We start from the raw sequence: 121,896 nt of genomic DNA on the forward strand, positions 1-121,896 counted from the left end.
TTATGGTGATCTGGGCTAGATCATGGATGTGTTTAGCAATTGCTGGACTTGATGCTGACCAGGGGATTGACTTAGCTTGGTCTTGGATCTGCCTCGTCATCACCAACTTGCCTGATGCCCTGGAGTCTCGGCTGAACTTGGCCCAGGTCTCTCTTCCTGCCCTCCTGCTCTTGTTCAGGTACTGTGGGATGGTCCTTGCACACCATGGTGTTCCCTTTTGGCTCTCTTTAAAGAGATTAAAGAGGCAAACCCCTGTGGCACTGCCCAGGCTCCTGCAGAGTAGAACCCATCACCCTCTGCACCCAACAGCACAGCCAGTGCTCACTGCTCTGGCAGTCCCTCTCCATCCAGACCATGTCCCTGCATAGATAAAATAAGAGATATTCTTCTCACTGAGCGAAATAGGGTAGTAAGTTGGACGTTTTATTCCAGTACTATTCTCTGGTCATTAGCTCTTTCTCTTTTACCAAGTATGATATTAGATTTTTATGGAGAGGAGCTCTGTTATGTATCTGATGTGGGAAGTTTGTTTCTATAGTCAGGGGTTGGTGCATTTTCTAGATCCCTTCTCTGTAGAGATTGAAGCAGAATCATGCAACAATGCTCTCATTGTAAAATGTATTTCCAGAACCTCAAGCCTGTTTCTTGTATTGCTGGAATTCACAAATCTCCCTCCCTGTACGTTAGACTGAGGATCCTCTTGGCGGTTCCCTGAGTTGGATCCACCACATACAAGACGATGGCCATCCAGACCTCTCTTAGGAACATGACACCAACTCTGGGTAAACCTTTGGGTATTTCAGTTGTTTCTGCTTTGGAAACTTTATTAAACCCAAGAGGAAATAAGGACATCAGAGTGGCGTAACCCATCAAGCAGAGATGAGCCCTACACATGACACTTGTCATCTAGGCTCTGTTTCCCACAAAAGCTTGGACCAGATGATATTTTGAGGCTCAACTTGGGCTTTCTGTCGCACCATGATTCTATACGTATAGTCTAAGCAATGATATCCAACAAACTAGAAGGAAGAAAAGAAGGTGTGGTGAAGGTTTTCAAGGATGCTCTCCGAAATCAAAGGTCTCTGTCCTGCCAAGCATTTTAACATTTAATGGCGTCTATCCTGGCTCCTCCATTGGCCACAGGTAGAAACCACTTATCCCCCAGACCTAAGTCAACATCTTCTCTCTCGCTGCTCTTTGCAGAACACACAAAAGAGACTGTTCACCATCCATATAGTTTCCCTATGTAAGTAAATTCCCACTCACAACAGCTACAGGAAAGATATTTCCCCACACCAGTGTGTTTTGGCTTCTTTCAGACCCAGACAGCTCTCAGTTAACATCGCTTCTGTGTTCAGGATTGTCTTTCACCTATGGAAACGAGCCACAGGCTTCATTTGTAAGTGCAAGACACATTTGGTTTTCCTGGTGCTCTTAAGCATGGGCTGGGCATGGACATGGGATGTGGGTGCTTATCTCCAGGTGCAGTTCCATTTATCTCATCATTGAAGTAAACTGCACTCCAGATGAATGTAAAACACCACTTAAAATGAATGGGAGGAGCCCTGGATGTGCCCACATTGTCCTTAACACTGGGTGGTCTCAGCCCACTTCATCATCCTGTATTATGAATTATACTGTCTACAATTCCTTCCTTTAAGTGAAATCTGTTTGCAGCTGCAGCCTGGGGAGGGATTCTACTTGATGTTCCAAGGTGCAGCTTGAGATCTTGATTCCCACCAGCTTCTTCTCTTTGAAAGGCACAAACAAATGCAAGGAATCTGTCACTTTTTTTCAGCAAGCAAATTAAAACTACATTTCCTCTTCCCTCCCACCCCAGCAGCTTTAATAAAGAACTCGCAGGTAACAGAGAGGAATTTTATTGGAGCTGAGGGGCAAGGTCAAGAATCTTGCAAGAAAAATACATCTCCATCAGTGACAAAAGTGATTGATAAGTGAATAAAGCTGATTGGTGTTTCCTGTGAGGAAAAGAGGCCTGGGATAATTCAGGATCATTTCATCCTACAGGCTGGTGACTGCAAAGTGAAATGAAGTTTGAGGTTCCTTCCTCTCTTGGTTTCCTTGCAAGGCAGATGTGATGGTGGGGTCTATTCCTCATTAAATACTGTCATTGGCTCTTGTGCAGGAACTGTGGAAGAACCTACATCAAATCATGAGGATTAGGGGAAAATCCCATTGTTTTAGCACCCCATAGGCTTTCTCTCTTGACATCAACCATGCATGTCCTAGCTGCTAGAACTCTCTTATGTTGCCAGTGGTTGAACAACCTCCTCCAGTAATTGACCAGAGCCCCTTTCACTTCCTTGTTCCTCAGGCTGTAGATGAATGGGTTGAGCATGGGGGTGACCACGGCGTAGATGATGGATGCCACCTTATCCAGGCTGCTGTGGCTAGATGGAGGTTGTAGGTACATGAAGAATCCTGATCCAAAGAATAAGGCAACAGCCATCAAATGGGAAGCGCAGGTCTGAAAGGCTCTGGCCCTGCTCTGTGCTGAGCACATCCTCAGCACTGTGCAGAGGATAGAGATGTAGGAGAGAAAAATGACCACACTCATACCAACTACGTTGATGGTGAGGAAGGCAAAGATGACGATCTCGCTGCTGTGGGTGTCAGAGCACACGAGCTTTAGCACAGGGAAGATGTCGCAGAAGAAGTGGTCGATGCGGTTGGGACCGCAGAAAGAACCTCCAAATGTGCACCATGTGCAGATGGTAGCAGTGATGAAGGCAAATAGGTAGGATGATGCTACCAGCTGCCAGCAGACATGGCTGGAGATGACCGTGATGTAAAGCAGGGGGTGGCAGATAGCAATGTGCCGGTCATAGGCCATTATGGCCAGAAGGTGACACTCGGTAGTGCCAAAGAAAAGAAAAGTCAAGAACTGCATCATGCAGGCAGAGAAAGAAATGGTTTTCTCCTCTGATAACAGGTCTGCCAGCATCCTGGGGGAGATGACTGTGGAATAGCAGACATCAATGAAGGCAAAATGGGTGAGGAAGAAGTACATGGGGGTGTGGAGGCTGGGAGACACCCGCACCAAGAAGATAATGCCAACATTCCCCACCAAAGTGACAGTGTAAATCAGCATTAACAAGGCAAAAAGAGGGGCCTGCGCACATGGGCTGTCTGTAATTCCCACCAGGATGAATTTAGTCTGGGTGTGATTTCCTCCCATGATCAGGTTTAGCTGCTGAGGCAAAAGGAAGGAAAACATCAAACTCATTAAAAACAGAGATTCACTTTTGGACCATTTTTTACTGCAGTCATTGACCACTAGAACTGCCACATTTCAGTATGTTCTACTATATTTTCTAACCAAAATTATATATGTTTTATGATTTTTGGTTCTGGTTCTTAGGAAAGAACAGGGAGCACTTTGAAACAACACAAACGTCTTCTTTGGTTTTCTATGCTGGGACACTTAAAACTATGGAATTATTAAAGCACATGTGTTTTCAGATTAAAGAATCAGATCTTTATCCACTTTCAGTTTGAAGACAAGGTGTGTCAGAAGGCACCTCAGAGGATCCTCACAGGAACGTGTGTAAGCCTGGAGCAAGAGAAAGCCCCAGTCCCAGTGAAATCCCAGCTCACACATTAATATCCTCTAGACATTTTCCTTTGGATTTTAATTATCATTTCAGTCTTCAAAACACATTTATCAAAATATTTGAAATTATTCACAACAGATAAAATTCACTTTGGTAAATTCACGCTTTATACATTTTTGAGTACGCTAAAACATTCTAAACCCATGGACATTAAGCTGCTTACTTGAAAAGAAAGTTGATGTTAAAACGTGCTGATTCCAAAGGCTGATTTGTGAGTGACAACGTTCTGCTGACAATCTCAAATGTTGCATTTCTTTATAAGAAAACAAGATTCATCCTCATTTAACTCTTGAAGAAGTCGGTGCATCTTGCTTTAGCTGCCTACGTAAAAGAGAAACAACCTGCATAGGCCACTGCTCGCTCTTATTATAAAGAAAACCCACTTTGGTAAGGCTGTTTTCTGACACAGCTTTCCCAAAGAGGACACGAGGACATAAAGAAGATGAAAGCCCACTGCCTAAAAGCAAGTGAGGCTCTGCTTTGTCTTGGTGTTACCTCCTGTGCCTTCCCTCTGCCACCGAGTGATGGGAGCCAAGGGCTTATCCCCAACGCAACAGAGAACATCTACATGCGGGCATCACCTCTGTTAAGCATCTGATGTGAAGGGGGGTGAGCTCCTTCCAGGCTCCAAGAGCTGAGCTTGTGGTGCTGGGGCTGTAAATACAGTTCCATGTGCTCTCCTGGGAGGAAGCCTCCAGGGCTGCTCATGCTTTACCAGAGGAAAACAAAGAGAAGGAAAAGCCAAGGGTGTGAATTCAACTCTGAAAGGCATTGTGGTGCTTGGGCATCTGAATGACAGGGTGTGGATGAGCCACCCCTGAGCACAGCTACACAGCAGCAGTGATGACCATTTCATAAGATGTTTCTGACATACTTGTGGACCACACAAGGGTTTTGGCCTGACCTTGGCAACAGAATGAGAATGGGTTTAGAGACATTTGAGGTGTTGCAGAGAGGGTCCCCAAGTGGTACATGAAGCACAAGTGACTCCACCTGTGGAGCTGCTGATGTCCCTCTATGGACACTTGAGAGCCCAGTTTTCCAGCCCCAGTGGGGTTATGCACATGTAGTGCCTGGATGTGCAGCAGCTGAGCTGGTGACTCTGGGCTTCCACTGTCTTCAAGAGTGAGAAATGGGTATTTTCAAGCAGTGATTGTTTGTCCAGGGTAAACTTAGAGGCCTTTATCCCCCTGAGCAGGCTCAGCTGGGGCTTCATCCCCACCCTCTGCCTATTTGCCCCCATCTCTACTTAAGCTCAGACCAGGGAGCTTGAGCTTTGTTATAGAAGTTCTGGTTTTCAGTTTAGCATGAGGTTTGCACATATCTGGAATCCTGTGATGATGACCTAGGCTTGCTCATGGACCCTCTTAGCAATTGCTGGACCTGACCCTGATCCAGGGATTGACTTGATCTGACTCCGTCTGGTCTTGGACCTGTCTTATCATCACCAACGTTCCTGATGTTTTGGAGTCTTGGCTGAACTTGGCCCAGGTCTCTCTTCCTGACCTACTTCTCTTGCTCAGGTACTGTGGGATGGTCCCTGCACACTATTGTGTTCCCATTAGGTTCTGTTTAAAGAGATGAAAGAGACAAACCCCTGTGGCACTGCCCAGGCTCCTGCAGAGTAGAACCCATCACCCTCTGCACCCAACAGTCCAGCCAGTGCTCACTGCTCTGGCAGTCCCTCGCCATCTAGACCATGTCCCTGCACTGATAAAGTAGGAGATATTGTTCTCAGTGAGGGAAATAGAGTAATAAGTTGAACATTACATTAATGTATTATTCTCTGGTCGTTAATAACTTCTCTTTTACCAAGTATGATGTTAGTCTTTTATGAGGGGGACCTCTGTTATGTATCTGATGTGGGAAGTTTGTTTCTATAGTCAGGGATTGGTGCATTTTATAGATCCCTTCTCTGCAAAGATTGAAGCAGAATCATGCAACGGTGCTCTCATTATAAAACGTGTTTCCGGACCCCAAGCCTGTTTCTTGTATTGCTGGACTTCACAATTCTGCCTCCCCTGCACGTTAGACTGAAGTTCCTCTTGGACATTCACGAAGTTGAATCTACCACATACAAGACAATGGCAATCCAGACCTCTCTTGGGAACGTAGCACCAACTCTGGGTAAACCTTTGAGTATTTCAGTTCTCTCTGTTTTGGAAACTTTATTAAACCCAAGAGGAAATAAGGACATGAAGGGTGGGGTAATTCATCAAGCAGCGATGAGCCCTACACATGACACTGCTCATCTAGGCTCCCTTTCCCACTGAAGCTCACATCAGATGATCTTTTTAGGTCCTACTTGGGCTTTCTGTGGCTCTAAGATTCTATATGTATAGTCTAAGCAAAGATATCCAACAAACTAGAAGGAAGAAAAGCAGGTGTGGTGAAGGTTTTCAAGGAAGCTCTCTGATATCAAAGGTCTCTGTCCTGTCAAGCTCTTCAGCATTTAGTTACATCGACTTTGGCTCCTTCATTGACCACAGGTAGAAGTAACTTTCCCACACACCTGAGACATCATTCCTGCCTCATAGCTGTTTTCCAGAGCACACAAAAGAGACCGTTTGCCATCCACATACTTTATAAATGCAAGTTAATTCCCAATCACAACAGCTACAGGAAAGCTATTACCCCACACCAGTGTGTTTTGACTTCTTTGAAACCCAGACAGCTCTCAGTTAACATCGATTCTGTGTTCAGGATTGTCTTTCACCTATGGAAACGAGCCACAGGCTTCATTTCTAAGTGCAAGACACCATTTGGTTTTCCTGGTGTGCTTTGGCATGAGCTGGGCATGGAACTGGGGTGTGATGCTTATCTCCAGGTGCAATTCCATTTATCACACCATTGAAGTAAACTGCACTCCTGTCCTGGGTTCAGCTATAGCAGTCATTTTTCTCCTGCTTAGTAGCTGGTGCAGTGCTGTGTTTTTTAACTTTCAGCCTGGGAACAACGCTGATAACACCGATGTTTTTAGTTGTTGCTAAGTAATGTTTATTCCAACCAAGGACTTTCTCAGTCTCATGCTTTGCCAGGGAGGAGGGGAAGCCGGGAGGAAGCAGAGACAGGACACCTGACCCAAACTAGCCAAAGGGGTATTCCATACCACAGCACGTCATGCCCAGTATATAAACCGGGGGGAGTTACCCGGAAGGCCAAGATCACTGCTCGGGTCGGGCTGGGTATCGGTCGGCGGGTGGTGAGCAATTGTATCCTCTCCCCTTGTTATTTCACTAATCGTTATTATCATTGGTGGTAGCAGTAGTGGTTTTGTGTTATACCTTAGTTGCATGACTGCTCTTATCTCAACCCGTGGGAGTTACACTCTTCCCATTCTCCTCCCCATCCCTCCGGGAGCGGGGGGAGGAAGAAGGGGGTGGGGGGGAGTGAGCGAGCGGCTGTGTGGTTCTGAGTTACCGGCTGGGCTCAAACCACGACAACTCCAGATGAATGTAAAACACCACTTAAAAGGAGTAGGAGGAAGCCTGGATGGGCCCAAATTGTGCTTAACACTGGGTGGTCTCAGCCCATTTCATCATCCTGTATTATGAATTATACTGTCTACAATTCCTTCCTTTAAGTGAAATCTGTTTGCAGCTGTAGCCTGGGGAGGGATTCCCCTTGATATTCCAAGGTGCAGCTTGAGATCTTGATTCCCACCAGCTTCTTCTCTTTGAAAGGCACAAAGAAATGCAAGGAATGTTTTGAAACCTTTTTCTTGCTCTTTTTCAGGAAGCAAATGTAAAACTACACTTAGTCTTCCCTCCCACCCCAGCAGCTTTACTAAAGAACTCACAGGTAACGGGGAAGAATTTTATTGGAGCTGAGGGACAAGTTCAAGAATCTTGCAAGAAAAATACATATTTGTCAGTGAGAAAAGTGATAAATGAATAAAACTGATTGGTGTTTCCTGTGAGGAAAAGAGGCCTGGGATAATTCAGGGTCATTTCTTCCTACAGACTGGTGACTGCAAAGTGAAATGAAGTTTGAGGTTCCTGCTCCTTGTGGTTTCCTTGCAAGGCAGATGTGATGGTGGGGTCTATTCCTCATTAAATACTGTCATTGACTTTTGTGCAGGAACCGTGGAAGAGCCTACATCAAATCATGAGGATTAGGGGAAAATCCCATTGGTTTAGTGCCCCATAGGCTTTCTCACTTGACATTAAACTGTTCAGATCCTAGATGATACAATTCTTTTATGTTGACAGCAGTTGAACAACCTCCTTCTGCACTTGACCAGAGCTCCCTTCACCTCCTTGTTCCTCAGGCTGTAGATGAATGGGTTGAGCATGGGGGTGACCACAATGTAGATGATGGATGCCAGCTTATCCAGGCTCCTGTGGCTAGATTTAGGTTGTAGGTACATGAAGAATGCTGACCCATATAACAAGGCAACAGCTGTCAAATGGGAGGCACAAGTTTGGAAGGCTCTGGCCCTGCTCTGTGCTGAGCACATCCTCAGCACTGTGTGGAGGATAGAGATGTAGGAGAGCAAAATGATCACGCTCGTACCCACCACATTGATGGTGACGAAGGCAAAAATGACCATCTCACTGGTGTGGGTGTCAGAGCACACGAGCTTTAGCACAGGAACTTCATCACAGAAGAAGTGGTCGATGCGGTTGGGACCACAGAAGGAACCTCCAAACGTGCACCATGTGCAGATGATGGCACTGAGGAAGGCGAATAGGTAGGATGATGCTACCAGCTGCCAGCAGACGCGGCTGGAGATGATGGTCACATAAAGCAGGGGATGGCAGATAGCAACGTGCCGGTCGTAGGCCATCATGGCCAGCAGGTGACTCTCAATAACACCAAAGAAAGCAAAGGAGAGGAACTGCATCATGCAGGCAGAGAAAGAAATGGTTTTCTCCTCTGACAACAGGTCTGCCAGCATCCTGGGGGAGATGACTGTGGAATAGCAGATGTCAGTGAAGGCAAAATGGGTGAGGAAGAAGTACATGGGGGTGTGGAGGCTGGGAGACACCCGCACCAAGAAGATAATGCCAACATTCCCCACCAAAGTGACAATGTAAATCAATAGAAACAAGACAAAAGAGTGGTTTTCCTGGTGTGCTTTAGCATGAGCTGGGCATGGACATGGGATGTGGGTGCTTATCTCCAGGTGCAATTCCATTTATCACACCATTGAAGTAAACTGCACTTCAGATGAATGTAAAACACCACTTAAAAGGAGTAGGAGGAAGCCTGGATGGGCCCAAATTGTCCTTAACACTAGGTGGTCTCTAGCCCACTTCATCATTCTGTATTATGAATTATATTGTCTACAATTCCTTCCTCTAAGTGAAATCTGTTTGCAGCTGCAGCCTGGGGAGGGATTCCCCTTGATATTCCAAGGTGCAGCTTGAGATCTTGATTCCCACCAGCTGCTTCTCTTTGAAAGGCACAAAGAAATGCAAGGAATGTTTTGAAACCTTTTTCTTGCTCTTTTTCAGGAAGCAAATGTAAAACTACACTTAATCTTCCCTCCCACCCCAGCAGCTTTTCTAAAGAACTCGCAGGTAACAGGGAGGAATTTTGTTAGAGCTGAGGGACAAGGTCAAGAACCTTGCAAGAAAAATACATCTCCATCAGTGACAAAAGTGATTGATAAGTGAATAAAGCTGATTGGTGTTTCCTGTGAGGAAAAGAGGCCTGGGATAATTCAGGGTCATTTCTTCCTACAGGCTGGTGACTGCAAAGTGAAATGAAGTTTGAGGTTCCTTCCTCTCTTGGTTTCCTTGCAAGGCAGATGTGATGGTGGGGTCTAGTTCTCATTAAATACTGTCATTGACTTTTGTGCAGGAACTGTGGAAGAACCTACATCAAATCATGAGGATTAGGGAAGTCCCATTTTTTTAGTGCCCCATAGGCTTTCTCTCTTGACATCAGCTGTGCATGTCCTAGATGCTAGAACTCTTTTATGTAGCAAGTGGTTGAACAACCTCCTTCTACAGTTAACCAGAGCTCCCTTCACCTCCTTGTTCCTCAGGCTGTAGATGAATGGGTTGAGCATAGGGGTGACTATGGTGTAGAAGATGGAGGCCACCTTATCCAGGCTCCTGTGGCTAGATGAAGGTTGTAGGTACATGAAGAACGTTGCACCATAGAATAAGGCAACAGCTGTCAAATGGGAGCTGCAGGTCTGGAAGGCTCTGGCCCTGCTCTGTGCTGAGCACATCCTCAGCACTGTGCGGAGGATAGAGATGTAGGAGAGCAAAATGACCACGCTTGTACTCACCTTGTTGACAGTGACGAAGGCAAAAATGACCATCTCGCTGGTGTGGGTGTCAGAGCACACGAGCTTCAGCACAGGGAAGATGTCGCAGAAGAAGTGGTCGATGCGGTTGGGACCACAGAAGGAACCTCCAAATGTGCACCATGTGTAGGTGATGGCACTGAGAATGGTGAATAGGTAGGATGATGCTACCAGCTGCCAGCAGACGCGGCTGGAGATGATGGTCACGTAAAGCAGGGGGTGGCAGATAGCAAAGTGCCGGTCATAGGCCATCATGGCCAGCAGGTGACACTCAATAGTAACAAAGGTGGCAAAGGAGATGAACTGCATCATGCAGCCAAAGAAAGAAATGGTTTTCTCCTCTGATAACAGGTCTGCCAGCATCCTGGGGGAGATGACTGTGGAATAGCAGATGTCAGTGAAGGCAAAATGGGTGAGGAAGAAGTACATGGGGGTGTGGAGGCTGGGAGATACTCGCACCAAGACGATAATGCCAACATTCCCCACCAAAGTGACAGTGTAAATCAGTATTAACAAGACAAAAAGAGGGGTCTGCACACATGGGCTGTCTGTAATTCCCACCAGGATGAATTTAGTCTGGGTGTGATTTCCTCCCATGATCAGGTTTAGCTGCTGAGGCAAAAGGAAAGAAAACATCAAACTCATTAGAAACAGAGATTCACTTTTGGATCATTTTTTACTGCAAACATTGACCACTAGAACTGCCACATTTTAGTATTTTCTACTATATTTTCTAACCAAAATTATATATGTTTTATGATTTTTCCTTCTGGTTCCTAGAAATGAACAGGGAGCGCTTTGAAAAAACACAAATGTCTTATTTGGTTTTCTATGCTGGGACACTTAAAACTATGGAATTATTAAAGCACGTGTGCTTTCAGATTAAAGAAAAGAACCATATATTTATCCACTTTCGGTTTGAAGACACGGTGTGTTAGAAGGCACCTCAGAGGATCCTCACAGGTACGTATGTAAACCTGGAGCAAGAGAAAGTCCCAGTCCCAGTGAAATCCCAACTCACACATTAATATCCTCTAGACATTTTCCTTTGGATTTTAATTATCATTTCAGTCTTCAAATCACATTTATCAAAATATTTGAAATTATTCACAAGAGATAAAATTCACTTTGGTAAATTCATGATTTATGCATTTTTGAGTACGCTAAAACATTCTAAACCCATGGACATTAAGTTGCTTACTTGAAAACTCAGATGATCTTAAAACGTGGTGATTCCAAAGGCTGATTTGTTAGTGACTACGTTCTGCTGACAATCTCAAATGTTGCATTTCTTTATAAGAAAACAAGATTCATCCTCATTTAGCTCTTGAATAAACCAGGGCAACTTGCTTTAGCTGCCTATGTGAAAGAAAAACAACCTGCATAAGCAACTACTCTCTCTTATTGTAAAGATAACCACTTTGGTAAGGCTATTTTCTGACACAGCTTTCCCAAAGAGGACACAAGGACATAAAGAAGAAGAAAGCCCACTGCCTAAATGCAGGTGAGGCTCTGCTTTGTCTTGGTGTTACCTCCTGTGCTTTCCCTCTGCCACTGAGTGATGGGAGCCAAGGGTTTGTCCCCAACGCAGCAGAGAACATCTACACGCCAGCATCACCTCTGTTAAGCATCTGATGTGAAGAGGGGTGAGCTTCTACCAGGCTCCAAGAGCTGAGCTTGTGGTGCTGGGGCTGTAAATATAGTTCCATGTGCTCTCCTGGGAGGAAGCCTCCAGGGCTGCTCATGCTTTACCAGAGGAAAACAAAGAGAAGGAAAAGCCAAGAGTGTGAAATCAACTCTGAAAGGAATTGTGGTGCTTGGGCATCTGAATGACAGGGTATGGATGAGCCATCCCTGAGCACAGCTACACAGCAGCAGTGATGACCAGCTCATAGGATGCTTCTGACATGCTTGTGGACCATACAAGGGTTTCGGCCTGACCTTGGCAACAGAATGAGAATGGGTTTAGAGACATTTCAGATCTTGCAGAGGGTCCCCAAGTGGTACATGAAGCACAAGTGACTCCACCTGTGGAGCTGCTGATGTCCCTCTGTGGACACTTGAGAGCCCAGTTTTCCAGCCCCAGTGGGGTTATGCACATGTAGTGCCTGGATGTGCAACAGGTGAGCTGGTGACTCTGGGCTTCCACTGTCTTCAAGGGTGAGAAATGGGCATTTTCAAGCAGTGATTGTTTGTCCAGGGTAAACCAAGAGGCCTTTATCTCCCTGAGCAGGCTCAGCTGGGGCTTCATCCCCACCCTCTGCCTATTTGACCCCCATCTCTATTTAAGCTCAGACCAGGGAGCTTGAGCTTTGTTATAGAAGTTCTGGTTTTCAGTTTAGCATGAGGTTTGCACGTATCTGGAATCCTTTGATGATGACGTAGGCTTGCTCATGGACCTTCCTAGGAATTGCTGGACCTGACCCTGATCCAGGGATTGACTTGATCTGACTCAGTCCGGTCTTAGATATGTCTTGTCATCACCAACGTTCCTGATGTTTTGGAGTCTTGGCTGAACTTGGCCCAGGTCTCTCTTCCTGACCTACTTCTCTTGCTCAGGTACTGTGGGATGGTCCCTGCACACTATTGTGTTCCCATTAGGTTCTGTTTAAAGAGATGAAAGAGACAAACCCCTGTGGCACTGCCCAGGCTCCTGCAGAGTAGAAACCATCACCCTCTGCACCCAACAGCCCAGCCAGTGCTCACTGCTCTGGCAGTCCCTCGCCATCCAGACCATGTCCCTGCATGGGTAAAGTAGGAGATATTGTTCTCAGTGAGGGAAATAGAGTAATAAGTTGAACATTACATTAATGTATTATTCTCTGGTCATTAATGACTTCTCCTTTACCAGGTATGATGTTAGTCTTTTATGATGGGGACCTCATGTAAGTATTTGGTATTTGATGCCAGAAGTTTGTGTTTACAGTCAGGGGTTGGTGCATTTTGTAGATCCCTTCTCTGCAAAGATTGAAGCAGAATCATGCAACGGTGCTCTCATTATAAAACGTATTTCTGGAACGTCAAGCCTGTTACTTCTATTGCTGGAATTCACAAATCTGCCTCCCCTGCACATTAGACTGAGGTTCCTCTTGGACGTTCATGAAGTTGAATCCACCACATACAAGACAACGGGAATCCAGACATCTCTTGGGAACGTAGCACCAACTCTAGGTAAACCTTTGAGTATTTCAGTTCTCTCTGTTTTGGAAACTTTATTAAACCCAAGAGGAAATAAGGACATGAAGAGTGGGGTAATTCATCAAGCAGTGATGAGCCCTTCACATGACACTGCTCATCTAGGCTCCCTTTCCCACTGAAGCTCACATCAGATGATCTTTTTAGGTCCTACTTGGGCTTTCTGTGGCTCTAAGATTCTATATGTATAGTCTAAGCAAAGATATCCAACAAACTAGAAGGAAGAAAAGAAGGTGTGGTGAAGGTTTTCAAGGAAGCTCTCTGATATCAAAGGTCTCTGTCCTGTCAAGCTCTTCAGCATTTAGTTACATAGACTCTGGCTCCTTCATTGACCACAGGTAGAAGTAACTTTCCCACACACCTGAGACATCATTCCTGCCTCATAGCTGTTTTCCAGAGCACACAAAAGAGACTGTTCGCCATCCATATACTTTATAAATGCAAGTTAATTCCCAATCACAACAGCTACAGGAAAGATATTACCCCACACCAGTGTGTTTTGCCTTCTTTCAGACCCAGACAGCTCTCAGTTAACATCGATTCTGTGTTCAGGATTGTCTTTCACCTATGGAAACGAGCCACAGGCTTCATTTGTAAGTGCAAGACACCATTTGGTTTTCCTGGTGTGCTTTAGCCTGAGCTGGGCATGGACATGGGATGTGGGTGCTTATCTCCAGGTGCAATTCCATTTATCACACCATTGAAGTAAACTGCACTTCAGATGAATGTAAAACACCACTTAAAATGAATGGGAGGAGCCCTGGATGTGCCCACATTGTCCTTAACACTGGGTGGTCTCAGCCCACTTCATCATCCTGTATAATGAATTATACTGTCTACAATTCCTTCCTTTAAGTGAAATCTGTTTGCAGCTGCAGCCTGGGGAGGGATTCCCCTTGATATTCCAAGGTGCAGCTTGAGATCTTGATTCCCACCAGCTGCTTCTCTTTGAAAGGCACAAAGAAATGCAAGGAATGTTTTGAAACCTTTTCCTTGCTCTTTTTCAGGAAGCAAATGTAAAACTACACTTCCTCTTCCCACCCACCCCAGCAGCTTTACTAAAGAACTCGCAGGTAACAGGGAGGAATTTTATTGGAGCTGATGGACAAGGTCAAGAACCTTGCAAGAAAAATACATCTCCATCAGTGACAAAAGTGATTGATAAGTGAATAAAGCTGATTGGTGTTTCCTGTGAGGAACAGATGCCTGGGATAATTCAGGGTCATTTCTTCCTACAGACTGGTGACTGCAAAGTGAAATGAAGTTTGAGGTTCCTTCCTCTCTTGGTTTCCTTGCAAGGCAGATGTGATGGTGAGGTGTATTTCTCATTAAATACTGTCATTGACTTTTGTGCAGGAACCGTGGAAGAGCCTACATCAAATCATGAGGATTAGGGGAAAATCCCATTGGTTTAGTGCCCCCATAGGCTTTCTCACTTGACATTGAACTGTTCAGATCCTAGATGAAACAATTCTTTTATGTTGACAGTAGTTGAACAGCCTCCTTCCGCACTTGACCAGAGCTCCCTTCACCTCCTTGTTCCTCAGGCTGTAGATGAATGGATTGAGCATGGGGGTGACCACAATGTAGATGATGGAGACCACCTTATCCAGGCTCCTGTGGCTAGATGGGGGTTGTAGGTACATGAAGAATGCTGACCCATATAACAAGGCAACAGCTGTCAAATGGGAGGCACAAGTCTGGAAGGCTCTGGCCCTGCTCTGTGCTGAGCACATCCTCAGCACTGTGTGGAGGATAGAGATGTAGGAGAGCAAAATGACCACACTTGTACCCACCACATTGATGGTGACAAAGGCAAAAATGACCATCTCGCTGGTGTGGGTGTCAGAGCACATGAGCTTTAGAACAGGGACTGTGTCACAGAAGAAGTGGTCGATGCGGTTGGGACCACAGAAGGAACCTCCAAATGTGCACCATGTGTAGATGATGGCACTGAGGAAGGCAAATAGGTAGGATGATGCTACCAGCTGCCAGCAGACACGGCTGGAGATGACGGTCATGTAAAGCAGGGGATGGCAGATAGCAACGTGCCGGTCGTAGGCCATCATGGCCAGCAGGTGACACTCAGCAGTAGCAAAGAAAGCAAAGGAGAGGAACTGCATCATGCAGGCAGAGAAAGAAATGGTTTTCTCCTCTGATAACAGGTCTGCCAGCATCCTGGGGGAGACGACTGTGGAATAGCAGACATCAATGAAGGCAAAATGTGTGAGGAAGAAGTACATGGGGGTGTGGAGGCTGGGAGACACCTGCACCAAGACGATAATGCCAATGTTCCCCACCAAAGTGACAATGTAAATTGATACAAACAAGACAAAAAGAGGGGTCTGTGCACATGGGCTGTCTGTAATTCCCACCAGGATGAATTTAGTCTGGGTGTGATTTCCTGCCATGACCAGGCGTTACCTGCTGAGGCAAACAGAAAAGAAACATCACAGTGGTTTAAAAACAGAGATTCACTTTTGGACCATTTTTTACTGCAGTCATTGACCACTTGTACTGCCACATATTAGTATATTCTTCTATATTTTCTAATCAAATTATATATGTTTAATGGTTTTTTGGTTCTGGTTCTTAGAAAAATACGAGTGCACTGAAGCAACACAAATGTCTTATTTGGTTTTCTATGCTAGGACACTTAAAACTAATGATTTATTCATACACGTGTGTTTTCAGATTTGAGAAAAGAACCAGATCTTTATCCACTTTCAGTTTGAAGGCAATTTCTGTCAGAAGACACCTCAGAAGAACCTCACAGGAGCACACGTAAACCTGGAACAAGAGAAAGTCCCAGTTGCAGTGAAATCCCAGCTCACACATTAATATCCTCTAGACATTTTCCTTTGGATTTTAATTATCATTTCAGTCTTCAAATCACATTTATCAAACTCTTTGAGATCATTCATAAAAGATAACATTCACATTGGTAAATTCATGATTTATAGCTTTCTGAGCTCCAGCACACTGAAGCATCCTAAACCCATGGGCATTAAGATGCTTACTTGGAAACTCAGATGATGTTAAAACGTGGTGATTCCAAAGGCTGATTTGTTAGTGACTATATACTGCTGATAATCTGAGATGTTGCATTTCTTTATAACAAAATAAGCTTCATCCTCTTTTAACTCTTGAAGAAATCAGTGCTTCTTGCTTTAGCTGCCCATGTAAAAGAAAAACAACCTGCATAAGCCATTGCTCCCTTTTATTATAAAGAAAACCCACTTTGGTAAGGCTGTTTTCTGACACAGCTTTCCCAAAGAGGACACGAGGACATAAAGAAGAAGAAAGCCCACTGCCTAAATGCAGGTGAGGCTCTGCTTTGTCTTGGTGTTACCTCCTGTGCCTTCCCTCTGCCACCGAGTGATGGGAGCCAAAGGTTCATCCCCAATGCAACAGAGAACATCTACGTGCCGGCATCATCTCTGTTAAGCACCTGATGTGAAGGGGGGTGAGCTCCTTCCAAGCTCCAAGAGCTGAGCTTGTGGTGCTGGGGCTGTAAATACAGTTCCATGTGCTCTCCTGGGAGGAAGCCTCCAGGGCTGCTCATGCTTTACCAGAGGAAAACAAAGAGAAGGAAAAGCCAAGGGTGTGAAATCAACTCTGAAAGGCATTGTGGTGCTTGGGCATCTGAAAGACACGGCATGGATGAGCCATCCCTGAACACAGCTATACAGCAGCAGTGATGACCAGCTCATGGGATGCTTCTGACATACTTGTGGACCATGCAAAGGTTTTGGTGTGACCTTGGCAACAGAATGAGAATGTGTTTAGAGACATTTGAGATCTTGCAGAGGGTCCCCTAGTGGTACATGAAGCAGCAGTGACTCCATCTGTGGAGCTCCTAATGTCCCTCTGTGGACACTTGAGAGCCCAGTTTTCCAGCCCCAGTGGGATTATGCACATGTAGTGCCTGGATGTGCATCAGCTGAGCTGGTGACTCTGGGCTTCCACTGTCTTCAAGGGTGAGAAATGGGCATTTTCAAGCAGTGATTGTTTGTCCAGGGTAAACTAAGAGGCCTTTAACCCCCTCAGCAGCCTCAGCTGGGGCTTCATCCCCACCCTCCGCCTATTTCTCCCCCATCTCTACTTAAGCTCAGCCCGGGGAGGTTGAGGTTTATTGGGGGACTCCTGGTTTCTAGTTTAGCATGAGGTGTGCACAACTTTGGATTCCTTTGATCTTGACTTAGGTTTGCTCATGGACCTCACTTGCAATTGCTGGAACTTACCCTGAGCAGCGCAGTGACTTCACCTGACTTGTCTTGGTCTTGGACCTGCCTCATCATCGCCATCTTGCCTGATACTCTGGAGTCGTGGCTGAACTTGGCCCAGGTCTCTCTTCCTTGCTCAGGTACTGTGGGAAGATTCCCTGTATAAAATATTGTCCTCATTGGCTCTATTTAGATAGATTAAAGAGATAAACCCCTCTGGCACTCTCCAGGCTCTTGTAGAGTAGAACTCTTCACCCTCTGCCCCCAACAGCCCAGCCAGTGCTCACTGCTCTGGCAGTCTCTCTCCAGACATGGTCTCCAGACCATGTCCCTGCATGGGTAAAGTAGGAGATAGTCTTCTCAGTGAGAGAAAGAGAGTAACAAATACAAGAATATATATGAGTTTTATTTTCTGGTCCTTAGTGCTTTTTCCATTTCTATATATGATATTAGGTTTATGGTGTTCAGATGATAGTTAATACTTTGTTTTTGAAATGGGTATTCAGGTATTAGTGTTCAGGTCTTAGTAAAGTCTAGTAAATCTTTCCAGCTTCGATATTTCTGGAGTTACAAGATGCTGAGATGCCATCTCTAAGAGATGCTCTTTCTCAATAACCTCTCAGCAGTTTCTGATCTTGGTGTATTCTGCCTCCCAGAAGAAAACCCATCTCAAGGGTTGAGGAAGTGATAGTTCCAGATGCGTAACTTGTGAAATCACTAAAGGAATTCTCCAATTACATCTGAAGGGGAGAGAAACCAAGATTGACATGGGGTGATGTGCCCAATGAGGCTTCTGGCAGCATATCCTAACCATCTAAGATAGAAAGTAATACATGGGAAAGACAGGAGCAACTGGGAGATACAGCCATAAATGGATACACAACACCATGTAGAATCGAACAGAGAAGAAAAGGAGACTTGGAGGATTTACTTCTCTGAAACTCTGATTTATAAAACAAGCCAGGAATTGGGAAAATATTTTTTTTTCTCAAGATAGAGATGATTCTGTGCAGTACAGTCATGCAGATCCACAGACTCTGTCCAAGTCTGTGTGTCACTCTACTTATAAGACCAGTTTTATATATTTTATTTGTATTCCTCTGTCACACATATATGTAATTACAGACATACACATTACAGATATTGGAGCTGAGGGACAAGGTCAAGAATCTTGGAAGAAAAATACATCTTTATCAGTGAAAAAAGTGATAAATAAAATAAAGCCGATTGGTGTTTCCTGTGAGGAAAAGAGGCCTAGGATAATTCAGGGTCGTTTCTTCCTACAGGCTGGTGACGGCAAAGAGAAATGAAGTTTGAGGTTCCTGCTCCTTTTGGTTTCGTGCAAGGCAGATGTGATGGCGGGGTCTATCTCTCATTAAACAGTGTCATTGACTTTTGTGCAGGAACCGTGGAAGAACCTACATCAAATCATGAGGATTAGGGGAAAATCCCATTGGTTTAGTGCCCCCATAGGCTTTCTCACTTGATGTAAACTGTTCATGTCCTGGATGACACAACTCTTTTATGTTGACAGCTGATGAACAACTTCCTTCCGCCCTTGACCAGAGCTCCCTTCACCTCCTTGTTCCTCAGGCTGTAGATGAATGGGTTGAGCATAGGGATGACCACCGCGTAGAAGATGGATGCCACCTTATCCAGGCTCCTGTGGCTAGATGGAGGTTGTAGGTACATGAAGAATGCTGACCCAAAGAATAAGGCAACAGCTATCAAATGGGAGGCACAAGTCTGGAAGGCTCTGGCCCTGCTCTGTGCTGAGCACATCCTCAGCACTGTGTGGAGGATAGAGATGTAGGAGAGCAAAATGACCATGATCGTGCCCACCTGGTTGATGGTGACAAAGGCAAAAATGACCATCTCACTGCTGTGGGTGTCAGAGCACACGAGCTTTAGAACAGGAACTTCATCACAGAAGAAGTGGTCGATGCGGTTGGGACCACAGAAGGAACCTCCAAACGTGCACCATGTATAGATGATGGCACTGAGGAAGGCGAATAGGTAGGATGATGCTACCAGCTGCCAGCAGACACGGCTGGAGATGATGGTGATGTAAAGCAGGGGGTGGCAGATAGCAACATGCCGGTCGTAGGCCATCATGGCCAGGAGGTGACACTCATTAGTAGCAAAGAAAGCAAAGGAGAGGAACTGCATCATGCAGGCAGAGAAAGAAATGGTTTTCTCCTCTGATAACAGGTCTGCCAGCATCCTGGGGGAGACGACTGTGGAATAGCAGATGTCAGTGAAGGCAAAATGTGTGAGGAAGAAGTACATGGGGGTGTGGAGGCTGGGAGACACCCACACCAAGACGATAATGCCAACATTCCCCACCAAAGTGACAATGTAAATCAATAGAAACAAGACAAAAAGAGGGGTCTGTGCAAATGGGCTGTCTGTAATTCCCAACAGGATGAATTTAGTCTGGGTGTGATTTCCTGCCATGACCAGGTGTTACCTGCTGAGGCAAAAGGAAGGAAAACATCAAACTGATTAAAAAACAGAGATTCACTTTTGGATCATATCTAAGTCCAATCAATAAGAAATTTAACTGCCAAATTTGGCTAGAATTAATATATTCTACTACATTTTGTAACCACAAATTGTTTTTTGGTTTTTTTTTTATTTGCAGTTGAGATATTTAGAAAAGAACAAGGAGCGAGCTGAAGCAACAATAGCATTTTTGTTTTTCTGTCCTGTGATACTTAAGACTATCAATTTCTTCAAGCACATGTGTTTTCAGCTTTGAGAAAAGAAGCAGATCTTTATTCACTTTTGGTTTGGAGGCAATTTTTTCAGAATACACCTCACAGTAACCTCATAGGAGTGCACGTAAACCTGCCCATAAACAACTTACAGGAGCAAGAGAAAGTCCCAGTCCCAGTGATATGCCAGCTTAAACATTAATGACCTCCAGACATTTTCACTTGGCTTTGAATTATCATTTCAGTCTTCCAATAACATTTATCAAACTCTTTGAGATCATTCACAACAGATCAAATTCGCATTGGTAAATTCATGATTTATACCTTTCTGAGCTCCAGCATGCTGAAGCATCCTAAACCCATGGGCATTAAGTTGCTTACTTGAAAACTCAGATGATGTTAAAACGTGGTGATTCCAAAGGCTGATTTGTTAGTGACTATATTCTGCTGACAATCTGAAATGTTGCATTTCTTTATAACAAAATAAGCTTCATCCTCTTTTAACTCTTGAAGAAATCAGTGCTTCTTGCTTTAGCTGCCCATGTAAAAGAGAAACAACCTGCATAAGCCATTGCTCTCTCTTATTATAAAGAAAACTCACTTTGGTAAGGCTGTTTTCTGACACAGCTTTCCCAAAGAGGACACGAGGACGTAAAGAAGAAGAAAGCCCACTGCGTAAATGCAGGTGAGGCTCTGCTTTGTCTTGGTGTTACCTCCTGTGCCTTCCCTCTGCCACCGAGTGATGGGAGCCAAGGGTTTATCCTCAATGCAACAGAGAACATCTATGCACCGGCATCACCTCTGTTAAGCACCTGATGTGAAGAGGGGTGAGCTCCTTTCAGGCTCCAAGAGCTGAGCTTGTGGTGCTGGGGCTGTAAATACAGTTCCATGTGCTCTCCTGGGAGGAAGCCTCCAGGGCTGCTCATGCTTTACCAGAGGAAAACAAAGAGAAGGAAAAGCCAAGGGTGTGAAATCAACTCTGAAAGGCATTGTGGTGCTTGGGCATCTGAATGACACAGCGTGGATGAGCCACCCCTGAGCACACCTACACAGCAGCAGTGATGACCGGCTCATAGGATGCTTCTGACATACTTGTGGACCATGCAACAGTTTTGGTGTGACCTTGGCAACAGAATGAGAATGTGTTTAGAGACATTTCAGATCTTGCAGAGGGTCCCGAAGTGGTACATGAAGCACAAGTGACTCCTTCTGTGGAGCTGCTGATGTCCCTCTGTGGACTCTGGAGAGCCCAGTTTTCCAGCCCCAGTGGGGTTGTGCACATGTAGTGCTTGGATGTGCAACACCTGAGCTTCCATTGTCTTTACTGTGGACCCACTGACTCTGGGCTTCCACTGTTTTCAAGTGTGAGAAATGGGCATTTTCAAGCAGTGATGAATTGTACCAAAGTGAACTAATAGGCCTTTATCCCCCTGTGCAGCCTCAGCTGGGGCTTCATCCCCACCCTCTGCCTGTTTGCCCCGCATCTCTATTTAAGCTAAGCCCACAGAGGTTGAGCTTTATTAGAAGAGTGCTGGTTTCCAGTTTAGCAGGATTTGTGCACACCTTTGGAATCCTTTGATGGTAAGCTGGGCTTGATCATCGACCTGCCCGGCAATAGCTGGACCTGATCCTAACCGGGGGATTGACCTGAATTGGCTAGACTTGACCTGACTTTTCTTGATCTTGGACCTGCCTCATCATCACCAACTTGCGTGATGCTCTGGAGTCTTGGCTGAACTTGGCCCAGGTCTCTGTGTTTGCCCTACTTCCTTTGCTCAGGTATCACAGAATCATAGAATCGTAAGGGTTGGAAAGGACCTTAAGATCATCTAGTTCCAACCCCCCTGCCATGGGCAGGGACACCTTGCCCTAAACCACGTCGTTCAAGGCTCTGTCCAACCGGGCCTTGAACACCGCCAGGGATGGAGCATCCACAACCTCCCTGGGCAACCCATTCCAGTGCTTCACCACCCTCACTGTAAAGAACTTCTTCCTTATATCTAATCTAAACTTCCCCTGTTTCAGTTTGAACCCATTACCCCTTGTCCTACCACTACAGTCCCTAAGGAAAGTCCCTCCCCAGCATCCTTGTAGACCCCCTTCAGGTACTGGAAGGCTGCTATGAGGTCACCATGCAGCCTTCTCTTCTCCAGGCTGAACAGCCCCAACTTTCTCAGCCTGTCTTCATACGGGAGGTGCTCCAGCCCTCTTATCATCCTCGTGGCCCTCTTCTGGACTTGCTCCAACAGCTCCATGTCCTTTTTATGTTGAGGACACCAGAACTGTACACAGTACTCCAAGTGAGGTCTCACGAGAGCAGAGTAGAGGGGCAGGATCACCTCCTTTGACCTGCTGGTCACGCTTCTTTTGATGCAGCCCAGGATACAGTTGGCTTTCTGGGCTGCAAGTGCACACTGCCGGCTCATGTTAAGCTTTTCGTCAACCAACACCCCCAAGTCCTTTTCTGCAGGGCTGCAGGTACTACGAGATGGTCCCTGCACACCATGGTGTTCCCCTTTGGCTCTGTTGAAAGAGATGAAAGAGACAAAGTCCTGTGGCACTGCCCAGGTTCCTGCAAAGTAGAACCCATCGCCCTCTGCAACTAAAAGTCCAGCCAGCGCTCACTGCTCTGGCAGTCCCTCTGTATCCCAACCATGCTCTTGCATGGGCTAAATAGGAGATAGTCTTTTCAGTGAGGGAAATAAAATAATAAATTTAACATTATATTCAAGTGTTATTCTCTGGTCCTTAGTATCTCCTTCATTTCCAAATATAATATTAGAATTATGGTTTTGAGTAGATGGGTAACACTTTAGTTTGGAAATGGGTTTCAAGTCTTAGTAAAGACTCATAAAGCTGCCCAGGTTGAGTGTTTCTGTAGTTACAAGATGCTGAGATGTCATTTTGAAGAGATGCTCTTTCTCAATAACCTCCCAGCCATTTCTGATCTTGGTGTGTTCTGGCTCCCAGAAGACATCCTCTCTCAAGGGCTGAGGAAGTAATAGTTCCAGGTGTCTAACTTGTGAAATCACTATGGGATCTCTCCAATTATATCTGAAGAGGAGAGAAAACAATATTGGCATGGGGCGATGTGCCCAATGAGGTTGTTGGCAGCTTATCTCTACCGTCTAAGCTGGAAAGCAATAAGTAGTGAAGATCGGAGCCTCTGGGAGACACAGCCATACATGGACACCCAACACCATGTAGAACTGAAGAGAGAAGGAAAGGAGATTTGGAGGATTTCATGGAATGGTGAACCGCAGCATCCTGGAATCATGACATTTCTTCTCTGAAACTCTGATTTATAAAGCAAGCTAGAAGGTTGAAAAATAAGGTTTTTCTCTGAAGATAGAGATGCTTCTGTGTAATAGTCACGCAAATGGGCAAGGAAGATCTGCTTAGAGACAATGCCAAAGGAATGTAGCAGTGATTGTCACAGGAGCTTAAATTGCCATTTCTTTTTGCAAACATCTCCTTGCCTACTGGTAACAAATATACTGGGACAAATATAAACATGTACAGAAGAAATCTTTAATGTGTCTTACATATTTACCCTCTCCCCTGGCACAGTCCTTTCTGGGGATGTGTTTTATTCTGTTTATGAGATGAGAATACACAATTTCAAGTGAATGTAATAGGATACAGTATATTTGTCTGTATTGTTGCCTTTCTAGTTTCCTGCAGCAATAAAAAGATGCAGGTTCTGTCTGTCTTTGAATGATCTCCTTGGAGAAAGGAATAAGATGCAGACGCAAAAGTAGTTCAGCCTGAAAGAGGCTGGTTCTTCAACAGGAAACCAAAAGTGGCATCTCAGGTACTATTTGGGAGATGGTGGTGGAACTAGGTTTAAACTCCTCTCAAATGTCTGTGTTTGAGACATGTGGTTATGTTATAAATCCTTTCTAAAAGGAAGTTTTCCTTCCTAACCTTTATCTGGCATGAAATCGGTTGTTTGAAGGTACTTGCTGTGTGCTTAAAATGTAAGTTAAATGGTAGAAATTAAAGGGAAAAGCACAGTTTTGACAAGTCACCAGCTAAGCTGGAAGGTATTGGAGAAGGAAAGATAAATACATATGCACTTCTGTTCATTCTATGTATTTATTCTTAAAGGATGAGAGCAGTTATTGAAATGCAGTTTAGCCCCCAAAGTAGCCACTAACCTTGTTATCAATCGGTTGTTTTTAATGAAAACCCAACATGTTGCTTTTGTTTCTGAGCACTTAGACTAAGAAGCAATAAATTCAGACCCTGAGCTACCTGGGATAATGGAGAGTCTCTGGGACATCATCAACCTGAAAGCAGCGTGAAAGCTAATGTTCCTCTAGCTTGTGTGTTATCAGAGCAGCCAATACGAGCTGCTCTTCCCTTAGTGTGGAGAAAACTGCAGGCAGATGGAAACATAGTGAAGACCATGGAGATGTCCAAGGGAAAACTTGCTTTGTTGGCTTCAGACTTCCTTTGAAATCAGTAAGTGAGGGTAGAAGATATGTTCAAAGCTTGGTTTAAGAGCTTGAGTGGTAGATGTAGTCACTGAGTCCTTGCATGGGCAGGTGGTTGTGGACCATCTAAGCATCCTGCCAAGGTGCCTGGCAGTGTTTCATTAGAGAATGTCTTCATTATCTACAGAGCACAGGATTCAACCCCACTAATAATTAAGTGAAGGATTAAGCCATCCTAACTGATCTCACAGAAATCACTCCCCTGACTGGGAACTGGGAGTCTCTTGCACACCGATGGCTTGGGAAAACTGGACTACAGTGACAGAGTTTGTTTTCAAGGGGTTCACGGATAGCCTCGACCTCCAGTTTACTCTCTTTGTGTTTTTCCTGCTCATCTATGTCACCACCGTGGTGGGAAACCTAGGCGTCATTGCTGCAGTCTGGCTCAATTCCCAGCTTCAAACCCCCATGTACTTCTTCCTCGGCCACTTGTCCTTCTTGGATCTGTGCTGCTCCTCTGTGGTGACACCCAAAATGCTGCTGAACTTCTTGTCTGAAAGGAAGACTATTTCTTTTGCTGGCTGCTTCCTACAGCTCTATTTCTATGCTGCTTTTGTAATCACAGAGTGTTACCTCCTGGCTGTGATGGCGTACGACCGCTACGTTGCGATATGCAACCCCTTGCGCTACCCCATCCTCATGTCCAAGAAGGTCTGTGTTTCTCTCTTAGCAGGGTCCTATGCAATTGGGCTTTTTAATTCAGTGGTCTTCATAGGCTTTGCATTGAGGGTGTCCTTCTGCGGTCCCAATGTCATTGACCACTTCTTCTGTGATGGGCCACCACTCTCAAAACTGGCTTGCTCTGATACTTCCCTCAACCAAATGTTGTTACTTGCTTTTGGGGGTTTCAACGAGATAACCACCATATCAGTCATCCTCATCTCCTATGGCCACATCCTCTTCACCATACTGAGGACGGGCTCTACGCCAAGCAAGCGTAAAGCTTTTGGTACATGTGCATCCCACCTAGTGGTTGTTACGATCTTCTATGGGACCCTTATCTTCATGTACCTGCGGCCCAACTCCAGCTACAACCTGGGCAGGGACAAAATAGTTTCTATCTTTTACACTGTGGTGACCCCAATGTTGAACCCTTTCATCTACAGCCTGAGGAACAAGGAGGTGAAGAGTGCTCTGAAGAGAGCAGTGGGGAGAATGATTATTTCCCTGCTAAAGTGGTAAATGGTTTGACATTTAGGCAATGATGGGAACAGTGTCGGTGTTTTGGGGTCTTTTTGAGGTTGTAGAGAGGCTGTGATAATACTTCTATATATTACAGTCCATTTTGTAGACCACCTCTATTGATGTGGGATTAATTTGTTATACATTTGCCTCTTGATAGTGTATTTCATGACAGGAGAAATAAACACTCATTGAAGAACAACCAAAGGTTGATTTGTGATGAAACATGCTAAAATGTCCCACTTGTTTCTGAATATTTGGAGGCAAGAATGTGTTGGGTTTTCTCATGGACCTGCCATCCCTTAGGCAACCCCAACTTGCCTCTTTCTTGATAGGAAATATGATGACAAAGCTCAGTCCTGTTAAAATAACCCATTTGTTAGATTTCTGCTGAGGGTTTGGACCATTTTCTTCTCAGCTGTCCTTGGCCAGAGCCTACTCATGGTCTGCTACAGCACGGACATCATTCATCAATGTGATGGACTATATTCCTACCAAGTGTTGTATCTCTTCCAGCCATGAGATAGGATCTATGGATTTAAGGAGAATTTTAGTGCTTCCAGGTAATCCCCATGACAGATGGGAGCATGCAGAACACACGGAGCAGACCAAGGAGGCTTGGGTGAGAGAGGAGGAAAAGTTCCCTAAAGCTGCAGGAAATGGGAAAATTTGAGAGGAGTTTCTTGGAATCTTCTTCCACAATCACAGACCAATCAATTACCTATCAAAGAATGTTCAAAGGTTGTTTAAGGAATGTTTCAAACGAATGTTTAAGATTTTCCTTCTGTGCTTTATTCCTTCAAAGTGCTTTTTATAGGGAATAAATACTTCAAACGATTTTGTTAATATACAACATCAAGTATTGGACACATAACCTGATAACTATTTGTGTACCTGCTTTCTACAAGTTGTTTTTCCCTCTTGTCATGCTGTTACAAGAAGCAAAAGAAGTTTATATTGGCAAGAACTGGAATGTATGTTTTTATTCACCTTTTCAAGGAAGGGGAGAGTGTTTTGAGCTGTACCTGGGGGATTGGTAATAAAGTGGGAGCAAATGCAAATCAGGCGTGAAAGTGTTGGCACAGAAACTGCACAAATCCAAACCCTGTTGTTAAAATATTGCCATTTGTAGAAGCTAAACCCAACCAAAACACTTGTCTGGGGTCATCACAGCTGTCTGTGTTGTTCTCCTCCATCCATATTTGGGTTTGCTGGTGCAGATACTGCTCTGTTGCTGGTTGTGCTGATGCCGTTGAAGGTTTCCTGCTGGGCTCCAGCTGTTCCTGCAGAAGCTCATGGGTTCCTGTGAGTCCTGCAGTGTTTCTGAGCCATTCCTTTGGCCAACTGCATGGCACCATTGGAGTTCACAGACTGGAAGAGAAGCTGGGACACCTATAGCTCATGTGGAGGTCCGTATGTCACGCTGACCTGGAGCAAGGTGAGCCCAAACCCATCCCATGTGTCCATCTCTCAGCCAGTCCTCTAGACTCTCAGTGATACAAATCAGTAACTCAGTGACAGTCTCCCAAGGAAGTGGTGGATTCCTCAATGTTGAACACTTAAGATTTGGCTGGAAAGGGTGCTGGAACATCTAGTCTAGGTCATGCTTTTCCTAGAAAGGTTGGACCAGATGATCCTTGAGGTTCTTTCCAACCTGGTCTTCTCTGGTTCTGATGGAGAACTTGTCTGTTCATGTGACTATGTGTGGGTCTTTGGACATGGCAAATCTTCCTTTGGGCTACACAGAGTCTATTGATCCATCCAGTTCCACCTGAGTTACAGGATGTATGGACACAAGTCTGGCAGGTACGGCACAAGATTTGGGAGGCTTGTGCCCTTTAGGGAAGCAGGAGGGAATGATGGTGGCTCTCAGTCCTGGACAGCTGAACTACCACCTTCATTTCTACTGACTGCAAAGAGAGTCTTAGCAGTTGGCTCATATACTAAGCTTAATGCTGTTGACAAATGATGGATGAATAAATCCCACCTATGGATCAAATCTGATCCAAATGTGAATTGCTATTTACATGGTGACTCTCTCCATGCTGTCAGTTTAATCTCGAAGCACTATCAGTTCAAAGCTTCTATTATTTAATGGAAAAAATCATCTAACTGAAAGCATGTGAAGTGTAAACTGCCCAAATATTCCAGACACTTGAAGAACCTGGTGTCTATTGAGTGGGTTGAGCAGAGACAAATGACACTGAAGTTACCATGAATATACTATCAATTTCCTGCTACACTCCCCCAAAATGTTTGTAGAAAGAACTGGATTAGCACCATCCCTTTTCAAAACAGGCTGTGATGAGATGGGTTTGGTCTTGCAATAGAGGTGGAGCAGTGGAATGACCTGGCTCTCTGCAAAAAGAAGTCAAAAATGGGCAGCTGACATACTCCTGGAAGTACCTGGAGCATAGCAAAAAGGTTTAATGGACCATCAGTCATGTTCTGACAGGTTGGTCCTGGGTAGACCTCCCTGTTCTTAACCATCAGGTTCATTTACTGCTTGGAGACTTGAGTCAGCCTTCATCTCCTATAATCCCAGCCATCTGCTCCAGGCATCCATCCAGAGGTAATTACCTAAGCTGCTTGCAGTAGGTGTTTAAGATACTTGGAATAAACTGCCCTTTGGCTGCACCTTCTTACCTCCCCCTTGATTCTTCACAAGAGCTTGTGAAGAATAACTTGTGCTTGTTTGGATCTCTACTTGTTTTGATCTCTACTTTTCCTGTCCCTGGAGGCTGCTGAGTGTTGTAACAGGTTATAGACCTTTGTGACAATAATTAGCCGAGATTTTGCATCATCCTGTGTGCATAGCTAAGCCTTTATTAGTAGTTTAGGCTGTTGTGACTCATGGGTTTTCATTCAGGAGCCAGCAATATACAATCCAGATTCACTCATCTGAGAGACCTGAACTGTAGCCAAAGCCATGAAAAATACTTGTTCCCTGAGTGTTGTGTCAGCTGCCTGCAAAGACCTGCAGAGAGAGATATAAAAGCAACACGTTGCTGCAAGTGAAGTACTTCATCTGATGAAAATAGGCTGGAAGCTCCAAAAGGTTCAGGAGAGCCATTCTTGTTTGGAAGCTAGGAGAATGGCTTCAAGGGTTAATCTCTTCGATTAACTGCAGATATCCAGTGCCATCCAACGTGGAAAAGACCTTGCAGCTGTAAGAGGTGATCCCATCCACAGGTATGTGAGGACATTCCCTGAAAGGTCCAGGTGAGCTCTGCTCTGGTAGAAATCACTGCAGCAAGTGAGGAGGCTGCTCTGATTTATGCCAGGTAAAGGTTTGCTCCTCTATGTTGGTTAAAGAAGATTAAATATTCCTGCTGGGATGCACTCATAGAATCCCTGACTGATTTGGGTTGGAAGGGGCCTTTAAGGCTCATCCAGTTCCAACTTCCTTCCAGGGACACCTTCCACTAGAGCAGGTTGCTCCAAGCCCCTGTGTCCAACCTGGCCTTGAACACTGCCAGGGATGGGGCAGCCACAGCTTCTCTGGGCACCCTGTGCCAGCGCCTCAGCACCCTCACAGGGAAGAGCTTCTGCCTCAGAGCTCATCTCAATCTCCCCTCTGGCAGGTTAAAGCCATTCCCCTTGGCCTGTCCCTACAGCCCCTTGTCCAAAGCCCCTCTCCAGGTTTCCTGGAGCCCCTTTAGGCACTGGTCAGAAATCACAGTGCTTATGATATGTTTAAGGAGCCTGGGACAAGAAGAGAGGAGAAAATTCTCAAGGAAAGATTAACCCACCCACTGACCATGAAATAAAGTGACATTCACTTTAAAAAGCAAAGAATATTTCTATAAAGAAATGTTCTGCTGGTGGAGAATGGATCTTCACTGAGTCTTCTGGTCCTGGCACTCATCTGCTGGGGTAAGACTTTGATTCTCATCTTTAATCCTGTAAAGATTTACTTGTTTTATTCTGAACCTTCATGTTATCAGGGACAGAAGCCTGTAATTCACACTTTCATGAGGGTGAGCAGCTTAATTTAGTGCCTAAACTTAGACAACCAGAGTTTAGTGAGTTTGGCTCAGCACAGCTCCATGGTCTCATCCGTGGTGTTGACTCCCCTTAATTGTATATTTTCTATATTGTACTAAGGAAAGAACATCTTCAGCCTCAAATTTTGCTCATGGCCTCCCTGGTTTCACCTCCCCAAGGTTTCCAAGACTGTAATGTTTAACTCTTCATGTTCTGAATGGGTTTTAGGGTCAGGCAGCACCTCCTTCCTTTCTCCTTCCTTAATTTCCAACAAATTTAAGACTCTCTTTCCTTCACCTCTCTGTCCTTTCCAAAACCACCAACGGAAAGCTACAGTATTTTTAGGCTCATATTAGTTGTAGATAGAAGCTGCTGCTTTTTTATTCTGGGCACCTTATATTGATTGGCTTGATATGGGGAGCGAGGAAACAAACGTGGAGAACAACTTAATCGTAGGAGGTCAAGGGCAGAACTGAAGACTCGGTCTGTGTCACTTTAATCCCTCTCTGCTGCTGTATCCATTGATCTCATCAAACTGTAGGTACCAAAATGGGATTCTGTGATACAAACGAACCTGTCCAAAGTTGTTCAGGAAAGCTGGGATGCTCTCCCTTCAGAAGGAGCCTCCTCTTTCCGTGGGCTGTATAGGAGGGCAAGCTTGGAGCAGATGGCCACAGAGCAGTCCATCCCACTGTAGCTCCCTGGAAATGAATGGTCCGGGTGCCCTGGATGCACACAGTGTAATTGTCAATTTATCCCATTCCAGTTCAAATAAAGGCATGGTTTCTACTGTCCTGTGTTTTCTAGGCTCTCTCCTTCCTCAGCAGACACAAAGCCCTGAATGGCAGAGCAGAATCACAGCTCTGCAGCAGAGTTCGTCTTCAAGGGCCTCAGTGACCAAGCGGAGATGAAGGCAGCTCTCTTTGTGCTGTTGCTGCTCATCTACACCATCACCCTTCTGGGCAATGCAGGGATAATCGTAGCCATCCGAGGTCACCCACGGCTCCACACATCCATGTACTTCTTCCTGGGCAGCCTCTCCATTGTTGACATCTGCTTCTCCTCTGTGACTGCCCCCAGGACCTTGGTGAACTTCCTATCAGAAAGGAAGACCATTTCCTTTGCTGGGTGCATGGGTCAAGCCTTCTTCTACATCATCTTTGTGACGACTGAGTGTTTCCTTCTGGCTGTCATGGCATATGACCGGTATGTGGCCATCTGCAACCCCTTACTCTACTCCTCTGTCATGACTCGGAGGTTGTGCGTGGGGCTGGTGGTGGGGTGCTACATTGGGGGTGTCCTGAACTCCATCATTCAGATGACTTTCATCATCAGACTGCCCTTCTGCAGCTCCAATGTCATCAATCACTTCTTCTGTGATGTTCCTCCCCTCCTGGCTCTGTCCTGTGCCAGCACATACATCAGTGAGATGATCCTCTTCTCCTTGGCCGGCATCATTGAGCTCAGCACCATCTCTGCCATTCTGGTTTCCTACATCTTCATCTTCTTTGCCATCCTGAGAATCCGTTCAGCTGAGGGCAGGCAAAAAGCCTTCTCCACCTGTGTGTCCCACCTGACCGTGGTGACCATGTTGTATGGGACAACCATCTTCATGTATTTACGCCCCAGCTCTAGTTACTCCCTGAACACTGACAAAGTGGTCTCTGTCTTCTACACAGTGGTGATCCCCATGCTCAACCCCCTCATCTACAGCCTGAGGAACAAGGAGATGAAGGATGCTCTGAGGAGAACAGCAGAAAGAATCACAGTCAGGCTCTGAACCTTCTGCATGAAAACTCTGATCCAGGGATGTGGGTAACATGGGATTTGTCCCAGAAAATGTGGAGCTTCCACCCACGGACATATTCAGAAGTTGCCTAGATGAGGCCAGGAGCAATCTGATGTGGCCATGAAATCAGCAGGACACAGTTATTGTTCAGAAAGGACATCTAGGAGGTCGCTGTTCCTATGGATGGCAAGATACACATGCATACATATGTATTTATGTGTATAAATATATAAAAATACAATATCAAATGCATCTTATACTATATATTTATATATAATACAATATATTATTGTGTTAAATGTGAACACCAACACACACAGTACTGATTTTCCTTGTCACTCCCTCGCCTCAGTTCAGTTGGTTCTCAGTGATTTAGGGGCTGGGTCGGGGAGGCAGCTCCTATGAAAAGCTTTTTATAGGAAGGATGGACTCTTCGTTAGGGACTGTAGTGGTAGGACAAGGGGTAATGGGTTCAAACTTAAACAGGGAAGTTTAGGTTAGGTATAAGGAAGGAGTTCTTTACTGTGGGGGTGCTGAGGCATTGGAATGGGTTTCCCAAGGAAGTTGTGAATGCTCCATCCCTGGCAGTGTTCAAGGCCAGGTTGGACAGAGCCTTGGGCCAGATGGTTTAGTGCGAGGTGTCCCTGCCCATGGCAGGGGGTTGGAACTAGATGATCTTAAGGTCCTTTCTAACCCTAGCTATTCTATGATTCTATGAAACCCAAGAACTAAATGGCTGAACTGATGTTTTAATGCAGTTATGGAGCAATGGGATATTGTGCATAAGCCAAGTGAGTGAAATACAATTCTTCAACAGATCTGTGTTTGGAACCAGGCTGCTGAGTTAAATCCCAGACAGACTGGGCTTTATCACTTCTTTTCAGGCAACTGTAGAACTTCACCCTTTCACTTTTCCTTCTCAAGTTCTGCTTTTCTCAAAGCCTTGAAGCAAAGCTCTAATGAGTTTTCTAATTTATACCCACAGTGGTTTGTTAAAAACAAAGGCAAGAATATTATCAGTAGAGTTTGCAGCAGGAGATTTGCACTTTGGTTTGAGGCAATGGGGAAAAGGAATTAAAGAAACCCAAAGCAAACATGGAAACACCCAAACACCCTGAAACAACAACAGGAAAAGGAAGGGTAATGAAAAAACCCAACCAAAAGTCTTTATTTCTAATGCAAGAAGTAATTGAAGTAATTCCTGGCACAAATTGCAGCTCCCCATGTCCTGGTTGCTATAAAAACGCAATGCCACCAGGGGGAACAGTCACCACAGGGTTTCCTCACACCCCCAAAACTTCGCTCTTTAGCAGCTCATCACTCAAAGGTGAGAGATGTCCCTGATCCAATTGTCTTAACAAGCTCCTCCGGGAAGGGATTTGGATATGATGGGCTGATGGGATGGAGAAGGCTTGGCTGGGTCCTGGGCGGGGATTTTCCACCTGTGGTCACTTGAGCTATGGCATCACCAGTGGGAAAAACACTCTTTAATACAGGGAAAAATAACCCAAACAGGGATGTGACCCTGGCCAGCACCAAGAAATTAGTCTTTATTCTTTATCTATTCTTTACTTTTTTATTTATTCTTTATTCTTTATTCTTTACTAAAGTTAGCAGCCTGAAGCTGACTCTTACTGTTGCCGGCAAAGCACAACAGTATCCACATATCCCCATTCTTTAGGTGCCCCTTTCCCTCCCCAAAGCTGCATTTCATTTAATTCTGAACAAAATCTATTCCTCTTTATATGTGATTTTTGTTCCTTCTTGGTACCACTGCTCTCTGTGGTCACCTCCAAGAGGTGCAAAATGGTCACAAGGAGTCTCTTTAGGTATCAAATGCAGATCTGGAGGGAGTAAATTTGAAAGAAGTGGCTGGAAAAACATGGATCAGGATTTCTTATACATCACCACCATCTATTGGACATTGTTGGGAATATCCACTCCTCTTTATTTAAGATAAAACCTTCTTTTTCTTATGTGCCTATAAGCTTTGGATAGCCAGTGGCTTGTTCTTGTCCAGGAAACTGAGAAATAGTGGATAAATAAACCAAGACCATGGTGCTACCTCTACACTTGGCTGATTCTAGGTAGATAGTTTATTTTCTGAGCCTGCTAAAACAACGTCAGATGGTTGAACAAGCTTCAGACCAAGTCCCCTCACATTTAGAAATGATGCTTTAAACTCCACTCTTCTTTTCCCAATGCAATTCTTGGCTGAGACTTCAGGTTGTATGAAATGTGGATTATCACAGAATCATAGAATAGTTAGGGTTGCAAAGGACCTTAAGATCATCCAGTTCCAACCCTCCTGCCATGGGCAGGCACACCACACACTAGACCATGTCACCCATGTCCAGCCTGGCCTTGAACACTGCCAGGCTTGGGGTATTTACCACTTCTCTGGGCAACCTGTGCCAGCGCCTCAGCACCCTCACAGAGAAGAACTTCTACCTTATATCTAACCTGAACTTCCGCTGTTTCAGTTTGAACCCATCACCCCTTGTCCTGTCGCTACAGTCCCTGATGAAGAGTCCTCTCTCCAGCATCCTTGTAGCCCCCTTCAGACACTGGAAGCTGCTCTGAGGTCTCCACGCAGCTTCTCTTCTCCAGGCTGACCAGCCCTAATGTTCTCAGCCTGTCTCCATATGGGAGGTACTCCACCCCTTGATCATTGTCATGGCCTCCTCTGGACTTGCTCCAACAGCTCCATTCCTTCTTATGTCGAGGACATCACATTCACTCTACATTTAAAATTATTTTTCTCCTAAATAGTCTGGGCTATCCATACACGAATTGACGTGCTAATTCCTGGTGTTTTAAATGATTCCCTCCTCCATTAGTTGTTTCCTATAGATCTACGGATCCCTCTCAGAGAGGGTGCCCACAGCACATCTTTACTCCTGACAAAGCTATCTCAGATTTTATAATGAAGGCAAATGAAAACACATCAGATTTGAACATAGGGAAGATCTCAACTTTTATCACATGTAGGTGAGGGATTTAACTCCTTGTTGTTGATGTGTGTAAATCACACCCATCACCACCTAAGTAATCCCAGGGGAGCAGCTGGGATTATTTAGGTGCTCTCAGATGCTGAATTAAATGGATGAGGCTGCCTATATAATAACTGTGGTGACCTTCATTGGGAAGAAACCCACCTTTTATTAGGGACCATTAAGTGCTAGGCAGGTAAAACCAGGGTCAATCCCTACTAGGGTTTTTTGGCAGCAAAGACTTCTGTCCCTTCCTGGAAGGCTCTGCAGCCCCTTCTCATCTTTGGGAGCATAGTAAAGGAAGAGTTTCTGATTGAAAAATGAAGGCAGATATATCAAAATGAAAAAAAAGTTGGGCTTTTATATTTTCATTCTAAATATCAGCATAAACTGAGATGAAGGAGAGCTGGATTTCTCATCGTTTGAGGGTTGAATGCTTCCAAGAGTGCTTCCCAAGAGGTAATCCTGGTTTTGAATATGGATATGACACACTACATACTGATATGTAATAAACCACCTTTGGGGATTTTTAAGGGTGTATACAACTCTTAAAGGCAATGATTTTGGGGTGGTATTGTTCAAATAACACCTTCCAGTGCCATTGATTTTAAAATCTATTGGGTGTATCTTGATGTGGCTCTTGGGACCCCTTTGGGCTGACCCCCGCCTTGTCTAACAGCTCCTTGGAGGTTAATATGTTATTCCCTGAGTTGTTTTAGCCCTGGCTCTGTGAATACCACAAAGGACAAAGCTCTGGAAGGATGGGTAGATGTCGTATGGGAGAAGACAGAGCAGCATTACCCTTCTAGATGGAGCCTGGAGCATTTCAACAGGATCTGAGAGCGAAGAGGAAGAAATCCCTGATACAAAAATCCTGCTTTGTCCCGTGGCATCCATAGGATCCCCAGGACTTGTAGCAGACCTTACCCCCCTGCTCTGCTTCAGGGCAGCAGAAATCATCACCCTGAGGAACCAGAGGGATGCTGATGGCATGAGCATGCGGTGCTTTTGCTTCATATTTTAAACCATCCTTTTTTGCATTCACGAGATAGTCTGGGATGTAAGACTCTTAAAACAGCAGCTAGCCAAACAGTGTACCATAGCTCTGTAGACCTGGCACCTTCCTCTTGTTCCTATCATGAGATCTTGAGGATAACATCCACTATGACAGCTTTGAGCTGCCGGAGGGGAGAGCTCTTAGGCAGAAGCTCTTCCCTGTGAGGGTGCTGACGTGCTGGCACAGGGTGCCCAGAGAAGCTGTGGCTGCCCCATCCCTGGCAGTGTTCAAGGCCAGGTTGGACACAGGGGCTTGGAGCAACCTGCTCTAGTGGAAGGAGTCCCTGCCTGTGGCAGGGGGTTGGAACTGAATGAGCTTTAAGGTCCCTTTCAACATAAACCAGGCTGGGATTTTGTGAGAGCAAGCTAACTGCTATCTAACCAGGAAGACACGCTGCAAGGCTTTGCTCAGCTCTAGGATCTCAACAGCAGCTGGACTTTCTCCTATCCACAATGTCATGAGTTACATCTTAGATAGCACTAATGCCAGGCTGCTTGGTGAGTCCTAGGGCAGCTTGTTGAAAGCTTGGTAAAAAGAAATTTCTTACTAAATTTGGGTAGAAAATCCACAAATGGAGGTCCTTTCCCCAGGGGGACAGGGGTAAATATTCAGTTAGCTCTTCATCACAGCATGGATCAACCACCTGCCTGTCAGAATTCATAATTAGATATTATGGATAATATCTAATCCAAGGCAGCAAGGTATGGGCTTTTAGTTTAATTTATCTCCATTTCAGTGAGTGTGTTCAAGCTACAGGGAGATGTGCTTCCTGGCGGGCAGCTCTCTTGTATGGCACGAGCTGCAGCCTTACAAACATCCCAGGTTTCATATCTACACCTTGGATCACTTCACACCAAGCCGTTGGTTTGTCAAACAAGAAGAAGGTGAGGGTGAGCCTTGCTTAATTGTGAGCTTCAGGTCAATTCTCCAAAGGCAGTAGATGTGTGTGTCTGGGCAGGTGGATGCTGCCTCGGGGGGAGGATTGAGCCCCAGACCCAAAGAGCTCAATTTCTCATTACTTGGGCCACATCTTCCAGCTCTGTGTTGATGTCTCAGGAGCTATTTTGCCTCCGGCATCTCTGTGTGAGCAGTGAAAAGCAGCTCTAAATCCCCATTAATAACACCAGGAGATCAGACACGCTGCTCACAGGATATCTGAAATGAGGGGTCTGGCTCTGGAGGTGGAACCTCATCCTTTCAGCAAAGGGTCATCAAATAATGATGACTCTTAAGTGTGGCTCTGCTTGTCAGATGCTGGGCAGCGTGCACTCCTGCTTTTCTCTCTGGTGTAGGTCTGTCAAGTGATGATTAATGTTAGCCAGGGAAAATCAATGCGTATTTATTCTACCTGTCGTAGGCTGTGATTTTAAGAGCCGCTGATTACTCCCAGGGAGAATTTATCTTTGATCAAGCCTGAATTTATCTTTTATCTCCAAGTTAGGCATCGTATCTAAAGCAAAGTGAGGTGAGAAATCCTGGCTCTGCACCATCCTACCCTAAGGAAAGTTGTATTTTCCCTAGAAGAGCTCCTCCTGGGACATGGGGAACAGCTATTTATTACTCGCTGGACTGGCAGCACCTGAAAGGTGAGAAATAATTCTCTTTTCCCTTTTCTCAGCAGTTACTGAGGAATTCAAGGACTTCCATGTGCCGGTGGCTTGAGAGGAGCTATGAGAAACCCTGCAGTTTATTTCTGCTTTATTCTGGTGTTGCCCTCCCTCCTAGCTTTATAATATCCACTTGCTTCCAAGTGTGTTGGTGGTGGTTGTATGTGTTTAGCCAAGACTGGCCTTGTGAAATTGGTGTTTTCCTCTCTCAAAGGGAATTTACCTTATATTGACTTTTATATATATATATCGATAATTGATATATGTATCTCGATAGTCAAAAGTTGACATTTTAACATTATTGAAGGATTTGGGCCTATTCAACATTTCAATTTAAAGACATAAAGCAGGCAAACTGCTTATAGATTCACTATGGTTGAAGGTAATTACACATCCTCATCCGAGTTTATTCTCCTGGGTTTCACAAACCGAGAAGACCTGCGGGTGATGTGCTTTGTCTTATTCCTTGCCATCTATGTGGCCACCCTCGTAGGAAATCTGGGAGTCATTGCATTGATCAGAATGGATTCGTGCCTACACACCCCTATGTACTTCTTCCTAAGCCACTTGTCTCTCCTGGATGTCTGCTACTCCTCTACCATCATCCCTCAAGCCTTGATGAATGTTCTAGTGGAGAAGAAGGTGATTTCCTTCGTTAGGTGTGCCACTCAGCTCTTCTCCTTCGCAACCTGTGCCACCACGGAATGCTACATGCTGGCTGCTATGGCTTATGATCGCTACATGGCCATTTGTAAACCCCTGCTCTACTCCGTGGTCATGTCCCAGAGGCTTTTCATTGGGATGTTGGCTGGTGCCTACTTAGCTGGGGTGATCAGCTCCACCATACACACGGTTTCCATATTTCGTCTCCCGTTCTGTCGGTCCAAGACGATCAATCACTTCTTCTGTGATGGACCACCACTGCTAGCCCTCTCCTGCTCTGACACCCATGCCATCGAGGTGATGGTATCTGCTGTGGTGGGGTTCAATGTACTGAGCACCACAGTCTTCATCCTGGTCTCTTACTTGTCGGTCCTCTTCACTGTCATGCGGATGCGCTCCGTGGCTGGTCGGCGTAAAGCCTTCTCCACTTGTGCCTCTCACTTTGTCTCCATCACTTTGTACTATGGCAGCTCCCTCTTCATGTACATGCGCCCTGGCTCCAGACAGTCCTCAGAGCATGATGAGGTGATATCCATGCTGTACTCTGTGGTTGTCCCCATGCTGAACCCACTCATCTACAGCCTAAGAAACGCGGATATGAAGAATGCCATGAGGAAAGCAAAAAATAGAGTCCTCTCCTCTTTGTCCATCCGTGGTTCCTAGTCAGCGGAAAGGAGAGGGCTACCCTGCCATGGTGAGGAGGGTTAGATATAGCACCTTCAAAAAGGATGGTTGGGTATTGCACCTTCCAGAAGGATGGTTGGGTATTGCACCTTCCAGAAGGATGGTTGGGTATTGCACCTTCAAGAAGGATGGTTGAGCATTACACCTTCAAGGGTGGTTGGATATAGCACCTTCAAGAAGCAGGGACTGAATACACTTGGAAGCAGGACACTGAAAAACATGCTTCTCCTTAAATCAAGGCTACATGCTGTGCTGGGATGGACAGGACTTTGCCCAGTTGCAGCCTGAGACCGGACAGTGACTGTGTATTGGGCAGAAAATTGTTGTCCAAAGTGATTGTTATTTAAATATGACTTGAAATAAATATTTTTTATGATTTAAATCTCATTAAAAATAAAAACTTTATTTCAGGCTTCAGAAAGCAAAAGGAAGAATGCAGTGGTGGCATTAAATCTGCTGGTGTCTGATCTGTAATGTTTTATATTAACATATTTTAAATGACCTCTGGTATTAAGGGGATATTAACTGATATTTCCAGGAGTTTCAGCTCCAGACCACAAAGTTGGGTCATGTGAAATGGCAGAGGGGAGATTGAGATGAGCTCTGAGGCAGAAGCTCTTCCCTGTGAGGGTGCTGAGGCGCTGGCACAGGGTGCCCAGAGAAGCTGTGGCTGCCCCATCCCTGGTAGTGTTCAAGGCCAGGTTGGACACAGGGGCTTGGAGCAACCTGCTCTAGTGGAAGGTGTCTCTGCCTGTGGCAGGGGGTTGGAGCTGGAGGAGCTTTAAGCTCCCTTCCAAATCAAAGCACTCCGGAATTCTATGAAATAAAGATGTGACAGTCTGATGGTCATCAAAGCCCTTGTGGTAAATGGGGACAAGTCATATCTGAGCCTCTGCTCTGCTGTGAATTTAAGTACGGGTGTAAAGAGCCTGAGTGCTGGTGGGAGGGAGGATTTGGGCTCTTCCTCTCCCCTCAACAGCCAAGGTGCTGGTGGCCTGGGTCGCCTGGTGAAGGTGCTGGAGGAACTGCAGCACCAAACTGTCTGCATCTGGAACTTCAAGCTGAGCTGCATTATTCATCCTGCAGATGCACACCCAGGTATTCTTAATAGCTCATTTTGCATTCTTATAGTTCCTCTAAACAATCTTTGAATTATATATTTTTCTTTTCTCCCAAATTTGAATGAGGGTTCCCTTCCTCCCCCCCACCCCCGTTATGTTGCTTTTCCCACCTCAAAAGCCTTAGTTTTAGCTCAGTACCCAATAGAGAAGAAAGACATTCAAAACCACAGGGAAATCCTTTTCTACCCTCCTCCACTTCATTTCCATGACTAACAGTCTGGTGCCTTCCAGTAGAAAACCAGGGTTACATTAAAAACATCTAAAGCCACCTATATACTTCTTCTCCTTGCTTCGTCACACTTTCATAGATTGGTCTGCTCTTCCATTTGACCTATCCTTTGTGTTTTCTAAATGGCTGGAACAAGGTTATCATTTAATATTGGTCCTAAGGGTTTTCTAATGTCTCTTCACCCAGGAGAAGCTTTCAGGGCACACTGACACTCAGGATTCATCAGAATAACACTGGTAAATCTGACTTCATCCTGTTATATCCTCAAAGAGCAGTGTAGAATGATGCTTTTGAGTAAACTGTTGTGGAATCACTAGTGAAGTGTATGGAAATCAACCTTTCTGCTGGAAAGGACTCACTGTGGCCACCTCAAACCATTCACACAGAATGCTTGTGTTTCAGCTCCATTATGTTTGTTTTCAGCTCCCTTCAATGCAATGTTCGATGATCCCTGTGGTAGTAAATGGCTTCCTCAGGGAAAGACTGAAAGAAAGAGGTGTGTGATGGATGGATAAATACAAAGCAAACTGTCCTGGATCTGTCTCCCTGAGTTGGTCTCTGCAGGAGAACTGGTCTTGGAGGTTTGGGGCAGCCAGAAGGGGTTTGGGGGGAGGAACTGAAAGGTTATTTTGCTGATCAAGTCAAAATAATTATCAGATGGAGGAGAGTCCTTTGGGAGCACAGTTTGCACAACACAAACCTCTGAGGTAAATGCCTCATCTAGGATAAAACCCCTCCACCAGCCACCCTGGAGCATCCTGCTCCTGAGCATCTCCCCTTCAACCCGCTGGATGGGCTTCAAAGGGAGCCGCAGGCACCGCATCCACCAGCGCCTTCCCTTTGAATCAAGCAGGTACAAAAGGGTTTGATAGGTCCAGTTTGACCCTGGTGCTGCTGCCTTTTACATGCTTGATGGTGTTTTTAATTTCAGTCTTCATCAGGGACTGTAGAGATAGGACAAGGCGTGATGATTTTAAACTGAAACAGGGGAAAAGTTCAGGTTGGATATAAGCAAGTTCTTCCCTGTGAGAGTGGTGAGGCACTGGAACAGGGTGCCCAGAGAAGCTGTGGCTGCCCCAGCCCTGGCAGTGTTCAAGGCCATATTGGACACAGGGGCTTGGAGCAACCTGCTCTAGTGCAAGGTGTCCCTGCCCGTGGCAGGGGGTTGGAGCTGGAGGAGCTTTAAGGTTCCTTCCAACACAAACCATTCTGTGACAACCCATGGTGTGAAAAAAAGGGCCCTAGCAGGGGGTAGGAGGTTTGCTTCAAAAAACCCCCTCATACCTGGTCCCATCTACAACTGATTTAGAGATATTTCATCAGCGATGTAGCCATCTGTAGCTCAATCTTCTGTCAGATAATTCATCTGCAGAGAGACTGAATGGGGGAGATAAGAATCTCCAAGCTAAAGCCTTAAAATTTTGCTTTATACATGGTATAATTTGTATTTTAACACCCTTTGGTGGATATTTGCGTTGGTCAGAGGAAACTCACTGCAATCACAGCAATGCTCTGCTGGAGTCAAGACCACTGCTCCGCCCTAACCTTATGCAGGGGGGGTTTCTTCAAAATGCAGATAAACTTAGAAATTAAACCAAAACCAAAACCCATTTCAAGTGCTTGGCTCTGTTGTGAAGAAAAGGCTGCACCAGAACTAATGAAGCTACAGAAGAGCACTGATTCAGTCTAGAAATTACAAGAAGAGAGAAAAAATCCTTAAAATTCCCAGAAAACACTGGTGAGAATACAAAATCTTCTCTGTTTTCCACATTTTGGAATGTATTTATTTGATTTCATTGTCTTTTACACTTGGATAGACAATATGTTTCTCAGAGTATCATTAGTGCAATGTATATGAATCATGGTAGAATTATTCTCTTTTAGTTTCAGGCTGTGTAATGAGCTCCTTCACCTCTTTGACTTCAGAGCTTGGGCTAAAGACAGAAATACACCATTAAATAAATACACCATTTTCTATTGCATCTACTTTATGGATTAAACTCCACCTAAACTTCCACATTATTTCTCTCTCAGGGACATATTTCACTGATTCGTTTGGTTTCAATCCAAATCCATCGACTTGTAGAAATGACGGATGGAGGAAACCTCACTGTTCTGTCCAGCTTCATCCTCTTGGGCTTCTCTAGTGCCCCACAGCTACAAACCACCATCTGCACAATCTTTTTATCCCTGTATGTCTTAATGGTGCTGGGGAACCTGATGATGATCCTGCTGATCAACACCGACCCCCAGCTCCACATCCCCATGTACTTCTTCCTGACTCACTTATCTTTCATGGATTTTTGCCTTTCCTCTGCTATCATCCCAAAAGCTCTGGAGACTTTCCTGCTGGGGAGAAGCCACATCTCCTTTTGGGGTTGCTTTGCCCAGATGTATATTTTCCTGGCTCTGGTTGTCTGTGAGTGCTTCCTCCTGGGGGTGATGGCTTACGACCGATACACGGCTGTGTGCAAGCCCCTGCTCTACACCACCACCATGTCCAGGGTGCGTTGCTATGGCATGATGGTGCTGGTGTACACCATCGGGTTCCTCACCTCCCTGGTGCACATAGTGCTGGTGGGGAGGTTGTCCTTCTGCCAGGCCAGGAGCATCGACCACTTCTTCTGCGAGCTGCCCACCCTCCTGCAGCTCTCCTGCTCAGACACCCACAGAAACAAGGTCATGTTGGTGTACAGCGCTGGGTTTAACATCATGGGCTCTGTGCTGATGATCCTGGTGTCCTACACCTACATCCTCCACACTGTCCTGCAGATCCCTTTGGCCAGGAAGAGGCTGAAGGTCTTCTCTACCTGCGCCTCCCACTTGGCTGCCATCACCATCTTCTATGTACCCGGGATCCTCACCTATGTCCAGCCTCATGAGGCATCCTCATGGCATCAGGCGAAGCTGGTGTCGGTGTGCTACTCCATCCTGACCCCCACCCTCAATCCCCTCATCTACAGCCTGAGGAACGAGGAGGTGAAGGGGGCCCTCAGGAGGCTGTGGGAGAGAAAGCTGGTGCCGTATCTATCCAGGTTTTAAAAGCCCATTTGGAGCTCTTCAGTACTTTGGAGGTAAGGAAGGAATATGTGGAATATGTGGTCATGGAACTGATCATTACTGGTCATTTTTGGTCGTTATTGGTAACTATTGGTCATGAATACAGCTAAGGAGATCACACAGCATGTGCAGGGTATGGAGAAGCAGCACAATGAATGGTTGTCTTCAAACAGCTTCAGGTGGTTTTAATTGTGGCTTCAAAAATTCATCCACATAAGTATCAGCTCTTTCCTGGCAAGACTCAGACACCACCATGGTGGTTTGTGTCTGAATTGTGTTAAATGAAAGCATTGCCCACAAAAGGAAGCTCAGCCTGGAGGTAAAGCAGTGACCACTGTTTCCATTGCCTGCTAGAGAAGCTTTTTCTCAATGAAGAACTGAGGGAGGCAGAAGAGGGTTTGATACAGCTCTGGTGTCCCAAACATAAGGACATGGAGCTGCTGGAGCAAGTCCAGAGGAGGTCAGGAGGATGATCAGCGGCTGGAGCAGCTCCCATATGGAGACAGGCTGAGAACATTGGGGCTGTTCAGCCTGGAGAAGAGAAGCTGCATGGAGACCTCAGAGCAGCTCCCAGTGTCTGAAGGGGGCTGCAAGGATGCTGGAGAGGGACTCTTCATGAGGGGTTGGAGCGATAATACAGGGGGTGATGGGTTCAAGCTGAAACAGAGGAAGTTCAGGTTAGATATAAGGCAGAAGCTCTTCCCTGTGAGGGTGCTGAGGCGCTGGCACAGGGTGCCCAGAGAAGCTGTGGCTGCCCCATTCCTGGCAGTGTTCAAGGCCAGGTTGGACACAGGGGCTTGGAGCAACCTGCTCTAGTGGAAGGTGTCCCTGCCCATGGCAGGGGATTGGAACTGGAGGAGCTTTAAGGCCCCTTCCCACCCAAACCAGTCTGTGATTCTATGATACTGCCAGAGGCGATCCTGACATGAGGATCCAGTACATTTATCCAGTGTAAGTGAGCTGGAGCTGTGCTAAGGGCTTGTGATGGGAACACAAAGGTCAGCACGGTGTCAGAAGTGTGTCCCCACCAAAAATCTTCCTGGGATGTGTGGTCTTCACATCTATTCATCTTTTCCTTTTTGGACGCTCAGTAACAGGTCCATGCTTGATTTGACCATGTCACATCTCTTCTGTATGTCATCACATTTTTGAAGTAGAAGATGCTTTAAATGAAACAGTAGATGGAGGGTTTTTAACATTTAATCGAAACACACCATTTCTGTCTAATGAACTATCCAATTGCTGGAAGAACATGTACTTGTATAATGACAAACTGAATAAATTTATGTTTAAAAATAAGCATCTTTGGAAACTGTGGTCTTCTGCAAAGAGCTGTGATGAATAATGAATGAATGCAATGGCAACCAGTCAAAACCTAATTCAAGCCGGTGTGAAGTGAAATGCGTCTAACTTTATAAGCTTTATAAGCTTTTAATCAAAGTTTCTGATGGGGTTTTAATGAAAAATAGAGGCATTTGGACAATTTCCTCCAGAAAAGAGAACACAACATCTGAAGCACCTTATTCAGATAGAATTAGAGAGGGACTCTTCATCAGGGATTGTAGCGATAGGACAAAGGGTGATGGATTCAAACTGGCACAGGGGAAGTTCAGATTAGATACAAGGCAGAAGTTCTTCCCTGTGAGGGTGCTGAGGCGCTGGCACAGGGTGCCCAGAGAAGCTGTGGCTGCCCCATCCCTGGCAGTGTTCAAGGCCAGGTTGGACACAGGGGCTTGGAGCAACCTGCTCTAGTGGAAGGTGTCCCTGCCCGTGGAACTGGATGAGCTTTAAGGTCCCTTCCAACCCAAACCAGTCTGATTCTGCATAACTGGGGAGGGATGAGAATCATTAACTCACAGTAAAGGAGCTCTTTGCTCCTTTCTGCTCCATTCTTCCAGCCTCTGTGCACAGGCATATATCAGAGGGGGCTGGATATGATGCTGCCACTTTGTTTAGGTCACTGGGTGGTGAAAAACCAGTTCTCCTCTCCCTGAGACATCAGGGCTTGCAGCCACAGTAATTGCCATGGTCAGCATCACCTGGGACCTTCACACACACCCTCTGCCCCAGGCTCTATTTAAGCTCAGCCCTGGAGCTTGGACCATTTTCAGAGCTGTGCTATAACTGTGTTTAGTCCTAGTCTATAGCAATCGTGGCTTGAACTTGGCTCTTAGCTTCCCCTGGGCTATTGATGGAAGCTGCTGCTGTGCTCAGGCACAGGGGGACGATGCTCTGCTTTGAAGCCACCTTCATCTCCCAGCTCACCTTCCCATTGGGAGTAACTGGTCTTGGCTGCTCCCTGAGCCACCTTGCATCATGCAAACAGCACAAACAACTCTTAATATTAGGCAAGACCCTCTAGTGTCCAAACTAGGGATAACGCAAGCTCTAATGGAAGGTAAGTGTTATAAAGATCTCCTCCTCGTTGTCTGTGTCTGCCTCTTAGGGAAAATGACTTCTGCTCAGCTGTGTGCTCCAGATAGGTTTTGTTTTACTCTACATCAGGCATCCACAATTCAGACTCCTACATCTCAGAGGAAAAAAGAAGTTTAAATTACAGGTATAACATACAGTGGGTGTGCTTAGTCATGATTTCTATGGCCACCTACAAGAAATGATGCTGGGAGTCCTTACCTTTTATTTTTAGCTATGAAAAACAAAATATCTGGACTAACTCGGGTACAGCCAAGTGCAAAGTAACATGAAGTAACAGATGATCCTCCCTCTCGTTTAAAGCATCCAGGTCTCTATTTGTGGAATAGAGACCTTATTGCTAAAGGTCTCTAACAGGTTGCAGTTGGTTGTTTCTGCTTTAGAGAGCATGAAGTTCTGCAGCATCCCTCAGTGGTACCTTCTCAGCAACAGGTTGTGTTGAGGAAGAGTTGGGTGGGAGGAAATATCACTTACAGCAGCCCCACGACAAGAAAATAGGGGGGAAAACATACTTCTCCCTAAGTCATTACAGTCAATCACACTAAAATCCTTGGCAATAAGGAAAAATCCTACTCCCAGCTGCTGCTTCTCCTCTTAAAACAGACATAAGATGAAGCCCATGGCAGGGAGATTAGAAATAGATAGTCTTTAAGGTCCCTCCAACCCGAACTGTGTTGTGATTCTATGAACTCGGCCTTTTCGGCTGAGCTGGGTGTTTGCAATGATAGGAAGGAAGGTGCAGGATAACAGACACAGCTCTGCTGCCTCCATGCTGGGATATTCCAGTCACACAATGATTTACCTTCTTCCTGATGCTCAATCACAGCACGTACCACACTTATCCCCTGACAGATCAGAGATCTCTGCTTCTCCTCCCTTTCCTTACATTCCACTCCACAACACCCTGAAAGCAAATGGGATTGTATGTATTTCCCTGCATTAGCCCAAAGTAAAGTGATGATTTTTGGATGTACCTCCCCAAAACCCTTCATCCCTCCTTGAACTTGCCTCTGGATAAATCACTGCTTGAATCAGTGCAACTTCAGAAGCTAAACTAAAGAGGGAAATTCCTCATGGGCTTATTTTTATCACCTCCTACGATATCACATCATTTTCCCCCCAAAAAAACCCCAAGAGATGACAAGGAAATATTTATCAGAGACCTATACTGAGAGGATGTTTAACATCATTGAGTCTCTGCAGACTTTAAAGCATGGTTAGAATGTGCTGTACCTGCTCCTGTGAATACATTCAGTTCCTTCCTCCTCCAGACAGCTGACATAAAACTAGTTAAAAAGGGAAAGAGTAGGAGTTCTATCAACTGATTTGGACCAGTTTGGTCAGCGAGCAACTCACAACGAGGTTATTTTGCTGTTGCTTTTCTAAGGGCATCTTTAACGTCCTTGTTCCTCAAGCTGTAGATCAGAGGGTTGAGCATAGGGACGATGAGGGTGTAAAACACGGCGGTGACTTTCTCCATCTCCAGGGAGTACTTGGAGGCTGGTTGCATGTGGCTGAGCCCCGCAGGGACATAGAACAAGGTAACAGTCAGGAGGTGGGAGGCACAAGTGGAGAAGGCTTTATGCCTTCCTGCAGCAGACCTAATCCTCAGGATGGATAAGAGGATGTACACATAGGAGGTGATGATGAGGAAGAGCACAGACATGGAAATGGTCCCATTAAGGGTTACAAGCAAAAGCTCATTGAGGTGGCTGTTGGAGCAGGAGAGCTTCAGCAGAGGGTTAGTGTCACAGAAGTAATGGTTGATGGTGTTGGGACCACAAAAAGGCAACAGCAGCAAAGAACAGGTTTGGATTAGTGAGTTCAAAATCCCCCCCATGTATGATGCAGCCACCAGCTGAACACAGACACCCTTGGGCATGGAAACCGTGTAGAGCAGCGGGTTGCAGATGGCTACGTAGCGGTCATAAGCCATCACAGCCAGCAAGAACACCTCTGTGGTCACAAACATGAGGAAAAAGAAATGTTGCAGGAAGCAGGCAGGGTAAGAAATGGTTTTCTTTTCCAGCAAGAAGCCAAGAAGCAGCTTTGGAGCAAAGACAGAGGAGTAGCAAAGATCAACAACAGAGAGATTGCAGAGGAAGAAGTACATGGGGGTGTGCAGCTGGGGGCTTGTCTTGATCAGTGCCATCAGCACCAGATTGCCCATGAGGGTGATGAGATAAATCATGAAGAAGATTACAAAGAGAGGTGTCTGCAGCTTGGGATCACTGGTGAGTCCAAGGAGGATGAACTGGGTCACTGTGGTGTGGTTGCCTTGAGCCCTGTTACTGTATTGCATAGCAGCATCCCTGTGGGAAGGAGGAGAAATGGAGTGAAACAGGGAAGAGCAATGCTGTGGCTTGCATGTGGTGCTGCTATCAGCCTGTATTCTGTTAGGCTGGGCATTAAAACAACAAAGATTTGATAGTTGAGGCAACATCTAAGTGCGGTTATTGGTGAATCCTCACGGGCAGAGAAACTCATCCAAAACCTTTCAGAAATGGCATTTTGTCCCTCAATCATGAGGCTGCATCAGACTTTTTCGTTTTAAAAACCCAACCCCAATCTTGAACAGTTTGGAGAAGGGGTGAAGCATTTGCAAACCTGTTATCTTGTTTCATTAAGAAAGCAGAAAAAGGGACTGTGTTTCGTTTGCCCCATGAGAAAGACTAGACCCACCTCAGTATGATGTCCCAGGAGCCCTGAATCCACCACCCCAGCTCTGATACAGGTTTGCTGGATCCCCAGCTCCCCACAACAACTCATTGAGTGAGATACTGAAGACTCAGAAGGGTTCCTTGGCAGCATGGGACAGAAAGTCCTGTCCTAGACAGCTAAAATAGGCTGAGCTGCCATTTCTGTCAGTAGTTTTGGCCTATTCCCCCAAGAATGGCAAATCACATTCAGACAGGAGGTTAGTGCACTTATCTTTTGTTATCTGCTCCAGCTCAAGTATTATTTTCTTGGTTTTCCCCACTCAAGGTCAGGAAGGCATTGGCAGGCTGCTTCTCACAACTGTGAGACTAAGAAATGAACTGTACATAATGTTATATAGATAACAGAATGCTGTTAGCTTTATTTGTGGGAATTCATAGAACCTCGGAGTGATTTGGTCTGGAAGGGAGCTTAAAGCTCCTCCAGCTCTAACCCCCTGCCATGGGCAGGGACATCATCCACTAGAGCAGGTTGCTCCAAGCCCCTGTGTCCAACCTGGCCTTGAACACTGCCAGGGATGGGGCAGCCACAGCTTCTCTGGGCACCCTGTGCCAGCGCCTCAGCACCCTCACAGGGAAGAGCTTCTGCCTCAGAGCTCATCTCAATCTTCCCTCTGGCAGGTTAAAGCCATTCCCCTTGGCCTGTCCCTACAGGCCCTTGTCCAAAGCCCCTCTCCAGGTTTCCTGGAGCCCCTTTAGGCACTGGAGCTGCTCTAAGGGCTCCCCTTCAGGAGCCTTCTCTTCTCCAGGCTGCCCCAGCCCAGCTCTCTCAGCCTGGCTCCAGAGCAGAGCTGCTCCAGAGCAGAGCTGCTCCAGCCCTCCCAGCATCTCCGTGGCCTCCTCTGGCCTCGCTCCAACAGCTCCACATCCCTCTTGTGTTGTTGCCTCAGAGCTAGAAGCAGGACTGCAAGGGGGGGTCTCCCCAGAGCAGAGTAGAAGGAGGAAAACAGGTGAGGAGGCAAAACCCAAAATAAATGATGAATGGATAATCCCAGCACTTCAGGTTTGGGTTTAGTGGTTCCCATTGGGGTGGCTGCTCTCCACTTTTCTGGTGCAACCCCACATTCTTACTTGTATCTCTGTAAGAGTTTGCACTTTATACATAACACAAATAGCCAGAAATGTTTTATATATATTTTAATTTCTAGGTTTTGGCTGCAGCTGCTTTTCCCTTCCACTAAAATAACATCTTTTGAGAACACACCAGCACCTGTACACAGAAATCTTTAACAGATCATCCAACTCTACGGCTAGGACCAAGTTCCCACCTTCTGCCATTGAGGAATAACCACTTCCTCATGGAATGAGCCCTGTGTGACACTCAAAGTCTTTCTGTACTGCACGGTGTGGTGCAGCTCTTGTCCTCTTCAGTTTATGGTTGGGGCAGAAAAGCAGCTTTTAAAATGCTTTCCCTAAGGTTTTATCATCATTAGATGGTGACACACACTTAGACAGCCTGAAGATAATGCCTAGAAATTCAGATCTACGGAAAATACATAGCTCAGGTATGTTCTTGTTGAGCTTTTTGCCCCAAATCAGTAAACTTACAAGCTTGAATGCTACGGGGTTTAATCTGGGTCTACATTTGAACCCTAAGCCTATGATCCTGCTTCCCCGCACACCACCAGATCCTTACCCAGCATCCTTATGCATCTTTCTGGGATCTACATACGAGGTGTGTGCATTATCCTAAGGCAGAAGGAAGAGCCATGACCTGTTTTCCTTCATTCTTCAGGTGGCTCCAATGCTACAGAAGGAATCAGCAGCTCATGGATGAGGTGAGACCAAGTAATGCAGCAGCTCTGTCAGGAAGCTTTTTGACCAGAGCAGGTGATGACGCTGTCCCAAAGGGCTTGTGCAAGGGGACAGCATCTGGGTTTATTTACTTCTTTGGTCCCGATGGATAAAATCCCTGAAGTAAACCTCAGCTGAGCAAAGAGGGGATCATTAGAGACTCCCAGCAGAGCCCAGAAGAGGCTTGGACCTGGGTCCTGCCCCCCATCTAATGGTGCAACACTCATTAACCTCAGTGCTGTTGTGGAGGGGGGAAGTTTTCATCTTTGCTGAGCCAGAAGTGGGAAAGACGCTGTATGAGTGGGCTAAGTAATGTTTAATGGGATGCCAGGGTTGGAATTTATTGTGCTGTTTGAACTGCGCAAGTCTAGAGCTTCACTTAAACCATAGTTTAAGGTACCTGAAAGCACCAAGTGCTGTAACCAAAGTCAAATGTGGACATAAATCCCTTTATCTCCCTTTGCATGTCCAATGGTTTTTACAGCTTAAAACCCCCCTGATCTCTCACATTGATCACTCTGTGCCCGGAGATCACCACTGCAACTGCACCCAGAGAGCCATGGAGGCAGAGGAGATGCACTTCCACCCCAAATGTATGAAGCACAATGTATACTTTAGCACGAGCCAAGTGTATGAACACCAAACCTTATTTCTGTGATCATACTTATGATTTTACTTAAGGTTCTTTGGAGAAATTATATTCATTTCAAGGGGTTTTTGTGGGCATCAATTGACAAAATGGCAGCAAACTTTAATGTTCCTGTAAGTCAATTAAAGGTACATGAAAGGGCAGTTCAATGTTGTTAAAATGTTTTGTGATCTGCCTCATTCCTTGAGCTATTTGTGGCATTATGACATCATAATGTACTACTGCTACTACTACAATGATGCTCAGGCCAGGAAGAAGCGGGCAGAGTCCAAGACTGTGTTTGCAGCTTCTATTTCCTGCTGCTGACTTCATTTACTTCCCTGCTATAAGCATTTTCCCACCTCCTACTTCCACCTATGATTACTTCTTTAATCATTCATCCCTCATCAAAACCCCATTTCACTGTTACCTTTCCACGTGGTCACAATGAAGGTGTTCAGAGATAAACCAGGAATATTGAATTAAGAAGCTCCTGTTAGGGCAAATTATGGATTGAAACATTTAAGGGAATACAAATCAGGAAAACCAATCCCAGTTTTTTGTCTTTAATATATTTTGAAATGAAATAACACAAGTAATGAAATCTGAGTAGATAAAATGCCTGAACCACTGTGACTATCAGGTGAGTATCAGTTAAGGATGACAGATCATGGCAACACCATAGGAAAATGTATTTAAATCCATTTTCACTGGTAGCTTTGTACATGTAATAAACATGTATCAAAAGACAAGTATCTTCATCATTTGAAACTCATAGTAGAGTTTATAAGTGTTTAGCCTACTATATAACATAGACTATTGCCTACTATATATCATATATATCATACCATATCAGTAGTACAACCTACTATGTGTTGTAGTAGCTTAGGGATAACTTACCCTGGTGATCAAGTGAATCTGGATGGAAGGAATTGGGTGCATGGAGGGGGAAGGTGGGAGGGAGAGGAAGTGGGATATGGTAGACAGTAAAACACCCCAGAAAAGCCAGGCTTTCACCTTAAAACCTCCTGGGAAAACTGCACTGAGGGCTTAGTCCAGGCTCCACTTCTGCATTAGAAAAGACAAACCAGCAACAGGACAAGTAGAAGTTCCTCAGAGCATCTAAGCAGGTTTTTCCAGCTGAAGGAAAAAAGTTTGTGGTTTGATGACAAGGATTCAGGGCTGAAAACTCACAGACAGAAGTCTTCTTAAATACTTAAATACACAGAACAAGTGATAAAACATCAACCCTCATGTTGATTTTAAGTTTTGATTTTCCCCCCCAGTGCTTTCCTGGCTGCAGATTCCACAAGTAACATGATGGGATAACACACGACACCACACCAGCTACCTGCCCTTGTTTGAAACATTGAGGCTTCCTCTTGCCAAAACATCTTAATTTTAAGGCTTGGAATTAAGATTAAGCCAAAACCTTGTGAAAACCCACCAGAACAGAGAAGCAGGTTTAAATTTTGGGTGCTCTGCTCCAGGTGCCCTTTTCCAGGCAGGATCCAACTCTACAGCTCCATGCACGGTGCCTGCTGCCACACTTGACTTTACATCTAAGAATCTGAAGTGGCTTAAAAATCCAGATGATTTTAGCAATGTTGATGGAATTCCCCTGGGAAACAAGCCCATCTTATAGAACCATAGATTAGTTAGGGTTGGAAAGGCCCTTAAGATCATCTACTTCCAACCCCCCATCATGGGCAGGGACGCCTCACCCTTGACAATGTCACCCAAGACTCTGTCCAAGCTGGCCTTGAACACTGCCAGGGATGGAGCATTTACCACTTCTTTGAGCAACCTGTAAAGAACTTCCTTATCTCCAAGCTGAACTTCCCCTGTTTCAATTTGAACCCATCACCCCTTGTCCTATCACTACAATCCCTGAGCTTTTTACTTTACAACTTGGCAGAGTTGCCCCACAGATTTTTGATGCCTACACAGCATCCAAAAGCTTAAAACTGGGATTTCCTGTATTCAGGCTTGTGCTTTATCTGTTTGCTCTTGGTTTTCCCTCTAAAAGTGGGATTTGTCTTTACCTGTACAACCTTCAGCAACAATGTTTAAGCCACATCCCCAGAGAATGAGAAACATGGTGTTTATGTATAAATTTTATTCCGAAAACAAACCCCAGCACATTGCTTGGACAAGGAACAGCCTATGCAAAACAGAGAATAAAATAAAACAAGAGGAGAAAGGAGCATTTTTTCTTAGCCTGAGACCTGTCTCTGTGTGTACAACAGGAAGGATGCATCATAGAATCAGGAAGGAAACAAGTTTCTATTCTAGGTTAATTGACATTTTTCTTCCTAAATATAAACCAGAAACTGGCAGCAAAATTCAGGTTGGGAGAGATGCAGCCTCAGCTCGTCCTCAGTTTACACACGAAGAGGGGGGCAGAATGTTGCTGGAATTGGGATTCCAACCTTATTTTAAACAAAGGAGGGAACCTGTACCCAGTCCTCATTAAAGTGAGAAGTTCACTTTGTTATTTCCAAGTTACTTTCCCAACCCCAACCTGTCTTCATTCACATCTAAGGTTTCTCCTTCAGCCTCTGCTGCTTTCACCTACCTCCTTCTGATGGATTGTGTCAGAAAACCTCCATCATTCGGACCCAGTTTGCTCTCTAAATGTTTAACTCTTTACCTCTTATACCACAAAGGGTGTTTATCACCATCACCTCCCTTTACCTCCACAGCCTGGGTATCACTTCCAGTCCTGGTGGCCTTATTAGAAGTCCCCGAATGATGAATGCTGTTGCTGAACTGCCATGTTCCTCACCCCTCCACTGCAGTTGTTTCAGCTCTCGTGCATTACTGCTGCTGCAGTGTCTGATTCACTAATCTAGCCTTGTCAGGAAGTGCTTTGCAGCATCCATCTTAGCACTAACACACAGGACAGAGAAATGACAGTTTGTTATTAGCCTACAATTCCTGGTTGAAGATAAAAACCAATCTCGGGGCGGGGGGTGTGATCAGCCACTCTGGCTATTTCCCCTTTTTGGTCTTTGAGGCCGTGGCGTTGTTGGTCTTGGCTTTCTTCTTTGCTGACCCCTTGGTCTCTGGTTCTTTGCGTTTGGCTGATGTGATGGAGCCTGTCACCTTGAAGAAGTCATCCAACCTGCCCTGCGTGCTGCCCTGACGGCTCTTGCTCAGCCTCTTCACCCCGTTACGGATACGTTCCTCATTGAACTGCTTCTCCCCACACATGAACTGAACAATCTGCTCCTCATCCGGCTCGGTCCACTTCAGCTCAACAGCGTCAGGGTTGACCACATCAGGCTCTAAAAAGAGCTTCTGGGCCTCTTTGTGCAACCAGTTCTCAGGCAGAGGGTACTTCTTGGTGTCTATCTGCTGAATGATCTTCTCGATGGTTTTGTGCTCCTTGATGAGCTCAACAGCACGCTTGGGCCCGATGCCGCGGATGCTCGCGCAGTAGTCACAGCCCAGGAGGATACACAGATCCACAAACTGCTCCCAGGTCAGCTCCATGTCCTGCAGAATACGGTTCAGGTGGAACTCCTGGATGGGCAGCTTCTTTGTCTCACTGGCAGTGAGATGCCTCATCAGCACAGGACTGCCAAAGGTCAGACAATCCATATCTTCTGTGGCAGCCGCATAGACCTTCCCAGCCTTCACCAAGGTAGCACAACTGGCTTCAGCCTCCCCTGGTGCCTCCACATAGGGGATACCCATCAGGGTTAGCAATTTCTTGCACTCATCATTGTGCTGCTGGGTCACCTTGACCAACCTCTTGCTGTACTTCTCAATGTTGTTCTCTTCTCCAGCCTCCTGAGCCTCCTGCAGGTGTTTCTCAGCCTCAGCCCGGCGCTCGGTTCTCTTTGCCAGCTCCCCCGACTTCAGCTGGGGGGGTTTGCCATCGAAAACATAAACTGGCTTGATGCCATTCTCCACCATGCGGATGGTCCTGTAGAACATGCCCATCAGGTGGCTCGTGGTCTCACCCTCCTCATTCTGAAGGACATCAGCTCCCTGCCGCACAGCGATCAGGAACTGGTAGATGCTCATGGAGGCATCTATAGCCACCTTCCGGCCGAAGTAAGACTTGATGTCATTCTCCCGGATGGCAGCAGGTGCCACGTCTGCAATAAGCTTGGCCAGGCCATGGATTCCCATCCTAGTAACAGGAAAAGAGACGCTGGGGTCAGGCTCTGCACACACATGGTGCCAGGGGGGAAACTGGGAGGTGGTGTGACACCCAGCAAGGGGGACCAAAGGGCTGTGGCTGCTTCCCCTGCAAACCACTACCCCACAGACTGGGACCTCCCGCCTCAGCTCATTACACCCCCTACCCACCATTACACCCCACCTCGGCCTCCCCAGCACACTATTACCCCCCTGCCTAGGACCGTCATCACCCCACCACCTACCTTAGCCTCTCCCAGCCCAGCCCCTCTCCCATCACACTTCAACCCCACCATTATAATGGTCTAAACCCCATTATCCACCTCGTTCCCACTTCCACCATTACCACCCTACTACTTCTCCTAGCCGCAGCCTCCCCATGCCTGCCATTAACCCCGTTCCCCCTCTTCACCACGCCATTATCTGCCTCCCTTCCATTATCCCCCTTGGCCTCTCTTAGCCCACCCTTCCCACCCCTCCTCCTCAGGGCTCGCCCTTATCCTCCTCTTCTGACCAAAGCCTCCCGCAGCCTCCCCATTAACCCCCCTTTCCACGGGGCCTCTCCCGGCCCAACCCGGACCCGCCTCAGCCTGCCCCAGCCACCACTGACCCCCTATTCCCTGCTCGGCCCCCCTCAGCCGCCATCACCCCCCTGTCCCCTCCTCACCCTGCCCCAGCCGCCATCACCCCCCGTCCCCTCCTCACCCTGCCCCAGCCGCCATCACCCCCCTGTCCCCTCCTCACCCTGCCCCAGCCGCCATCACCCCCCTGTCCCCTCCTCACCCTGCCCCAGCCGCCATTACCCCCCCGTCCCCTTCTCAGCCTCCCTCAGCCGCCATTACCCCCCGTCCCCCCTCAGCCTCCCTCAGCCGCCATTACTCCCCCGTCCCCCCTCAGCCTGCCCTAGCCGCCATTACCCCCCTGCCCCTCCTCAGCCTCCCTCAGCCGCCATTACTCCCCCGTCCCCCTCAGCCTGCCCTAGCCGCCATTACCCCCCTGCCCCTCCTCAGCCTCCCTCAGCCGCCATTACCCCCCTGCCCCTCCTCAGCCTCCCTCAGCCGCCATTACCCCCCCGTCCCCCCTCAGCCGCCATTACCCCCCGTCCCCTTCTCAGCCTGCCCCAGCCGCCATTACCCCCGCTCCCTCCTCAGCCTGCCCCAGCCGCCATTACCCCGCAGCTCTCTCCCGCCGCCACTCCCGCGCTCCGCCGCAAAGCCCGCCGGGGGCTGGCGGAGCCAATAACGAGCGGCTCCCGCCGTGCCCGCCCGCTGCCCCGGCATGCCCCGCTCCGCCTTCCGCTTCCTGTGGGTAGCGGCGGGGCTGGAGGCGACGTGTCCGTAACGGAGCGGAGCGGGGAGCGGGCCTGAGACCATGGTGAGGGCCGGGGCCGCGGTCGGGGGCCCGGGGTCGCGGTGAGGGACCGGGAGCCGCCTGCATGACCCCCTTTCCTAGGCCCATCATCACCGCCTTCCTCCCTCAGCCTCTCCCAGCTCAGCCCGTCTCCCCATCACCCCTCGCTCCCACTGTTATAACCATTTAAGCCCCATTAGCCCCATTCCCTGGTTCCCATTTGTCGTGGTTTAAGCCTAGCCGGTAGCTCACTCTTCTTCTTCTTCCTCCCTCCGCTCCCGGAGGAATGGGGACGAGAATCGAAAGAATGTAAATCCCACGGGTTGAGATAAGAGCAGTCCCGTAACTAAGGTATAATACAAAACCACTACTGCTACCACCAATAATAATAATGATAAGGGGAATAACAAGGGGAGAGGATACAATTGCTCACTACCTGCCGACTGATACGCAGCCCGACCCGAGCAGCGATCTGGACCTTCTGGGTAACTCCCCCCAGTTTATATACTGGGCATGATGTGCCATGGGGTGGAATACCCCTTTGGCCAGTTTGGGTCAGGGGTCCTGTCTCTGCTTCCTCCTGGCTTCCCCTCCTCTTTGGCAGAGCATGAGACTAAGAAAGTCCTTGATCGGAGTAAGCATTACTTAGCAACAACTAAAAACATCAGTATGTTACCAGCGTTGTTCTCAGGCTAAAGTCAAAACCACAGCACTGCACCAGCTACTAACAAGGAGAAAAATAACTGCCATAGCTGAACCCAGGACACCATTTCCACCATTGCCCCCAGCCTCTTACTTCTCCCCACTCACCTTTTGTCCCTGCAGGAGCTGGAGGCGATGAGCAGATACACCAGCCCGGTGAACCCCGCCGTGTTCCCGCACCTCACCGTGGTGCTGCTGGCCATTGGCATGTTCTTCACTGCCTGGTTCTTCGTGTATCCCCTAGCTGAGGGTGTGGTTATGGGTTGGGGGGGGTCAGGGAATGGACAGGGGGTCCTTTCACCCCACCTCTGTTATCACCTTAACCTCTGGACTGCAGCTACGAGGTGACTTCTACCAAGTACACACGGGATATCTACAAGGAACTGTTGATCTCGCTGGTGGCCTCGCTCTTCATGGGCTTTGGGGTCCTTTTCCTGCTGCTGTGGGTCGGTATCTACGTCTGAGGCACACACAGCAGAGCACTGGGACCACCTTGTGAACCCCTGCAGCTGTAAGCTCCTGAGGGCTTGGGTGGGGGGTGTCCAGAAACGTGGCTGATCTCTACAACAGCCTCAGGGACAGAGCTGGGATGTGCAAAGGGCTATGCCCTCCTTGCAGCAGCAGCCTCTGTCCCACCAACCTCCTTCATCTCCTCTTTGGTTCTAGGTGGGATGCTCCACAGAAGCTCTTTTTGTATTTCTTTTCTACTTCAACACCACATCCCATAGCAGACACGGGCTGTGCTCCCCTCGAGTGACTTGTACCAGTCCAACAAACCACCCCTGAATAAAACTGGCTCTGTGATGCCTCTGCCTTTGTACTCATGGTTTGTCTTTTAAATGATTGTGTGGTTTTCCAAACCACTTTGATCCTGGCACAAGATCCAGTTACCTTGGGATGGGCCTGATGGTTATTTGTGGATTTCCAAAGCTGTGTGTGCCCAGAAGTGTTTCAGTGCAGCAAGACTCTAGAAAATCAGTGTTTTCTGCTCTTTCCTACGCCTGTTTTTATATCCCTCATCCATCCCACCATCGTGTCCCCTCACCTTCTCTCTGTGGCTGTGCCCCTTCTCATCCTGAGCCAGTAGCTTTGTGGTCCCCACTCTTTAGCCAGGCTCCATAGGAGTGAGTTTATGGCCTATAACTATATTTTTATAGGTAGTTTTGAAACAGTTTTCAGAGCATTTAGGTCTGGAAAATCCCACCGATGAATGGCATGGGGGTTCCTCCATCTTGTGGGAAGCAGTTTTCCAGCTACTGAACCAAAACCCAGTTATTTCCCAGCAAGGGAGGATGTGCCAGGAGCCATCCTTGGATACAAAGCAGTATTTATATATTTATTTATATGGGCATATTTACCTCCAGCATAAAACAAAGTCTAAATAAGCCAAACAACAACAACAAAAAAAAGTGGGGAATCCAGAGATTCAGCACTCAAATTCAGCAAAATATAAATATAAATCAGAAAGAAAGGAGGGAAACCACCTTTGTTCCCCACAAATAAAAACTGAGCATGATAATACCTGCTAAAGAATGCAATTCTACAAACTTGCTGGCAATATACAGTGATTAAAGCTGTGACAGCAACATTTAAAACCAAACAAATTAGTGCTTTACTTGTTTTCTTCCTTAATTCTTGCAGTGGTGGCAGAGTCTCTATTTACAGGCTTTTAAGCTCCATCAGTAGGACAGAATGTTTGTGAATTTGCTTTTGAAACAAACTCCGAAACAGCCAAACTTTGGCAAGTGGCCTCATTTCCACCTTGTTTTCCTTCCTGCTGAGGATGGCTGGAGGGATGAAGCGTTTCCAGCGGGAAGAGGGGTTTTCCCTAAGCTGTAGGGCTGGAGGCAGCAGCTCAGAGCTCCCTCCTCTTGTGCAGGGCAAGGCCTGATTGTTAACTCTCTTGTTACTGATTGGGGATGGGGAACACATCTTCTGTTAGGGCACAGACACCTTTGGGGGGACTCTATACAACTGTTTCCTTGGGCTTTGAAGCAATCCTGTGACCTTTAGTAATTACAAACCCCTTTGGAGCTCATTTCTGCTCTGCGGCAGCTGCCATACACTTTATGATACACTTGGAGCTGAGATACTAGATCTAAGACACTAAAACCTGCATTCTGGATCCCTCTCCTGACACCATGGATTGCTTCAGCCCAGTGCTGCTCTGCTGTGACACAGCTGTATGTGGGTAGGACCAGCCTTGGCACTTCAGGTGTTGCCTTAGTCTCAGTTTTTAAGCTATTTACTCCTGGGTTTGAGGCACTCAGTGTTTTATGTACGTGTGGGAAACCTCTGTTCCCTCGTGCTGTCCTAGCAGCAGAAAAAGGCACTAGAGATGTTTCTGTAGCCCTTAGGCACTTGGGTTGCTTGGGGCCCTCATAAACCCCATCGCTTATGCATCCTGGAGAGACTCCTCCTCCTCTTGGGCCACTGCTGGTAGCACGGTTCTAGTGATTGATTCCTCCCTTCCAGGAGTGGCTTTGGAGATGCACTCGTGGTTCTTGGCTGTCCTCATCCAGGAACACCAGTGAGGGGGTGATGATTGCAGGCAGTGCTTTCAGCCCTGGCCCTCACACCACCACCCATCACCTCTTCAGGGCCCGAATGAGCACATGGGCATCTAACCCAGCTTGATAATACAAGGGGAAACAGCAAGTCTGAGATGGTTACCTCTAAGATAGGCAGAATTCAAAGAGCATGTGGTGTCACCCACCACTAAGGACATGTCAGACTGGGCCACTGATTGCCAAGTGGAGAATAAAAGCTGCCAAGAAAGTAACTTCCCAGTTTAAGGCCAAGCAAAGAAAAGGTGGAGGGAGGGAAGAGCTCTGTGTGGCTTCTCCAGAGCTACACCATGGGGTGTCCTTCCTGCTCACAAGGAGAAACACAGAATCCTGCTGAGCGTGGCACAGGGTGCCCAGAGAAGCTGTGGCTGCCCCATCCCTGGCAGTGTTCAAGGCCAGGTTGGACACAGGGGCTTGGAGCAACCTGCTCTAGTGGAAGGTGTCCCTGCCCGTGGCAGGGGGTTGGAACTGGATGAGCTTTAAGCTCCCATCCAACCTAAACCAGGCTGGGATTCTATGGAGCTGAGCTGCTTGTGCGTAGGTTCTCCCACCCTTGAAGCCTCTTGTGTTCCCACTAGCTTCCCAAAATTGGGTAGGCCCTTGGCTCTCCTCCTGCTTGGCTGCCCAGCATTCCCTGCTCACCTACTGGATCCAGCCTGCCTGGTTTTCCATGGATTTTAGTAACTGGAGAGCATCACCAGTGTATAATTGTGTTTGGTGCCTGTGGGAATGCAGCAGGAGTGCAGCCCTGAGCTTGAAACCTTCCAAATAAAGAGCCTTTGGTGGCAGAGACACCAACTCCTGGTGATGTCACATGGAATTGCAGGGCTATGGCTACTTTCCTGGGACATGCTTGGAAAGAAGCTCCAAGATGGGTTGACAGGTGAAAACTGCTCCTCGACTGGGAAGAGGAGGATGTGCAGCTTGTTTCTCTGGAGCAGCAGAGCCATTCATGTACTCCTCAATGCTGGTGAAGGGAAGGAGGGATTGCTGTGTCCATCTCCACTGAAGGCAACAAAATACAGCAGCCAGACCCTGATGGTGATTCCCAAAACCAGTTTGGTTCAAGTGATGTCCACTGGCAGGGCTCCAAGGGGCACAATGTGCTCTTCTCTGAACCCAGCTTACAGTGTGCTTCAGGATGGGTGAGTGGCATCACCCCCTTACGCCCGTCCCCAGCAATGGCTGAGCTTTCCTTAGGGAAATACAGCTCATCCTCCAGGAACTCAGATGCCTCCTTGGCAAGAGGTGCTGGAGCAGGATGAGGGGAGGACACAGGCACTGGTTGGTTGGTCTCATACCTCCCAGCACTGCTGTAGCTTTAACATGGAGCTTTGCAGTGGCCCCCTTTGGTTTCCTATGCAGAACACACATAGCTCAACAGGGACAGAAGTAATAGACCCATTTTTATACAGTTTAAACCCAAACTAATTCAGTAGTTTAGCAAGTTAAGAACTTGTAACAGTAAAATACCCAAAATACACTTGTCTGCTTTCAGCCAACAGTGACAGCGAGGACACACAGTCACTGCCATTGCCCCTTTGGGGGTGATAATCAGCCTCTTCGGTGCCTGGCAGGGAGCTGGTAGCCAGTGAAACCACATCACACGGCCCCAGGGACTCAGCCTTGCTCTGCAGGGTGCCACCAGGCTTTGCCAGGGGTCTCTAACGTACATTTGGGTGGCTGGGTTGACCTGACAGCTCCACACACTGCAAGAGGCCACACACTGCTGCCAAATGACAATTAAAAAGGGGTCCCACCACATTTAATGCAGGTGACTCAGGGTCATTTGTCTTCTGTGGGTTGATGGGAAGTGTCCTCACGCGTGGTTTGGCCTGGGCACAGCCTCAGCAGCAGCTTTAGTGGGGTTCATCCAGCCAGACCTGGGTATGGTGAAAGAGTCCAGCAAGGAGGGGGACAGAAGGGGCTAAAGATGAAGCTGCACCTTCTTTTGTTGTCCATAGAGAGTCCATTCCAGGTCCAGGGGTCTTGGGGGCACTATGGAGGGGTGGCCCTGGGCCAACCAGAAGGAACAGCAACTCCAGTGTATGACTTCCAGTACGTCCAGGCACAGCCTGCCTTTCCAAGCCAAACTCCAGAGTTGTGCTCTTGGAAAGGGCTCCAGTGTTGAGCAATTCCAGTGTTGTGAAGAAGTGATGTGGTACATCAGGGCCAGCACAGGATGGAGCTCCCATCCATGGGCAGACCCATCCAGTGTAATGCTTTCAAATCCAGTGTTGCAAGGGGGAAGTAGAAGTGATGGAGGACACAAGCATCCCCATAAGGGATGGAGACACAGGTTTGGGATGGTGGGAATCAGGGTGAGGTGAGCCCAGGAGATACCAAGGGGCTGGTTGTGTTTCTGCGGCTTAGGTCCCATGTTCTGCATGTGCTTCAGTGCCTGTGGCACCAGCCACAGCCAAACCAGCCCCACATAGGGGCTGGGGGTGATGTGGGGCTGGGGGCTAGCAGAGGAGGGCATACAGGAGTCTTCCCCAGTGTCACCAGTCCCCCTTGGCTCTCTCCAAGCAGAGGGCACTGGTGCTGCCAGGACTCACTCACAGAGCCAGTAAAACTGAAGGTAATAGTCAGTGAAAAGGTGGCCCATCTGCTCAGAAGCAGTGCTGCAGTTGGCTTGGCCCTGTGACAGAGCAAGAAAAAGAGCTGGTAAGAGTAGGATACATGATCTAAGGGAGGAATGGTGCCTGAATTATGTGCTGGGGCAGAGAAAAGTCATCCCACCACCACCCAGGTAACTGTGGAAGGCAACAGCCATGATGGAGAGGGCTGTGGAAGGCTCTCAGTGCTAAACCTGATTCAAAGAAGCATTGGAACAGGCTTCCCAGGAAAGTGGTGGAATCACCATCCCTGGAGTGTTCCCAAACCGTGTAGACAAGACCCTTAGTGACATGGGTTAGCGGTGGCCTTGGCAGTGCTGGGGTAATGGTTGGACTTGATGATCTTAAAGGTCTTTTCCAACCTTCATTCTAAGGTTGACTCTATGATTCTAAGGCTCTCGGTGCAATGTGGCTGCTAAACCTGCCATGGTCCCATTGCTCTCCATCTGCTCAGCCCTGGACAAAGCAGCTGCTGGTACTCACAGGCTGTGCTACTCTGAAGTGGTAGGTGAACTCCCGGAAAGACATCATCACGAGAGGCCAATGGTGCGTGGTCTCCTGGGGAAGAAAGGAGAATAGCTGGGATGAGATTGGGGCTGAGCATCTGAGAACGTCCTCCTGGGCCAGACTGGCAAGGAAACACAACCCTTTGCTGTCGTGCTGCCTCTGGAGGAGCAACATCTCCAAGGTCAGCAATTGAGCTGGACTGAGAGGGGCAAAGAGGGTAAGAAGGGTTTGCTGCAGCTCTGCACATCCAGCCCTGCAAAATCCCCCTGGAGGGATTTCATTAGGATGTGTTACAGCCTGGACTCTTGCCACAGTCCTGGGGCTCATGCAGAGGGGTTGGATGGGATGATTCCATGAGTGAGCACATGTATCAGGTATCCAGCCACCTCCTGTGGATGTTAGCCAGTGCAGCGTACAGCTTTATGTGAGCATGGATTCCCTCTTGCGCTGCCCTAGCCAGGCTGCTGGCATGCCTCTGCAGGGATCAGTGCTGTGCTGGGGTGGCATGTATGGATTTTGACCTGTTCCCTCCCTACCTTTGTGTCTGTGGCATCAGTGGAGCTATTCCTGCTCGCAGCATCCTGGCAGGGGTCACTGGAGGCAAGGCCACAAAGGGAGATGGACACAGCTGAGGAGGAGCTGAGGAGACAAGACATGGTAAGACCCTGAAAAGAGCAGCACCTGCCACCTCTTCCCCAACTTCAGAGGGACCAAAACACCAAAGAGATGAGCCCTGTGCACTCACTTCATCTCCAAGGTCAGGTTGGTGTTCACTGCTGTGAGCTGGCTGATAGGGATGCGGTAGGTGAAGTTTCCAGTCCTAGGGACACAGAGAGGATTAGATCTCACCATGGTGGCTGTGGACAGGACCCAAAGTCTCTGTTGGGTGAAGGTCTAGAGGGGAGCTCCCACACTGCTGCTGCCACCACGGTGATGCCACCAGCCTGGCCTCACTCACCTGCACGTGTCAATGGCTGCACAGTGCTGGGACTCGATGACCATATTGATCTCCACGATCCGGATGGAGAGCAGCACTGGGCTGGACCCTGCAGGATGGAGAACAGACTATTGAGGAACACCAAAAGGATGGTGTTGGGGTACCCTGAAGGATGCCTGGCACCCAGACTGTCTTCTCTTATCACTGTGTAATCAGAGAGGGGCATCAGGCTGCTGCAGGGCTGTGCTAACACCACATCCAGCCATGGAGAGCCAGGAGAAGGGGTGCCCCAGACTACACCAATGGCTGGTCATCAACACTCCTTTCTCTTTACTGCCAGCATCACTGAATCTCTGTGTTTCTTCTTCTAGATCTGATTTACCTATAGCTGAGCACACTGAGATGGGGTTTGGAATGCAGATGCTGCTATGACAGCCTCCAAAGGGAACTAGCAACAGGGTAACACGGCCAGAAAGTGCAGGGCAGCACAAGGAAGGAAGGGCTCCAAGCAGGGCTGAAGGTTGAATCTGGCTGCATCGGGGGCAAACAAGCTGCAGGATGGAGAGACACAGTGAAAGCTGTGCGGGAGAATCATAGCATCATTTAGGTTGGAAAGGACCTTTAAGATCATCGAGTCCAACCATTAACCCATCTCTATAGTTTCCCTTCCACAGCAGGTCAGATTATACCACTTGTTTTGCTTATCAAGATACACAGTATGTATAAAACATTAACATTCAAAAGATGAGCCTCAGTTGCTTGAGGATACCCCAAGAGAGAGCCCAGGACCATGGTGTCAATGCAGGGAGAGAAGATAGAATCCACCTACCACCCGTGCTGGGCTCCTCCGTGCGGGGCCACTGGCTCAGCGGCTGCTTGATGCTGCGCTGCTGCCGGGGCTGCCCCAGGGAGAGGTTGGAGATGTCCTTGGCTTTGCTGTGGGTGAAGGGGGAAGAGGGGCTGGCATTGGGGCTGCCAAAGCTCTGAGACCTGTCCGGCGTCTTTGGCCACTTGGCGTAGGAAGTCGCTTTCCCTGGGATGCCCCTGGATTTGCCTTTGATGTTTGTCACCGGCAGGAGGGAGGGTTGGCTTTGGTCTGGAAAAGGGAGAGAAAGGGTGTGGGGAGAGGTAGGCAGAGGCTGGAAGCCTGTTCCCGGTGGGATCCTTGCAGCAAAGGGAAGCTAGAGAGGGGCAAAGCAGGGACACAGCCCTGTGCTCGGTAGGACAAGGTGCTTAAAGCATGACTCCAGGGGTGTTTTGGCTCTGCAGCGACTGTCCAAGATGCTGTTCCTCCAGTAACAGTGATAATGGTGGAGCACATGAGCTTGCAAAAGGCCTGCTTGGGCAGCCAAGAGGCATCACAGCCCTGGAATGCCAGAAGCCTGCTCAAAGCCAACAGAGGAATAAGATCAGACTCAAGATTCGGCTGCCTCTTGTGACTTGGTGCTGGCAAAGCAGCAGCTCCAGAGACCTTCCAGCCCTCACTTAGCTCTGGCAACATGATCATGGATGTCTGAACCATGCCGCATGGGTTCAGCCTCACAGTGCTGCTTTGTCCCACTGCTGCCTGCCAGGACTCAGTGGGTCCTGGTTGGTCCCAACCCAGGCAGTGGTGTGATAGGAACCAGGCATGTCCTTTCATAACGTAAGACACAAGGCAAGACAGGGCTGGGGACATGAGGTGATGCAATGGTGAGACAGACCTTGGTGTTGCCCCAGCTTCTCCTGGGTGCCTGGGCTAGTTCTTACCTGTCCGGTTAGTGGCATGAGTGGGGCTGGTCTCAGAGAGGGTAACAGAAGAGGCATTGGTGGGAGCAGCAGAGCAGCACATGGAGAAACAGGGCGGGCTGAAGCAGGCTAACACGCTGGGACCAGGTGAGCCAAGGAGCAGGTCATGAGCATCCTCTGTGGCTGCAGGACAAACAGCAGGGACATGAGGAGTAAGTCAAATGGAGAGGTATCCAACAGGAGCAGCACCAAGTGCCCCCAGCATCCCTTCCACAGAACCAGAGCCCCAGGACCCTGCAGTCCAGAACTCCCCTGTGTGCTGGGCTGCACCCCCAGAGTGTGAGCAGCAGGTCATTGAGGGGATTCTCCCCCTCTGTGCTCTGGGGAGACCCCCCCTGCAGTCCTGATCCAGCTCTGGGGCAACAGCACAAGAGGGACGTGGAGCTGCTGCAGCGAGGCCAGAGGAGGCCCCGGAGCTGCTGCGAGGGCTGGAGCAGCTCTGCTCTGGAGCCAGGCTGAGAGAGCTGGGCTGGGGCAGCCTGGAGAAGAGAAGGCTCCTGAAGGGGAGACCTTAGAGCAGCTCCAGTGCCTAAAGGGGCTCCAGGAAACCTGGAGAGGGGCTTTGGACAAGGGCCTGGAGGGACAGGCCAAGGGGAATGGCTTTAACCTGCCAGAGGGGAGACTGAGATGAGCTCTTAGGCAGAAGTTCTTCCCTGTGAGGGTGCTGAGGCGCTGGCACAGGGTGCCCAGAGAAGCTGTGGCTGCCCCATCCCTGGCAGTGTTCAAGGCCAGGTTGGACACAGGGGCTTGGAGCAACCTGCTCTAGTGGAAGGTGTCCCTGCCCGGGGCAGGGGGTGGAACTGGGTGAGCTTTAAGGTCACTTCGACCCAAACCAGGCTGGGATTCTATGACCTCCCACTGCCAGCCTCTGGCATGGAGGACCAGCCACATTCATCACCCTGCCCCACAACCCACCATCATGTGCATCCACCAAACCCTCTGCCCCACTGTTACCTACCATGATGTGTGGGGATCCTGCTGCTGGCTCCATTCGATGCAGCTGTGGATCGCACTATCTGTGTTTTACCAGAGTTCTGGCCTGACCTGAAATGGGGAAAACATGGTGAAAACCTTCACCTCAGGACAACAGTGTCACTGTATGTAAGAGAGAAGCGGCTGTAGCAGCGGGTGGGGTGATGGGACCAGGTACATGGAGCAAGAGCCGATGCAGAGAGCGCAAGGGTGAGGAGAAGCACAGACTGGAGCCATCTGGGAAAGGAAAGGCAGGAGAGAAGTATGCAAGCCATGGAGACAGCAAGGAGAGCTTGGAAATGCCACAGCAGATTCAGTGGCAGTCCTATGTCTGGCAAGAAGTCCCAGCTGGTTCAGAGGACACCAGTGATGCTCCCTTCATGCTCACTATGGAACAGGGTGTACTCAGTGGACTTGATTTCCAACAGTGTTCTCCTAGGTGGATTTATGTGCTCAGGTCTCAACACATTAGGCCATAACAGGTACCAAGCTCTCACCATTCCTTAAGGGAATTGGCCCTTCTCTCTTGGAGACAGACTGTTCCTCACCTTGTTTATTATGAACACATACAATCCCACCCAGATTCATCCCAGGTAATTTTGGGTGTTCCACTGAAGCTACCAAGACCTGAGCTGAGGACACCACAGGCACCTCCTGGGGGTAAGGCAGATGTGAAAGGGGAGGAACCACTGCCTCATGCTGCTCTTCTCCAATGTCTATACAAGGAGCCCAGAGCAACACCACTTCTGGGCACCAGTTACATGGGCACACCACCTATGGAGATATGGGATAACCCAAGCTCTTGCCTTCACACACTGTAGCTGTCCACTGAGCAGGAAGTTTTAATGAGCTCCTAATAAAGACATTCAAGATTTTACCTGTCCAGACCCTTCCCAGGAGCAGTTCAGTTCTACCTGTCCCACACTGTACTCATGTCTTGCCTGTCCCCTTTGCATTGCTCAAGGTTTCTCAAAGATAAATGGAGCTTTCACTCATTTACAGACATCAAAATACCAGTTTGTCTCCTGAAAGACTTAGCTTATTGCCTGTAGTACTTTTCCTGGTGAAAGGAGATGCCATAATAGTCTCCTGGAGGGCATGTGGGCATGAGCCTCTGGAGTTAACCTTCCTCCAAGCCAAAGATGCATCCCTCATCTTCCTCCACTTCCTCATCAACACTTCCCATGCATGGCTTTGTCTTGCATCCCACAAGCAGATACTTTTTTAACAGCTTCCTATGAAACACCCTGATGTGGAGTTCCTAAAGAATTGTCTCTTCCACTGCTCTTCATGTAGTGCTTTGTCCAAAAGGACCTGATGGACAGGTAGGACCCGCATTTCATTTAACCAAAGTGTTTTCCAGCAGCCCTGCAGATCCCATTAACCAAGGTGCTTTACAGGGCCTAATGAGTAACTCAGCACCATTCCCTCTGTCAGCACCTTTCCAAACTCTCCCAGAGGTGATGGTTCATACAAAGAAATCACATAGGTTTTATTTCTATCCTTTCACACAGTAACATGGATTATACTTGAGAGTGAACCTCCATAATAAAGCTACTCCCTTATGAAGAGAGGATAGGAACAGCTTTAGGGCTAATCCTTCTAAGTCTTCATCCTTTCACATACTCTCTTTACTCGTTTCAAACTGCTCCTGCTCTACCTGTAGTACATAATGTCTTTATTTCACCTTTGATGAATTGGTTCTTCAATCTCCTACTCATTTCCCTTCCTCACAGGGTCCATAATCCTTCCTTTTGGAATCCCACTTGCTGATGTATACTCATCTCCCTTCCTTTGCTTTCAATGTTTCTTGGTCTTCTGTGGTGGAGATGGAAGAAAGAAGAGGACTTGAGGGATGAAGCAATTCAATAAGAGTATAATGAAAGAGTAACATACCGTGGACACAGAGCGACCGGGACCCCAGGACCCCTGTACCGAAAGAGGGCCAGGAGACAGGCAGTGGGCACAGCAAAGGAGCTACAGGACAGTGAGGGGAGATGGGAAAGGAAGGATGAGGAGGATATGGAAGATGATGGAAATTAAAAAATACAAGAATGGGAAAATGAAAGGCAAAGTGGGAAGAAAATGGGTGGGATGAGGTGGAACCGGGACAGGAGGGAGAGGAATAGGACAGGGAGGAGGAAAGAGAGAGAAAAAGAGACTCATTATCTGGAAATGTGAGGTTCCAAAGGAGGGAAGTGAGACAAAACACTGCTCAGCACAGGCTGCTCGTGCTTGCAGGGCTGGGGCTGTTCCCTTGATGCTCTCTCCACACAACGGACAGTGTTTGCAGAGAAACAGCTCTGGGACAACACCACAAGAGGACGTGGAGCTGTTGGAGCGAGGCCAGAGGAGGCCCCGGAGATGCTGCGAGGGCTGGAGCAGCTCTGCTCTGGAGCCAGGCTGAGAGAGCTGGGCTGGGGCAGCCTGGAGAAGAGAAGGCTCCTGAAGGGGAGGCCTTAGAGCAGCTCCAGTGCCTAAAGGGGCTCCAGGAAACTTGGAGAGGGGCTTTGGACAAGGGCCTGTAGGGACAGGCCAAGGGGAATGGCTTTAACCTGCCAGAGGGGAGACTGAGATGAGCTCTGAGGCAGAAGCTCTTCCCTGTGAGGGTGCTGAGGCGCTGGCACAGGGTGCCCAGAGAAGCTGTGGCTGCCCCATCCCTGGCAGTGTTCAAGGCCAGGTTGGACACAGGGGCTTGGAGCAACCTGCTCTAGTGGAAGGCGTCCCTGCCTGTGGCAGGGGGTTGGAATTAGATGAGCTTTAAAGGGCCCTTCCAACACAAATCATTCTATGGTTCTGTGATACGACCAAAACTCCTGCTTGGTCCAGCCCCACTGCAATAGATGGGACGATGCTCTTTTAGTCCAGCTGAAGAGGCATCCAAAGAACATTCACACCAGCCACAAGTGGATATATGAGCAGTCAATCAACAGGGTATTTCCTTTTTCTTCTCTCTTCCTCACTTCTTGCTCCAGATAATTTAACTGACACCAGACTGGGATGTGTGGATGTGTTTGGTTGGCTTTACAGCTTGACCCACTGGAACTGTCCTCAGTAACCCCACAGTGGCTGCTTTTTGTGCTTCAGTCTCCCCTGGTCACCACCTCCCTCCCATTGAGCAAGAAGTACCTACCCATCAATATCCACAAGGTCCTCTTCACTGCGCAAGCTCAGCACATAGAGCGTCGACATGGACACCACACTGGAAAGAAAGAGGACGAGCATGGAGCAAGGGACATGTCGTGGTACTGATCTTCCAAGGGATTCCAGCCCAGGGAAGAAGCTGTAGGACCAAAGCCCCTTGCTGATGAGCTGGAGAAGTGGGTCTCACCTGAATGCCATGATGATGACCAGGGCGATGATGGTGCCCTGCAGGAAGCGCTGGCTGATGCATGCCTGCTCCGGGACAACCGATGGTGACTGCAAGAGATAGACCCCAAGATGAGCTCAGGGCTCCTTATTGCTCTTGTTCTTTCATAGATCTCACCCAGCCCAGCCCAAGCTTTCTTCCTGCTCCCCTGCAAGCCCCAAACACCCTCAACACATAAGCCAAATAACATCTTCATTAGGCATGGACAAAAATGAAGGAGAGATCATGGAAATGCAAACAGAGAGAGTCTCTCCCTCCGCAGCATATGTAAGAGAACATACAAGGAACATGCAGATGACTGTTCTTAGACAGGCAATCTTCCCCTGCTCCTTTGGGAGCAGTTCCTTACCTTGCTGGCCACTTTGTGGGGCCTCTTTTTGTGGGGCACACTTCCTGCACGGCTGAACTGGCTTCCAGTTTGGCTGCAAGGAGAAAGGAGGAACAGAACTGAGCTGTGCAGGGCCAGCACTCAAAGGCGAAAATGTGATTCTCATGTGTGGCATGACCGGGGGCAGCAGCACAAGAGGGACGTGGAGCTGTTGGAGTGAGGCCAGAGGAGGCCACGGAGCTGCTGCAAGGGCTGGAGCAGCTCTGCTCTGGAGCCAGGCTGAGAGAGCTGGGCTGGGGCAGCCTGGAGAAGAGAAGGCTCCTGAAGGGGAGACCTTAGAGCAGCTCCAGTGCCTAAAGGGGCTCCAGGAAACCTGGAGAGGGGCTTTGGACAAGGGCCTGTAGGGACAGGCCAAGGGGAATGGCTTTAACCTGCCAGAGGGGAGACTGAGATGAGCTCTGAGGCAGAAGCTCTTCCCTGTGAGGGTGCTGAGGCGCTGGCACAGGGTGCCCAGAGAAGCTGTGGCTGCCCCATCCCTGGCAGTGTTCAAGGCCAGGTTGGACACAGGGGCTTGGAGCAACCTGCTCTAGTGGAAGGTGTCCCTGCCCGTGGCAGGGGATTGGAACTGGAGGAGCTTTAAAGGGTCCTTCCAACACAAACCACTCTGGGATTCTATGACTAGGCTTTGATGAGGATGCTGGGGCAACCACTCCTCTTTATGCCACACTACAGCACTAATACTATAAGCACAGTCAAATAGGAACCATTACAGGTTACCACCTCCTTTCTGAATGCTGTTCAGCCCTGGCTCAACACACACTGGATACCCGACCTCCACAGCCTGCCCAAAATAGTCTGGGATGCTATGATGATTCTGTGACAGTCCAAACCCTTGTCACTTCATCTGCTCAGGGGCTGGTGCAGTGCTGTCCCACTGCCCAGAAAGCCTGAATTCTGACCCAAAACCCACATAAGCTCACCAGGGTCAGTATGATGATTTTGGAAGATGAGAAACTCTTTGTCCTGAGAAAGCCACTCACTCACTCTAAGGCAAGGTGGAGACAATGTCATACCAAGGTTTTGGGGCTGGTCTAAGAGCAGGCTGTTGATATGTGTTTGCCAGACCTGTCTGATCAATCTCAACAGCTTCAATCTACCCCAGGCTAAATGACAACTACCAACACCCTACCACTCCTCCCCTTTCCCAATCCAAGCTGTTACTTAGGGCTCCCTGGGCTCAAAAGGAGCCTGTACCCTCAGGATGCCCATACCTGAATGCCCCAGAGCTCACAGTTGACTTCATGCTGTCTAAGCGCTTCAGCTTGGCCAGCTTGTGGCTCCACCTCTCCAGCTCATCGATGCGGGTCTCCAGGTTGTCTGTCAGCTTGCACAGCTCCTTCACAGCTCCCACGTTCTCCATGAAGATGCGCTCCTGCAGGGAACAGGTCACAGTCTGAGTGGCCTGGAATGTGGAGACACTTCTGCTCCCATGGTTCTGGCTGCCCTGACTGCTCTGCTGCGCCCTGTCCCAAGGGAAGGGGTACACAACACCACCATATCTAGATCTCTACAGCCCCTGGATGCAAGAAGAAGTGGTAAATGCTCCATCCCTGGCAGTGTTCAAGGCCAGGCTGGACAGGGCTTAGAGCAACCTGCTCTAATGGAAGGTGTCCCTGCTCATGGCAGCGGGTTAGAACTGTATGATCTTAAGGTCCTTTCCAACCCAAACCATTCTATGACTCTATATTATCTTCAAACCAAAGTAAAACAATGAATGTTAGTGCAGGATCCTTGACAACTCTCCTACTGGTGCTAATTCAGAGTCCTTCTCACTCACAAAAGACATACACAGAGTCTCCAAGGAGGCCCTGGTCAAACCAAGTGAGCAATGCTCCCCATCTACCCTTTCTCTGCTCCTCCCCAGCCCTCTAAGTCTGTCTCTTGCTCTACAGCACAAGCTGTCGGAGCTATTCTGCAGCATTATCCAACAGAGAGTTGATCCAGATCAATGGAAAGCCCAAATCAGAAGCCCCTGGAGAGCATCCTTCCTCTTCACGTGCAGATGCGACACGAAAGGTCAGGTTCACATCTACTAGCTGCTGATGTAACTGCAGGGATCTAGGCTTCCACCAAGAGAAAACAAGGCACTAAGGTCAGTCCTGGCCATTCCTACTCTGGACAGTGATGCAGGAGAGAGCTGGCAGCTTTGGGAAGCTCTCCCCTTGCTGCCCAGAGCAGCAAACAGGTTACAGAGAGGTCAGGCAGCCAGGTGCTCTGGGTTATCTTGACATAAGCACCTTATCTTATCTAGAAAGGAGAGATTATGACTAAGAGCCTCCCTACAGGAGGCTGCCAACAAGGAGATGCTCCCTTCCTGAGGGAGATGCTGCCAACTTTCACCAGCATCAGGCTAATTCCTCCTTACTGATGTCTGCAATCCACTATCTGGAAGACCAGCCAGGTCTCAAACTCATCTGGGTGGTGTCGGCTTAGAAGCATTTCCCAGCCATCACAGTTTCCCTCTTCCATTTCCAGCTCCACAGGTTCAACAGTCTCCTTGTCACCAACCTTGTTCACCACCAAGAAGTTCTCAAGGGTCTTCCCATTGGAAAAGACCAGGTCCCCAGTGTCCTTCACAGCTTCAGGGAGGATCTCCTTCACCTCCTGAGCAATGACACCTGCATGGAAACAGCATAGTGGAGAGTCAAGGTGGTCTGGGCAGGGTTCCTCTTGCCACAGCTCTTTCTCTGGCCCATGTAGTCGCTATCACAGAAGCCCTATAAGCCACTGTGGGAAGTGCCATCCTCTTTCCCACCCATTAAAGAGGGAATTTCATTAGATGCCTAAACTTGAAGTGGTGAGAAGCCCCCTCTCAACTACCCCATGCTTGGGTAGAGCTGCAGGGAAAGGCAGGGCTTGGCACCATGTATAAAAGGTGGGTTGTGGAACATGAGGTCCAGCACTAGAGACACAAGCAGGCCACTGTGGTGTGACATGGGGCCTGTACCTGTCTCAGAGGTGTTCTCAATGCCCACTGTGGCTGCAAACTCAGGCTTGTAGTTGTAGTGCACCAGCCGCATCCGGGAGATCCTTTTCAGCTGTTCTGTGGTGTCCACCTGGATAAGACAGACACATGCACCTCCTAAATGGGATGTTGCTCCTTCAGTTCCCATCATTCTGGTTCCAAGTAGCAAATCCCACTACAGCCCATGGTAATACCTCTGTGAGACAGCTCTGGACCTACTCAGACCAACATTAGGACAAAAAACATCTGCACTGGAGTTCAGCTCTTGGGATTGCCCAGGTAAAGCTGGTCCAGTGGTCCAGCGAGCCCAGTGACCTCCCTGCCTACAGCAGCCCTGAGATAGGCTAGAGATGACATTTGCTCTGTGCTGTCTCTTGGATGGAGCACCCACCAAGGAAGCAGAAGGGAGGAAGAGGGTGCAAAGCTGACGTTCAACAACTGAAAGTGGACAACCTGGGCTAGTGGAAGGTGTCCCTGCCCATGGCAGGGGGTTGGAACTGGATGAGCTTTAAGGTCCCTTCCAACACAAACCAGTTTGGGATTCTATGAATATGGGGTGAATCACAGAATGGTTGAGGTTGGAAGGGACCATCAAAGAAGCAGGGTCGCCTAAAGCCCGTTGCTCAGAGTTGTGTCCAGATGGGTCTTGAATATCTCCAGGGAAGGAAACTCCACAACCTCTCTGGGCAACCTATTCCAATGCTCAGTCACCCGCACAGTGAAGAAGTTCTTCCTCATGTTCAGGTGGAACTTCCTGTGGTTTAGTTTATGCTCATTGCCTCTTGTCCTATCTCCTGGCACCACTGAGAAGAGTCTGGCCCCATCCTCCTGACACCCTCCCTTCAGATACTTATACACACGGATCAGATACCCCTGAGCCTTCTCTTCTCCGGGCCCAGCTCCCTCAGCCTTTCCTCATAGGAGAGATGCTCCAGACCTAGAATCATTCTAGAAGCCCTTTGCTGGACTTGCTCCAGGAGCTCCATGTCTCTCTTGTACTGAGAAACCCAGAACTGGACACAGTCCTCCAGATGAGACATCCACATCAGAGGACTTCAGAGCAGAGCTGAGCCTCTCACCAAGGCAAAGCCCTAGTGTACAACCTGATATACTCAGGTTTGTAACTTCTGCATTTACTAGTTCTGGCTAACAGTGGAAGAGTCAATATTCCTTAAGACACAGTGGGCAGGCTGTGTTTGGGACAGACACGGACAGAATCCTAAGGCACTTTCCATCTGGTCAACAGGAGCTCAGGTTGCCTGTAAGGACTATGTCAAAACCTGGTCAATAGCAGCTCAGGTTGCCCATAAGACCATGTCAAAATCTGGCCCATAGGAACTGAGGTTGCCCATAAGGACCTTGTCAAAATCTGGTCAACAGGAGATCAGGTTACCCATAAGGACCATGTCAAATCAGCAGCTGAAAGAGGCTCACAAGGACACTTACGTGTTCTGTGGTGCCTCCTCAGGTCTCTGATCACCCCAAGCCTGCTTTGGCTGACTCTTACCTCCTGGATGTCCTCCTTCACTCGGGCATCTGAAGGGTGCATCAGTGACCCCATAACCTTCACATTGCCATGGACCACGAGGGCTTCATCGGGGCGGTCCGTGTTGATGCCGACCCGGCCATGGTGGAAAACAGTGTCAGGGAGCTGTGCCCGTTGCCAGAGCACATCACTGTCACTCTCAAACTGGCCGGGGTTGGAGGCCTGTGGAGAGACAGGGAGGTGGGGACTGAGAAGTAGCAGGTCCAGGGAGAGGAATGCTGCAGCAGTGCTGGGCAGAGGCACTTGGAGATGTAGACAGAGTGAGGAGGCCAGGAGAGCCCTACAGACACATCCCTCCATGCACGTTGCAGAACTGTATAGCAGGAGAGGATGTGAGCAACAGATGGACATCAGAGAGCCCCAAGCTGCTGTGGTGGCCTGGACGGTGCTGTCCCCATTAGTATGGGTGGGAAACAGCTCCAAAACAAAGCTTGGCATAAGCAGAAACACCCAGCAAGGATGTCCTTGCTCCATAGAAGGAAGAGATGGGGAAGATCTTGGGTGAAACCGGTGCGTGTTCATTCAGGTACCCCGACAAGTAGGAAGGGCCTGTTGGGATGAACAGGATGTTGGGATGAACATCTCTAGGTCATGAGATCCTGGCACGGGTGCCCTCTCCAGCCTGCAGTGCACTGAATTACAGCCCTAGGAGGACATCGAGACTGAGCTGTGGCAGTCCCAGCCTCACAGGGACAGCAAGGAGCTGGATAGACAGCCAGGGCAGAGCCAGCAAAGGACAAGCAAGGCTGTGGAGGTCTGAGACAGAGCTTTGCAAGGCAAAGTGGCAGAGATAGGGATCTGCTGCCAGCCCTGGGAACAGATATCAGCCTGCCCTGACAGCAGAGGCAACTTGACATTCATCTGCTGGCCCTGTCCAAGCCTCCCTCTGCAGGAGCCCTAAAGGCTAAGCCTCCTCTGCTCCTCTCCCTGCTTTCTTGAGCTGTCTGTTACCTCAGCTATCAAAGCTGTTCCAACAACCCAATCAGAACTACAAAGGACAGCAGGAGACCAAGTGACATGGCTGCTGCTCCTGGGTCCCAAACCCTGGGGTTCTGCCCTGCTGCTGTGGTTCTGTGACCCACATGAGATGGGACAGTCCAGGCTGCCTGCAGTTCTGTTTGGTTCTGTGGCGGGCACCAAGGAGGCTGCAGGTTCTTGCACGCAGTGAGGCTGCTCTAATGAAGCACATGTGGAAAGGCAGGAGCCAGAATGCAGGCATGGACAGGGAGAAGCAAAGCTAAGAGTTTGGAGAAGATGGGAAAGAGATAGGTGGGGAAAGCACTGAAAAGCCAGAGGAAGGAAGGAGGATCACCACCCAGGACATCCAGCAAAGGACGATTGGGTACGTGCAGAGGCTGAGGGAGGAGAAAGAGACTTACCCTGACAATGATGCGCTCAGAGATGTGAGCTGCCAGCGTGTAGTTCTGGTTCTGTGCATGTGCCTGCAAGGCTACCACGAGCATGAAATACCTGCCAAGAGGGAGAAGAGGTCAGGGTGCTATCCCGCACTGGGAACTGCTTCCTCTGGAGGCTGAGGTTGGCTTGGAACATCCCCTCTCAGTGTGCTGTGGGGCACAGGCACTGTCCCAAACCTCTCATGAATCACAGAATCCCAGCCTGGTTTGTGTTGGAAGAGACCTTAACGCTCCTCACAGGGTAGAACTTCTGCCTTATATCTAACCTGAACTTCCCCTGTTTCAGTGTGAACCCATCACCCCTTGTCCTATCACTCCAGTCCCTGATGAAGGTCCCTCTCCAGCATCCTTGTAGCCCCCTTCAGACACTGGAAGCTGCTCTGAGGTCTCCACGCAGCTTCTCATCTCCAGGCTGAACAGCCCCAATGTTCTCAGCCTGTCTCCATACAGGACGTGCTCCAGCCCCTGATGATCCTTGTGGCCTCCTCTGGACTTGCTCCAACAGCTCTATGTCCTCCTTATGCTGAGGACACCAGAATTGCACACTCCTTGTGCTGTGGGCCACATGCACTGTCCCCAACCCCTCATAGAGTGGGGGACTCTTCTTGTGGCCACAGCAGACACCTCCTCTCCTCCACACGAACAAGGATGGCCAATTCAGGACCTGTTCCCCATGTCTCCCTCCCTCCAGCTACACTCCCCAACCCAGGGACTGGCACATCCACAGGCCCTGGGTGCTCAGAATGGCTTGGAGAAGGTATCTGTGCTCCTCACCTCTGGTCTGGGTTGGGTTTGCCTTTCTTCCGCATGTTGTTGGCTGTGGTCTCACTGAAGTGCAGCCGCCCCACGGTGACTTTGGTGACCTGCTCTGGAGGCAGGTTGACCCTGAGGAAAGGAAAAGAGAGGAGTGAGTGAGGACTCTGCTGGAGAGGAGGTGCTTTGGGGAAAGGCTGCATGGAGATCTCAGAGCAGCTTCCAGTGTCTGAAGGGGGCTACAAGGGTGCTGGAGAAGGGCTCTTCATCAGGGACTGCAGTGATAGGACAAGGGGTGATGGGTTCAAACTGAAACAGGGGAAGTTCAGGTTAGATATAAGGCAGAAGCTCTTCCCTGTGAGGGTGCTGAGGCGCTGGCACAGGGTGCCCAGAGAAGCTGTGGCTGCCCCATCCCTGGCAGTGTTCAAAGCCAGGTTGGACAGAGTCTTGGGTGACATGTTTTAGTGTGAGGTGCCCCTGACCATGGCAGGGGGGTTAGAACTAGATGACCTTAAGGTCCTTTCCAACCCAAAGCATTCTATGATTCTATGGCCATCTCCTGACCTGCTCCATCAAGGCAGGTCTATGAACTGGGCATGTAAAGGGAATGTAAAGAGAAGGAAATTTGATGTGGGAAACAGGAGCAAACTGGAGACTGTGACACCCACAGCACAATCCTGAGACCTCCAGCTCAGCCCATTTCCCCACCTTCTTCTGCTGTTGCTTATGGCCCAGCATCACTCTCCCCAGCATGAACAATACTCACGTCACAGGGTTGAAGGGCCGTTTGCTGCGGTCAGACTGTGACTGCTCTATGTTGATCGACTGGTTCAAGGCCTCTAGCTGGAAACAAAGATTGGGGCATGTGACAAATAGCAGAGAGTTGAGACCTTCCCCTTCCCACCTCCTTCATCCCAGCACAGGGTAGGCGTCTGCCCAGCTCTCCTATCACTCAGTACAACCGACTTGCAACACCCAACTTGAGCATGGTCATTGGCCAAGCATGGGTGCCTCACTTGGGAAGGGGGTGGTTGAGGGTGAAAGGATCTTCCCAAAGTCCTTATATACCTCCAGAGTCAAAGGTGAGTGAGAGGTAGCCCTGAAGACACCCAGCCATGGTGTGTCCATGGACCTGAGTCCATCTTAGCACTCATTAATCAAGATCTGCCTTGTTCTGGCCATCAGCACTCTCCCTACACGCTCCCCTATGAGTTAGGACATGAAGATGAGCTGTTGCCTGATCCCAGCCTGCCAAGCACCCCTTCTCCCTGCTGGATTTGCTACTGGCCCCTAGCTCCCGCTTGCCTTCACTCCGTGCAGCTTCAGGTAGAAGCACTCTAAGGGTTTCAGGCCCTCGGGGGTCTTCACATACTTCGGATCTCCAAGCATGCCGATGTAGACCGTGACCTGGAAGTGATTCTTCTTCTGGCACACAAAGGCATCATCACCCACAGAGAAGTTGAACCCTTTGTCAGCATCTACGCGGTACGTGAGCATTGGGCTGTGGAGAAGACAACGGGAGTTAGAGCAGAGCCCTGTGCACCCCACAGAGGGTAATGCTGATGGGGGGAAGGATAAGCCACGCACCCAAAACAGAGGCAAGGAGGTGTCCATAAGGCATGGTACATGGCCACATCCTGAGGTATGGATGTGCATGGGAAGGGCTGGGGGACCAGCTCACCTCTGTGTTCTACCATACATGAACAGTCCCACCACACCACAGATGGTGAAGACCACATCTACTCACACATAGAGACACAGAATAATCCTGAGGCACAGCAGGCACATGGGAGGGGAAGGAGGGCTGTGTTGGGGCAAATGAGATGGCTTCTGATGCCATCCCTCCTGTCTTGCACTGATGCTGCTCTTGGGGCTGACAGGCACAGGCAGGCCCTGCCCAACATGAACCCACCACCTTGCCTAAGCCCACACAGCAACCCACCCTGCTATGTGAGGGTGAGAGCTCAGAGAAGGTCCATAGCTCCTTGAAGCTGCAAGCTTTGCTTTAGGTGGGTCTTCAACTGGAAAGGAAAATGGATCCTGTGATTGTGGCAGTATGAGCCTGCAGCACAGAACCCCCCATGTGCTGGGCTGCACCCCCAAAGCATAAGCAGCAGGTCAAGGGAGGGGATTCTCCCCCTCTGCTGTGCTCTGGGGAGACCCCCCCTGCAGCCCTGATCCAGCTCTGGGGCCAGGTAGTGACAGGCCAAGAGGGAATGGCTTTAACCTGCCAGAAGGGAGATTGAGATGAGCTCTGAGGCAGAAGCTCTTCCCTGTGAGGGTGCTGAGGCGCTGGCACAGGGTGCCCAGAGAAGCTGTGGCTGCCCCATCCCTGGCAGTGTTCAAGGCCAGGTTGGACACAGGGGCTTGGAGCAACCTGCTCTAGTGGAAGGTGTCCCTGCCCGTGGCAGGGGGCTGGAACTGGATCAGCTTTAAGCTCCCTTCCAACCCAAACCAGTCTGATTCTATGACTAGGGTTTGATGCGAATGCTGGGGCAACCACCCCTCTATATGCCACACTATAGCCCTAATACTATAAATATAGCATAATATAAACCACTACATGTTACCATCTCCTTTCTGAGTGCTGCTCAGCCCTAGCTCAACATACACCAAGCTTCACTGCCTGCCCAAAGCCTGGAGCAGACCTTTTAGTGCTGCTTGGTGGGAGAAGCAGTTCAGGCTGACCTGGGGTGTGCGGTCCCACACCTCTTCCTGCTTCACCCATTGCATTCCCAGCGTTGCCTGTTCTATCCCTGCTACTGCCTGCATGCTGGATTCCCAGAATCACACCACCTGCTCCAGCTGCTGCCAAAAGCTTCCAGCTCCAGCAAGTCTGGAGGAAAAAGAGAAGGAGAAGGAGGAGGAGGAGGGGGCCATGGCTGCGCAGTGAACACACACCAGCTGGGGAGGTTTAATCTACACCTCTTTAATGGGCTGGTTCCTATGGGAACGAGGGAAATACGTGGCCTTTGCAGCAAGTCCCTTTTCTCTTACCATCCAAAACCCCAGCCCTGGGCTGGTGGGCCCCTGGGGCACCACTTGCCCTTGGTGGTGGGAAAGGAGATGCCTCTTCTCCCACCTCCCCATCAAGCAGCTCTAGCAGCACACCCAAATCTCATTGTAATTAGAGCTATGGATGAGGTAAAGGGGAGCTCAGCCTTGACATCAGGCTTAAAAACTCTGGAATGCTCGTCCACAAAAGCAAACCACTTGTGGCTTCCACCTTATTACAGACAGATAGTGTCAAGAGCAATGGGAGGGGAGGGGGCCAGGCTGGGAAGCAGGAGATAGGGAAAGGTCACTCTCGCTCCCCTGTTATCCCTTCCTTTCTTCTGGGAATAAAGCCATCCTCCCCCCACACATGCTTGAGGGGTTAATGTGGATGAAACCTGGAATAATGCTGGGATGGCCACAAGCAACTACTCATTACTTGCACCCCAGGGACCTGGGGCTGTCGTGCCGTGTCCCAAACACAAACCAGACGGTGGGAGCAGAGCACTACCTTAGCCCAGAAGCACGAGAGGAATTCCCCTCTATGCTCTCACTCTCCTCCTAACCTCAGCCCTCAATTCTCCATCTGGCTCTCCGTGATGGGGAGCTGGGGCTGGGGCTGGTCTGAGCACCCCCTGTGCTCCCCCCAGGGGTGGTGGAGCCATTCCCAACTGCTTTCCCTGCCTCTGCCTATGTCTTTCCAGGACCCTGAGTGTTCACCACTCGCCCTGCTGTATTTTAACAGAGGAAGATGAGGAGAGGGAGGGTCTGGTTGAAATTCCAAACCATGGATGCTTCCAAAACATGCTCTGGTTAACATCAAACTGATGGCTGCAAAACATGTGCCAACAGAGGGGAGAGTCAGGCTCCCTCTCCTCTGTCTTCTAGAAATGCCTGATCCCTCCAGAGTCTTCCCATAGGCTTCTTTCCCCTGAGTTTTCCCAATGGCTGCTGCTGGGGCATTCCTCAAAGTGGGATCCTGCACTAGGGTAGATGGGGAGATCCTGGACTGGGGTAGATGGGGGACAAGAAGCTGCTTTCCAGGTATCAAAGAGCCCAGGGATCCCCCTAGCCCTCTGCCTTCAGCCCAAGGAGCTGCTCCCAGCTCAGCCCCACTGCAGGATGGGGTTATCCCTTAAATCTATTCCAGTGGTTTTCCACTCTCACATTGTAAATCCCACCTGGAAGCAGCAAATCCACTCCCTCACCACCATGTGCTGCCTGTGGCACTGTTAGGACTCTGGTGACCCTTATAAAACCCATCCTCCCCTCCATGTCAACCCACAGGGACCTCAGAGTGACCATCACCCTGCCCTGGACCCAGTCCTTTGGCAGCAGTGCCCCTCTCCGATGGGTGGCTGCAGTAAATGGAGTGGTACGAGAAGGAAGGGAACATGACCTCTAGGCAGAAGTGGTTCCTGGGATTTAGGGATAACCCCAGCTGCTGACAAGGCAACATCCCAGGGGCAGCCAAAGCCCTGCCGGCTTTTCCCAGGGAGAGTCAGAGGGCAAAGTGTCAGGAATAAAGGGCTGGGGTCAAATGGATTGTTTTAGCCAAAATGCCCCCAACTAACAAAGGCAGATTAAGGCCAGGAGCAGAAGAGAGGAGGTTTTTCCCAATCTGAAGGTGAGAGGTTGCAAACTCCCCACAACCATGTCTGGCATCATACTTAGAGGAGCAGGGAGCAACCTCACCCACCACATTGAAGTGCAAAGGGAAAGATGCTGCAAGGAGAAATGTCTCATGTTAAAGGGAACTCTACTGGGATCTGTGGTCGAAAGCAGGATGTCAGAGGGATGCTCACATGCCTCAACTGGTTCCTCTCTGGAAGAAAAATCTCCCTCATTTCTCTCCTCCTTCCTTCCAGGTTCCACAGTATCTCAACTGCTCCTAAGACACAATGTCTGGAGAATCCCTAACTCAAGGAGCACTCACTAATTCCATGCACTGATAGAATCAGACTGGTTTGGGTTAGAAGGGAGCTTAAAGCTCATCCAGTTCCAACCCCCTGCCACGGGCAGGGACACCTTCCACTAGAGCAGGTTGCTCCAAGCCCCTGTGTCCAACCTGGCCTTGAACGCTGCCAGGGATGGGGCAGCCACAGCTTCTCTGGGCACCCTGTGCCAGCGCCTCAGCACCCTCACAGGGAAGAGCTTCTGCCTCAGAGCTCATCTCAGTCTCCCCTCTGGCAGGTTAAAGCCATTTCCCTTGACCTGTCCCGCAGGCCCTTGTCCAAAGCCCCTCTCCAGGTTTCCTGTGCCTTTAGGCACTGGAGCTGCTCTAAGGTCTCCCCAGCGCCTTCCTTTCTCCAGGCTCAGCACCCTACATGATCCCTTCAGCTACCTCAGATACACTCACAGCATGAGAGTGAGACATCAGCGATCCATCACTACGGGACTAGCCAAGCTGGCCAAGACAGCCAAAAGACCATGCCACTAACCCAAAAGACATCCAGCAGGACTGGACCACATCACACTGGTCTCCATTCCCTTGTCGAGATGCAGGATCTGCACCAAGGTTTGGTGCTGGTTATAAGGACACTTCTTCTACCCAAGAAGCGCAAGGTCAGGTTTAGCCTGCACATGGGGAACACCAATTTGCTTGATGGGAAGAGGACCAAACCAGTTCCCAGGGTCAGAGCTCTGGGCTCTGCATAGAACGTTTCTGTTGAGAGCTGCTCTACCCTTCCCCAGCTGCCTTCCCTCAAACTAAACAAAGGTGGGGAGGGAGGAGGGAGCCTGCTGGCATTTATCAGAGCACGCTGTCAGGGAGATGAATTACTCCTGCTCCCAGGAGTAAATTACTCAACTGCCTGGTTCCAGGCCTCTCTGGCACCGCTGCTGGAGACCAGTGAATCCTTTTGGTGGTTCAGCGAGCCTCAAACCACAAAACCAGCACAAAAAGCCAAGGAGAACTATATTATCAATAACACTAATCCAAGACTTTGGGCTCCTTCACCCAACACTGAGATTCCTCTCCCAAACATAAGCAAAAGACTGAGACATAAGCCCAGCAAGCCAAGGCACAGATTTCCAGGCACCTCTAGTTGAATCCATGCAGCAATCCTTCCTTCTTTCCCTCCGTTTCCTTAATCCAGCCTCATTCTAGGAAGTATGTGTCAAACCTAAATCCAGGTAGTTCATATGATTCCCTTTGCTCTTCTCCTGGCAGAGGGCTGCTGCTCCATGGGGATTCCTGGGGACGGGGAATCAGTTGTCAGTCACACAACTGTATTCACATTCACTATACAGGTCTCTTAGAAGGCAGGAAAAGCTACTTAGGAACTGCAGAATTAGTTCAGACCCCCACCATGCTGTCCTCATCTCACTGAGCCATGGCAATAGCTGAGAAGCTACAGCTCCAAGATATAGTCCAGAACAGAAGGAAAAGAGAACTGGTTGATGGACCACTTCTCTGTAGCTTTCTGCCATGAAGATGACTGAACAGAAATGAAATTGTCCACTTATTCACAGGTGTAAGATACAGATATGATCTGATGTGACAGCTAAACTCACTGCATAGGAAGAGAGAGCTGTTAAATGGGCTCAAATGGTGCTGTACAAGCTGGAAAGAAGTCTCACAGAGCTCCTGATCATCACAAACCCTAGAGGAAAGTCTTCTGAGGAACAAAAAACTTGCAGTGATGGTTACTCAATGATCTTAAGGGTCTTTTCCAAGCTAAATGATTCTATACGAAGGGACCTAATCTTGTGTGGGTAAGAGGAGGAGAACAGGGCCATGAAGATGCTGCGAGGGCTGGAGCAGCTCTGCTCTGGAGCCAGGCTGAGAGAGCTGGGCTGGGGCAGCCTGGAGAAGAGAAGGCTCCTGAAGGGGAGACCTTAGAGCAGCTCCAGTGCCTAAAGGGGCTCCAGGAAACCTGGAGAGGGGCTTTGGACAAGGGCCTGGAGGGACAGGCCAAGGGGAATGGCTTTAACCTGCCAGAGGGGAGACTGAGATGAGCTCTGAGGCAGAAGCTCTTCCCTGGGAGGGTGCTGAGGCGCTGGCACAGGGTGCCCAGAGAAGCTGTGGCTCCCCCATCCCTGGCAGTGTTCAAGGCCAGGTTGGACACAGGGGCTTGGAGCAACCTGCTCTAGTGGAAGGTGTCCCTGCCCGTGGCAGGGGGTTGGAAATGGATGAGCTTTAAGCTCCCTTTAACCCAAACCATTCTATGGTATATTCTGGTGCAGTGCTTTACCAGGAGAACTAAGAGATCTCCCATGTAGGAGCAGATGTAGGTTCAGCTTGCACAGGCTCTCCTAGAGCCACCTGGTCTCAAACCCACCACGAAGGACGAAAAGTCCACTGAGGCAGTGTGTAAACTGAAAATTATCAATCAACCTTGACCTTAACGCTTAATTCTGGTCAAATCCAGCACCACAACAAAGTGCACGTGGGTTTCTCCAAACTACATGAAGTCAGGTAAAAGGAATTTACTCATTACACAACGGGATGATGACCTAAATGCCACTGAAGTGGGTTTGCTCTGGCTAAATCCTAAAAGCAGGTATTAGGCAAGTGAGCCCAAATGGTCCAAAGAGCATGGGCTGGGTTTGCAGAAGTTAAAGCTGGGGTTTGCAGCACTTCAGCAACTTCTCTGTTGCCAATACAGTGTAGTTTGCTCTGTCAATCTGCCTGTATGATGCTGAGGTCCACGGAAAATCTCTGGAACAAGGAATATAACAGGGACTGGAACACTTGCAGAGGGTCTGTGATAAACTGAAAGGGTTGTGGCGTGTTTCACATGAGAAACCATTTACCCAGCGCAGGTAAATAGTGAGATGGAAGGAAAAGGGGGCTCATTATGTCCAAGACAAAAGCAAGGCCATGCAAAAGGTCTGCTCCAGGATGCACAGAGTTCTTTGGACCCTGCTGACTGCACAACGTGCTTCTGTAGTAGTGAAAGCCCTGTGGAGATTGATGGTGGAAGAGAAGCCACTCCAGGGAGTGACAGGTTGTGACCAAGCATGGCCTGAGTCAGAAAAGGGGGTTTTGTTCCTCCTGGGACCTCCACTTCTCAGGAGCACTTGGACACAGGGCAAAGACAGTGAGGCTTAAGGCAATATTGGCACAAAAAGAGAGTCTGGGAGAAGCAGGAACAGCAGCAAAAGGCAAAGGTAGCTTTGTCAGGGAGGAAAACAGTGTCACAACTGCCCAGAAGCAGCTGATATTCCTTCTGAAGGTGGGAGATGCTGCCTTTATGGAAACAGGTTAATAAATCAGGAGTAACCCCCTCTGCAAATCAACCCTCTCCTGCTGTGGTTGGGGAACAGCCACAAACAGTGTCCCCAGTGAAGTAACCAACTCCAACAGCCCCTTCTCCACAGGGAACAACCCCCAGCATGGCCCAGTCACTTCAGGTCTGTGATACAGACTGGTGCAAGGACTGGGGCTGGGGGTGCAGGAGGGCTGGGGCTTACAGCAGCACATCCCTGCACATCCCAGGTCCTGCTCTGCCTCCATGACTCAGGTCCTGGCTCCCATCCTCAGCACCATCCAAGCAAGGTGTAATAACAGCTTTGGGTTATCTCGTGTCACAGACAACAGAGCACCCTCTCCTGTGTGTCCCCTAACAGGACCCCTACCAGCCCCTGGCTGGGCACAAAGAGGAGGAGGGGAAACAGGGGAGGTTCATTTGCTCCCAGAGAGGTTCCTGGAAGCCAGCCTGCTGCTTGCCAGCTCTCTGTCACCTCCAAGGAATGCAGGGAGGATCCAGAGTGGTTTCCTCCTGAGCACTCCTCTTTCCCTATGCAGCCTGTCCTTGCACTGCCTCCACCCTTCACAACCTCCCCCTCCAGCTCCCAGCCCCTCACTGCTCTCTGCTCCCCACCTACCTCTGCCACCCCTTTCCTCTCCACCCTCTCCCCTTGCCCCTCTGCAACCCTCCTGGCTTCCTAGTTTTCCTCACCTCTTCCCTCTGCTTTTCTTTCTCTCCTCTGCCCACCAACCACTCCCACTCCTCCTCAGGCTCCTCTCCATGCTGCTCTCAAGCTGTGCTGAAGTGGCTCTAGATTACCTCCAGCCATCCGTGCTATGTATTGTCTAGGAAATCCTAACACTTAACTTCAACTCCAGGTCCTTGCTAAGCCTGAGCACGAGGAAAGGGAGCTGCTGGTCCAAACCATGCTCAGAGCAAGGTGTATTTGCCAATACAACCCTCCATGGCAGACCAAGGTCTGAGTAGCTGCTGAACTACCACCAAACGTGCTCCTACAGCACTAGCCCCATGTCTTAATCCTCCATCAGCCCTGTGGAAGTGCACAGAGTAACTTTCCCAATGGCAAAGGTACTGTGGGGAGAGTATCGCCATCACAGCACAGGCAAGCAGAGATCAGGAGGTGACAGGAGAGGACAATGGGGTGCCCAGGTTGATCCTTGTCCCATCTTGTAAGTATGATGCCCCCAAACCCTTGGCCATCAATACACAAAAGGTGAAGTGACTTCCTCCAAAGGTGGATGAATTACTTACAGCTCTTTGTAGTTGGCATCATACAGAGTTGCCCACTTGTTCTGTTGATGTGGCTGCCACTTTATAGACTGGTAGTTGGGATCCAAGTAGGAGCCATTCAAGCTGTCGTTATCTTGGATCAGGCCTGGAATGAGAGGAAAACACTTATTCCAATCCCTCTGACAGAGTGTCCAGCTGGGAAGAGCACAAGGAAGCCACATACCTGGTGAGAGTGCTCCTGGCTGGTGCCAGGGAGGTGTTTGGACTCTATCAGGGTTCAGTGGCACCGACCCCATCCCTGGCTCCTGCTTTATCAGCCCATTGAGCATCTGGGCATTGAGGGTGTTGGAGGGGGACTCGGAGTGTTTCCTCTTCTTGGCGGGGTGTACCGGGAGGCTGCAGAGACCATGGGACAGCAAAGGCTGAGCAAGGAAGCAAGAGGTGGGCAGGAAACAGCCCCTGACCAGGCACACAGCTGGGATCTCACATAGAAACCTTCATGCAGGGAGCCCACAGGCTCTTTCAGCACTATCAGCATCTTCTCCCATTGTCTAGGAAATCCTAACACTTAATTCAAACTCTAGGACCTTGCTAAGCCTGGGCAGGAGGAAAGGGAGCTGCTGGTCCAAACCATGCTCAGGGCATGTATTTGCCAATACAACCCTCCATGGCAGACCAAGGTCTGAGTAGCTGCTGAACTACCACCAAAGCTGCTCCTACAGCACTACAAGCTCGGTGGCTCTGCCAACCCCCAAGCTCAGTGCCAGCCATGCACTGAGCCACATCTTTGCTCTCTTCTTGTCCCCACCACCCACATCCAAGCCATGCCCATGCCCGACACTTTAGGTCATCTTCACCTCGATGCCTCCCCAGAACCAGGGCAAGCTCCTTAACTTGGAGTTAAACCCAGTCATTCTGCTCATACATCTCCAAGCCTCCAACAGCTCCTTCATCCTCCCCATTCCCCAAACCACACCAATAGCTCTGATAAGTCCCAGGGCCCAAAGTTCTTACTCTGCTCCGTGTTGCTGGAGAAGCTGGTGCAGCATCTGCGACTGCTGGGCATGGTGGAGGTCAGGAGGGGCCATACCCTGCCCGATGGCATATGGTGGCAGCAGGGGCTCAGCCTTCATGTACATGTCCCGCTGCAGGCTGGGGTAGTGTGGGGTGTGCTGCTGCTGGTGTGGGTGAGGAGGAGGAGGTGGAGGACCTGGGAGGTGGGGGGGTGGTGGGGGTGGTGGTGGAGGAGGAGGAGGATGCTCCAGGCGAGAAGGGGGAGTCATGTGGCACATGTTTTCGGGGGTCATGGTCCGGAGGAGGTGAGGATCTTGAAAGAGAGAAAGAGTCAAAGGTGTTAGAGAAGCAGGTAGGGACATGCACTGAGTCCTAAGCCCAGGTCCAGCACAGACACAGCACTCCTCTGCCCCTGAACCATCCTGGTTATCTTCAAGAACAGGTTGGATGGGGCTTGGAGCAACCTGCTCTAGTGGAAGGTGTCCCTGTCCATGGCAGGGGGTTGGAACTGGATGAGCTTTAAGGTCCCTTGCAACACAAACCATTCCATGATCTTCATGAATCCATATCTCCCTGTCTCTTCTGCCTAGCCTCAGCATGGCCATGTGCCCTCATCCACCCCATCCCCTGCAGGGATTCCCTTCTCATGTCATCAACCTTGGCTGTCAGCTTCAGACACAGGCTGTCCCAGTGGTATCTACAGAGCAAGGACACAGCAGGGTCCTGGCTGGCTGATAAAGGGATATCAACACTATGAAACCAGTTGTACCATACATCTTCTCAGGAGAGGTGAGACTGGAAGGGGTCAGCACAAGGAAGCAGGCAAGGCCCAGCATCTCAAAGCTCGAAGGACCAAAACTCAAAGGGCAACAGGGAAGATGCCCACAAACATTCCTGATATTTGCTAAACCCAGGTATCTGGTGTGGATGCTCTGCAGTGGAAGCATGTCTTTAGGGAGCTTTTGTGTTAGCTTTGTATTTCCCTTCAAGCAGAAAGTCCATCAACCACAATATTCTTGTAGCACCAAGGAACTACACGGACCATTAAAGCACAACTGGGGGCAAACGATCCAAGAGACAGGAACAGGGTCTGAAGCCTGTGCCTGGAAACACAGAGTTGCTGAGAAAGCACCTGAACATGGCCTAATTTTACTGATTCTGGGCATGGCAAAGACAACCCACTTCATGGTGCCAGAGCTCCTCAGAACTGTGGACCACAGCACCCTGCCAAGAAACCAGACTGTCACCCATTGACAGAGCCTTGAGAAGCCAAACGTGGGCTTCATCCCCCCCAGCACTGCTCAGCTCAGAGCTTGGGGTCCCAGCTCAGTGCATTGCCTGGTGTCATCTATAGTCATAGAACCACAGAATGGTTTGTGTTGGAAGGAACCTTAAAGCTCATCCAGCTCCAACCCCCTGCCACGGGCAGGGACACCTTCCACTAGAGCAGGTTGCTCCAAGCCCCTGTGTCCAACCTGGCCTTGAACACTGCCAGGGATGGGGCAGCCACAGCTTCTCTGGGCACCCTGTGCCAGCACCTCAGCACCCTCACAGGGAAGATCTCAATACCACTCCCAAAGCTTGAGCTTGGTGAGGAGATTGACAGCATGGACCTTTTAACAACAGCAAAAACATCAGCTAACCTCAGTTACCCACCTGAGACCTCCTCAGAATCCAGTGCACCACAAAGCATGCTCAGGTTGGGTCAAAACCTGGTGGAAACCCATCACCTAAGAGGAACTGGAATTAAAAGGCCCAAGGAGTGACAAAAGTGCAGCCCCAGGCTCAGAACAGGAGCTCTCTGATGGGTTTTCTGCTACGAGAAACACACAACCTGGTCCCCAGCCCCACAGAACAAACCTTCACCCACCTTCTCTTCAGCAGGACAAAGCTCATCTGTTTCCGCAGCCTTTACCTAAGGGCTGGAGGACCAGTACATCCAGGGACCTGCCAAGGCTGTTACAGAGACATGGAGGGGGATGGCAGGGGAGATATCTACTGGGGTTTGCCAGGCTGCATCTCTAAGGGGGTGCCACCAGCCAGCCCTGAGCCAGACACTGGCCTGGGTGGACTTTGGCCTCAGAACAACCAGTCACTGGTTGACTAATGAGGCCAAAGCATTTGACCAGGAACCAGAAAACTCCTCCCGTTGTAAGGGCTGGAGAAGTGACATGTATTTATGCCACTGAGTGCTCCTACCACTGGGACAGGGCTGCTTCCACCCATCCACCTATTCTGCTCCCTCCCAAGCTCTCTCAGTGCCCTTTTGCAGCACACATGGAATGGATTCCTCTGCCTTCTGGAGCTGTCCCATGGACCAGCACTAGGGCTTCAAGGAGGAGAGGAGTTTGGAGATGAGGACCAAGGCTGAAAGATGATATCTTTGGGATAGAGTATTTCTGTTCTTTTCAGTGGTGAAAAGTGACGGTACAGGGCATAACATCACCTTATCCAGCTCTGCTCCTGCCATCCTGACAAACACTCAACTTCCACCTCAGAGCACAGACTAGCACAGCTCAACAATACAACCAGAAAGGCAGCTTTGGCATTGCTCACCCCAGCTGATGGGTACACGTTCCAACAGCCCCAGAACAACCTTTGGAGACCCAGCCTGTGCAGAGGGACAGTGGCTTGAGGGCTGGGAGAGGAGCGTCATGTCCTCCCCTGCAGAACACTCCAAGAAAGAGTCTTTATAACATCTTAAGTGAACATCCTGACTCTGAGCATGGCCAGCCTTGGCACTGGTGGCTCAGGTACAACTGGGAGACCTTGTACAGCTTCCAAAGGACAACCCATGCATTCGTGTCCGAGAACATGCATATCCTCACAGCAGACGCTTTATCTTCACCATGTCCATCTCCACACCACCACAGCACATCACCATTTCCACAGGCTTCTAACCAGAATGGGGATGCATTTACCAAATGGAAGACCCATGCTCTGCGCTTCCCAGCTCTGGGAATCCAACCCTTCCCTCCTGAGGAAGGAGCTGCTCTACGGGTGCTTTCCGGAGCCTCCTCTCCTCCTCAGTCTGTCAGAGCAGCTCTCCACGTGGAGAGCAATCTGGCCTCTTTGTTATATTTAAGGAAGGGCCAGGAGGAATTCCAGGGATTTTTTTTAGCAAGATAAACAGAACTCTTGACCTCTTCCATCAAAAACCAGAAGGAGAGCAGGCGCTGTTCCTGCTGGGGAATGGGCTGGAGCCTGGCGAAGAGGGTGCTGCTGCCGAGGGGGAAGGGAGACCAAAGCAACCTTCCTTCCACCAAAGAGCACTGAAGGTCACCACGGGAACCAAAGAGCACTCGGTGGCTTCCCCAAGGAGAGCCTGGCAATGACCCTGCCTCTGACACCAGCCCTCTGTGCCCTTTGCATTGGGAGCAGAAGCCATCCCCCCCCCCCCAGGATCAAGCTGGTTCCACTGGAGCGGAGGGAAAGGCTGGGAAGGAACTTACTGCTCAACGGCGGGTTCATTCCTGCCTCCCGGAGCCGGGCTCCATGTCAGGGACGCACTCACATTCCTTCCCTTTGGCTCACCCGAGGTGGAGGGATAAGGCAGGACAAGGAGGTTTGTGGGCTCCACATCCCACCCTGCCCAGGGATAAGCTCTCCGCAGGTGAGGGGGTTCCCACCTTCCCTCCTGCTCTCCCGTTCCTTCCCTTGTTCCCTGGCAAAGCCCAGGAGCAGAACAATAGGGAAAGTGGAGGGATATTTACTAACTGATAATCTCCCCACGTACTGCAGCCGCCTGTTTTCTCCCGTCTGATAAAGGTTGCAGAGCCAACCACTTTCCCAGAACAAAGAGGGGGAGGATGTTGGGATTGGGGTTTGGATTTCCCCCTCCTTTGCTCTCTCTTTGAAGCACTTACCATTCACCTGCTGAGGGGAGTAAGCTTCTGATCCAGAATCCGGGGGAGAGTCAGGCAAAGTGCTGCAGAGCAATGGGGAAAGAGAAGGGAAAGTCATTGAAAGCAGCTTCCAGCACATCTGAGAGGGCCACTTGGATCAAAGCACCCTCCAGGCTCTGGGTGGAATTCCCAGCTGCTCCCACAGCAGATCCCATCACCCCAAGTGTGTCCCGGTGACTGTCACTGCCACCCCACAGTGGCTCCCTGGACCTCAGGAGCAGGGATAGACACATTGACCTGCCAATGAGACCTCCAGGTAGAAGCCAAACAGGAATCTAGCCATTTCTAAGAGAAAGATGGGAGAGTGGGGGGGGAAGCTGGGATCTGGGATCTGATGCTGGGAAGCCCATGGGATGGATTCTGCCTTGTGACCTGTACGGACCTGAGCACCACCACAGCTGCTGGCTGTAGCACCCTGGCTCTACTCCATTGTCACAAGGAGCAGGATGGGGCTCTGATGGCCCAATCCTTCTCCAGCACAACCCATGGCTGGGGGGTTGAGGACCAGCCCCAATGTATAGAATCATAGAATGGTTTGGGTTGGAAAGGACCTTCAAAGCTCATCTAGTTCAACCCCCTGCAATAAGCAGGGACATCTTCCACTAGATCAGGTTGCCCAGAAGCACATCCAGCCTGGCCTTAGAAGTCTCCAGGGATGGAACATCCACCACCTCCCAGGGCAACCTGTTTGTGGTGGCAGCACCGATGTACTGCAGGGAGCTGGTTAGTTCCTGCATCCTTCCTTATTCCACTTCAAGCCAGCACAGATTCCAGGTATCTGGGCTCTTCAGCCACTTCCAAAGCAAATTTCCTTGGAAATTCATTTGAACCTATGTCTCTTTTCCTTTTTTGCAGCTCCTCCTCAACACACATCGCACTGCAGCAGAAGCTTGAGCTTCACACATCTTCAGGCCAGGGTAACATTTCCACCTCCCTGGTGCACAAGTAAAGGATGTGCCTGTCTTAGACGCTGCTTCTTCTCTAGCAACAGTCTGGAAATCAAGTAGATGGAAAGAGTTGAGGTCCTGCTGCTACCCAGGCCAAGCCACGGGCACTGCAGAGATGGGCAGGGAGATGGTGGCTCTGGTGGCTGGAGCAGCCATGGTCTATGCTCTAGAGAAAGGCTCACTTCACCTTAGCATTCACAGTATGCTCTGTCTGGTGGAGATCCTTGGCAAGGAGATATCTTCTCAGCGCACTGACACCCTCTCCATCACCTCAGCAAAGCCCCAGCAGGTTCCAGCAGCCCTGAACCTCAAGCCAAAGCTGCTCCATCTGAGACAAACATGCTGTTTTCCTCCCCATCTCCTGACTCCTCATTCCTCATCACAAGTGGATTTTCAATGGGGATCCTTTTCTGTTCCCCCATCTTACACCATCAGCTTTGTGGCTGCAAAATAAGCCCAGACAAACCAGTGTTTCTTGGATGGAAGCTGGCCAAAAGCAAGGAGGTGCTTGGGGCTATGGGGAAGGAATGGACAGTACATCACACACACCTCAAACTCTGCTCCCACCAGGGCCTTCCTGCACCAAAGCAGCCCAAGATCCAGTAAATAGGTTCATAGTAAGTGATAGTTGGGGTTGGCCTCCAACCCCAGCAGTAGTTGGAGAGTGATGAGGTAGGGTAACCCCAACAAAAAACCATAGTTCCCTCATCCTCCACCTTCACTTGAGGTACCTTCCCACCACTCCCCTCCAATACTTGTTCTGGAGCATCTATCTCCAGCCTTATTTCCAGGCTCCCTGCTGTGCTGGCCATGACATCAGACTGTATTTCCTATGGATTTATCATGATTTGTGCCCTGCAAGCCAAGTTCTGGCCAATAACAAAAGGATCTGGGACAATTTAGGGAATTCTGGAGGCTGTAAAAGGTTTTGCAGCAGAAAGGTGGATACTGCAGAATTCACACAGGGAGGTAGCATGGATGTGCCCAGTCCAAGGAACGGTTTGTTGGTATCCAACACGTGAGACATTATTCCTCCAGGAAAAGCCTAATATAACAGGGAAGAGTCATTCTCGGATGCTGAAGAAATGCTGCCATCAGAAGAATGCTGACTCAGTTCATCTACATCCAAACCAAGGTTTCCATCCTGGAGAATGCAGAAGAAAGGGACGTGACATGGGCATGATTTTCCCTAAGCTGCTGCTGGGCACACAGCAAGGAAGAATTACCCAGTTTGGGAATAAAATAAGAGCAGGTTTTGTTGAGCTTGTTTCTTTCTGGAAGATCCATCCATGTTCATTCAAAGGGCCAAAGTCATCCCAATGGAGCTACTGAATCCCTGGCGTGCTAGATGGAGGCTTCTAAACCTGGGAATCACCACGTTGTACTTGCTGGCAACACTAGAGGGCACAAGGCAGAGGGAGAAGAGCCAGGCAGGGGCTTGCAGGGATGAGCAGCCCTGAAGCCATCCTGTCTCCTTGGTCCCTACATCCACTGCAGAAGGCACAGAGATGGGCTGTGCAGAGAGCGCATCAGGACCACCCATCACCTGTACTACAGAAGCAGGTTGGACCATGGCACAGCTCCTCATTGTATGACTATCGCCAACCACCAAGGCCTCCTGCTGATGAACATGCTGCTGCACACTTTAGTTCATCTGTCCAGCTTCAGTCATCTTCTTGTTTCACTCCCCTATGACTGGAGGAGAGTAGCATGGACCACTTCTTCCCTTTGTGTGCCCAAGCTTCATGCCTTCCAGCTCCTCTCCCAGACACCACTGCAAGGCCATACCCTCTCACCATGCCATGCCTGCCTGACCTGTCTCTACTGACATGGTCTTTGTCTGGCCCCTTTTGCCACTCCAGATGATGCTGGGCCATGATGATAGGCTTTCCCAGCCTGCCAGGATCATTCCCTTCCTGCCTGCTCCAAGCAAGGCCACCCCAGAGAGCAGGAAGCATGTGTTTTCTCCCAGATTGATTGTCCAGCAATGCTAAATCCCCGTCATCTTCCTCTGCACCAGGTCTGCATCTAGGACTCATTGCAAAGGAACACAAATCCAGCTCAGATGCCACCTTTTTCTTCTCTTGAGTGGAATATCTACAACATCAGGCCACAAGAGGTACATCTCTCTTCCCAGTTTAGTTCACATCTTCCCCATGGACGGTTATGGCAACACCCTGGAGACTGAATTTTGTCTTGTTCCATGTCTCTTCCTTCTTAAAAATCCCACAATGCTACAACATTCTCCATCACACACTTGTAGATGTGCAATACAGATCTCCTGGTCACCCAGAGTTGGCAGCTCTACCACCACCTGGGAGACATCACTGAACCTCTCTAACTCAATGCATAGAGATAAGATCCACCAAACAACCTTTCAGGACCTACCCTTGCCGTAAAGCATCTCTCTGTGAAGCCAGGACTGATGCTGTAGCAGTGGGACCAACCACCACCAACCCTCCAGGCCCCGCCAGCCTGGAGGAACACTTGTCCCACCATTTGCCCTTGTCCTACCACCCCAACCCTACTTACCCAGGTGCGTAGGAGGCCTTGGGCTCTGATTTGATTGGAGGGACCACGTTGTTCAGGCAGTGGCCACCAAGGTAACCCTTAGGTACCACCATGCCATTGTTGTTATTGCAGTTGAGGTGAGCACCGTAGCCCGGTCCACAAGGATTGGGCAGAAGAGGACCATGCCGCATTGGGATCTGGCTGCCCGGGGCTGGAAGGTGGAGGGAACCACTGGAAGTGGGGTTGGTCACATTGGCGATGGAGCTGGGAAGAGGCGCGTTGATGGTGGTTGAGCTGGAGGGCTGGGGGTGTGCATAGCTGGCTGAAGCAGGGATGTCAGGGAAGCAGCTGAGAGAGAGAAGGGGACAACCTCAGCAGAGGGACAGCTAGATGGTACTTCCTGCTCAGCCCACCCCTCCCCAGCCATGCAGCAATGGGGATGGAGCTTTTCATGGTGCTCTGAGACACCCAAAACCAGGCAGCGTTGTGGTGGCACCAGCAGGAGCGTACAGGGAGGCAGGTCAGCCACCTGGGTTGGTGGGACTGATGCAACCCAGGGGTGCAAAATCCACTTGTGGAGCTGTTAAAGGCCAGAAGTGCCCAGTACACAAACCTCAAAGCTTGAGAAGACAGAGGGAGACAGCAGGATCTGCTCACCGTGCTGCAGCTTACACAGGGAAGGTGCTTTGTCACATCAGCCCCAATGATCCTGCTCCCACCCTGTGGCCCAGATCACCTTGGTGGCTATACAGGTCTGCTCCCCTCCTCTTTGCCAGCCATAGAATCAGACTGGTTTGGGTTGGAAGGGACCTAAAAGCTCAGCCAGTTCCAACCCCCTGCCATGGGCAGGGACACCTTCCACTGGAGCAGGTTGCTCCAAGCCGTATCCAACCCCGCCTTGATGTTGGCACACATCCCTGCTCCACACTCATGGAGCTGCACACTTCCTACTGAGCTCCCAGTGCTTGTTTTCCCATTGCTCAAACTAAGGAAAGGTCTTTTGTGGTGCCCTCAACGAGGGGAAGGAGAAAGGCCAGAAGAGACTGAGGACATACAAGAGCAAGAAGCCAGGAAGAGACAAGAGGAAGAACTGGAAATGAAAGCAAAGAGCAATAAAGGAGGGCTCCAGGAGGGACAGAGGTGCTCAGTGATTCCTCAAGTTGCAGGGCTGGACATTGCTCAACATCTGTCCACTGAAAACAACAGAGAACAGTGTTCCTGCTGCAGAGCAAAGGAAGCACTTACATATCTGGTGAGTCCTCCTTGCTGATGTACTCTTCCAGGATGCTGGTGTCAATGTTCGATGGTTCCAGAGCTCCATTAATGTCGTGGCCTGTGAAGGGAGAGGAAGTGGAAGCATGAGCCATGAGAAGGACATAGAATCATAGAATGGTTTGGGTTGGAAAGGACCTTAAGATCATCTAGTTCCAAACCCCTCCCATGGGCAGAGATGGAAGGTCCTTGCTTCAGAAACACCACCAGACCTTTGCAGAGTCAAGAAACTCATCTGAGAAGATCAGTTTGAGGACAGCCATCTGGTCATACCCATCTGCACCCCAGTGTAAAACCAGACAGGGATGGGGCGCATAGGACAAGCCAAGGTGGTGACACTACCTGGGATGTTGGTCACAAGTGGGGCTTGACTACAGCAATTTACAAGCCACGTTCTGGCTGTGGGACACATGCACTTGCCAGGACCAGGCTGAGGACACGCAGGAGAAGGGAGATCTTGGGGTCAGGCATAAGCCACGCAAGACACATGGCTCCATAGTGCATGAGAGCCAGGTCTTGCCCAACCACTACAGCTTTGTCAGCAAAGCTGCAGGAGCTGCTGGCCTCACCAGGGGTGATAGAAGGGCTCCCCTTGGCAGCCCAAAGGAGAAGGCAATCCCTGCAGAGGCTCAGGAAGTGCTGGGAAAGCTGGTTTCCATCCCTTTGGACCTCTGAGCTGGAATTTCTCTGCTGCTGCTGCCATGACAGCTCTGGATCAGGTCCCGACCCCACAGGAGCCCTCCCCTCCATCCTCTCCTCTCCTCCATGGACAAGCTGTGGACTTCCCTCTCCTTTCTCCTGCAGGACTCCTCCTCCCTCCTCTGTTCTGGGGAAGCAGGGCTGGGGTTTGTTGACAGAAAGTGCTTTCTTTATCTGTGGCTCTCAAGTGGGAGGCTGCAGCCCTCTGGGGCCGGTGCCAAAACCACTGCCAAGAGAGTGGAAGAGAAGGTCCAGCTCCCCCCACCTCAGATAACAGAGACGGCCCCTTCCTGAAAGACCCCACAGCACCACGTTAAAGCACATCCCTTGCCCAGGAGAAGACCCTGACCCCCACCTCCCCCCATGGACCACGCATTGGGAAAGGTCAACCGCTGAACCACAAAGCCCCGGCTGGGGGGTTTCATCCCAGCCCTGGCCAATGGCAGCTCTCCCCTCTGCAAATCCCTTTCATACCAAGACAAGCAAATGGGCAGAAATAAATCCAGCTAGGAATTCTGCCAACGGACAGGGTGTGTGTGCGGATGGAGGGATCTCTGCCTTAGAAACCCTGGCTAGAGGGGGAAAACCTCGGTTGCTGTTCGCTTGTGAGGCACCTAACCCTTTGTGCATTATGTGCCTCCACAGCAGAGCCCAGGGACATGGGGAGAAGGTAGGAATGCTCTCCCATGTGAGCTCTTGATGTGGAAGGGTGTATAGTGTGAGGTGTCCCTGCCCATGGCAGGGGGTTGGAACTGGATGATCTTAAGGTCCTTTCCAATCCAAACCAGTCTGTGATTCTATGATCTGTGATGCTGCTGCTAGGGTAGCACCATGGTGAGAAGAAGATGGGGCAGGCAGAGTCTGTAAGGTCCCAAGCTGTGTCAGCACGTTGCTGATCACAGGCCTTTGTGACAGCCACATCCTCTCCTGAAGTTGCAGTGATGTGGCAGCAACCATCCCGTTGTCCTGCTTCATAGAATCCCAGCCTGATTTGGGTTGAAGAGACCTTAAAGCTCCTCCAGCTCCAACCCCCTGCCCCGGGCAGGGACACCTTCCACTAGAGCAGGTTGCTCCAAGCCCCTGTGTCCAACCTGGCCTTGAACACTGCCAGGGATGGGGCAGCCACAGCTTCTCTGGGCATCCTGTGCCAGCGCCTCAGCACCCTCACAGGGATGAACTTCTTCATATCTAACCTGAACTTCCCCTGTTTCAGTTTGAACCCATCACCACTTGTCCTATCACTGCAGTTCCTGATGAAGAGTCCCTCTCCAGCATCCTGGAGGCCACAAAAGCTGTGAGAAAACATCTTCATCCCAAGTTCCAGGGTTGGGATCCAGGTTCAAAGAAGCAAAACAAGGCACTTTACCAGTTTTGTTGCCTTTCCACAAGCTACTGAGCTACTACCTGACCTCAGTGGGTTTCCCTGACACCTCCAAACTCCATCATATCATCTCCATCATAGAAGAGGAGTCCAGGACCTACCCAGAAAGGACAAGAGACCCTCAACAGACACCAGTGTGCTGGGCTTTCCTATTTCTTTGCCACCTTGTCTTAAAAGTCACCTTCAGGAGCCCTCAGGTGAGACCCAGACGAAGGGTGAGATAAGCACCATGACGTGAGAGGTGGGTCGGTTGTGCTGCTGCAGAGCTGAGATGTGATAACAGCCGTGGTGGTGTCTGGCTGCACACGTGGGATGGGACGGGGGTTTCCCATTAGGAATAAAGGACTTTCCATGTGCCAGATGGGGTGAAACAGGGGTGTGAGGGCATGAGGAATGTCCCACCACCCATAGCTTCCATGCAGGCCGGGCTCTTACCTAAAGCCAGCTTTAGGTGATTAATTACAGGCTAATACTTCTCCATAGAGTCACGAGCTCCCAACGACAGGAACAACACTCCCTCCCCCTCCAAAGCAGGGATTAGGAGGAAGCAGGAAGCCACCTTGGGAAGTTCAACACCCACAGCCAGACCCCACATCTCCCCGCCCCAGCAAGAGATGGAGGAGCCTCTGGTCTTAGTCCTCTTACCATAGGAAGAACAGCAGCAACCCACACACAGCATCTCATCTACAGCCCTACCTGCTCCAAAGAGGACACAAAGGCTCTTGTCACCCATAACCCTTGTATGTCCCCAAAGCATTCTGCCTTCCATCCCAGAGCAGCAAGCTGGGAGATGCCATAGGCACCCATAGAGATGCCCAAATGTTCTTGCGCACAATGAACATCCCAGGGCAGGGACCAAGTAATTCAGCCCCTTTTAACACATTGACTCCCCTGTACTGACATGGAGGCTCTTCCAGGCCAACCTTCTATTTCCCAGCTCCTTCAGCCAATGCTGCTGCAAAGCACCTCCCAAACCTTCCATGTCCTTTTGTCCTGTCTTCCTCTTGGCCACCCTGCTCTCACACCACGTCCCCCCTCTCCCTGCTCTGCTTTCCAACCCCTCCATTGCTAAAGGATGGAAGAGATCCACAAACTCAGCCTGAAGAGCAAGAAGCTGTTAAACCCGCAGCAGCCTCCTGGCGAGCAGAGGCCCCCGTACGTGTGAGAATGTCAGGAATCCCAATGTTTGGACTGGTTTTCTCTGCCTTCCCCAAAGCTCCAAACACATCCAAACAGAGGTGCTTCCCGCTGGCTCCTCCCTGCTCCGATGGCAGCTGGTGGCATCCTCTTGGCTGTTTTCAGGTGCTCCAGCGCATCCTGCATCCCATCAGAGATGGGCTCTGAAAGAGTTAATGCTGTCTGGCCCCCATGAGTTGTCATATTTACAGGTCTGAGAGATTAAACCCAGAATGTACCTCGAGTGATAGGCTGAGAAGTTTATGGTATTTCTATTTATAACAGGCCCTCCCCCATCTATTCCTGCTCTGTTGCTTGTCTTCTAATCACCCCTAATCCTGCCTGGGTCACCTGGGGGTGGGAGAAAGGGAGAGGGCTGAGGAACTTCATCCCGGGATCTGCTAACATGAACCAGATGTGGGAACCTGGAGATGACAATGAGGGCAACTGGGGAGCATCAGCGAAGGGTGGGGGGACACCAGTGATGAGGTGGAAGAGAAGAAGCTGTGCCAAGCGTGGAGCCTCCCCATAGCACTGAAGCCATGTACAAGAGGGTAGGTTTTACTTCTGGGTTTCAGAGACCTACTGAGGGTATTAAAGCACCATACTCTGACCTGAGCACTTGAAAGGCAGCAAGAAGAGGACATCTCCGTTGCCAGCAATGCCCAACGTGCAGCAGAGCCAGGAGAAGGAGTAACCTGCAGGTGACAGCAGCAGCAGAGCTTTGCTTTGAAGACCTTGACCTACAGACAGGCCAGGTCCATTATCTGCTGCACGCCAACCTTCACCTGAAACCTGGTGCAAAGGGCAGGGAGCTCACTCATGTCTGTGGCAGGCTGTGGAGCCATCAGACAAAGCACAGAGGATGTGGTGCTGGTGGTACAGTGGGTGGCTGGAGCACGATGGAGAGCCTGTAGCTTTGGGATGGTTCATAGCATCACAGAATGGTTTGTGTTGGAAGGGACCTTAAAGCTCCTCCAGTTCCAACCCCCTGCCACGGGCAGGGACACCTTCCACTAGAGCAGGTTGCTCCAAGCCCCTGTGTCCAACCTGGCCTTGAACACTGCCAGGGATGGGGCAGCCACAACTTCCAGCAAAGCATCTCTCTGCCCAAGGACCTCCCTACAAGAAGCACATTAAAGCAGGGTGCTTATGGGGAAACTGAGGCACAGAGCATCCTGGTGACAAAACCACTGCTGAACAGGGAGGCAATAACAAAATACCCAGCGGGTGTATGGTGGAACGGGACCAGGAGCTCCTGGCTGCTATTTTCACATGGGAAGATGCAGCATTCCCTCTCCAGCAGTGGCTGGAATGGGTGCTGGTCCCACAGCGAGGTGCAGACACATAAGTCTGAGCACGTTCCTGTGGCCGTGAGTGAGGAGTTGTGCAACCCTGAGGCCGGGCTGCCGCATCGGCACATTCCCGGGGCCTCCTGCTGCTCAGCACCCACCTTCTCCTTCCTTCCCTGTTTATCCTTTGGTCCTGGCAGATTGGCTGCCGGCCTGGCCGCGAGCAGGAGGAATCCATGCCGGGGCTGGTTAACCAAACACCACCTAAGCCCAGGGTGCTGGGGGCCAGAGCTTGGCTTCAGACCTTCTTCTCTATCAGCAGGAGCCCTTCTGGCTCTGCCATGCAGGGTGAAGCTTGAAGAGCATCCAGTGCGACAGCCCTGCTCTACTTAGGTGGGGATTGCATCCTTCCATTCCCAGGGATGGAGTGGGATACAGTGAGGAATCACAACAAACCCTGCCCAGAGACCTGGGCTACACATCTGCCAGCAGTGGGGACATGCTGCTTGCATAAGGGACAGTGGGATGATGTCCCCATCGCTCCATGCACCCAACCCTGGGCTGCCCACAGGGTATGGAGGAACGGAAACATTCCCTCCGGATGCGGCCCCTGCCTCCTCCTGGATACCAGCCCAGCATTCCTCCTTAATTAATGCTCTTTATTACCTGACTGTAACGATAACCAGTCGCTCCCAGCAAAGGGGCTGCTGTAACCTGAGTGGGACACCAGTCACTCCCCCAGCTCCCCCACAAGTGCTCTCAGGACCACCCCAGATTGAAGCCCTGATTGTCCAAGGCACCCAAAGGGGCCCCCAGGCCCCCTCTCTGAACCACAGTGTGGTGTCTCCATGGGGTGAGAAGGGGCTCACCCCAAGCCCTCTATCATCTTCCTTCAGCCCCTCCAGGACAGTCTGCTGGTGGGGGAAACCTCTACATGGTGTCAATACGTGCAACTTCAGGGGCCTTGGCTTGATCTGATGCTGATGGAGCTATCCTGAGCTACACCGGCTGGTTACTCACTCCTAAAACTACTAGTAGCTTCAGTTGTATTAGAACAACCTGGTCCCACTCTCACACAAACACATTTCCCATCACAGAAGGTAGGATTGTCCCAGTTGATGCAGAGTACTGCCACCACCCTGTGTCCCACCTCTGTCCCATCACCAAGGACAGCCCTGCCCCTCCGAAGCAATGGGGCCACTCGTGCATCCCTTGTTCATGCTGGAGCAGAAAACCCAAGGTCCAAGTCACACCACAACCATGGCCAAGGCTGAGCTCGGGGAGCCCATGGGACAAAATCCTGGGGGAAACACCACACAGGGCTAAGGACATTCATGAGAACTCAAGCGAAAAGCATTCCAGGGTCTCTAGGGCCAGGAAAACCCTGGAGCAACAACCTGGCTGAGCAGCCAGTGGCAAAACAGAGTCATGAACCACACCACACCAGCATGATGTACAACCAAACCATCACCATCCCACAGCCCAGTGCTCACACTGGGTACCACCATCTACGGCAGCATCTCCGTGTCTCCTGGAAAGCTCCCTCCTGCTCTCATACAGGTCCACAATTCCTCAGCTACGTGCACAGGAGAATATATGTGACAAAACGCCTTTGGTTAAGCTAGGAAGTGTCCTTAACCATGTAACACATCCTGGCTCCAGCCCACAGCCACCCTCACTCCTGTACCTGCTGTGCAGTGTTGCTGTTCCTGATGTACGAGCAGAAGGGGATATGAATCAGTACATATGCCCTGTGTAGGTGTATATATAGAGGGATAATGCCCTCTCTCCATCTCCTAGGCCTCGGGGAGGACAAGACGTGTGGCGGAGACATCCCAAAACAGAATAGACATGAGGAGCAAGAGGAAATTATCCCACTGTGTCCCAGCAGGGCATGGGCACGTCCCTCATGGCGAGCCCTGCAGGAAAAGGCAGAGAGCTCCATGCAGAAGAGATGAGTGAGCATCATCCTCCCTCCCAAAACTTCCTGAGCTCTTTCTACTCCCTCCTTCCTCCTTGCCTCTCCACCAACCTCTCAGCATCTTCTCCCCTGTCGTAGCACCTCCTGAATCTCCCCATCTCCCTTCATCCCTTCCCTCCCTGAGCCGTTATCCCTCCAGACCCTCCTGAGTCCCTTCTCCATCCAGCTCTCCACCCTTGTCCTGGCCTTTCCTCCGCCCTTGCCAGCTGTGAACCTTGGCATGGATACAGCCATTGTCCTCGGGGCACTGGGGCCGAGGAGGAGGAGGGGAAGGTGTGAGAGGGGACACAGTGGAGCATTTGTGCCTGTCCCCGCAGCCGTCAATGCCCTGCTTGTCCATTCATGCACTAGGATGGCAGGAACAGCAGCACCCACACAAGCCTTGCCATTTGGCGGGGTCCAAGGTGCCTGCCCAGGGGGGCACATTGCCCTGTTTGTTTGGAGTCCCACAGAGGCAGAAGACAACGCCTTTATCTGCCTCTCTGGAGGGTGCCGGAGGGATGGCAGTGGGGATAACAGCACCAGAGAAGTTCACTTCAGCTGGCATCTCCCATGTTGGAGGTACCACTGGCTCTGTGATACTCCTATCTCCATTCCCTGGCTGAAGAGGAAGATTGGAATCATAGAATAGGTTGGGTTGGAAGGGACCTTAAAGCTCATCCAGTTCCAATCCCCTGCCACGGGCAGGGACACCTTCCACTAGAGCAGGTTGCTCCAAGCCCCTGTGTCCAACCTGGCCTTGAACACTGCCAGGGATGGGGCAGCTTCTCTGGGCATCGTGTGCCAGCGCCTCAGCACCCTCACAGGGAAGAACTTCTGCCTTGTATCTAACCTGAACTTCCCCTGTTTGAGGTTGAACCCACCACCCCTTGTCCTATCACTCCAGTCCCTGATGAAGAGTCCCTCTCCAGCATCCTTGTAGCCTCCTTCAGATACTGGAATGCTGCTATGAGGAATGGGGAAAGGCTTTTCAGCACAGCCTCACCTGATCACAGCACACCAGACACCCCATTTCACCACGCTTAGTGAGCTGCACTTAAAGGACTGGACAGTAAATAAGGAGACATAAGCCTGCTCTTGTGTGCTCCTCTCTGCAGTCCACTAACTCAACCTAGATTGCAAGTTTTGGGGGACAGGAGTGGCCCTCTTCTACTGGGGGACAATGAAGACTGAGAGAGGAACAGGGATGTGACAAGGCTGATGGCAGATGCCTGAGCAATGCCAGTGCTGCTCTGCTACTGCCAGGGAAAGAGCCCAGGGGCACAGTCCCCAGACAGTGAACTCACGGCAATGCCACCAACACCATCAGACTGTGGCTCCTGGAATGGCTCTTGGGATATATGGAGATTCAGAAGCTGCTTTGGAGACCACTTTCATCCCAGTTCTGAAGAGTCAACTCCATATACATATTGGGGAATCAGGATTTGGAGCTGAGCTGCCACTCCTGGAACCCCCCCAGCACAGAACAATCCTTAGGCAGAAAGATTAATAATCAAACAGCACCAGAACACAAGCCCAAGCAGCCAAGCAACGCCTGGAACACCACGTCCAGGTCGGGTGCTCCGTTCCTCCCTTCTAACTGGGAGGCAACAAGGTCTCTCCTGTCCAGTCTGGAAGGCCTCCAGAGGAGACTGAGTGGAAGAAAGCAGAGGGATTTATCTAGATGGGGCTTATGCCAGTGCTTGGGCAGGGCGAGCACCACGTTTGTTGCAACCAACACTGAGCTTTTACAAGCAGGAGGTCAGGTCATCAGGCTTTTCCTTCTTCTCACACAGCTGGGATGTGCATCCGCACAGCTCTTGCTCTCAGTGCTACACTGCAACAGAGTTTACTCCAGAATTAGCTCCTTAGAAGATCACAAAGGGCTCCAAAAGCTTCTTATACCATTGGGTTTCCGCTACCATCACTGCAGTAAGTCCTTATCTACCTCTAATGGCACAAACCTCCCAAGACCCAAGCCCACTTCCCGCGAGCTAAAAGCAGAATGCAACCAAGAAGTGGATCAGCCAGGGACACAGGTACAAGGCAATCATATAATCCCAGCCTGGTTTGGGTTGAAGGGACCTTAAAGCTCATCCAGTCCCAACCCCCTGCCACAGCCAGCAACACCTTCCACTAGAGCAGGTTGCTCCAAGCCCCTGTGTCCAACCTGGCCTTGAACACTGCCAGGGATGGGGCAGCCACAGCTTCTCTGGGCACCCTGTGCCAGCGCCTCAGCACCCTCACAGGGAAGAGCTTCTGCCTCAGAGCTCATCTCAACCTCCCCTCTGGCAGGTTAAAGCCATTCCCCTTGTCCTGTCCCTACATCCCTTGGCCAAAGCCCCTCTCCAGGTTTCCTGGAGCCCCTTTAGGCACTGGAGCTGCTCTAAGGTCTCCCCTTCAGGAGCCTTCTCTTCTCCAGGCTGCCCCAGCCCAGCTCTCTCAGCCTGGCTCCAGAGCAGAGCTGCTCCAGCCCTCGCAGCATCTCTGTGGCCTCCTCCAGACTCGCTCCAACAGCTCCACATCCCTCTTCTGTTGTTGCCCCAGAGCTGGACTCAGGTCTCCATCTTAAGCCAATACCAACAGTTACACCCCTGAATCACACCAACCACAGAATTTTACTCAGTGTTCCCCACCAAACCATCCTTTGGACAGGTGCAATTGGGAATTAGGCTTCAGCCTAACTCCTGAGGAAGGGGCACACTAATCCATTCCCATCCTTTAGTTCCTCACCTTGGCCTGCACCATGTGTCTCCATACCCTTAACAACCAGACTAAAGAACCCTCTGCTCTAAGGAAGCTACTTCTGCACAAGGTGTTTGTGGACTTGCTCCATCACCTTCATGCTCTGCCTTTTCCCAAGCTAAGCAAAGCTTCTCTAGTCCCCACAAGTAATGATGTCATTAAAATAAGTATTAAAATAAGATATCCCATGAGATTACTGCCATCCTGGCTATACCTGTCTAGGTTTCAGAGTGATACTGAGCTTTGTTTCATAAAGACAACCCTGGTGTTTGCATTGTCTGACTAAGTGTGAGCTGTCTCCTGCCCTGGAACATAGCTCCTGCACCAGGGATTTAGCAAACACTTACCAGACAATACAAATCAGATACCAACCGTGCTGCTTGGATCCCATCCACCCTGTGAGCTCTCTGTGTGTTCTGGGTCTCACTTCAAAGCAATGAGCACAAACCAAGGGGGAAGGAGCCTGGCACGCTGCTCAAGGATGCTGTTGGGGAGGGAAAGCACATGGAGGAAAGGATGAAGAGGTCGCTCCAGGCACAGGGAGGTGGGAGGCACTGGCTGCACACATTCCTGCAGGCAGAACAGCTCCTCTTGATGAGCAGAATGAGGTGTCTCCATATGTTAGACAAGTAGAGGCAAACGGGACTCAAATAAGGGTGAGATGTGCCTGAAGCAAGATAAACCTCATGGCAGCACTGCCTGAGCTGTGGTTGCAGAAGCACAAAGGATGGAGGATGATGGTAAGACCTTCATAAAGGACTGAGAAGAGAAGGCTCTGGGAAGACCTTAGAGCAGTTCCCAGTGCCTGAAGGGGCTACAAGAAACCTGGAGAGGGGCTTTGGACAAGGGTCTGTAAGGACAGGCCAAGGGGAATGGCTTTAACCTGCCAGAGGGGAGATTGAGATGAGCTCTTAGGCAGAAGCTCTTCCCTGTGAGGGTGCTGAGGCGCTGGCACAGGGTGCCCAGAGAAGCTGTGGCTGCCCCATCCCTGGCAGTGTTCAAGGCCAGGTTGGACACAGGGGCTTGGAGCAACCTGCTCTAGTGGAAGGTGTCCCATGGCAGGGGGGTGAAACTGGGTGAGCTTCAAGGTCCCTTCCAATGCAAATCAGTCTGGGATTCCATGACTGAGCTCAGAAGAGATGCATGAGGGTCAGGACCGAGAGCCCTCTCCTGGTCCCTGGCCTGAGCAGAGCTCTGGTACCCATCCCTCTTCCACTCCCATCATCACAGAAGACCACAGGCAGGAGCTGCTGCTGCTTCCCAACACTTCTCACCCAGCTCCTTCCACCAGCTCACACATTGCTGCTGCTGCTGTTGTAAAGCACCTGCTGGGAGAGCAGTGTGTGTGTCCTGGGTGAACAAGTCTGTCCTGCTGCCAGCCAGCACTGTGACAAAGAGCCAAGTGATGAGGGAAGAGTGGAAATTACACCAATTGCATGAGTCATTAGATCAATAGATTAAAAGACCTCTTAGAGCCTTCTGTCCAGGCCAGCATAAGGTCATTCATTCCCAGCTCACTCCTTGGGGCTCTGCCTTGTGTGTCTGGACTTCCAGCACTTCCCTTTGGGAGATGATGCTGCAGCCCCACACTCCTCCGAACCCGACCTGAATGCTGCCTTTCTTATCTCCACTCAGCACCAGTATCCCATGTGCTAAACACAGCAAAGATTTCACAGCTGGGCCATTCACCATCTTCTAACCACAGGCAAACTCCTCCAGTCCTGGCTGACATTATCTGTCTCTTGTGACTGTCCTGGGCACAGCAATCCTTATGCTTTTCCTTCCCATTGCTGCCCCAGCACCCATCACAGCCAGGAGCAGGGAGGGTGTCTCTCTCCCTTTGAATATTCTATGTATCTTCCTGCAATATTCACTTTTCATCTTCTCACTCAATGCTCGTGGTACCAGCAGCATCTTTAGGTTGCTAAATACGCTCATTGAGGTGCCTCTGTCACAACTCACCCTGAGGTCTGCTGGGCTGCATGGTACCAATTCAAATACCAACCAGGCAGCCCCTGAGTTGCAGCATTTACAGCCTTGAGGTTCTCCAATGCCAAATGACATCCTGATTAGAAACCTCCCCTGTAGGGAGAACATGAGAGAGATCAAACACAGCATCACCAATGGAGCTGAAATATAGATGTTTATATAGAGACATCAAAGAGGGGTTACAAGCAGAAACCCCAGGGACTGGTACCTGGGGCAAAGCCATTCAGGGGCTTTTACTGCGCTTCTCCACTGTTTGTCTGGAAGAGAGCATGGAAATACTGGAAAGACCATGGAAAAGGTCAAAATAACACTGCTTGGTGTGCACAAGAAGCTCTACAGAAGTCCCCATCTGGCCTGTTTCTTACCAGGAGGCTGAGCAATGGTTAAATCCTCATGTATATGAACTCACACTGGAATAAGCAGCCTGCTGGGAGGGAGTTTCAGCCTTGTGAAGGGGATATGGCAGTTGGAGTGGAAGATTTGACAGCACCAGCACGAAATAAGACATTGCTCCTAGTAGGGAGCAACAGCTTTCCCAGGGAGGTAAACCATGCAGGTCATGGAGAACCATCTGCTCCTCGTGCTTGCAAAGCACAGCCCCAGCAGGCCCATGGCCCTCATGTCTGACAGCAATAAATATGAATATTAATATGACTGGTCACCAGCTTTTAGAAGCTATAAAAGAAAATAACTCTCAGAGATGCTGTAGGAGCAATTCCACCTCTTGGGTATCTTGGAGGCCCCTCTGTAGAGCCCACAGTGCTCTGACACTACACCAAGGCAGCAAACAGGGTCTCAACAGATAGAAGCAGCTCAAAGAGACAAACCAACGTTCTCAGCACAGAAAACCACAACCACAGCCCAGTCACTGTCCCACTGTGCTTCAGGTTCTCCACATCACCAGTTATGGACAGAGGTTTCAGAGGCAACTCAGGGATTAGAAGCTGATTTTGGATTTTCAGTAGTTCAGGAACACTTTTGACAATATATTCCTATTTCCTTATCCCCACCAAACCTCCCAAGAGGGTTCTATTGGCAAAATTCATCCATAGCACATGTTACCATATTACTGCAGCTCCATAAATCATGAGCTGACCATAGATGGGGAACAGGGAGAGCCCTGACCTAATCCCACTCTCACCAGATATCTCCCTCCAGCACAGCACGTTGGGTCCATCCCTTGCCCCAAGTCCTCCAGCCAGTCTCCAGCTGAAAGGGAGCTTGTCTGGACACACAAGTGACAAACAATTCCTTAACCTCAGCAGAGAAGCACTAACATTTATTCCGGAGCTAATCTCCCTCCAAAGGCTGTAGGACGATTCCTCATTACCTATGAGCAATGTTGGAATCTACAACTGAAAGGTCACCCAAAAGGCTGTGGTGGTGACTCTGACCAGTTTTGGTTGGGAAAGCTCAGCCAAGAAGATACACAATAAGAGTTTCAGCCACCCAAAGCTCCCCCAAGACAGCACAGATCACTGGTGAGGCACCGGCACAGGGTGCCCAGAGAAGCTGTGGCTGCCCCATCCCTGGCAGTGTTCAAGGCCAGGTTGGACACAGGGGCTTGGAGCAACCTGCTCTAGTGAAAGGTGTCCCTGCCCATGGCAGGGGATTGGAACTGAAGGAGCTTTAAGGTCCCTTCAACACAAACCACTCTGAGATTCATTCACTGATCTTATGCCCAGTGAAGTTTCTGGAGCTCTTCCACCCAACTGCACCTGCAAATGGCAAACTGGCTGCAACTCCCATCCTGCCAAGGCTGACCATCCTTCCATCCCCACATCCCGATGGGTTCTCCATGAGGCTGGAGCTGACCTCCTGACAGAGAAGGGTGGTGGGAAGGCCCAGCCAGGACAGCATTGCTGTCCAAGGTACCACCACTCCACTGCTCCCATCGCCTCTTGCCAACACACACACCCCACTGGCATACACCAGATGGAATTGCTGAGCAGTCTCTTTCCCAGAAGGAAAATCCACACTTACTGAACGACCATAGCAGCCTCCATCAGTTATGTGTCCAGTGTCTGTCCCTAGAGCTCCAATCCCTGGGATCTCTAGGGATCCTCTGCCAACGTGGGACAAAAGAAGTTCCCAACATTACTGGCCTCTTGTTTCCATGTAGTTGCAAGGATACAAGAAAGGAAAAGATGGATCTTGCCCTTTAGAACAGAGCACACAGACGTGAAGATCTGCTGGAAGAGGGTGGGGGATCTAGGATCTCCCTCTGACAGGACCTTTCTTTTATAGAGACCAGCATTGAGAACAGGCAGCAAGTCAGCCCCATGACCCGTGCATGGCCCTCTGGTCATGGAAACCCATATTGTTCTATTTCATAGAATCATAGAATGATTCGGGTCAGAAGGAAGCTTAAAGCTCATCCAGTTTCAACCCCCTGCCATAGGCAGAGACACCTTCCAGTAGAGCAGGTTGCTCCAAGCTCCATCCATTTGTTTCTGTGTTACTTCAGAAGCAAATGAATTACTGACAGTTTCTGACACACTGTACCAAATCTCTTTGACTTCTCCAGTCCCTCAGAGAAGTCCTCAGCCCTTATAGACACTCAGTGCTAAGGCAAAGGCAAAGACCGACCCGTTCCTCACAGTTCAGGACACATTCTTTCCTATCAAAGCCCCAAACCAGAGCAATGGGGTTTGGGTTGATTAGTTGGTTGGGTTTGTGTTGGTTTTGTGTTGTTCTTTTACAGATGAAACACAAACCCACAACCACACATGATGAGAAGCCCCACAGTTGTGGCAAAGCACGGATGTTAACCTTAATCTCAGAGACAGATTCTCTGTGGCAGTAAAAAACCCTGTCATTCTTCCACAGTTTCAGCCGGAGGGTGCATTGCTCAAAGCTGTTCTATGGGTCAGGCTAGAAGATCTGACAGTTCCTTCTAACCTGAAACTCAGTTAAGCATCTTTACTGCCACTGCCTGGGCCTCATGAGAAAGCAAATGAAGAGGAGCAGACAGGGATGAGAACAGACAGGATAGGTCACTTTACCCCAGGAGGTCCTTAGCTACCCCAGTAAGTGTGGAGGCTCATTTCCATTCTTCCACCCTTTACCTGAAACATAAAGACTTCAGGGCAAGGCCTCCACCAGCCCAAGATCAGTCCAAAGAGGTTTGGAGCTCATCCCTGCTGCAATGCAAGCAGCAATGAGGACAAACACCATAGTGATGTGAGAGTGCCCAACTACTACCTGGGACAAAGCTTCTGGATTTATTGAGCGCTCTCAGGTTTGGAAAACACCAAAAAAGGTTTAACATGGTTCTCCACCACTAACAAAGGCCTTAAACCAACAACCACCACCCTGAGCCATTTAAACACCAGGCTGATTGAAGAAGAAACAACTTGGGGTTTAGTTCTGCCAAACCAGAGACCTCCACAAGGCTCCTTGCGGCAGTGCCTACCCCCAGGGAGCAACCCACATCTTAAAGCACAAAACAAGGACACATCACACCAACATTCTCCATCCCATTCCCACTATTGAGTCCTCAAAGCTCACTCTCGGTATGGTTTGGTTCCCAAAACTGCAGAGAAGAGGGTTTAAGCAATAAAGCCCAGTAAATCCCACTACTTCTCTCCTTCAGAGAGCCAATGGAAAGTGCTCCAGCCTATGTGTGATGTCCTCCCCAATAAGACCTTGCTCTGCACCACTGGTGGTAAATATCTGTGGTGTCTGGTATCAGCTTTACTACACATCACAGCTCTCCATCCCTGGTAAAGTTGTCATCTCTTTCAAAGCCAAACAGCCCAATGTCATGATCACCCATTGATTTGTGCCTTGACTAAACCAAGAAACTTGTGCTGAAAATGGTAAGAATTCAGTAAGAATCTCTATCAGTGATCACCCAGAAGAGGCCATGGGGATGCTGCGAGGGCTGGAGCAGCTCTGCTCTGGAGCCAGGCTGAGAGAGCTGGGCTGGGGCAGCCTGGAGAACAGAAGGCTCCTGAAGGGGACACCTTAGAGCAGCTCCAGTGCCTAAAGGGGCTCCAGGAAACCTGGAGAGGGGGTTTGGACAAGGGCCTGGAGGGACAGGTCAAGGGGAATGGCTTTAACCTGCCAGAGGGGAGATTGAGATGAGCTCTGAGGCAGAAGCTCTTCCCTGTGAGGGTGCCGAGGCGCTGGCACAGGGTGCCCAGAGAAGCTGTGGCTGCCCCATCCCTGGCAGTGTTCAAGGCCAGGTTGGACACAGGGGCTTGGAGCAACCTGCTCTAGTGGAAGGTGTCCCTGCCCGTGGCAGGGGGTTGGAACTGGATGAGCTTTAAGGTCTCTTCCAACACAAACCGTTCCATGATCCTATGACCTATGGAATGACTGGGTTGACTGTCGACAAGTTCCTCTTCCCAAGCCCATGGACACCAGCAAAATCCAGCACCCAAACTTCTCATTCTGGGCTGTAAAGTCTATCCCTACTCTGTGTGTCCCCACATTGCTGTTTCCTGTGCCCCTTCAGCCCACCAACACCAGTGAGATGAGTTCTGAAACATCATTTATCACCCCTGTCTCTTCACCTACACATTCCCCTACACTGCATGTGAAAACTCATCACCATCCACCTCTCCATTCCCACACCCCTTTCCAAAGACTGCATTAAACTAGGCAGAGGGAGAGGAGATAGACACAAGCCCTCTTACTTCCGCTACCCAGAACTTCTCACTGACCTCAGATATTGATTTGGATGGGACCTCATCAGGGAAAAGCCCATTATCAGCAAGCAGCCAACAATGAAATGGCTTGATAGCTCTTATAACCCACAGTTTTTAAGCTGTGTTTCATTCCCAACGAAGCCAAAGCACACTTTTTAGTGCTCTAATGAATCGATGTCCATAACCATTACTTGTCATAACATCAGAGATAAGCCAAGATCAAGCAGGCTGGTAAGACGTCTGGTTTCCTCTTTATCTCCATTTCTAGCTGCAATCAGCACATGGGATTAAAAGTCATAAATGCCAGCTGTGGATTCATAAGTATTGTCAGACACAAACTAAGTGAATTCCATATTCCAAATGAAGTTGAATCTACTCTTTATACTACATTCACTTCCCAAGGCTGCAAGCAAGAGTGACTCCATGGTCCTTGCCATAAAAGCAGATGGACAGTTTGCAGGACTTGGGCCTCCAAACCTCCTGGCAAACCTACCCGTGCTTTCCACAAACCTTGTCCCATGTCCACCCCCATGTCCTCTGCATTGTCTCCTCCCCACCAACCACTGTCTTCTCCTTGGGTAAGAGAACCAGTTCAATTTGGTGCTCTGAGTCTACTGAGATAATACACGGCTGCAATTTGAAGTGAGGACAAAGGAAAGGAAAAGATGAGTCCCAGGTAAAATGGTTTTAATTCCTGTGATCTAAAATAAGCAGAGATGTCCCCAAAGCCAGACCACGGCTGTTGGCATTGCACATGCCCATCAGCTCCTGAGGCACTTCTGGTCCCATCCCACCCCACTTCAGCAAGTCCATTCAGTCTACACACTGCTCTGCAATCCCAGCTCCACTTCTGCTCTTCCTACTCATGCAACTTGCAACCACTCAGGGCATAATCTCCTTCAACACACCACAAACAAACAATGAGATGAAGGTAAGATGACTGGATAGAAAAAAGGGATGAGGAATGGAAGGGATGAGGGATGGGGAAAAGCTGAGGGGGAAAGAAAATGAGAGGCTAAGAAGACTTTAACCACTGCAGTGGCTGACGGCAGCTTTCCTATGGCCACGCTGGTCTGTCACAGCAACTGGGATGTGAAGGAGAAGCACTGGTGCTGTGTTGCAGCAGAGGAAATGATTCCCACCTCTGCTGCAGCCCCTGGCCATGCCATGGGATGCTGACCACAGCCACATGGCATTCCCTGGTCCACCCTTTCCTCTGCCCTCAAATCCTGGATCTGAGCACATCGAGGCTGTTAAAAACTCCAGACTTTGCCTTTCCGACCCACCCTCCTCCCCATCAACCCAAAAGGCAGCAAAATCCACAAGAATTGGCTCTCATTCCATACGAAATCCATCATCCTGGGTCTGCAGCCAGGGCTGGCCACCCTCCCCAGCCCCACTCCCACATCTCCCTTTCCAACAGCACCAAAACAGACAAAGTTCAGTGAGATAAGTGGTGGATCCTGAGCATCGTGTTACATTTTCCCTCGGGAAGGAAGCCTTTCATTCAAACATGCCTTGAACACGCTCCAGGGTGTGCTGGAAGAAGGTGGGAGAACATGGTCCTAAGGTGACCAGACCATCCACCTCCACTGAATCATGCTGAAGATGTTCTCTGTCACTGCTCTGCAGGGCAAAGGGGACAATGAAGGGCTGGAGCAGCTCTGCTCTGGAGCCAGGCTGAGAGAGCTGGGCTGGGGCAGCCTGGAGAAGAGAAGGCTCCTGAAGGGGAGACCTTAGAGCAGCTCCAGTGCCTAAAGGGGCTCCAGGAAACCTGAAGAGAGGCTTTGGACAAGGGCCTGTAGGGACAGGACAAGGGGAATGGCTTTAACCTGCCAGAGGGGAGATTGAGATGAGCTCTGAGGCAGAAGCTCTTCCCTGTGAGGGTGCTGAGGCGCTGGCACAGGGTGCCCAGAGAAGCTGTGGCTGCCCCATCCCTGGCAGTGTTCAAGGCCAGGTTGGACAGAGGGGCTTGGAGCAACCTGCTCTAGTGGAAGGTGTCCCTGCCCGTGGCAGGGGGTTGGAACTGAAGGAACTTTAAGGTCCCTTCCAACACAAACCAGGCTGGGATTCTATGAAACCATAAGTAGGAGCCACCAGATAGCCAAATGTGCTGTCCAATTCAATCCAACCTCAACTTCCAAGAGGGCCCATCTCCTCTACGCAGCAGCCAAATCCTCCCTTGGACTCCGCACCTTCCCTGCTGATTTAACACACCCCCATTCCTCTCCGTCCTTCCCTAATTGTGCCTGGAAAGCACCAAGGAGTCCATGGCATAGATTCTCTCTCCCATATGATGCTGCCCTATGAGGTGGCGCAAAGGAGGGGCATCCAGCAAGCACCAGCTCGGGCCCAAAGCCACAAGCCTGTTGCTGTTTGTGTCTCCAGTCCCAGCTGCTCTCCTGTCCTCTGGCAAGGCACATGCTGGTTAATCATTCCTCAGACACATTTAGCTTGGTGAGGTTCTTATCAGAGGGTGCAAAGTCCAAGTCCAATCAGCAGCACTACTGGAAAGAGGCAAAGGGGTTCCCAACAAGCTCTGCCAGAGCAACGCCATCCCCAGGCAAGGAACTCCCCATGGAGAGAGGCACTGGAGGGATGGAAGCCATAGTCTGGGACCCTGTCCGAGCAGCACAGAGGCAGGACAGACACCTGCAGTGCTGCTATGGGACAGGGGTTCACTGGCCATAGGCTGGCATCCTCCTAGCACAGCTCCCAGCTCCACATCATTTGGCTTTGGTCCCCGGAGGGAGGACGAATCTATGAGGTCCCTAAACTAAAGTGGTCCAGGACAGCAGAGCCCCATCTCTTTGAAAGGCCTCCTCTGGTTCTCACTAAATGACAATAGGCAGAGAACAAGAGTAGGGGTAAAGCAGAAAGCAGACCACAGAACTATGACAGGAAGCAGAAAGTCCATGGGGAGAACTTCCCTACACAGCACTCATGTGGGGGCCTGGCACAGAGAAGCTGTGGCTGTCCCATCCCTGGCAGTGTTCAAGGCCAGGTTGGACACAGGGACTTGGAGCAATCTGCTCTAGTGGAAGGTGTCCCTGCCCGTGGCAGGGGGTTGGAACTGGAGGAGCTTTAAGCTTCCTTCCAACATAAACCATTCCACGATTCTCCAGGCAATGCCCAGCTCTCTCCCAGGATCCATTTTATTCCATGTTTACGCAGCCAGTGACATGCAGTTGGGATGACTCCGGCTCCAGAAGCCGTTCCTAGTGAATGCTAGAGAAGGGTAAGGGTGCAGAGGGGAATCCTGCCTACCCAGCACCCCAATAAGGCTCCTCCTTGCCCAGCATCTCCTTCCCATGCCCTGGCACGCAGCAGCCCTTGCGCAAGCCCTGCACAGGGAGCAGCGCGGGTCACCCGGATCTCTGAGTCACCACCATGCCTGTCTCCATCAGCCTGGTCACACCTCCAGAACCATTCCCTTCTATTCCAGCCCAACTGCCACCTCTTCCTGCTACCTCCTCCCAGACCCCATCCTGGTCGACGTCCAGGACATCAACCTGTGGAAGATACATTAACCAGAACACGGGCAAAGTACCTCCGTCCACCCGCGGAGCCTCTGTGGGTGTTGTGCTCACGTTGCTCCTTCTGAATCACAACCCACCCCTTATCAGACACCTTGAGGATCCACCCTCCTATGAGCAGCTCTCTGGCCTGACTCCATCTGGATAGCTCCTGTGCTTTTCCCAGCAAAAAGGAGTTTTGGGGAAAACAGGGAGAAAGGGAAGATGCCAGAGAAGTACCACACCACCACGCTGGAAGCGGAAGATTGTTCTATTCTGAGGAGCAGACGAGGACAAGCACTTTGGCTGAAGACTTTAGGACCCTCCTGCTGCTGGTCCTGCTGGGATGGAGGTGGCAGCTTCCCCCATGCCCAGGAATACCCCTGCGCCTCAGCAAAGCACTGCAGACCACTGGTGATGAGCTCAAGGCCACATTTTAACCTCTTGCTTCCTCTCCTTAAGCCCTAGGATGGAGCTGGGCTCACCAGCATCCTCACTTTACCTGCTCTGGTTGATGGCATGTGCTGACCAGAGGCACACACCACACTGGGTGGGCAGGGGAAGCTTGAAATAGAGGGGGAAGAGAGTGGGACCAGGAAGCAATCACATTGGAAAGAGATGGAGAAGGGAAAGCAAGCAGAGCTATGGAAGGGTGGGAAGATCCATGCTGTTACCTGCTCGGATCCAGCGCATCCTGAGCATGGTGAGAGCAGACATCAAGATCCTTCTGCGTCCCTGCTCTTTCCCTCTGTCATCATGCTGCCTAGCTCAGCATGTCCAGGTCCCAGTGCTGCTGCCTGTGGGCTTCCCTATTCCCTTAGGGAATAGTGGGAGGGCCCGGGAGGAGGCTGGGAGGCTGCTGCTGTGAGCTGGGGTTTGGCTCTGTGGGGGGATTACCAGGAGGGATAGTCATGTGTTTGTGCTGTACCAGGTTCCCCAGGACCACTCTGTCACGGGCTGGCTCCGTGCAAAGCACTGCACACAAAGCCTCTTACCTTCCCCACCGCGCCAGCCGGGCCCTGGAGACACTGTCACCCTGCAAAGCCACCTCCCCAGAGTGGGGTCTAGGCACAGAGCACCCAGTGATGTGCAGCATGGATCACGTTGTGTTTCTCACATTGATCCCAAGGTTCTCCGGTGTTTCCCCGCTGCCTTCCCTTACTCATACAGCTCCATGCAAGTGGTGCAGGAAAGCGTCTCTCCAGCACAGCATCAGAGCTTGAAGATGCATTTTGAGGATGCAGAGGGCTAAGGGGCAGCCACGCACTGGCCAGGCAGGGGGCTGGGTCAGCCTGGAGAAGAGAAGGCTCCTTAAGGAGAGACCTTAGAGCAGCTCCAGTGCCTAAAGGGGCTCCTGGAAACCTGGAGAGGGGCTTTGGACAAGGGCCTGTAGGGACAGGGCAACGGGAATGGCTTTAACCTGCCAGAGGGGAGATTGAGATGAGCTCTGAGGCAGAAGCTCTTCCCTGTGAGGGTGCTGAGGCGCTGGCACAGGGTGCCCAGAGAAGCTGTGGCTGCCCCATCCCTGGCAGTGTTCAAGGCCAGGTTGGACACAGGGGCTTGGAGCAACCTGCTCTAGTGGAAGGTGTCCCTGCCCGGGGCAGGGGGTTGGAACTGGGTGAGCTTCAAGCTCCCTTCCAACACAAACCAGTCTGGGATTCTATGATTCTCCTTCCAATGTCTTCAGCCTCAAGAAACCACCGCTCTCCCCTCCACACTCCAAAGCAGTGAAACCCTTCTCTGCTCATTCCCATCCACCACCAAACCCTCCTGCAGACACACAGCATGTGGGGACCCATCCTGTGCAATACAGCACAGTGGAGAGGGTGCAGACCTGGCAGTCCTGGGTTTAGTTCTTTACTTCAGCCCCATCCTTTCCTACTTCTTCATCCAAGGAACATGAGGCAATGGTGCAGACCTCTCCCTGCAGGGCTGCAAGGCAGCATTTCCCACTCACATAAAGTAATACACAATAAAACCCATTACAAGAAAGTAACTCATACCATTAACACACACACTCCTACGGGCAAACCCAGTCAGTAACACAAACGTGCTGCCTTGCTGATAAATGGCCTGATGCTCCCTCCCAGCTCCTGTGACCCCTCCAGCACCACACACGGACCCATGGTCACTCCATAAACATGCTTCTGAATGCTCCAGCCACTTGCGCTCAGTGCAATGCTGTAAAGAGCTGCTCCATTCCCCAAGGTTTCCATTCCCCTGCTGCAATCCAGCCCTTTCTATTTATCCAACTATCTTTTCCACCTACAATTCACCCCCAAACTCTTCACATTCGCTATTCTTTCCCTGTTTCTTGCCCTAACCCCGCTCAGCCATCTGCTAAACCACCCCCTCCCTGCTCCCCCAGCCCTGCTCTGCACATCCTTCCCCATATACATTCTTTACCAACCTCTTATCTCATAAATTAGCCATGAGAGAGAGCGGGATCCCGAATAGCTGAGCTCTGGCGTAACTGTTTCCCTGACGCGAGGGGTAGGCAGGGAGGAAGGTGAGGTTTCTAGCAGGGTGCCAGCCAAGGGTCAGACGCTTTCAACTCCCTTCTTTTCCTTTGATACGGAATACAAATGCTCTGGGTAAACACTCCCAGTGCTATGGAAGAGACCAAACTCCTTTCGTTTTGCTGCCAGAACCATCAGCATCCCACGCTCTCTGCCTTCAAGCTTCCCGAGCTCTCCTTGGCAGGATGGTCCTGGGCACTATCGAATATATTTAACAGTGGTCCTAATGCAAACTAGGACAGTGATGGTTTTCCTAACACAGGACAAGCCCATCTCAAGGATGCTCAGAGGCCATGCTGCTGACCAGGCTCACACTCACAGTATCTTCATAACAGGAGGGTGTGAAGTGATGCTCAATCCATCTCTTTCCCAGCCCCTTCCCAAATCATAGACTCACAGAATCAACCAGGTTGGAAAAGACCTTTAAGATCATCAAGTCCAACCATTGCCCAGCACTGCCAAGGCCACCACTAACCCATGTCCCCAAGAGCCACGTCCACACGTCTTCTAAACACCCCCAGGGTGTCACCCCCAGGTGACTCTAGCACTGCCCAGGCAGTGTTCCAATGCCTGAGCACCCTTTGGGGAAGGAATTGTTCCTCAGCTCCATCTAAACCTCCCCTGGTGCAGCTTGAGGCCATTTCCTCTTGTTCCATCCCTTGTTCCTTGAGAGCAGAGACCAGCCCCCTCCTGGTTCCATCCTCCTGTCAGGCAGTTGTAGAGAGGGATAAGATCAGAGCAAAGCCTTGGCCTTTTCACATCATTTTGCCATTCCATTCTTGCACATCCCAGATCCCGCTCTCTAGGAGCAGACAGCTACATTCCAGGGAAAGAAGCACATACTGAGAGTCCTCTTTATGAAACTGGAGACAGGGAACTGGACCTGAGATCATGGGAACACTCACTCACCCAAACAAGCCTTGCGCTGCAGATGGGACCTGCTGCTGGAGCCAGGCAAATGCCAGGCTTTGGAATGAGCACAGCCCCCAGCCCTCTTCCACACCTCATCCAGCACAGCCCCCACTGCCCAAACGCCTGTCAGGAGAGACCAGTTAATCCTTGTCTGACACTGTGAAATACTGAGTGCTACCCGAGCACTAAAGGATTGCTATTATATATGGTGGGATTGCTTCCAGCAGGCTCAGATCCTGGGCAAAGTCGAGCAAAGGAAAGGGAACTCCCAAATTAATTCAATGTACAGGGAGAAATCCCTTTAGTATAAGATCTCTGCTTGGAGAAGAGATGATCTGTGAGGAGGAAAAACACTTCACTATAGGAGAAGAGATGGTTTGAAGATGTGTTCCCCATAGGAAGGGAGTCGAACACCTAAAGAGGTGGTGGGTAGTGAGGGATTGGTTCTACTCCTGGATTTACGCCTGTAAATGAATAAACTCTGACAGGGCTTGTTCCTCACTAGGTGACACATCCGGAAGCCATTAATTCTGCAGGACAGCGAGATTCCAGGGCAAATCCCACTCTGTGCTCCAGTTTAAGACACTGACCTGCCCTTCCAAATCACAGAGGCTCAGTTCGGCCACGTGCTCCTTCTGAGCACCACGAACAGAGCGTGCACAAAAGGGAAGAACCTTGTTCCTTCATGTGCTGCACGAACTGAACTGAGCAGGAATCCTTCATGTAAATATTCCTCCTCTTCTCCTCTCACCCTCAAACACTGTGTTGTAATAGATGCTCTTTAATAACAACACCGAAAGGATCTAGTGCCCAAACACAACAACCAGACACAACACAACAACCAGACACACTGGGCTCCATAAGAAAATTGAGCTCTGAGAGGTTCTAAAAAGGATGTTATACAAGCGAGCAACTAGAAATATCCTTCAGGTTCCCTCACTTAGAGATGAGATGGGTTTGGTTCAAAAAAGAGAGAAAGGCAGAAAGAAAGAAGGAGAAAGAGACAAAGAGACAAAGATAAATGGAGAAAGAAGGAAAGAGAAAGAAGGAAAAGGAGAGAAAGAATCCCATGATGGTCAAGGTTGGCAAGCACCTCTTGAGGTCATCTTGCCTGACCTCCTGCTCCAGCAGGATCACCCACAGCATCCAGAAAGCAGGAACAAGACAGACAGGAGAAGAAAGTAACCTTCCACCCTGTCAAATGATGCTCTGGGGAGGGAGAAGGATGAAATGGAATGAAAGGAAGAGACAGGCAGTGAGGAATGTTGGGTGCTGAGCGAGGGCTGTGCAGGTGCTGGGTGGGTGCTCAGGGCCCAGTGGACAAGAGCTGGGCGGGCAGGAGTTAGGAGATGGGTCCAAGTGGAACCCTAAAAGTAAAACAAAGCCCCTGAAGGCTGAAGACAGGCTGAGAGCATGGGATAAGAGCCTGCATGGTCTTCCCATCGTCAGTGAGGCTTCCCATCCTCACTAATCCTGGCACTCCTGGGAATCCCAAATCATGGCTGCGACAAACAGGGAATGCTTTTCCCCTTGAAGAAGAGGAGATGCATTACTGATGCATCACACAGATGCCAGAAGAAAGGAAAGTGAGAAGTGAGCAGCATGAGCCTCTGTTTGCTCCTGAGAGCATCTCCTGTTTGTGGCACTTCTTCACCTTCCTCCTCAGGTTAAGCCCTTCCACCAGCCAAAGAAACAGGAGGGACACAAAGCACAGCACAAGGACTCCAGAGGGGACCCAAGCTCCAGGGATGCCCCATGCACACAATCTGCTCTCCATGGACAAGGCTCCACCCCAGCAGACCCCAAACCACCAGCAACAGGACCTGTTGACACAACAGAGCCTCACGAGGATGGGTGTGTTGTCTCTCACTCAACTGGTTGTGTGCAAGGGGCTCACACCAAGGTGCACAACCCACAGCAACAAAAACCTCTGCCTGGCAAACATCCCACCAGAGAACAAGGGGCACACGGTGTGGGCACAGCACCAGAGAGGAGAAACAAAGACAACAGCGCGAGGGAGAAGCAACAACACAGTCAACAAGGAAGAGCAGAGCCAACAAAGCCAGACTGGGGAGAAGAAACACGGACCAAGGGAGGCACAACAAAGGGAATCAAGGTCCCAAAGCCACGCACTGCAGCCCCACCAACCCCACAGGTGCCAGGAGCAACCAGGCTTCACTTCTGCTTGAGACAGAGGCCAAACTCTCTCTACAACCACTTTTCCACCCTTGGTTTAGGTAAAAGCTGCTGTTGGTTTGATGTGAAGGAGGCTGATTCGCAGCCCAAAGGGGTTTGGGCTGTGGCTGGACACTGATGGTGTGGGGTTTGCTGCCGGAGGAGCTATCTTCTCCACCAGAGTGAATTCCCCAGCGAAGCACACAGTGGAGAACCCACTTCCAGCACCCTGAACCCCAGCCCATAGCTGGGGACAAGTCATGAGGCTGTAGCAAGGGGAGAGGGTGGCAGGAGTTTGACCCCATGGGGATGCCCACTATCCACACACCCCAGCTCCTATGAGGACCAGTGAGGGCCACTCCGAGGTCCTCACTGGGGTGGTGGTGGTGTGCATCTAACACAACACAACGCACCCAGCAGCCCCCGGAGCACCATGTGCACCGCAGGGCGCACCCCGGCACCGGGACCTGCCCCAGCCCCAGGCTCAGCCCTTACCTTCAAAGAAGCGCTGCAGAGCCTCCGTCTCGTCCACCACCTCCATGGCTGTGCCATGCACCGGGCGGCCGCCTCAGTGTCCGCGCCCGCAACGGGGCATCCCCCGGCTCCCTGCGCTCCGTGCTCCGCTCCCCGCCGCCGTCCTCAGCCCCCGCGGCGGGGTCCCGGTGCCGCTGCCGGCACCGAGCGCGGCCGCCCGCAGCCCATCGGCCTCCGCCGCTGCCCGCCCAGCGCTGCCCCCAAACTTGGGCTGCTGCGGGCGCTCCTCCCCTCCGCTCCTCCTCCTCTTCCTCCTCCTTCGCTTCCTCCTCCTGCCGGCAGGGAGAGCTCGTCCGGCCCTGGGGCTCCCCCGAGGGACGGTTCCCCCTGAAACCGGGTCCTTGTGTCCCCCCCCAAAAGTGCCTTTTCCCACTATAAAAGCCCCAGTTCTCAAACCCGAACCCGGGTCCTTGCCCCCCCAAAAGTGCCTTTTCCCACCAGTTCTCAAACCCAACCACAACCCACCCCCCTAAACCCAAATCCCACCCTCAATCCCCACACCCCGGCACTGGGGGAAGGGCCACTTGTGTTTTCTTGCCCAGATGTGGCCACAATCACTCCTAATACCCCCCGAAATCAAATAAATAACAGTACAGTATCTAAATGAAGTTACAGTGATGTGACCACAGTTCACCAAACGCGGAGCCCCTGCCAGGCCAACACTGTGGGGCCATTCTCTTCGGGGCAGATAAAGCACACAATGAGGTTTTGTCCAGCCCCACAACCCAATTCAGAAGGGCAGATTCT

General features: G+C 49.8%; 12 protein-coding genes across 15 annotated transcripts in view; 5 read left to right on the forward strand and 7 right to left on the reverse strand.

Moving 5' to 3' along the window:
• LOC115607741 (olfactory receptor 5F1-like) overlaps window positions 1-25,716 on the forward strand; it is a 133,869-nt gene extending 108,153 nt beyond the window's left edge. Inside the window, exon 2 of the mRNA XM_030485380.1 lies at window positions 24,767-25,716. Coding sequence (XP_030341240.1) covers window positions 24,767-25,716 — 950 coding nt within the window. The remainder of the gene's footprint in view (window positions 1-24,766) is intronic.
• Window positions 2,162-3,199, reverse strand: LOC115607672 (olfactory receptor 1020-like). Its single transcript, XM_030485232.1, has one exon. The coding sequence runs from the start codon at window positions 3,197-3,199 to the stop codon at window positions 2,162-2,164; it is 1,038 nt and encodes a 345-aa protein (XP_030341092.1).
• On the reverse strand, window positions 9,478-10,494 carry LOC115607673 (olfactory receptor 1038-like). The gene has a single exon (XM_030485233.1). It carries the CDS (start codon window positions 10,492-10,494, stop codon window positions 9,478-9,480), a length of 1,017 nt encoding a protein of 338 aa, XP_030341093.1.
• Window positions 14,544-15,597, reverse strand: LOC115607681 (olfactory receptor 1020-like). Its single transcript, XM_030485243.1, has 2 exons — window positions 15,579-15,597; window positions 14,544-15,496 (listed from the first exon to the last, which is right to left on the reverse strand). Exons 1-2 carry the CDS (start codon window positions 15,595-15,597, stop codon window positions 14,544-14,546), a joined length of 972 nt encoding a protein of 323 aa, XP_030341103.1.
• Window positions 18,816-19,775, reverse strand: LOC115607682 (olfactory receptor 1020). Its single transcript, XM_030485244.1, has one exon. The coding sequence runs from the start codon at window positions 19,773-19,775 to the stop codon at window positions 18,816-18,818; it is 960 nt and encodes a 319-aa protein (XP_030341104.1).
• A 4,822-nt stretch (window positions 25,717-30,538) lies between the features above and the next one.
• LOC115607013 (olfactory receptor 1009) lies at window positions 30,539-31,483 on the forward strand. The gene has a single exon (XM_030483732.1). It carries the CDS (start codon window positions 30,545-30,547, stop codon window positions 31,481-31,483), a length of 939 nt encoding a protein of 312 aa, XP_030339592.1. The 5' UTR covers window positions 30,539-30,544.
• A 6,038-nt stretch (window positions 31,484-37,521) lies between these two features.
• LOC115606983 (olfactory receptor 1038) lies at window positions 37,522-38,475 on the forward strand. The gene has a single exon (XM_030483686.1). It carries the CDS (start codon window positions 37,522-37,524, stop codon window positions 38,473-38,475), a length of 954 nt encoding a protein of 317 aa, XP_030339546.1.
• Window positions 38,476-41,934: 3,459 nt separating this feature from the next.
• On the forward strand, window positions 41,935-42,888 carry LOC115607742 (olfactory receptor 8I2-like). The gene has a single exon (XM_030485381.1). It carries the CDS (start codon window positions 41,935-41,937, stop codon window positions 42,886-42,888), a length of 954 nt encoding a protein of 317 aa, XP_030341241.1.
• Window positions 42,889-43,256: 368 nt separating this feature from the next.
• Window positions 43,257-47,641, reverse strand: LOC115606984 (olfactory receptor-like protein COR8). Its single transcript, XM_030483687.1, has 2 exons — window positions 46,718-47,641; window positions 43,257-43,283 (listed from the first exon to the last, which is right to left on the reverse strand). Exons 1-2 carry the CDS (start codon window positions 47,639-47,641, stop codon window positions 43,257-43,259), a joined length of 951 nt encoding a protein of 316 aa, XP_030339547.1.
• Window positions 47,642-52,577: 4,936 nt separating this feature from the next.
• FEN1 (flap structure-specific endonuclease 1) lies at window positions 52,578-55,882 on the reverse strand. The gene is made up of 2 exons (XM_030483668.1): window positions 55,802-55,882; window positions 52,578-54,622 (listed from the first exon to the last, which is right to left on the reverse strand). The coding sequence occupies exon 2, from the start codon at window positions 54,619-54,621 to the stop codon at window positions 53,473-53,475; it is 1,149 nt and encodes a 382-aa protein (XP_030339528.1). The 5' UTR covers window position 54,622; window positions 55,802-55,882; the 3' UTR covers window positions 52,578-53,472.
• A 28-nt stretch (window positions 55,883-55,910) lies between these two features.
• TMEM258 (transmembrane protein 258) lies at window positions 55,911-57,502 on the forward strand. The gene is made up of 4 exons (XM_030483737.1): window positions 55,911-56,004; window positions 56,806-56,915; window positions 57,020-57,193; window positions 57,349-57,502. The coding sequence occupies exons 1-3, from the start codon at window positions 56,002-56,004 to the stop codon at window positions 57,144-57,146; spliced, it is 240 nt and encodes a 79-aa protein (XP_030339597.1). The 5' UTR covers window positions 55,911-56,001; the 3' UTR covers window positions 57,147-57,193; window positions 57,349-57,502.
• A 3,136-nt stretch (window positions 57,503-60,638) lies between these two features.
• Window positions 60,639-121,323, reverse strand: MYRF (myelin regulatory factor). 4 transcript variants are annotated; one of them, XM_030483578.1, is made up of 27 exons: window positions 121,111-121,323; window positions 95,571-95,658; window positions 94,347-94,673; window positions 90,829-90,890; window positions 86,963-87,275; window positions 86,172-86,344; window positions 85,970-86,093; window positions 77,814-78,009; window positions 77,275-77,351; window positions 76,530-76,640; window positions 75,720-75,810; window positions 74,302-74,502; window positions 72,777-72,885; window positions 72,338-72,447; window positions 71,041-71,201; window positions 69,791-69,863; window positions 69,403-69,491; window positions 69,205-69,273; window positions 67,968-68,048; window positions 66,058-66,143; window positions 65,061-65,222; window positions 64,141-64,407; window positions 63,333-63,420; window positions 63,120-63,194; window positions 62,911-63,013; window positions 62,351-62,425; window positions 60,639-61,890 (listed from the first exon to the last, which is right to left on the reverse strand). In XM_030483578.1, exons 1-27 carry the CDS (start codon window positions 121,154-121,156, stop codon window positions 61,804-61,806), a joined length of 3,444 nt encoding a protein of 1,147 aa, XP_030339438.1. In that variant the 5' UTR covers window positions 121,157-121,323; the 3' UTR covers window positions 60,639-61,803. The 4 variants fall into 4 exon arrangements, with proteins under 4 accessions (XP_030339438.1, XP_030339441.1, XP_030339437.1 ...); XM_030483581.1 differs by lacking the exon at window positions 94,347-94,673; XM_030483577.1 differs by having other exon boundaries at window positions 85,970-86,344.
• Between the last annotated feature and the right edge of the window lie 573 nt (window positions 121,324-121,896).

Source organism: Strigops habroptila, chromosome 4, assembly GCF_004027225.2.
Source record: "Strigops habroptila isolate Jane chromosome 4, bStrHab1.2.pri, whole genome shotgun sequence".
Classification (NCBI taxonomy): domain Eukaryota; kingdom Metazoa; phylum Chordata; class Aves; order Psittaciformes; family Psittacidae; genus Strigops; species Strigops habroptila.

Excerpts from the sequence above, each read along its gene's own strand:
- LOC115607672 (XM_030485232.1), bottom strand. The coding sequence starts at position 3,199 with ATGGGAGGAAATCACACCCAGACTAAATTCATCCTGGTGGGAATTACA.
- LOC115607673 (XM_030485233.1), bottom strand. The coding sequence starts at position 10,494 with ATGGGAGGAAATCACACCCAGACTAAATTCATCCTGGTGGGAATTACA.
- LOC115607682 (XM_030485244.1), bottom strand. The coding sequence starts at position 19,775 with ATGGCAGGAAATCACACCCAGACTAAATTCATCCTGTTGGGAATTACA.
- LOC115607013 (XM_030483732.1), top strand. The coding sequence starts at position 30,545 with ATGGCAGAGCAGAATCACAGCTCTGCAGCAGAGTTCGTCTTCAAGGGC.
- LOC115606983 (XM_030483686.1), top strand. The coding sequence starts at position 37,522 with ATGGTTGAAGGTAATTACACATCCTCATCCGAGTTTATTCTCCTGGGT.
- LOC115607742 (XM_030485381.1), top strand. The coding sequence starts at position 41,935 with ATGACGGATGGAGGAAACCTCACTGTTCTGTCCAGCTTCATCCTCTTG.
- LOC115606984 (XM_030483687.1), bottom strand. The coding sequence starts at position 47,641 with ATGCAATACAGTAACAGGGCTCAAGGCAACCACACCACAGTGACCCAG. Across the intron at positions 43,284-46,717 it reads TTAAAGATGCCCTTAGAAAA|TTCTTCATTGAGAAAAAGCT; the intron begins GCAACAGCAAAA and ends TGCCTCCCTCAG.
- FEN1 (XM_030483668.1), bottom strand. The coding sequence starts at position 54,621 with ATGGGAATCCATGGCCTGGCCAAGCTTATTGCAGACGTGGCACCTGCT.
- TMEM258 (XM_030483737.1), top strand. Across the intron at positions 56,916-57,019 it reads TTCACTGCCTGGTTCTTCGT|CTACGAGGTGACTTCTACCA; the intron begins GTATCCCCTAGC and ends TCTGGACTGCAG.
- MYRF (XM_030483577.1), bottom strand. The coding sequence starts at position 121,156 with ATGGAGGTGGTGGACGAGACGGAGGCTCTGCAGCGCTTCTTTGAAG. Across the intron at positions 69,864-71,040 it reads GTGAGCTCTGGGGCATTCAG|CCAAACTGGAAGCCAGTTCA; the intron begins GTATGGGCATCC and ends TTCTCCTTGCAG. Across the intron at positions 61,891-62,350 it reads ACTTCAGAGTAGCACAGCCT|GGCCAAGCCAACTGCAGCAC; the intron begins GTGAGTACCAGC and ends GCTCTGTCACAG.